Genomic DNA, 144,179 nt, shown 5'->3' with positions numbered 1-144,179 from the left:
CCATTTAAAGGCCTCTGATAGATGAGTAGGCAGACGAACAGAGATAAGGCCTTTCTGTCTCTAAAATTTAAGGATATGTTCAAGTGCTGGCTTGCAAAAACACTTTTCTGTGTTGCAGCAAGCTTCTCTTGATTGTAGAGTTCATGGTAGTTTTGTGTCCAAGTGGGATTTGCAGTCCACCAAAGGTGTCCCTGTGGGAGCTTTGGGTCAGTGGGAAGCTGCTCATGAAGCCAGTCGCCGGTTTCCAGGACGGGTGGGCTACGGTACAGAGTAGTGGCTCAGGGTCTCGTGCTGAGAAAGAACAATTCTGGAAAATATGTAAAAAAGGTGGAATAATCAACTGGAACTGAGGCAGTGTCCTACAACATTTGAGGTTTTCTCACATTTATATTTTATTCTTCAGAGAATTCCTGACAGAAGAGGTTATGTGAAAAAACATATGTTTTCCAAGGCAGCAGTTCATTGAAAAACATAAAAAATTGGAATATGCAAATCATACGCGTAGCTTTTCTCATGACGAAAGGTTTGGTCTATCTCCAGTCATAGAGCGTTTTGAGTGAGAGCGTGAGGCTGCTTAACCTGGTCTGTCCAAGCCCTTTCAGCTTTTAGTCATAGCCCTGCCCATTTCATACCTGTATGACTCATTCTTGGTCGACAAAAAGGGTGTGATTTATCGTCACGGTAGCTCAAGCCGGGGCATATCTATTTGTGCAGGTGCAGACCACAGAGATACAAGGTGACTGCTAAGAGCCCAGAGTGGTGGCTGCATGCTGATGGTGTTTGAAATAGATTGCTCTGTTTCAATACTCTCTCTCTAAAATGGAGTAATGTCAGGTTAAAAAAAAAGAAAATTACTTTTCAGTGGAAAATAGAAAAAAAAAAAAAAATTGAAGTGAATATTGTTTTGTTCTGCCTCCTTAAAAGGTTAATGTGTTAAGGAAGGAAATGTTCCACTTCTATGATACAATGCCTTTTTATAACTTTTATATTTATAATTATAATTCAAATATTTTAGAATTTCTCATTTTAGAAGAAGATGCTACTTCTTGTCCTGATTTAGGGCAAAACATTAAAAAAGTCTCGGTGGTTTGGGTTTTGACCAGCTCTAATTGTTTATAACGTTATCAGCATCTATATGTGGGAAAAGCTCATTTCTTTTCGAGCAATCTTGTCAGCTCTTCGAGGGAACCATGAAGCGAGTGAGGAAGGGCACGAGAGATGTGTATTTATAGGGCTCAGTTCCCAGCCGTGCTGAGCCTGTGACAGCAGCGCGCAGGACAGCCTGGCTCTGAAATGCTTACGCCGGACGGCTGGTTTGTTGTCCAACTGCAGCACTGCATTCTGACACTTGAGATCATGGGATACTGAAAACGCAATTTGCTGGATGTGGTTCCCCATGAGCCACGTGGCAGTGGGTCTCTTCACACACCTACTGGCCTCGAAATTCCTGCCTCCACAAATTCCCTCTCCTGCGAAAAGGAGCAAAAAGGCGCTTGGCCCCCATTTGATAGCCTGGGTAAGTGCCAGCGTGCCAGGAAAGGAGGGAGCTTGAGGCAGAAAGTCGGGTGAAAAGTCACCTTCGTGGCGGATCCGTCACAGGAGTTTGTCGAATACTGTTTGCCGCAGGGGTTCCGGGGGGCTTAGACGGAGATTAGCCAAGACCACCGACCGTAGTTCAGCTTTACGCCAGGCTGGCTGCTGCAGGAAGGATGTAGCTCTTTCCACGCTGCTGCTCTAAAGCCCCTTGCAGCTCTTCCCAGAGACCACAGTATCCTGTTTGCTGTTAAAATGAATTATATCCTAGTGTACACAGGCACATGTATGGAAGTCTAACTACATTTCAAGTAAATGCGAGAAAGACAGCCCATTCTAGGCAGGAACATTTCTTCCGTCCTTCGCAGAGGTTTAGTCTGTTCCAGCTTACCCAGAAAATTTACTCAAACTCCTGAGCCAGAAAAAAAAAAAAAAGGAAAAAAAAAAATTCCAAAATGAAACAAAAAAGCCCCCCAAAATCCTGAGGGAAGCAAACTAGGTTAGTCATCTCACTTCCGAAAATCACCTAATGCTTTGGTATTGTGCAGGAAGCAGGAGCTGAGGGCCGTTCAGGAAGCTGCACACATACCTGGCCCCTGCTTCCCTTGCTTCCTGAGGACGTCGGCGCTCATGAGGCCACAAAGAGCCCTGGAAAACCCTGATACTTCAGGTATAGATAGAATACATAGGTGTGTATGTATAGAGGTGTATACATACGTATTAAAATTCTAGTTTCTTAGGAGTACAAAGGTAATTTTTTTAGACCTTACCCTTTATTGGCATGATGATTTATAGCTCTGCCTGTAGCATTAGTCACAATATTTTGGAATTTATTTCAGTAACTGTTGAGAGCTCTGCTTCCAGATGTAAAGTGCAGCTGAAAACCACACTAATGTAAAGAATGGTTTTAGTGATGGGTAGGAAGAGCAGGGATTACCCGGGCTACTGGAAAAACTTACTCCATCCTGCAGTCAAACTCCTCATGCAGTCAAAGGGGAAACCAGAGGCTTTTAGTGAGTATAAATTAGCCTGGAAACAATAACGTTAATTATGGTACAGCCACGAGAAAATTCTAAGTCCACTTTATCCTTCCTTTCCAAAAGTCAATTCAGCTTTCTTCTGAGAGACACATATTAAAGACTTTAAAAACAATTCTGCGTTCCATTTCCTACATGGGACCTTAATCTTGTAAAAAATATTCATTGCACTCAAAGGTTATTTCTGTCTTGTTTTGGCGCTACAGATTTAAAGAATGAGATCATTTCTGTTGGATGCCCAGCTGTTTAAGAATCTGCATCTTTTTTTAAGAAGTGCAAGAGGAAAACACAGTGTCCTTGCCAGAAAAACAATCAGATAATAAGATTGCATTTTATTTAATTGGGAAAAAAGAATCAGACATGATGTGATGTGTGGATGAATCAGCACAGACAAGAATGCCCGTGACCCCAAAACTGTTTAATCTTGGAGTGACTGCCATACTGTGTGTGGAATTACTTTTACCTCTTGCACTGTAGTTTTTCATCTTCACCGCATAATATTCCTAATATGCTAGATTTCCATGCTGTGCTAATTCTGCTGATTTTATCACAAGCCTTAGGACCGTTGTTTATCTTCTTAAGGCCCAGCTCTAGAAGTGGTAGAGGAGGAATCTTGGCTATCATTTTAGCTAAGGGTTAGTTTCTGATCACCCTGGCTACAGGAAAAAAAATTATAAGCATAATGAAGATCAACCTAGAGTTTCTACAATATTTCTGTGCTGCCCATCACTCAATTTTTTTTTTTAGAGCTGGGGACTAGGAGAAGAGCTTATGTGTTTTAGATCCTTACACAGTTAAAACCACTAGTGGAAGCTAAGTAGGAGTTGCAACATGCAGCCGGATTGTTATTCCAAATTTTATAGCAGGGGAAGGTGAAAGCGAAAGGCTACGTGGTTTGCTCAGTGGTTAACAGTCACTGCCTTGCTGTTGCTAGACATTTTGGATGGAATACAATATGGTCACTATGCTTCCAGAGAAATTATCTTTTTCCTCCATCTACCATTCCTTTAGATTATTTCTTATTTAACCATTTTTTATGGCTTTGAATTTAAAGGACCATTATCAGAGTTTGAGATACAAAAATTATAGTCATTTGAACAAATTTCGACATGCTGATTGATTTATTATGATGTTTGCAGCACAGAGAGGGTGTTTAATTATAGCAGAAGGCACTTTTCCTTTACATGGAATTATTCAATTGTGAATTCTGCAGTGGCTCTACAAATGGAAAGAATGACTGAACTTGAACAATAAAGCGAGACAGACACTGCTAATGCTATGCTGGGATGTGGTTAAGGACATGGGAAAGCAAAGTACTCGCACAAATACAATCATCATATCATCAATTAATTATTATTCAGAATGTTTTCCACCAAACTCTTAATGCTGATGAATGAAAACAAATTCTGAAGCCAACCCTGCTGGTATACCCTTACCATTCCGAAGGGATATGTCGCTTTATTACAACTGCTGAAGACAGAGGTACAGAAGAGTCTTACGTTTGGTCTGGTTTGACGATGTCTTGATAATTTGCTACAGTGCCAAACAGTTACCCAAGGATATACTGGAAATTAGGCAGAATTTCTAACAAACACCTTTATTATTATTAAAACTAAAATGCTGTTGAAATTAAGAAAAGGTAAAGTTCCACTGAATATTTTTATTATATTCCTACTCTGTATGTCAACAATTATAAATCCTCCTCTACCTGAGGAGGCTCAGCCATTTTCCTGTTCAACTATTCTCTATAGGTACTGAATTTTGCATCTCGATTTTGCCACTATCTCCTGCTTACAAACTGTCACAACTCAGCTATTAATCTTAAACCGATAAAAGACTTTTTTTTGCACAACATTTAAGTAATGTCAGGAACATTCAGCCACCTGAGGCCGAAAGAACAGCAGGATTTTAAAAGGGTAGCAAAACCCTCTCTCACAGGGATAATTGGAACTTTCACCTGCATGGGGTGTGAATGCTAGGAGGCTATAAACCGCCCTGCATTTCACCTTTGTACCCTGAACACCTACAGAGCATGCAAGGTGCTGAAGCGCTTTTCGACTCCTTCTTAACACACACTGCTGTATCTTATAGAATCACAGAATTGTTTAGGTTGGAAAAGACCTTTAAGATCATCCAGTCCAACCATTAACCTACACTACCAAGTCCACACTAAACCAATCAAGGGTAGACTAGACTAAACCATGTCCCAAAGTGCCACGTCTACCCATTTTTTTAACACTTCCAGGGATGGTGACTCCACCACCTCTCTGGGCAGCCTGTTCCAATGCTGGACCACTCTTACTGTACAGAAATTCTTCCTAATATCCAATCTAAACCTCCTCTGGCGCAGCTTGAGACCATTTCCTCTCGTCCTATCGCTAACTACTTGGGAGAAGAGACCAACACCCACCTCACTACAACCTCCTTTCAGGTAGTTGTAGAGAGCCATAAGGTCTCCCCTCAGCCTCCTCTTCTCCAGGCTAAACAACCCCAGTTCCCTCAGCCGCTCCTCATAAGGCCTGTGCTCCAGACCCTTCACCAGCTTTGTTGCCCTTCTCTGGACACGCTCCAGCACCTCAATGTCTTTCTTGTAGTGAGGGGCCCAAAACTGGACACAGTATTCCAGGTGCAGCCTCACCAGCGCCGAGTACAGGGGAACAATCACCTCCCTGCTCCTGCTGGCCACACTATTCCTGATACAAGCCAGGATGCTGTTGGCCTTCTTGGCCACCTGGGCACACTGCTGGCTCATGTTCAGCCGGCTATCTACTAACACCCCCAGGTTCTTTTCGGCCAGGCAGCTTTCCAGCCACTCTTCCCCAAGCCTGTAGCGTTGCATGGGGTTGTTGTGACCCAAGTGCAGGACCCAGCACTTCTTTACCATGTTAAAGTCGTACCTCACTTTTTCTTGACCTCTGGTCACAATGCCTTTTGCCTCTCTCATAACTCTTCTCCTGTTGGAAAGCAGAGAGTTTGCCAGAGGATGGTGAGCCTTTTGTGAGAACCTGGGCATGGCCTGCTGGATCAGGCCCCTCTCCATGCAGCACCGTCTCCAGCAGTGGCACCAGGAGGCGGGACAGGCATCTTGGCGGCACATCTTGGTACAAGTCTGGAGAGCAGGTGGAGAGTAACAGAATTCCAACCAGTACATGCCCTTGATCATTTGTGGGACACTGATGTAGGAAAAGAACCGGGAAGGAGATGTGTCTAAAAATTTTCAAAGGCCTTTGATTGAAGCCGATTTTGTTCTTAAAGTTAGCTAGGAAAAAACTGAGTTGGAAAAAAACAATAATCTTCCAACTGAAGACAGCTGAGTATAGCCAGGTGTTATAATAGTTAATGTCTGCCTCATTTTGGGGGTATTTCAAAGACAGTAGCTTTCCCAAAGAAGAAATTATAAATAACAGTTGGTAAGGAGAAAGAACTAAGAAATACTTTAAAGACAGCTGGAAGATCTTTTTGGTGTATTTGTTAAATGGCCAGAAAGTTATGATTCCTCACTTGAGAGAAAAGACAACCTTGACTAGCATCCCATCCTGGTTCAGGGAAGACAAAAATTAAAAATAAAAGAATTGTTTATGTGAAATGTTAAAAAAAAAAAAAAAAAGAAACGTGCAAAGTTGATGAAGGAAGCCAAAGGCATTAAAGAAAATCGATGGTCTGCAAGGCTTAAAGCAGTGCTTAATTTTACCTGGGGGTAAGGTGGCTTGTGCTGATTGAGGAGGACCTTACTCACAGAGACAAACCTTAAAAGACTCTTCATCCACAAGAGAAAAGCTATGCAAAAATCAGTCATGAATGTGAGATAGAAGGCAGAAAGGGATAGGTTTCAATCTGATGATCCATGTAAGCCGAAGCAACAACTGCTGCCAAAACGAACACCCCTACTTGCTCCCTTCCCCGTGTTGCAGCCGCCTGTTCCCTTGCCCTCCCTTGCACTGGCGCTTGTCTGACCACCTAGTGCGTGAGCTAAGGGAGCTGAACTAGCAAAATTGTATTGACTTGTATTTTTTTAATTGGTAGCATGTTTTCTGTTAGTTTAGATTTTTTTAACTGGCCTGTGATAGGATCAGGCAAGCATCAGCACAAGGGCTAGGGCAAAGGGTGGGAAAGGGGAGGGGGACTGCATTTCAGCAGCAGCTTGCCATTGGAACGGCTTTGCTGTGTTTAAAACCATACCCTTAAACTCACCTCTTTGGAAGGTGTTTTGCTTTGTAGTTCCATCTTCACCAATCACAAAAGAAGAACATCCCTCCTCTAATTTAATTGTTAAATAATGTGCAAGGAGTGGGAAGCAGTAAGCATTGTTGTGGTTGTAACTACTGCTTTCTCCTGTGTTATTTTGCTTTATTTCTTCCTGCAGCACATGATGTGAAGAACCTATAGCTACAAGAGCCTTTACAAATGCATTTTATCTCCTTTTTCTTTCTTACAGCTTGTACTTTTTTTAAATAATGGAACAAAAACAGTTTCAAAAGACACAGCTGTTGTTAGCTTTTAACAGGAGAATGGCATACAGAGCAATTGTGACAAACTGTAAATCTATTTAATTCAGGTTGTCATATTTTTACATCATACACTTTTTTTAAGAGATGGATAGTTTCTTGCTTAGATCAGTACTTACAGCCATAAATTTTTCTCCCCACTTCTTCAAGGAGTGAAGTACTACTTGTCTCTGTGTTTCCCTTCCTATTCTTAAAAAACATCTTGGAAGAGCTGTAAGGACCACTTATCATCTTATAATCTTGCATTTTTATCCTTGGGATTTCCAGAGTGTCCCCAGCAAGGATGGAAAGGGCAAAACCAAATCAAGTGTAGTAAGCCCAACCTGTACTTTCTAGACAATGCACGGCCAGCTGCACCCTGGAGCTATGTGGCGATTCCAACATTTTTCAAGAAGTATGTGAAAAGTCTGTGCTGGCACCTATACCGTAGAGACTGACAGAGAATATATGCCATGGATGTACTGTCCAGTCCTGTGCATATGCAATAGTGCCAGGGCTTTGATCAAGAATAAAGCTATTACACATGCAGAAATCACAGAGAAGAACATAGGTGAAAAGGAAAGTAACACAGTAGTACTTGTTACTTATACGAGTAGTAGCACTTGTAGAATCATAGAATGCTTTGGGTTGGAAGGGACCTTTAGAGGTCATCTAGCCCAACCTCCCTGCAGTGAGCAGGGACATCTTCAACCAGATCAGGTTGCTCAGAGCCCCAGCCAACCTGACCTTGAGTGTTTCTAGGGATGGGGCATCCACAACCCCTTGGAGCAACCTGTTCCAGTGGCTCACCACCTTCATCGTAAAAAATTCCTTTAGTTGGGGTCTCCTGTAGTGATCAATGGCTTCAGAAATACTCAGCTAAGGTGAATTTTACCTGACACAAGCATCAAAGCCTCAAAAATGCCCTCCTAATGGATTTTATGGTACGAGCACCATTCCTGCCTCCCATTTACGATCAACTAGGTCTCTTGAGCAGTTCTCTTAATCACCAAATGACATCTCTGTGGAGATTAGGGTGGTTTTTTAATTTGAAAAAAATGGTTTAGGAATGTTATTTAGCTTCTGATGATGTTAATCCCAGCTGGAAGAAAAGAAGTAAAACACAGTGGGGCCAACAGCTTTCTTCAGTGACAGTGTTTTGAAACTACTGACTTAAGCCATGCGTTCACTGTTCAGGGCTGCAGTATATGCATGCTTTATGCTGTTATGTGAACTCAGTGATGGACAGGATTCTTTCTTTTTTCCTAAGTAATAAATGGTTAAAGGTTAGGTCCCTCTTCTTTTTCTACCTGCTATTGATTTAGTTACTTCTTTTCAAAAGCAACAGCTGGTCTGCTAAAATGGATTGAAGAGAAGGGTGTTGAAATTTAGTGAAAAGGCTATAAAGCTGTGGTCATTCTAGTCTTGAACTGAAAGTTAGTTTTACAGGTGCCTTCATCCTCCTCACCTGCAAACCCTTCCCGAGATTCCTACCCTGCTCCATCCCCATCCACATCCAGCTTGCTGTGAACTCTGCTGAGAAACCTTCTTGCCAAATTAGAACAAGTTGTACCAGCTGGTAACAGTTACTTTACCTGTATAAAAAATTCTAACGATATTTATGTGTTTTTCTGACTTAGCTATGCCCCTTCCTGTCTTTACAAATACAGGAGTAAAATATTGCTTGACATGCTCTGGGTATCATAGTGTAAAAGCACTGTGAGCCTGTCTTTAGATCCTCTCATGAAAATAGAGTCGACTGTAGAGGTCTAAAATTCCTTTTAATGTAAATTACCAGTCTCAGACACAAAGAATTTGCTATCTGTATCATCATAACTTTCAGAACGATTTCTGAGATCACAAGTCCAGCACTAAACCTTCCGTAACTGAATGAAAATACAGGACATTTCTGAAGGAAGGTACAGGAGCCACACAGTAAAATGTATTTTTTAAGCTGAAAGATTTTTTTTGTTTGTTGAAAGAACAATATTAATTCAGACATATATAGAGGTAGATAATACATACACCTTCCAGCATCCAAAAAAATAACATCTGTGCATTGCAGGTATTTGGTGTTGGCTACACCTCACAGTGTGGCAAGCCAGAGTAGCCCACGGACCTTATGCAGCAGCGCCTCTCAGTGATAGAAGTAAATTCTGCATTTAGTTAGTACAGGAGCAGAAATATTTTTGCTTGCCTCTGCTTTTACTGGATTCCAAAGTCACTAACAGCAGCAGACAAACATTTTAACTTCCAATAACTTATATCTGAGAATTATTCTTAATATTCAAGCCATAGTTCTTGTTACATTTATGGCTATGCATGGACTTGCACTGCAATCTCCCCTTCAGATCATGGGTTGACATTTATATGTTTTTAGCTTAGATATAAAGTCTGAGAAAAAAGTATTGTGTTATTTAAAAAATTTCTCACCTTCAATGTATTAAAGATGTTTTTTGATTACAAGATGTTCAATTTACTGACCATTAAAATTTCAAAAGAGATTGCAGTCTGAATTCTTCTTTAGTCAGGAATTTTATACCAGCTAAACTGGCTGAAATTTAATGGGAGCCTTTTATTTATTCACAGGTATTGATATTATGGCATAACTTTTCAAACAACTTTTGCAACTCACTGGATTTCTATCTGATTATATCCTTTAAAAGTGTAACGGAGGCCAGCTTATTAGTGGGAAACCTGCTCAACATGAGTTCAAAAGACTCAGGCAAAATTAGTTGTTTGGATGTGAAAGTTAAAAAAAAAAAAAAAAAAAAAGAGTACAAGAACAGTGGAAGGTGCTAAGCGCAACTCATTTAGTCCAACATGGTCTCTACAATAAAGGTTGATTCTAAGTTCTCGATACAAATTACTCCAGTTAACAGAAAAAAAAGGCATGTTTATTATATTTAAACCCACAACTGTAAACATCTATAACATCCAGAATACTTTGTTGGGAAAAACTGGTAGTCTATGTATCTTTCTATGCCCAGAAATACTTTACTGTATGACAAGTGTATTTGGGGGGGGAAAAAAAAAAAAAAAGAAGAGTGATTCAACAGGTCAGATGGAGAATTATGGTAATGAAGTAAGTATATAATTCTGTAATACATGTGGCACTAATCCTTGAACATGTCTAAAGAACTACGTGATTAACTCTGTCTTTCTTTTATGCTTTTCAAACATTTGCATTAGAAGCTTCATTACGGGTTGCTTTAGAGTTTTCTCTGGTTCCTTATCTCCGTGAGACTCATTTTCTCTCAGACTTATTTATTCCCATTGGAATATTGGTGCTACTCGTCAGATAAGCTGGGGTCGTGTCCTTCTGTGCAAAACCGAGGGAGGAGCCCCCAGCACTGCTGGGCCCCGCTTGCTTGGCAGCCCCTGGCCCGGTGGCCCACAGAAACAGCCTCACCTCCTACTTTTCCATTTGGGGTGACGGAGGGGGAGAGCTGTCTCTCCACGAGCTTTTCAAGCCGCTGGCAAATTGAAGCCACATTTGGCAGAAGGCTTGGGGCTGTAAGGCAACTCAGAAAGCAAGGACACCCAGCCCGGAGTTAGGTATCTGATTTGCAGCAGCATTTTGGCTCTCTCAAAGCTCTCCTCCCCCATAACCGAGAGAGAAGCAGTTGCTGTTGAAGGCCTCCAGAGGGAGAGCCTGCCCAGCTAAACCCCAGTGCCTACCTGCAGCTCCTTAATTCCACCCTGAATTCCTGAAAGTTTCATGAAACTAGATGGGCAGGGCGTGGAGAGGGAAGCTATAAATGCCGTGGCTGAAGGAGCAGCTGCAGCATGAGTTCACCTGTAATCGGTGGTGAGAGAGAATCTGAACTGGCAAAAAACCCACCCAAATCTCTCCAGCTGTGGGAAAAGCTATAACCGGGGTTCACAGACCCCGTAACCCCAGCCATCTGGAGAACCCTTTGTTAGGTCCAGTAATCGTTCATTACATGAGAAAGCAATATTGAATTATCAGGCTGGATATGTAGACTTTGCTGAGTGTTAGGAATTCTTTACATAGCTCAAAGCAGCGTACAGGGACATGGAGGAACAGCTGTGGTCACTAAGTGATGGTACAAACCAGAAGCAAATCCCTGGCAAAGCCAGAAATGGATGTGTTTTGAATTCAAGAGGCTAAATTCACCAGAGTGCCATTATACCTATTTAAATGAAAATATGTTATAACAATGTTTTTGAGATGCCATTCCCTTGGGGTGAGCTCTGGTAAACAACTACATCTTTTCCAGAATGTTACTTATACTGAACTGGCTTAACAAAGGCATAAATTTTTGCCTTTTGTTTGAAGACCGCAGGTAGGAGGGGATATTGAGTAGGGTCGCCTGCCCATGGCAGATGTGATGAATCCCCTGACTGGGCAGAACCATAGTTCTGCATAACACCTCAGCGATAACGGAGAGCAGAAAACATCAGAAAAGATGGTCCTGACCAAACATCCTCAAGGATGACAATAAACATAACCAACAACTGTTCTATATGGAGTTAAGTCCAGTTGGCGGCTGGTCACGAGCGGTGTTCCCCAGGGCTCTGTTTTGGGGCCAGCCTTGTTTAATATCTTTATCAATGATTTGGATGAGGGGATTGAGTGCACCCTCAGTAAATTTGCAGAGGACACCAAACTGGGTGGGAGTGTCGATCTGCTGGAGGGTAGGATGGCCCTGCAGAGGGACCTGGACAGGCTGGACCGATGGGCCGAGGCCAATTGCATGAGGTTCAACAAGGCCAAGTGCCGGGTCCTGCACTTGGGTCACAACAACCCCATGCAACGCTACAGGCTTGGGGAAGAGTGGCTGGAAAGCTGCCTGGCCGAAAAGGACCTGGGGGTGTTGGTCGACAGCTGGCTGAACATGAGCCAGCAGTGTGCCCAGGTGGCCAAGAAGGCCAACAGCATCCTGGCTTGTATCAGGAATAGTGTGGCCAGCAGGAGCAGGGAGGTGATTGTCCCCCTGTACTCAGCGCTGGTGAGGCCGCACCTGGAATACTGTGTCCAGTTTTGGGCCCCTCACTACAAGAATGACATTGAGGAGCTGGAGCGTGTTCAGAGAAGGGCAACGAAGCTGGTGAAGGGTCTGGAGCACAGGCCTTATGAGGAGCGGCTGAGGGAACTGGGGTTGTTTAGCTTAGAGAAGAGGAGGCTGAGAGGAGACCTTATCGCTCTCTACAACTACCTGAAAGGAGGTTGTAGTGAGGTGGGTGTTGGTCTCTTCTCCCAAGTAGTTAGCGATAGGATGAGAGGAAATGGGCTCAAGCTGCGCCAGAGGAGGTTTAGATTGGATATTAGGAAGAATTTCTGTACAGAAAGAGTGGTCAAGAATTGGAACAGGCTGCCCAGAGAGGTGGTAGAGTCATCATCCCTGGAAGTGTTCAAAAAATGGGTAGATGTGGCACTTTGGGACATGGTTTAGTCTAGTCTACCCTTGATTGGCTTAGAGTAGACTTGGTAGTGTTAGGTTAATGGTTGGACTGGATGATCTTAAAGGTCTTTTCCAACCTAAACGATTCTATGATTCTATGATTCTATGATTCTATATCAAAAAGCAGTACCAGAACCACAAAGCCAACACAAAAATTCAGACTCCTTTAGAGATGTGCAAGAGCTGATCAAATCTCACTTAACAGTAGCTATGTTTTTCTGCGGTAGACAAAGAATTAATTTAATGTATTTGGTAGTTGTTCACTTTTGTCACCAATAAGGTGTGTTGAGGGGGTTGTCCAGTTAGGATGGATGCTGAGAAAATGGAGGGGAGGGTGCCAGGGTTGTTAGGGGTCTAGGACGTACGGCCTACAAGGAAGGGTTGAGGGAAGTGCACTTGTTTCAGCTGGGGAGAGGAGGCTAAGGAGTGACCTGCTGAGAAGAATGGATAGAAGGGTAAGCTCAGTGGATGAATGAATATCACACAAAATTCCAGCTGTACCCACAGAGCGTAGGCACACAGCTATGAAGAGCACGTGAAATAAATCCTCTGTGGTCACTGAGCCGACGCAGTAGGTCTAGCATCAGATGGCCAGCAGTGATGCACTAAAACAGGAAGACCAGCACATCCCCGAGGTTACAGCATACACACAGACCAACTTTTGTCCAATTTCAGACCAACTGCTGTTTGAGATTTCTGTAGAAAAAGACATGTCTAACACATATATAACTATGCAAGTACATCAATAACGTCTTAGTCGTAAGGAGCTTGTGATTTCATATGGCTACACTGATTCAATTAAAAATATTTTTCATTTACCACAACATATAAGGCAGCATATGACACTTCAGAAAGAAATGGAATTTTCAATTATCAAGTCAAAATACTGTAGAAAACCTGTTACATTCACCAAAAAAAAAAAAAAAAACCCACAACAAAGTTTACTAAATAATTCTAAAGGTGGGATTGAAAATAGAAAATGAAAAGTATTGATTAAACACTTTAAAATGCTTTAAGAAAGTCCTGCTTTGTGAAAATATTTATTTTTCAACAGTTTTTACCATGAAAAGTATTTTATATGGATATTGCCCTGCAAATCACAGCTACACTCTTGTAGCAGAAACACCCAACCTCAAAATGAGGCTTTTCTGATCTCTGCAAAGATTGAACGCATCAGATATGCTCTTCATGAGTTATTCTGGTTTGTTATTTTATCTCTGATCATCTGCTTTAAGGCAAAGTCAGGTTATGTAAACTCCTTAACTAGTCCTCCATCTAACATTCTTCATTATCTTTATTTTTCCTTTTAATTGGCAACCACTGTCTTTACGTCAGCCAGGTTGCAGCTGGGTTTTTCTCATCAGCAGCTTCCTGTACCAGAGAACAGTTACACTGCTTCAGCTTCTTGCTTTGATACTTTTTTTTTTTCCTGAGCATTTGATCCCTTACTCATGCTGACAGTTGAGGCCGGTTTGAGTCACACCCTTGTGAGAATCTTTCCTGAAGATTTTAGTATTACTACAAGATCTGTCACAGTGTGAAACATAGCATATCATGTTCCTGTCTAGAAATGACTTCCCAGAAAGCTGTGACCCTGATCCTGCATATACAGACACACATGAGGACGTCGATACCTGAATAACCCCCAAAACCGCTGTAAATATCTCAAGCATAAAGCTATTTATATAAGCATATGTTTGTAAGTCGCTGACTACAGCAGGTACATGTACTAAGATGATTATAATACAGTTGAATACGTAATTTAATGCAAGCTGGCTTTGGTTTAATAAGGTGAAAACAAATAGATGAACAAGGCTCTTTTATTCATGAGCTCTTGAAAACTGTCCTCAGCATGTATGAATCCGTTTAGAGTAGAGAACCTGGCCCGAGTATTTTATAGGTTGGAAAGGGAAGTGAAGTACAGAAAAACAGAGGTGAAGTGCATCAGGGCACTGAAACTCCTAGGAACACAGGTAATACATTTCTCCCTTCCCCGAAGACAAAAAATAGCCTGAACTGAATGGAAAAACAGATGCTTGTCACCATCCTAGCACAAGTTAGGCAATCACAGAATACATTAAATGATCAAGAAAACAGTAAGTAATTGATCTACAAATCCTACTTTTGTTATGTGGGTAGACACATAGATAAAAACAATCTAAACTAATGAAATTAATAAACTCCAAGAATTTGATAATTACTGGGGCTGCAATTTCTAGATCTGTTTATGGAGAAATACAGTCAGAGGCTACATCTGACTGGTGAGGACTGTGAATTGCAATGCCTTGCCTGTGACAGAGGTCCCTTTTGCCAGGTGGTAACGAATCAAGCTGGAGGTTGACTGGTTTGGACGATTTTTCTCCCAGTAGCAAGTGGTGTACATCAAGTGTCTGGGCTTAATATTTCTAAATAAATCACTGCCTTTAAGCTTACAGGAACAATTGAGTGTTGTAAAATGTAATTTCTTTTTGAAACTTCAGTAGTTTGATTTTTTTAATTGCTCTATTGAGGAACATAAAAAATATTAATTCCAATATTGAATTTCACTTCCTTGCACTAAATAAATGTTGTTTTCTATGAAGTGGTAAGAAAACAGAGATCTGAAACCCATTCTGGTTTGTGTCCATGAGTCTCCACCAACTGTCTCACCTTCTTCTGACGCAAGTACTGTCACTAAGCTCAGGGCACGTACCCTCAATAACCTTGTGCCAAGAATGATACAAGCCAAGCACCACCACTGAGTGAAACGGAAAAAGAAGAAAGTGGGGAAAGGGGAAACTGTGCGTAAGAGAATACGATCATGAGACTGTAATGGCCTGAACGAGCAAGTTTCAGCTGGTGAAACCTCAGCCAGTGACCTGGAGCTCATCCCGACGAGCTTCATGCAGGGAAAACACGACTCCTATGCAGCTTAAAGCAGTGTTGCACTGCAGGGGGCTGATGTTTTGCTCGTAAGGAGCACTGTCCTGGTCTCTGGTAAGCAGGGCGTCCTGCTAGCACAGGCACTGACGGAGCTGAGCTATGCTTGCTGCTTCCAGCGCCTTGCCAGCACCACCTCACAGCTCCGCAGGCAGCGTCTCATCGTCACCGGGCCCCACGTGGGCCCCCATAAATGCGGTGCTACTTCATTTCCTAGTTCACGCAGCTTCTCACTGAAGCTGCACAGAGCTGTATCTATCAGCTGTCATGAGAGTTTCACTTACGTATGTTGAGTGAAGAGCAAAATCTGAGTGACACTTCTGCTTTTGTGCAGCTCGCCCGCTCCTTATCTTACCTGCACAAGCGCACAGCCTGAGGACCTCTCTGAAACTCCTTTCCGAGGCTGCCAAGCTATACCTTTATCAGTCCAGAAATGCTACTCTGCACTGTTGACCTCTGTCCCAGCAACATTATGATGAATATAACAATTTTGTTTTCTTGGCACAGTTTCTGTGTGATACAATAGATAAATTCAATCAAATAAGCAATCCACCCATCCCAAATGGATAATAAAAAAAGTAAGAACTGGTGTATTGAATCAGGCCAGAGGTCCATCTAGTTCATTCGTCTTTCCTTGAAAGTGGCTGACACAAGATGCTTGGGAAGCAGTGGACGAGCAAGGAAAGCATGTGGTGACTCTTCCCCAGTTCACTGCCCATCCTTCAGTGAACTGCAACTGACTGACTTGCTGAGAGGTGACATCTTTTTGTTTCACAGAACTTGAAGTGTTTTGCTTTCATGAATCTAATTGCTTCCTGGATATGTATAAAATTTTACTACCTATAACATCCTTTGCAAGTGTTCCACAGCTTTTTGCTTTGGAGGCTTGCTTATTTTTCATCTTTTTCTTAACCTTACTAGCCCTATTTTCTTAATTGTAAGCCTGATGTTTTTATTACTTTCCAACTAGTAAGCTGATAAATCAAGTTATGGTGTGAAATTTAAGGAAGGTAAAGAGGGTACTGAGGGATTTAACAAGCAAATAAGATCTCTTCTCCCTGGTATCCAGTGACAGGACATGTGGGAATGGTTCAAAGCTGCACCAGAAGAGGTTTAGATTGGACATTAAGAAGCATTTCTTTACTGAGAGGGGGTGGTCAAACACTGGAACAGGCTTCCCAGAGAGGTGGTCGAGGTCCCAGGCCTGCCAGTGTTTAAGAGGCATTTGGACAATGCCCTAAACATACTTTAACTTGGTCAGCTCTGAAGTGGTCAGGCAGTTGGACTACATGATCGTTGTAGATCCTTTCCAACTGAAATACTCTATTCTATTCTATTCTATTCTATTCTATTCTATTCTATTCTATTCTATTCTAAGTATTAGAAAAGGTGTAAACAACCATGATGCTGAAAAAATTTTGAGCAGTAATAAGAAAAGACATGAATGGAGGAAACGGAGGAGAACTCTGTTTTGACTGTGAAAGAAAATATTTTCCATCAGTGCAATGTATTCCTACCTGAAATACCTAGTAAGAGATTGGTTGTGTCTAAAAATGGACTGGACCTGAATCCTTATGAAAAAGTGAGGGTACTTCTGCATCGGCATTAAATAGCTTTCTCTCTTTGCAGTGAGTTCCTTTACTTTCTTCCATACCTGGGAACCAAACTGTAGATCTCGTGTTTGTGTCACTGCTCTTTGTGCATTGGCATCTGACCTAGCTTGGATTTTGCTCCACCAGTTTCAGACCAGGGTTGTAAATGGACCATACAATGTTTTTGTCTAACCATCATTATATGTTAGAGGAGGAAGTTATAAATCCATTTATCTGCTCCTCCGTTTTATCTCCCAGTATCCAATAAAGATAGAGCTAGTTTAGGATATTGTAGGAGTACAGTTCTCCTGTCAATAGCTGCAGAGCATTAGCTGAATCTGCTGCCGGTGCCTCCCATCACAGGCGGGCAATTGTCCTTCCTTGTGTCCCCTGGTCCTTCTAGCCCCTGGACACACACATGGCGGTGGTATGGAAGTAACCCTTGCAGACCTGCCTGTGCTGTAGGATTTTGCATCTCCTCCATGCTCTCTAAGAACACACAGACAAATGTGAGAGAAAATAGTCAGGCTTTGCATCTGTGTGGATTTACTGCTCATTAAAACACCAGCATTTCTGGAGTTCACATGCCCAGAATGGAAATCTAAATAAGTTGGTAAAAATAAACAGGGCAGACAGAACTCAGTGCATTAGGTCTAATCCCGACGGTAGCATGGCGTGGCCTCATTTAACAGTGGGAACTGGCAGAGGTAGCAGATAAGAAGAGAGCGGTGACAGATGCCAGTTGGCACCAGGTAAGGAAGCTTGGGTTTATAGCCCACACTGCAAGTTAATAATGGCTACAAAAGAGGACACACAGACCGAATTGTATGCACTGTTGAAAAAGCTTCTTAAAAGTCAGTCCTGATGAATGAAAGCCGGGGTTTTGTACGCTCCAACGCAATGATCGCGCTGAGCAGAATACATGTACCACTGCAGAGGTAATTGCCGAAAAGCTTTTTTCAAGGTTCTTTCAAACTTTCTCTTCTTTAAAAAAAAATCAAATAAAACAGTGCTGACAAAAAAAGAAACATGAACTTTCTGAACAACTGTGGCTTATGAGTGCAACTTTTCAGTCCTTCATTATAACAAAGAGTGGTCACTGGACAGAAAACTGGGTTGGGATTCATCAGCCACAGACTGTCTTTTTTAAATTACTTAACCTCTATGTGCATCACTCTATATTTGCTAGGAGAACTGGTGTGCTTACAGATAACTGACTGGGAGAAATTAAATGTCACCATACATCTGTGGGGTTTTTGTTCCTCTGGATTATCAGAGTAAACAGGGAACATTTTGAAGTTTTCGTAGCTTACCTTGCAGAGGATGAGGTCCCTGCAGGGCAGGTTGCTTCGCTGCTGTTGCTGTGTGGCTGTGCCTCTCACCCTCTGCAGTCACTTGTCTGGCATGAGGTGGGCAGCCGTCTGGTATGGAGTTTACTTGGAAATAAATGCTTGCAAGGGAGATGCGGGGCACAGTTAGCATGTGGAACTAACTGTGACAAGATATTACTAAAAGGAATACATTAGTAGGATTTTCATAGATACAAAAGCATATATATAAATGATTTGGGGTGAGACGTTGAGCAAATTGTTTCATCTCCTTACGATGGTTCAAAATGAGGATAATTATACTTACCCTATTGACTAAACTAATTAGAGATCTAAACATAGAAAGCACAGTATGTTCCTAATGTGATTATCCTCAGCTCAAGGAAGAGAGCATAGCAGACAGATAACAAGAAAGGGAAACGAAGGGACTGTTAGCCCTCGCTCTGGTGCTGGGGTGGCAGAAATGCCTCCATGGCATTTAGGCGAGGACTGAGACGAGGAGTGCATCAGGCACCTTCACAGCTCCCTTTCTCCTTCACTTCAGGTGTCAGTTCACTAAATAGAAATGGCATCTTCTTCATTTTGACCTCTTGCTAACTCCAGGATAGGTTGAATGACTTCATCTTTTACTCTGCTGTTCTTCAATGGACAGCACATGCTGCTGTGAAGACATAGTTTATCACTGACATCAAATATAAGATGGAAGGGAGATATTTGATATATTTGATACCAGTGGTAAGTCTAAGCACTATGTGGGGAGAAAGCTGAAGATAACGTTCATAGTTTCGTTTCTGAATAGCCTTCAAAATACAGTATCGATACAGTAAAGAGTCTGTGTTAAATTATCTGTTGGTACCTAACTACTGCCTACACTTGACACTGATCAGGTATCCAACAGGGAGAAATCAGTGCCCTTCAGATACTGAAGACTGAATTTAACCCAATGAGACCTCGTAGTAGAGCTCAAATAGAAAAGCAGGGATCAAAAGAAAGCCAAACCCTTTTGCAAATGCAGGCTGAAACGCAATACCCACAATACCCTGTTATTCTTTGTTTTATTGCTCCAGATTGAAACAGATTTAATCAAAGTCTTTATTATTTCTCCATGCAGTCTGCAGCATACTAATCTCAAAAACTCTAAAAAAGAGAGTAGCTTCATGTCCTCCTGGTTTGGCTCTGACTGGCCTAACCTTTTCAATTCCTTTCCTGACATACTACATTTAGGTAAGAAAGCCTGAAGGTAAGGTCTTGACTAGGAAGGCATTACCAGTACAACTGTGCTGGTAGCCCCTGTCAGTAGAGTGCTTGTGATATGTACTTGTGCACAAAATTCTTTTTATTAACATAGCAGAATTTCAGGTCTTCTCATGATTTTAGTGCAATAAGTGATTTGTGTGTTTCTGTATAATATAACTGGATCTAGACCCAAGTCTTCAGTCAGCACAAATTTATCTGCTGCAATTCGTATCATCGCTTTGGTCTGGCAAAGTTCTGACAATAATATAGGGCTTGGCTCAAGTGAACTGGGTTCCGTCCCACAAACTTCTAGATGGTAATACAGTTTCTTTGCATTGCCTCTGCAGTCATCTCCAGAAAAGGAGAAAAAACTCTGCAAAAGGAGGAGGTCCATCTCTACTCACTCCTCAGAAGGACACCTTGAGGTCAGTTCCCTAATAATTCCTTCTCTTTGTCAGTATATGTGAGAAGGATCCTAACATTAAACCATTGCTTGCATCATTTTGTGGTTCCAAATAAAAATCACCATGCAATCTGTTATGAGAAATAAACACAGTATTCTGGGCAGGTTTTTCTGAGTGGTGATAAATATCCTCAGACTGCTAAATGCAAGACTGAATCATTTTCTTCTCTGCTTTCTTAAAATTCCACTAGTTTCTTTTGTTTCAACAAGGTGGACAGGAGATTTGTTTTCAAAGGTTTCCTGGTAGCTGAAATCTCTTGCTTTTTCTTTAATGTTTTATTAAAGGCATACAATAATTCCCCTACAATGCACTGCCTGTCATGTTCAATTGCTTAATTAAGTTACTGTGGTGAACTCATTAGGACTATAACAGTTTAAATCTATTATCCATAGCCAGCCAAACATTAGCAATAAAATGTTAGTATCTTATTTTGGAGTGTGGATGCTACCTTTCTGCTAGAGGGCAGAAATAGTAAACTGACCATGTAATTGAAAATGTTGGCTCCTTTTTACAGCCCAGAGTCAGTCTTCTCTCAGTGTTCACATATGTATGTCCTTGCTTAACTGTTTAACAGTAAACTGATTAAAAATAAACTAAGAAATAGTAAACTGTTCAGCAATAAACTGTACAACATGGTGACTAACAGAATGTTGCTGGTGAATTACAAATAGTGCACCCATAAGACTGCCAAACAAGGCATGAATAAGGATATCCACGCAAATCCCAACATTTCCTAAGTATTGTTCCAGGCTTGCTTATGGCTGTATGGCTACATTTGGGATTGTAGCTAAGTTTGAAATGAGCAAAGGAAGAACAAAAAGGGTTCACATAAAAAAATCTCAGCAGGCATATCATTAATCAGAGCATTAATACTAGAACAAGAGTGATGCAGGTCAAGTGCATTTAAGAGCTCAAGGAAGCAAAAACTGAGCACTAAAACTAATAATTCAGCTCATCTGTGGGAGAGGTGTCCGAACCCAGAAAAAACCCAAGACTTACCGTCTTCCATGGCGGCAGAATGAGACTGTGCCCAGCGCGGTCATAGCACAGGGGATTCTCTTAACAAGCTGGAGCTGTTGTTCGGCAGCAAGAGGGGCTTCAGGATCAGAAAGAGAATATTCAGCATTTGGGTGGACTTTACATATATTTAAGATACTTGTTAAAATTAAGACAAATAACAGTCTGTTTAGGTAGACATTCTCATTAATAAATCAGCTCTAACAAGCTGGTTAGATGACATATGTTATAATGTTCTGGACAGCTTTTTGTGTTTCTTGTTTTACCACAGAACTTCTTGTGCTTGATATAAGGATTTTCACTGCTACAGTATTTATTTGATTAGATTAGAGTCTCTTTGAATTAAGAGGCTGTGAGTACCAAATATAACAAAATATTTCCTGAATGTTCTGAGAAAGGATAAAACAGGTCTACAGCTTTTGATATTGTGTAATAAGCTGCTATCTTTGTCTCTGTGCTGGTCTATATTCTACTTCTCTTGCTTCAGTTCATAAGTATAATCATTTGAAGAAAAAATCAAGTTGGTGTAAATAACAAATCCATGTAGTTTTTCAAGTATGAAATCAGTGACCTTGTTCTACAGTGCACACCACTCCCTAGTCAACAATTGTCCCCTCTTGTGAAGCTCTGTAGAGGAAAAGAAGCTGTGTAATTGGGAATAAATCTTATTTCAAAAACTGAAGAAAAAATGCATTAGCTGGATGATCCGAATGTGATTGTGGAAGTATTTTAAAGGGTAGATTACATTTAGCAGAGTCTCTGAGGCAAACTCCATTTGTTTCAGTGGAGCTGCACAAGGGATGACTGTGACCGGTAGCTTCTAGGCAGGACTGGATCTGCCTTAATAAATGGCTATGCTAAGCACAGGGGAGAAATACCCCTCTACATTATATGCCAAGGACACTGCTGCTAGATACCTTCTGACTATAAACAAGGAACAATTTTTTAACACTTGCAGCATTTCAAGGTTGCAGCTCCTTGCTCATTTCTGTCAATTTTAACATCAAGACAGGATATTTGTGCTCTTGATTAGACACAGGGCAGCCCCGTGGCGCTTTATGTGGGAGGTCATACTACAATAACAAAATGCTTCTCTCCAGCCTTGTGAACAAAGAATATATATATCTCTACAAATGACAGATGCTAGAGGTGCATAGGAAGAATGGAGCCAGCTTTCCCTAGACATCAAAAACTGAGGAAACTGCTTTCCCTGTCTTGTCCCTGCAAAAGGAAAGCCCAGTCTGAAGGATATTTGGGTTCAATGCATTATGTTTCAGGCACTGCCTATCATTGACTTTATCACTTAATCAACAAATTTTTAACAAGGAACCTATATACAACATTTCTCTCCAAACATCAGTGTAAAGCTTTTAGATACATCAAATACTGAGTTGGCTGAATTTGAATAGGGGTGGGGTAGAGAAAATACCCATCCTTATTAGTCAGTTTGACAATTCAACTCCACTGCAGAATTTAAATTATTTAAACAGCTATATGTTAAACTAAATTTTTAATCATTCACCTTGAACACTATATAAAATAGTTGCTCATAAGCTTTAGAGAAAGGAGGAAGATTATGCCCACATAGTGCAATGAAGTCTTGTAAGCAGCTTCCCAACCCGTCTCTGACTCAGCTAGCTCAGCTAACCCAGAGAGCGGGGTTGGCAAGCCACTTCTGTGGTAAGCCACTTCTGTGGTTACGACTAGCAAATTGTGGACAAATTCCACTGCTCTACCCAGATCTGCTCCTTGCCAGTCGTTGAACTGGCTGAGAAATGGTATGCACTTCAGAGCTGGTACGTGGCTGAAGGGAACTGGTCAAGCCTGGAGACAGCTGGGAGCATGGGTTTGTTCAGAAACATGAGTGTGCAGAGAGCTCATTTAGAGCTAGCTTTAATATCCCCCTGTGGCACAAAAGCTGATGGAATGGAAATTAAGAATGCAAACCTAACATTTATAGGAAAAGATCTGTATCACTTGGTGGGCGGAGTGCAAAGAAGCATCCCACAATTTAATACTGACAAATAATTGAAGAGAATGAAAGGTCATACTTGTACAGTAGGGAACAGCAGTCTTGAAAATGCTAACCTTGAAAGTGCCTGCAAAGCAGCAGTTATAGTGAATAACAGTAGAACATCCTCTTCTGTGGAGATGCTGTGACTCAAAGTGTTCAGACGCCGAATATATCAATAGATGCATGAACTGGCATTACATTTGCTAGGCCATGGCTGGAATAATGAACTAAATACTCCTTCACATCACACTCCAAGTGTCTCACATTATGTGTCTAAGAAATTAAAATCTCAGATCAGTTGCACTGCTTGCAAATATTTGCCCTGACTATCCGTGTACCTCAGGTTCTCCATCAGTTAAAGATTAGTAAAACACCTGTCTATATCAAGAAGTGCTTTCTTCATGTGCTGGACATGTACATCACTTCTATGATTCTGTGATTCTGTGACATGAAAGAAATGTGGGAATACAAGTGCTGAATATTTGATTTGATAAGGTGCATTATGTTTTCCCCTTGAAAGACACAGTAGATTTCCTTTGTACTCTCTACATTTTTATTCTGACATTGAATTCATGTTAATTTTTACCAGATTGCTTTGCTCTTTGAGTATATTCTCCATGGATGATCTGCAAATTCCATTGGTTATGATCTCAACCAAGTAAACTAGTATCTGAAATGGTAGTGGCCACGTTAATAATTTACATTACATTCTTTTTTATTAAGGATAACTGAACTGATTAATCCTCGCAGCACATGACAACAAAGTGCTTACAGTACACAAAGGAGCTACTATAAAATATTCATTTTAGGCTCTGAGCAGCAGAAATGTGTAAAGAATGTAGATGGAGAATTGCAGGGGTGTGATACAAAAGGGGAACTTTACATCTTATTAGAAAACCTATCAAAAGTCTTGATGCTGGATTTTATCTTGTGGATTGATTTTTTGGAAACAAGTCAATGGTTCATGGAATATAATTAAATCAATCAGTTAATGCATATTGTAGCTTTCATAATGAATGATGGCTCTGCTCATACAACATAAAGCGTACATCATGTAGGTGACTTGTCTACACAGGACAGGGATTTGTCCTTATTACTCCATTCCAGCCACTGGATTTCACCGTCTAGCCCATCGCTATTGCTGGTACAACGAGCTGTGACTCATATGAAATCTGCCTGCTTCTACCAGCTCTCTACCAGCAATCCTTCTCAGGTGAGCCTTTCACTACCTCACTGGCTGTAATTATATATCGATAGGTGATTTCGAGGATTCACATTCATCTGACTGTTTGCCCAAGAATCTAATTTCTTTTTCAAATCTCTGGCCTCAAGCTGGTAGAGTTCAGCAATACTGCCCAAAGTTAATTTGAAGATTCCTGTTTGAAATAGCTAAAAAATGCCCATAGATTTTGAAACATAAGTGTAAATTCTGTAAAATGATAAAGAAATAATTTTGTTCTCATGGAATGTGCAAGTAAAAAACTACACTAAAGTATTAACGTAACCTACATAACTCATCAGCGTTAGTGGGCTTTTCTGTATCACTGGAAGATAAAACTAGATTTTGGCAATTAACTGGAAAAAGCTAGCATCAACGGTTGTTCAGTATTAAATAGCATTTGCCTGATGTATCTATTATTATATTGCTATCCCCTGGACATCTGTGATGATTCAAGCATGCGCCATCTAAACAGCTATACTTTATAATTGTACCAGAAATAAAGAGCTTGTGTTAATATATACTTCTAAAAGAGTTTTCACACAAACAGAAACACACAAACACGAGCTTTCCTTATTTAGGAGACTAAAGTAGAAGTGTTATTTATGTAGATGAATAGTTTCATTTAATTTGGAAAGATTATTTATCTGCATTTAACTAAACCCTAATCCTGCAAACACACGGCGCTTAAGTGTGAATTAAGATGCCTGCTGACCAAGTTGCAGTATAGCATTGCAGTATTGATAGCGAAGTTACAATATTAATTGCATTTATGTAACATCTGTTGCCTAAGTACCTCCAAGCACTTTCCGAATGTTAACTAACGAGAAGCCTGCCCATGCTCTTTTCCAAGTCAATGGCAGCATTCCAGTTGTCCTCAAAGGGAGCAGGCACAGGCTCTGAGCCTCATAATAACGTAAAAGTAGGTTAAGGATCTCTGTGTTCACTGGAGAAGGGAGGGATAGCAGAGCTGAGGAACAGAACCCAAAAGGCTTTTCTCTAACTGTAGGGCTGCCTTTCCCTGGAAGAAAAAGTAATATAATTTACTAGTGAGACCACAAAATGAAACATAAAGAAGGAGCTGTTCACAAAGACTTAAACTATTGTTGCCTCAGAATGTGACCTTTTTCTTATTCCAAAAACAACAACCGGAGACAAAGCTGGGCTTCCCGGGATGTTCCTCTCCAGTGGCTGCAATGGCACTACAAATAGCTGCTCCTTGGAAAGGCATTTTTCTTTCTCTCTGAGGCTTTCTCTAAAGAGGCATATGACATTTCCAGAAGTCTACTTACTTCGCCTCTAAGTTTTCTGCGTCCATGGCCAACATGTTTTTAAATCAATGCTCTTGGCTTCTTGAACCGTGGTAAGTAATCTTATGAGGAACAGAAGTCAATATGTATTTGCACTTTCACTCTCAGGCACTTTCCTGGTAGCCGCGCTCAGCACTGATTCCCATTTCAATCAACTGCTCTGGCATCTCATCTTCATTCAAATTCTCACAGGCAGCCAGTGGTGCCTCTTCTGTATCACATCCCTCCATACAGGGTTCCCCATGAGGATCAAGGCTCTGTCAGAAGCTGTAGGCTTAATTGTCCATTCTGCAAAGATAAATAGTATTTAGCTATATAGCACCGTTTTGACAGGAACACAATCACATAGAGGATATTATCAGAGCCAGTAAATGAAAGGGGGGGGGCCTTTCACAGCCAATTTCAGTGTTGTTTCAAAACAAAAAAGCTCCAACAATGTATCCAACAGAAAAAAGCCTGTAGTAATTTTCCTCTAGTCTGCCTATACTTTAGAAGATTGAATTAATTTTTTTGAACGATGCCACCAAGGAGCCTATGGCCTATTTCCAGGCAGCTATCCATCAAATGCCCATGTAACATAGGAAACGCACATGAAGACACTGGAAGTTCCTGTGATACCGTGTGTGTCACAGGGTCCATGCGGCTGAGTGCAGAGAAGTGCTGTAGCAGGTAGAACCAATGTAGATTAGATTATCTGGGCTTTACAGAAGACATCCTCACAGAAACCTCTTTCTGCTCGGCAGCGCTGTGGAGGGAAGCAATGCTCGTAAGTATTAAGCGCCTTATTATGATTCATCTGCACATGGGGATTTAAATGGGCATTTTTCGTGAGTACAGGCAGCACTATCTTCCTGCCTTACCAGTCACATCATTCCTTTTCTTTTAATATACTCTAAATGGTATCAGCTTTAGAGATGTCAAAGTGTTACTTATCTCTGCAATATGAACCCCCCCAATTTCTGGCCACATTTGCTGCCTGCCCCCCAGTTTGCAGGCTGCTCACCATCCATCTCCATTAACTTTTCCCCCACAACAATGTGAGATTAGAACACCAGGGGAAATTAAACACAGTGCATATAAATCATGTTTATTGTTGCCTCGGATACAGAAAGATAACAAGAATCAATAAGAAAGTCATGATGACTCACAGTTTTATTAGTGTATTCAGGTTTTCATGAGTGGAGTCTTCATAAAGAAAATGGTTTAATTGGACCACTGAGATATTGAAGAATTCATATATTCTTCACTATGTATCTTCTGAAACCTCAGTTTCTGATTTTCCATAGTGCTTAGGATCATGAGGGAAAGAACTTTACCTCTCTCAGAGAACCTGACAAATTTATAAAAGCTACAAAGGTTTTGTGAGGGCAGAATTCATCTTAGCCGTGGTACCTGAAGCAGAGAGGTGGTGCTCAGGTCTCTGCACAGCCTTAGCTGAGGAGGAAGCAGACAGCCAAAATGACAGAACTGGTTGTTCAGATGACTGAAGTGTTGTCCTTCCATCTTCTATCCTCACAAAGCATAAAAACCCCATCATTAATGGGACTCCAATTTCTCTCTGCCTAATTAAAGGACCAATGGATCAGGAGAACCTTATTTTGACCATTCTTCATGATTATTGGTCTTTTAGCACAATCTTCAGTAACTTTATTTCTATGGAAGATTCATTGTCTTATTTAAATTTTTTGCTACTATTTTTCTGGAAAATGTTCTTCAAATACAGTTTATCTTATGCATATCAGAATATGGACTCCATACAGTTATCCCTAATAAAATCAGATACAAACTGGCTGTTTCCTTGCTTACACTGTAGTCCTTCACCATGGTTTCCTTTGGGCAGCAAGTGGGAGGATCTGTTTCCTTGACTGCTTCGTACACTTTACCTGCATCCTTTTGAGTCCTTCAGACTGTACCTGGCTTTTATCCCCCTCCCAGAAATAATCCTCTGCTCTCCCCAATGTTGTACAATAGCAGGCGTTTCTCTCCGGAGCACATAATGATGCAAAGGCAAAGGCAGATCTCTAGTCTTGCTGTAAGACATCATTTCTGTTTCAGCTTCTCAAAAGAACATCCCACAGACATTCAACAGTCCCTTAGGTTATGGATAAACTCTTTTCTCGTGGGCTAACAACTCTCATGAATTATGGAAGCAAAATCTCCCAGAATACGAGATTATTCCACTAACTTCCCCAATAGCCTAAGGAGCAGATATTTCCTTCCTTGCTTATTTGGGCAAATGGGCCCATGTTTCCACGCAACTTGTTTCTATAGCATTCCTACTTGAGTATTGGGTCTGTCTTCCGTCACAGCCAGTCATGAGCTCCTTGCCCCGGATTTCCCAGTTCAGTGACAGGCAAACTGTGCTGCAAACCTCTACTGTACCGCCCTGGCAGTTGATTTACCATGACTGAACTTAGGTGCTAACAGAAGCAGTCAACAGCGATGGCTGTGGGCGCTTGGGTCGTGCTGTCAGTATGCCTTTCCACAGGGTTGGTCTGTCACTGCATTTCTCTACTTATTTCTGGGAAAACGGCTTTTATCATCCATACTGCCTGGTTGTCTCTTTCTTACTCAATCATTGCCTTCGTCTACTGACCATTGCAGCTGGCTGGCATTAAGGACTGATAATCAAGAAGATAAAGATGCTCCCGGTATACTCTTTCCAGAAGTGACTCCTTCATTACCTTTTTCGGTTCCTTGTAGAAGCTGCAGGGACAAATCTGTTTGTGTGCGGGGGACGAAATGAGGGCTCTTAATCCATAACCAATCACATTAACAAAGGTTAATGACTTTAAAAGCTACTAAGTCAAACAAGTTTTAAAAAGAATATATACTTTTCTTTGTACAAAAAGAGTAGTCATTTCCTAGCACCTGTGTGCCATGCTAGGACATATATAAATTATACAACATTTCTACATTATTTTTCACTGAAATTGTTATTATGTTATTTTCTGAATTTAGAAAACAGTAATGCGTTTTTAAATCATAATGGAGGTTTGCACTAGTTCTGCTGAAGAATCTAATTTTCATGACAACCAAGCTCACGAGCAATACAAAGCAGTAACATTCAAACATAGGATCACTCAGTAGCCATAGTGTTAACTCACGCCTGGAGGCTTCCTCGTTCAATCCATGGTTTATTTGTCTTTTTACGTGACACGAAGCGGAACTTATTATGCTGATCAGGAAAAATACCTGCCAGATGCCTGTGGGTGTTTTATTAAAGCAGGGAAAGGTGGTGCAGCACTACTTTTCTGGCCACAAAGAGCTCAGCTTTCTGGGTCAAACATCAGCACAACTGCTCACCTTGGAGCACTTTCAGCAAACATCAGAACAGTGGCAAATACATGTTTCTTCAGAAAGTCAGAATTTCTTCAAAACCTCAAAATGGAACCTCAGAGCTTCAATTGTCATGATGGTGCAAGGCGCTACCGATCATGGGAGAAAACCCGTTGCAAACACGAGCTTTTTGCAGCTGAGGCTTTCACCTGCCTGGCAGTGCTCCCCAAACCAAAGTTCACCTCTCCCCGACGAAAGGTGATAGTGACAGGGCTGCTGACACATCACAGTCCAAGGCAGCACTGCAAAGCAAGCATGAGCAATGTTTTGTAAGACATTGAATGGACACTTGGAAGTGGGATGGCTCACAGTACTTACTCTGCACAATGCAAATGTCACTGAAAAATGCAGAAGGCCCCAAACCACACATGAAGGGAGCACACTGGCAGCTTCTGAAAAGCCTGCTGCCTGTGCTAAAACCAGTCCAAGTTATCAGTATTTGTCAACTGAAGCTACAACAGAGTCATTCAACGTCTATCTCAATAGGGCTTCTCAGTAGATATTTGATTGTAAAAGACGATGATATCCCAGCAGTATGTAAATTTAAAACAAATTTATCTCCAGAATGACTTTTGACTCAACATGAATGCTCCAAGCTGCCAACTCTATGTGCTCATTAAAGCTATTACATTGGACCTACTCCACAAACATAACCTTGTTTTCTAATAAGCTCAAGAAAAAAAGTTGTACAGCTTCATCCTCAATATGTTCAAGGATGAGATTCAGCAGCTGGTCAGTTAGGAGAGAATGTGCTGGAAAAAAGCAGTCAGTGAAAGAATAAAAACATAAGAACTTGGAGACATTAGCCTTTACTCTGTAGCAAAGAACTGAAAATAAAGCAGCCAAACTGCTGGGTAGTGTCTTGCCATTCCGGGGAGAAATGTTGTATACGACAGAGTGTTTTCCACTGCTTATAAACAAACTGCATTATTTCCTATAACAAACCTCTTTTGCTTGAAATGGTTCATCTTTGACTGCATTCAGGAAGAAAATCTTGATAAAATCACAATTGACTTACAGTTCTTTATTTTCAGTATTTTTCAAGTACAAATTCTTGAGTATTTTGGCCAATTCTTTCTAGCAACTTTTCTTATTTTTCCACAACAAGTGGAAAATTCAGTGACTGCAGCTAAAAGCAATTTGTTACTAGATGAATTACTGACTTGCTGTGCATTTTATGCAGAACAATTTGTCATAACTATATCAACAGCCTAAGAAGGGGCCACTTAGCTGCATGGCAAAAACTGCCTACTACATAACATGCACTCTTGCTTAATAAATACTAGAATAACATCATTCTAGTACTGGAGTTATACTGGAATATGTTAATAGTGGAAGATGTTAAAAAACATCTGAATTGCATGAGGCATGCATTGGAGTCTGTTAAGTGTAGGACTTGACTTACCTGCCTAGTGGGATGGAGTCGGTCAGTGGCTGGTGGCAGGTTGTGATTTACGTCAGCTACCACTGGAAACTCTTAGCTTGTTTTTCAATCACATTTTATATTTGATTTTTGGCTGTACTTAGAAAGAAAAATTAATAAGCTGCTCCAAAGGCAAGTGCAGCATTTTCTTCTTAAGAATAGCGGAGCTCAGCAGTAGATTCCCCTGGCTGTCTGATGGTAGTTTGAAAAAGGCTTAAAATGGATTGAGTGGCTGAAATGACTCAAAATGTACAGCATTTATTTAATGCCAGCAAAGGAAACAGCTTTGTTAATTTGATCTCCACTCCTTCTGCTAAGAATCCATGAACATTGCCAATGGAAAAGAAAAAAAATCCTATAATGCAGGGCAGGACAAGTGAACACTGAATTCTGGGCTGTCGATCCAATCCAGCATGCTGAGTGGCTAATTCAAAATAATGCAGAAATGTATGAAAGGAATACTTAAGGAAAACATCTTAAACACACATAGCAAAGTGATAGCAAATGCAATTCACTGTAGAAAAATTGTTGCACTTAGAGCAAATTACTTATACCGATTACTTTAGGGCACTAGCAATGAGTGAAGAAAACAACACATGGATGGCTTAAAATACTGGAAACAGCAACAATGACAGGTACTCCGTAAGGGCAGCTCCCCGTGCAGGACCGTCTGTGGGAATGGGACTGAGAAGTAAATTTTGAGTTAAAGAAGCACATGAAAGCAAGTGTGCTCTTCAAATTAAAGCACACAGTGGGTACCAAGGTACCCAAGCTGATTTTTACTGACATTAGAACAAACTAGTGAGTTTCTGAAAAAACTTTCCAATGGGAGTAATAAGGGCAAACAACGTAACAGTGCTTCTAAATCAATTTGATCAATTTATAAAAATAAATATGTAAGGTGGTTGTCAGACAAAGCCTGATTGCTGCTCCAGTGTTCCTCTTGCTCTATTCTTCTAGTTTCCCATAGCATTCTTCTAGTTTCCCAAAGCAGATGCAGTTCTAATGCAAACAGATGTTGAGCCCAACTTGCTCGATGACGCATTCAATGTAATTCATCCCTTTCTGGAATCTAACAGCCATAAAAAAGAAATAAAGTGAGGAAGCAAATATCAGTTCAAGCTTTCTGCCTTGTGTTTACACTGTCCCGCCATAGCAAACCCTTCCAGGCTGTACAGTCTTTGCCCCTTGTCCTACACAGCCACTCCCCAGTTCCTTTAACAGAGTTTTGTTTACACAGTGATTCAATGGGCTTAGTAAATCAGCATAAACTCTTACACGCTTTCATTACACACATGTATTACCAGATTTGTTTCATGCTGAGTGCCCAAATTTATGCCTACTTACATTTTTTTGGCACTACAGGACTGGCTGTCAATATTTGTAAAGTGCTATGCACTCACTGGGCGAGAAGAACTGTATGCATACAATTAGTAGTAATTACTATTGTTTATCTTCAAACAAAAATTAGCATTTACATCTGAACTCCTGAGTAATCTTGTAAATCTAGAGATTTACTTGTGAACACCGAAGAGAAAAAATAATACTCAGGACAATGGTTTCATGGTAGTGTCAAAAGTACATAGTTAGACTGTATGTTAAATTAATCTCAAGCTTAAAATCTGTGGGAAACAAGGGTGTAGTCACATACTGAAAACAAGTGCTGGATGAATCAAGATGACGAAGGTACTTGATTCCACTCTGCCATGCATTTGCTGAGTTGCCTGCTCAGCCATACCTTGGGAAGGTACCCGGGCTGCTCCACAAACAGCCCACTGAAGACAGTGCCTCTCTTCCTGGGACACTGCAAGAGCTATACAAATAAAGAAAATGCATGTTCAGTTTTGTTACGTTCAAAATCTTGCTTATGGGCAAAAAAGAAGCATTCCTTATATTTATAAGTAAAGCCATGAATTTGTTAGTATAATGCAAATCACCACAGTTTAATTCAGGAATCATCATTAGTCTAGATCTAATTATTACAGAAAAACAAAGAATAATAATGCAGGATATATATGGAAAAGTTCTGGAAAAGAAGCAAAAATCTTCCTTCTACTTAGGGTCATAGATGTATGTTTGCTGACACGCATTTACACCTTTGTCTTTCTTAATTTGTCTGCAGGTCCAGGTAACATCTGGATTTACTATATACAGTCCCATTTACGTATGTTAGGTACTATTTCTTTGTTTTCTTTGTTACTCCTAAACCCAGCTTTGTCAAGCTCCAGGTCTGCAGGTTCTTCTAATGACCATTACAGAGCTGCTTATGGCTGTGGGGTCCGCAGTGCCAGCCCGTGCCCCATCTCTTGCCACCCACCCCACCCTGCACGCCTCTACGCCACATCCCGTGTCTCCACTTCTCAGCGCCGCCGCCACCGTGCCAGCCCTGTATTGCTCTACACGACCTCATCGTGTTAGAGTTGTAAACACCTCTTCCTACCCAGAACAGCTGCTCGGTACTGTTGTCTATATAAAACTATTGGTCTACCACACAAAGATAAAGTGAAACATATTAGATACAGACACCTGGTCAATGAGAGAAATTGCTGCCATGGCTAAACCAAGTAAAAAAAGCCGCAGGCAGGTCAAGAAAAGTTCAGGCAGAGTCTGAGGCCTTGCAAACTCAGGACAAAGCTTACGGCCTGTTACTGGCCACGGCGACGCCATGCTGCAGGGCTGCATGGTCACAGATCTGCCTGCCAGCGCTCCAGCAGCTCCACGGACGCTCCCCGTGGCTGCGCTTCCAGGAGCGCACACCGGTAGCTGCGTGCCCGGCTGGGCGTGGGCATGAGCTCCTGCTCACGCTTTGCCCAGACCGCCCGAGAAGCAGCCCTCCGCGCTCCTATATTTGCTCCGTGGCGTAAGGGCAGCCCGGCTGCGGCAGCTCAGATTTCACTCCTACACCTGCTTCAGCTGCTGTCCCCACTTTATCCTGCTCATTTGCACCGTGGCTCCAGCAGAACCACAAGCTGCTGGGATTTAAGCCAGTCCATCCTTCACTCGCCATCCCCAAATCTCCTGCTCTTCTGCCTTTTGGACAAACTTTCCCATCCCGCTGCTTTACTGAGGCAGTATTGTACAACTCTGCGTTTGGCCTTCAGCCTCTCATTGCCACGGGCTGCTCCAGGCTGCCAGCCCAAGGCACGCGCGTTCCTGACATACAGCTGGTTGGTAGGGAGAGCGCAGTCAAATCCTGGTCAGATCCTGGCAGGGGCACAACAGGCCTCATGACTCCAGCTGATATATTAAGCAGATTGCAGCGATGCCATTTTGAGGAAGGCTGCGCATAGCAATCTGAGGAGAGCATCAGACATATGACGCTAACTTCCTGAAAGGCAACGGGTCTGAACTATGCCCGGACATGCCCTGGCTTCAAGCCTTTGCTACGTAGAGCCCAGTAAAGTGCTTACATTGCCTTCAGCACTGAACTTTCCGCAATCCTGTTTTTTTCACAAGTCCCTTTTTCAGAGGAGAAAAAAGGGAGGAGAGTTGAAGGCCATGGCATGAAGCGTTACCATGACACAAACGTGGCCAGATGTCCCAACACACGATTTGGAGCAACCTCCTCCAGGCACTAGAAGAATTATCATGGGAGCTGGTGCACCGGGAGAGATCCTTCTGTGGTCTGAAGAAGACCCCCAAAGGAGCAAGCACTGATTTACACCTTTGCTATTGCTTGAGGAAAATTTCTGCACAATTGGGAGGAGATTTCTAGACAGACAGCTGCAGGGAGCCTTGCTGTTAGAAAGGATCCTGTCCTCCTCACAGATTGACTGGGTTTGATCTGTGGAAAAAACCAAGTAATGGGTTTATGCCTGCTGCTTGCATGGATGACTGCCAACCAGAGGTGTTTTTTATATACATAAACTGAGCAATTGTATCACTTTGAATTGCTGTAGTGTTTTTTTTTAATTATTATTTATTACATAATAAAACACATCTCAGCAATTGCCACACAAAGGTTAAAATGTTTTAAAATATGTAATTGTGTGCATAAATATTCAAATAGCAAAACAAAGCTGGTTTTGTCTTGGCCACAGCACTTACAGGCAAGTATGGTCAACTCACATGGAAAATAACTTTCGGCATGGCCTAAGCATTCTTTTCAGGCCATGCAAAGTTTTTTAAAAGCCTCAGAGATTTCGTCTCTTCCCCATTCAGGGATCTCTAAGATATTAATATCCCCAGCGGGTTGCCCAGGCTGTGAGAAAGTCAAACAGGCCCAAGGCTGAGGCTCTAATTATCTGTTTAGACACATTAATGCTGAAAGGCAAATCACTGTCCATTGGAAGTCAGTAGGCTTACAAAAGTGAGTTAAACAAAGCAACAAATAAAAACCACTTTCTTGCAATACGGTCTGTTGTGACCTTGATACATTTTACCAGAAACCTCTAAGGACTGCTGAGCTCAAAGGTGAAACAGCACAAAATAAAATTAAATCTGCAAACTGTGATCCTGTACTGTAGAAGTAATTAATTTTCACATTGAAAATCCATGCCTTGCTATCTGAAAAAGAATACTAAAGGGACTGTTTTTCCCATTGCAGACACTGTAAAAACAGAAGAGCAGGAGCACATGGTCACCATAGTGTCAAGCCAGGAGAAAATGCACCTCTATACTCGAATTAAGAGGCAAAAAATTGCAGAAGTTATCACAGGCATGCAGGAATCGCAAACCCTCGCAGGTTCTTGAAAGAGAAATCCTTCAGTGGAGGTAGACCAGAAACACTTTGACCATTGGTTCAGTGATGAAGGTCCCTAAACACTCATGCAGAAACTCATGCAGAGTATGTGCAAGTCCCAAACCAGCACTTTTGCCAGGGTTCTGAGAAACAGCTCCGACAGGCACAGGGACACATGGTCCTTGTCTCACAAGTTGCCCTCCAAATTTGGAGCCAGGCATCCCGAATTCCTCTGAATCTTTGGTCTATTGTTTCCCAAAGAATGAAAAAGGCAAAGAGGCATTTTATGAGATGCTTGTGTGACCTCACATAGTGGTCAGGCAACCTCTTCAGTCCCTGCTAAATAAAAAAAGAGGTGTCAGGGAAAAGAAGACCCTCAAATGAAAGAGAAATCACAACTCATGCCCCAGTCCTAGCATTTCAGAAGTTTGAATTTTGGCTTGTTTGCATGCATTCCCACAGTTAAAAAGTACATTTACTTTTCCTTAGCAATCTGACGGGGCTCCTTAAATATTTTCTTGTATGCTTTGTGAATTTAGTATGGTTCTCTGTTTAAACACGTCATATTGTTCCCCACAGTAGTTAAATGCTTGCCTAATAAAGTCCAAAAATTAATCTGTGACAAAACACCCTGGGCAGAAGAACAGCCCCAGACACTAGAAGCTTAAGCAAATATAGACCACACAGCCTGCAAGAAATGAGGACAACGTGTTGCAAGGTATTATGCAACTTAAGACTGTACATGGTTGCAGGCAATTACTTATTAAAGTAACTGTAAAGAGCAGGGAAGTAAACATGTTCAACATTAATTTCACTAGCCTCTCTTGGCCTAGGCCAACATTGCTTACGTGACTGCTTTACAACTGTGGAATTCTGCTACCTTTGAGCAACTAAGAACAGAATGTTCATAGAATCATAGAATGCTTTGGGTTGGAATGGACCTTTAGAGGTCATCTAGCCCAACCCCCCTGCAGTGAGCAAACAGCTTTAACTATATTCTGCACATCCCATATTGTGTGAGGTTGCTTTCAGGTCATGTCGGAAGACTACAGGCTCAGTTCCCCCTAAACTGTGACTGAGAGCTATACATGTGACTGTAGGTTTCAGCTGTCCAAGGAGGTGAGTGCTCACCTGTTTCAGAACATGTTCAAGTGGAGCCTTCATCCAAATGGGTGTTTATGAATGTTCCTCAACAGCCTCCTAATCCTGCAGGACAAAGGAATACTACTTTTTGAGGTTAACTGGGCTCTTTCAAATGGTGCAATCAAGTGGACATCTGTATCCTATAACTAGAACATTCTAAAAACTAGCTAATATTTCAGGTATGTTCCTGATAACATGGTTTATCTATTGAGTCTAATAGTTGACTTGCCAACACCAGTCCAGGGTAGCCAGTCTCTACCATTTCTTGACTGAGACACTGGAGACTTGAGGCAGGTTCCTCAGTCAGAAGTTCTGGGATCATTGGTATTGTTCTGTCTGCACGGAGACGTATGAACAATGTAGGCAATGATATTTATCCTGCTCGCAAAAGCCCACTATGTAGCCATGTATTAGATCCTCCATATCTGCACTGCTTCCTTCCTTCTTTATCTCCTCCTTAGTGCTGTAATGTCTCTGTACAGTGTGTCTGTGTGTTGTTCCCCAAAAAGAATACATGACTTGCGGACATAAAGAAGATTCATGCTTCCACCCCCCCCCCACTCACCAGCAGTATGAAACTCTGATCAGTAAAGTGCAGACTTTGGAGGATTAAAATAGCCTCTAGCTTTGGGCTAATAGAGAAGCACAAATCACTTTCCCAAAGGGAAAAGGCTGTTTTATTGGGTCCTGTAGGAAATCTGCAATGCTCCTCCCAGGATAATATAGCCAAAAGCAGCACAGCATGCACGTGGGTATTATGACCTCGCATAAGTTTCAGAAAGCAGTGTGGGATTAAAAAAAAAAAAAAGCTTTGTATTTCCCAGCTTGCAGGACAAACCCAAGTATATACATGAGCAAGCGGGAGAAAGGTGCAATTAAGCAGCATAGACTTTGTAATCCCTTCAGCACAAGCACATCTGTCAACAGGCTTTTTCATGTCAGGTATAAAACATACATATGCTTCTATTCTATATTGCTGCAAAATTTAATGTATGAGATTCTGGTAGTTTTTTTAGGATCTATGGGTGGAATTGTATACATGAGAAAAATAATTATGTATTATAAAGACTGAATTGATGAATATTTCCTATCTCACACGATGCAGCTGTTAAAGTTACTTACCTGTGTCAAGCCTCAATGATTTAACTGATTTTCATGGCATTTCTCTCTTTTTACTGTAAAATTTTAGAGCAAGAACCATGTCTTTTTATTTGTTTATGTAGAACGATCATGCTGGAGACCCTGCTAGTCCTCTTCTATAACACAGTTTAAAGAAAGAGGTCGTCAAGGAAGCAGACGGCTGAGAAACACAGGTCCAGCCTTTATCTTCTTCCCCAAACACGCAAGCACCCATCTGTTACTGAAGAGAAAAGGGAAAGCCTTTGCAGTTGTTCTGGACAGACTAATTGCACATTGGCCAAAAAGACAGTATTGGAGCTTATCATGAAAGAAAAAGGAAGTTGTTGAATCTCTGCTAAGGCTCGCACAGCTGACGACATGGATCCAAGAGCAATGTCTGAATCATTGAAGAACGGCTGTAGAATCTCATCAAAGGGAGAGCCTCAAGCTTAAGTGTGGTGTGTCTCCAAGTATGTGCAGTGCCATGCCCCACAAGGAGATGGGACAGGAAATAAAGGACACCAAAAAAAGACAAAAAGGGAAGAGAACTTAATCCAGAGTAAGTATAACCACAGCTAGGAATAAACTGCAGGAAAAGGAGTGGTTTACCCGAGTACCACCCCTAGCACTATCCAAAACATGGCATCAGTCCAGATAATTCCAAAAGCCAGAAAGTGTACATGAGCTACTGAACAAAGATTCAGTAAAAGGGTGGAAAGAAGCATCTTTATGCTATGTCCCATTATTTAGTGACATTGTTGCACATATACATAAAAGCCACAACTTGCAGTTTCTGGGAGTTGGAAGTTTAATCGAGTTCTTCAAACACACATTAAAAATACAAGCCTGTGCATGGTTGAATCATAGGGTTTCCCAGCAGGTTCCTTGAATTAACAGATTTCAACAGAAATTGAGAAAAATTTTAAATTACTTTTTCAGTCAAAGGTCTCTCTACAATTGGAAATTCCAGTCTGGAGGATATCGATTAGCAACTTAGCATATAGTGCCAACAGGAACTGTTGAAGTCTGTTCTGCAAACATTTGTCTGTTTATATGTATTTCATTCCTGATATGCACAAATCCTGTATTCTTGAATAGAAACTCCTGGCCAACAATGTAACTTGAGGCTGTACCTGGCTCCTTGTGCTCTTATGTTCCATTTGTAAATGATGGAATTGATCTCAAACCTTTCTGGCTACCCTAATTTGATAGAATCACAGAATAGTAATAGCTGAGGCATGAAGGGACCTCATCAGATTGTCTAGTTCAGGCCGCACTCTGCTCAAAATAGGTCAACTACAGCAGGTTTCTCAAGACCTTATCCAGTTGGGTTTCAAGGACCTCCAAGGCTGAAGACTCCACAACCCCTCTGGAAAACCTGTTTCAATGCTTGACCACCCTCACTGTAAAGAAGTTAGTTCTTATATTTAAGTAGAATTTCCTGTCTTTCAATTTGTGCCCATTGCCACTTGTCCTTTCTGGGCAGCAGTGACAAGACGCTGGTTCTGTTGTCTTTTACTACCTCCCTTTCGGTATTTACACACATTGATAAGATCTGCCAAGCCTTCTCTCCTCCAGGCTAAACAATTCCAGCTCCCTCAGCCTCTCCTTGTATGACACATGCTCCATTCTCTTAATTATCTTTGTGACCCTTCACTGAACTTGCTCCACTCTGTACATGTCTCGCTCGTGCTAGGGAGCCCAGAACTGGACACAACACTTGAGGTGAGGTCTCGCCAGTGCCTCACTAGAGAAGAAGAATCACTTCCCTTGACCTGCTGGCAATGCCCGGGATGTTGTTGGCCTTCTTTGCTGTAAGCGCACATTGCTGGCTCGTGGTCAGCTTTTTGTGCACCAGGAGCCCTGCGTCCTTTTCTGCAAAGCTACTTTCCAGCCTTCAATGTTTACTAATGCACTGGGTTAATCCTCACCCACTGCAGGACTTGGCATTTCCTTTTATTGAACTTTATCAGGTTCATGAACAGGAGTTGGCCGATTTCTCCAGCCTGTTGAGGTCCCTCTGAATGGCAGCACATCCATCTGGTCTATCAACCACTCCTCTCAACTTTGTATTGTCTGCAAACTTGCTGTCCCCATCATCCAGGTCCTTAATGAAGAGGTTTAACAGTACTGGCCCCAGCATCAACCCCTGTCATGCTGCGCTAGTGACTGGGCTCTAGCTGGACTTTGTGCCCAACCCAACACTTTGAGCCCCACAGTTCAGCCAGTTTTCAGTCCACTGCACTGTTCATTTACCTAGTCTGTACTTCATTAGTTTGTCTGTGTGGATGTTGTGGCAGACAATGTCAAAAGCCTTGCTACAGTCAAGATAAACAACATGCACTGCTCTCCTCTCAACGGCAAAGCCAGTTGTTTCATCACAGAAGGCTATCAGATTGGTCAGGCATTATTTCCCCCACATATATCCATGCTGACAACTCCTAATCATCTTGTCCATGATACATTTGAAAATAGCTTCAATGAGGATTTGCTCTATTACCCTCCCACGGTTTGAGGTGAGGCTGACAGGCTTGTAGTTCCCTGGATTCTCCTTCTTGCCCTTCTGGAAGACAGGTGTGACATTTGCTTTCTTACAGTCCCCAGGAATCTCCTCTGATTGTCATGACCTTCAGATAAAATTGAGAGCAGCCCTGCATGCATGGATGAATCCCACCAAATCCTACAGACTTGTGTATGCTCTATTTGTTTAAATGTTTCCTAACTTAATCCTCCTTGACTGAGGTTAGGTCTTCAGAGCTCCAGACTTTTCCACTGATCTCCGTGGCCTGGGATCCCTGAAAGCAAATCGTACCAGTAAAAGCCAAGGCAAATAATTTAGTTCTGCAGTACAATTCATTCAGTTTTATTTAGCTGTAATATTTCTTGTATCTGTATTAGAAGTAGCAAATGAATACAGGCAGTGACTGAGGGCTGTCTCTTGAGCAACCTGTGCCTGAGCAATATCTGTCTAAAACTACTGCTCTTAGTGGTAAATCACATATGGATATTAAAAGATGAAAAACCATTAGAAGCAGCTGAGGGCATTTTCCTGCAGAATCATACTGTGATATTGGCAACATAAATCTAGTCTAGGGAAAGAAAGAAAGAAGAATGACAAATCTCTCACAAAACTGGAACAATATTTTAACAAACATAAAAAAGCCAGACTCTTCCTCATGAAAAGAGTATGAGAAAAGCATTTTTTTCCAAACAAAAAGTGTAACTTTTATACCTAAATGCAGGAGATAATGCAAGAATGAAAGCAATCATCTTCATGTCTTCAAGAACTGGATTTTAAAGTTTCAGATCAAATCCTGTTATTGTACTGTTAAGGAAGTGGCCTTGTTCGCTGAACTGAAGCGATACTGGAAGAGCTTCCTGTTTAAAACAGCAGGGAGTGCAGCCCCCAGAACATCAATCATACGGTTCACGGTATTAACTCGACTGGAGCGTTACAGGAACAGGGCTCCATTCAGCTTCAAGGGTCCCCCGCAATGCTATATACTGTAGGATCCTGAAGTCAGTATTTCTTCACTGTGGCACAATAACTCTCTAATAGAAACGGGTACAGTTAGGAAGAGATGGAACAACTTTACAGCCCCAGGGAATCAGATCAGTGGTCTAGCATCCTCTCTCTCTAGCATCTTTCAAAAAAGGTGCAAAAAATCTGAGCAGTCAATTACATAATAACCTACACATAAGTTTCTTCTACAGAACAGGTAACAATTGCTTAGCTTAATAACTAAAACTCCAAGGCTTAAAGATTTATATCCTTTGTAATTTTAAACTCTGTCTACCACTGCTGGTATTTTAAAAAATACCTTTAAAATTACTTTCATTTTCTGGTAGTTATTTCCACAGAATAACTACATAGTTTTAAATTTGTTGTCTGTTCTACATTCTTTCACAGAATTTCACTTTAATATGGTACTTTTAGAAGAAAAACAAGAATAGTTAAGCTCTTCATTGTTCTCTCAATTTTGCAATAATTGTACTTCACATTTAAACAAGACAAGGAAATACAGCCAGTGCTCCTATGAAATCTTTAGTACTCATAATTCCTTATTAAAAGTAAATGTAATGATAATTTGTCAATCAAAATGTCAAAACTAAGAGCAGGATGAAACAAAACAAGCAGCAACATGTCAGACAGATTTGCTCTCTACAAGAAAGCTATGTGGACAAAATGTTATGAAACGGACGATTCTGATCTCCGTAAGAGAGTACAGCAAGTTGATGTCATGAACAGTTTTTGTTATATGCAGACATGTATCTCAATCTTCACAGAAGTGATGAAGGTGCTACCAACGTAAAGCAAGAGATGGAATACTGTCTATTCATTCAGGCTGTTTAATCTTTCATGGCCCTAAATATCGCCCCCAATTAAAGTACAGGTTAGAAACATGTTAAATTTACTAGTATCATAAATATCAATTTCAAAAATCAGGGAGGACATAATAGCCAAACTCTGCTCTCGCATACAGTTTAGGGGGTCAAAAGAATGAAGCATTGTATAAAATACAGCAGGATAAATATATCTAATGTGATAATAATTTAACTGAACTGACAAGGAAAAAATTTGACTTTATATATATAGATTAGTATACTCAATCTACTAAAATGCTTCTTCAGTTTCCTAGATAGGTTTTTTGAAAAAGGAATTTATATCCTAGAGTGTTTCAGGTTCATACACTGCAATTTTAGAGAGACTGCTGTTTGACTGCATGGTTGAACAAACTCATGGCTTTATTTATGCAAATAACACCGCTTATATAAATGGAACATATATCTAAGCTTGTATATGACTTGAAATAACTCTCAGAAACTTGAATACTAACATTCATCTTTGGCTACCGTTCCCAGAACGTTACTCATTCAAGCTTAGGGCATGTTGTGAGAAGGATTACATTATTATGACTGTATCTCACAAGTTTGTGTTTGGACAAGGCTCACATGCTTGCAGAGGGACACTTAGCAGACAGGACATCAAGTTAAGATGCAACTAACAGAATTAAATCTCAGTGAAGTATTTTTACGCTCAGTGGCTGACCGGTGTGAGGCTCTAGGTCCATTGCCCCTCAGGGCTTTAGATCTCCGAGTTGAGCAAAGCTTCCCCTATCCTGGTGTTCTGAAAAGCGAAGGCTTACCCACCAGAACAGATGGCAAGTTTCTTCCTTGTAGTACCCAGCAAGAGAAAGGCACTGGGGAAGCAGGTGGGTCCTGGAACAATTGCAGACACATTCGGGCTCTGGCTCAGTGGCAAGTACAATTGCACTGGGCTGCTCCAGGCTGCGGCTGACAGGTTTAACATCCTGAGTAGCTACTTCCCATTCATTACCCGACGCTCACCCCGCTTCCAACACACACCACCAGTTTTGGCCGCTAAACATCCTGGCATGGCTTGCTGGCAAAGAGGAGGTACCTCAAGCTGGGCTGACTGACGCTATTGGAGTCGGACGTAGCAAGGGAGGAATTTTAAGAGCAGGAGCCTCAAAACTGTGTGTGGACAAGGAGATAGTGGGAATGATGAGAGGCGTGGGAATTAAGTGTTGTATGACCAACCCTATCCTTTCTAGTGTTGTTATGTGCAATTCTTATAAAGAATTTAAAATGAATGGCAGACAATAAATGGACACTGAAGACGTCTTATGACAAAAACTTACAAAATGTTCCAAAAATAGGAGGGTAATTCAAGCTCAAATGAATGTACAAGGACTAACCCCAGAAACCCCTCAAGGGAAAATTGCTACTTCTTACTGAATAGAAATACGATCAGGATTGAACATGATAATTCATAAGAACAGGGAGAACCATCCCGAACTAAGTAGCATTGTCCATATGGACTGAGAAAGCTATTTAGGGCTAGCCAGTCCTGGGGGACAGAAAAAGAAAATTCCACAGTCCTCCCTTTCTCTCCCTTAAGTTAACTGTGAACCTGAAGCAACTGAAAGGAAAACTTATTTGGTAAGATTAATTTTAAATTGCATTTTTGTTATTTACTTTGTACCCCCTCCTACACTTCAACCTTTGCTCTTAAAATAAGCCCAGTTTACTCTGGAAGCTTATCTTGACATTAAAAGCAACTCTTAAGCAACTGTGGGATGAATAAGGCATATTGTTATTTCAGAAACAATCCAAATAAAGAAGGGTCTTAGTCCTATCTTGTTGCATTCACCTAGGGTAAGTGGGAGGAACCTTGGGAACTGAGCTCCCTAAGTGGCAAGGATCAGTTTGAGAACCTGTAACATCAGATATCGAGAAAAGTCAGGTCTCCCCTTTCAGCCAAGGAGACGCAATACAAAGACAGCCCAGAAACCTGAGCAACTTGTTAAAAGCAGTTATTTCCATGCCATACTGTTACAGTATGACAGGAAATTAAACTAAATGATGTATTCACTGTACATTTATTCATATATGTTTAATATGAATGTGCTTTTTTTATAGTTAAATCAATAAAATAGGTAGACTTGTCAGTTCTTTACTACTGTTCTATAGTAGTAGGTTCCTTGCAAGGTTATCACCAGCCTCTCCCATCCACTGTATTTCTCATAGTCTGGTAAATACCTAATTAAGCTCAAAATAACTGTTCTTAAACTCATAACGTAGCTTTGAAATTCATTGCTTTTATTTCAGTTCTGAAGAAAGGGCTTCTATTCCCCAAATTTTTCAATCATCGGAATGACAACAATACCCCAGCTGCATGTGGCGCTAGTTATTACACTATGAAATGCTGTACACTGGCAGTTTGTACTGTTTCCCCATAAAGAATTTTGGAGTATTATTTGCTTTGAAAAGGCAACTCTCTCATTTATAAGAGTAACGTCTTCTTGTTGAAGTCAGTTGGTTTGTCCTTGCCATGAAAGCAGGAAGTTCCTTTAGTGAGGAAATTATAATTTCTAAGATCTGTACCTGCGAGTTGATATTTACAGCTGAACAGTAAAGTGAGCTTCCACTCATCCTTCTTTACAAGCTCGGCCTGCATTTGTTAACAGACTTGGGTTACAACTGAAAAACAAAATGGTGTGAGATGAACATGAGTCTATGTTTTCAAGAGACATGGATGAATTTCCCCATCACAGAATTTACAAAACTTAAGCACTTAGAGGAAAGAAAGTTGGTCCAAATCAGTTTTACAATAGAAACTGATTGCTGCCTTAAAAACAGAGAAGCTTGCTCGCTCTCAGAGCAGCTCTGAGACTGAAACAAAAGAACAAGTCAAAAATCTAAAGCCAAAGTGATCTGCTAAAACGGCCAAAGGGAGATTTTAGCTATCCTGTAGCTAGACTGTAGAAAGGTATTTATATTTTTCCTAATAAACAGAGACACAAACAAATTTAGTTGAGCTGGCAATCAACAGTATCATCATGAAGACTTCCTACTAATATTAACAGGAATCACACTGGGCGCTAAATTACTAATATAGCAGAACTGGCTAATTAAAGATTATATTAGTTCAGAAAACAGCTGATGCATATGAGGCTTATTGTGCTGTACAGAATACTTAAAAGGGATGGCAAAAGACTGCTTTGGAGGAAGGGTGAGACAAATATACCAACAAATGCTGAAATTTCAATAGTAGATTTCTTATGAACAGTAATTCAGTTTGACTGGCATCAGCTTTTGCAGAAATATTCTTCTCTTCGGAATGAAGTCTCAAATATTTTAGGCTAAGCAAAGCCAGACAGGTAAGGCTAAAATAAGACTTTACTGTGGAAAAGTGATTGCCTCTCTATAGCTAATACTGAAACCCATTTTCCTTTTCATCTATTTTGCTAAAAGGAGTTTCAATAATTGTTCTTATTTTCTGATTGTGAATGTGTTGCCAGAACGACCTTATCAAACAAATGGAGGAACAAGAACTGTACACAATGGGGCATCTAGTAACTCTGTCCCATTGTCCCTTCCTGTCCTCTGCCACAGCTCTTCTCTGTTTGTTCTTCATTGTATAATGTCATATGGGAAGGCTGGTATTGTAAAGATCTGGTATCTTAAATTGCCATTCAACTAAAGCAAGTTTACAGGAAACCTCTAGTGTTTGTTACATCAATGTCACATCATTCTGACAGAGATGCTTTTGTGATTATTTTTATACCTAAGAACTATGAGCACTTATGGGACCATAAAAGCTTAATCACAGCACAACAGAAGTTCATGCTATGCCAAGCCACTTTCCAGGGATTATTTAAATCAACACATCCTCCTCCATTTTGACTGACAGCCGTTGGTGGAAGGAATTTCCTTGTGGAAGTTGCACTTCTTGTTCACTTACATGCATGTATTTAAAATGGTAGGAAAGTAAGTAATGTTTATTCAAAACTATCCGACTTATATGAAATTGTATATATGCCCACTACACTGGGTACATTAGCTTCTTTGTATCATGTGCCAGCCCTCTTTTTCACAGCATCATTTAACTTTCAGGACTAATTGCACTGTTACCGTGTCAACATGATGCAGAATGCTACCTGTCGCCAGCCGATGCTTCATCGTCCCCCACACAACATAGTATTCTCACACAGGCAGGAAGTTCTCTGTAAACATATAATGAAATCTTCTTTCAAAAAAAAAAAAAAGGAAAAGCAGAAGACCTAGTTTTACTGCAGTGCCCATGAAAGCCCTTACCATACATTTTACAGCAGACATCAAAGACAAGCTACTTTTTTTCTGGCAGAAATCACTTATTTTCCTGTTACTCTCTTTTTGACCAACATTTATATGCTTCACTTTTAATTGCGAACATAGATTTTAAGCTCTGTGGGGCAGGACCCTTTTTGTTCTTTCACGTAACCAATCTCCCCTGTCATTACAAGGGGCCTATTATTTTGTGACTATTTTCAAGACTTCTTTCTTTGACGTTGTCTTCCCCAACACACACCTTCCTAAGTAAGAGCACAAGAACATCTACCCAAAACACCACATTTCTCCAGTGGAAACTTGTGAAAAATGTAATTATGTAACTTAATGCCATAGATGCAAGCTATTTATAACGATACTGTGATTTACAGTATAGATAAATGTATCTGTTAAGTATGAACCCCTAAGATCCTAGAAGTCGTGCAGGGAAGCATATTTTTGTATTTTCTGAGCACTGCAAGAACACTGCAAGAACACATACACTGAAAAAAGAATAAAAATTACCAGAAAATTAAGGGCTGTGTTTTAAAACCAACTGACATTTATGCTGTGAGATCATGAGTTTGCTCTCAGGCATTTTGTTAAATTGAAAGTAAGGAGTTCATTCAGTAGGTCAATTCTTTGCTGCGAATACTTCATGAAAGTCTCAGTAACACCACCTCCATGGATTTATATAGATGCACCAGAATCATTTCTTGTGACGAGACTATGATTCAGAATTAGCTATCAGCCTTTTCTAAAGCAGCTCTTTTGTGGCTTCATTCGAGAATATTTAGGTTAAGATTTCCAAAGATTTGTGCGTAGGTACATGTCTCCTTACTAAAAGAAAATCAGATAAAATGAGCTTAGTCTTTATAAACATGTATGCATATGTCTAGTGTAATGCAGACTGTACTGAGCCTAGTGGCACTGCACTCCTATGAAGTTACTCATGTAGATAGAATTTACAGGTTTAGATTTAAGGGACTGATTCAGAATTAATTGGGAAAAGGGTTTTTTTTCCCCCTTTCTGAAAGCAGCTCTCTTTGCTTTACTACTAAAACATTATACTATTGCTTCTGAAGCTGCAGATGCTACCAGAATTGTAATTGCCTGTCACGCAGTGAAAAAATCTAATTAAAACCACTTATTTGTATCTATTAACCAGTCTCTTTAAATGCAGACAAAAGACCTCACCACAAGCTAAAACGTAAGTACAGAGTGTGGTCTGCAATTCAGTAAGAGAAACAATGGATGTTTTCAGATAATTACAGTTACCTCCATTTTCCTGCTACTACCAATTAGCATTAACCATGAACTTAAATGGCTATGTAAATCACTATACCTAGCTGCTACTCCAGGCACAGTTCAGACTGTTAGCATGATATTGGACAAGGCATTTCATCTTTCACTTACTTAAAATGGTGAATTTTTTATGTTGAGGGTAAATTACTGATCGCAGCATGGTTTAGAGGTGTAATATACAATAATTATATGTTTAATAAAGGGCAAGGAATAACCTGCAGTTTTCTCTCAAGAGACACAGGATTCTAGAGCAGTTTTATAGATAAGAGCAGTGTATTCCCTTGGAGCCTCCTTCACCACATCATTTAGAATGAGTGAGGTTACAGTTATTTCATAAGGTAAAACTACCGAAAGCTCTAACGTGAAAGAGGCAGGCAGAGTGCTAAACCAGAATGATTTTATAAGTAGCCTACTGCACACGCTCATCTGGTAGAGTTTGCTGCACATCCTAAGGTGCAGCCTTCGCTCAAGACTTCACTCCGCTGCAGGCTGGATGGCGTTGACTGGACAGGTGGAAGAGTTGTGCTGCGTACCAAGTTATCACCATCGGCATCACCACATCGCTGCTTGCTTTCTTTAAGGAAACCACGCTGCTCGGCGGAACCTACTGAAAAAGTACTCACGCCTGTACCACTTCGGGTTTCTGTATTTAAGAAATAGGCCATTAATAGACCAAAAACTGTGGCTTATAGCCATGGTAGATGGGCTTCCCTAGGTCAGCGGGCGGCCGTAGGAACAGGGTTTTTTACCCATTTTTTGCGACCTCGAGGGTGCCAGGCCGCCCTCCCGCCCCGTGCGTGTCCACGCCCCACCCACCCATTCTGGCGAAGGGGCGGCGGCCAGGAGCAGGACGCGGGCCACCTCCCCATCGCCTGCGCCCGCACGGTTTTGCGCTGCCCCAGCGACAGACCCCCCCCGCAGCTGCCACCCGGGCCGGCCACCGCCCGGCCCCGGCCCCGCTTCCTCAGGGCGCGCCCCTGCCAGGCCGCCCCCTTCCCCACCCCGCGCGGGAAGGTGCCGTTTCCCCTCAGGTGCCCCAACCGTCCCCGCCGCGCCCTGGGCGAAGCCGCGCACACCTCGGCGCAGCTCAGCGCCCGCACGCCGCGGAGAGCAGAGCCGAGCCGAGCCGAGCCGGGCCGAGTCGAGCCGAGCCGGGCCGAGCCGAGCCGGGCCGGGGCCCTGCCCCGCGCCGCCCCGCAGCGCAGCCTGGCGCAGGGCGAGGCCGGGCCGGGCCCTGCGCGGTACCTGCGCGCTTCGCGCAGCTTCTGCCCGCCCGCGGCGCGAGGGGGCCGCCCCCTCCCCGCCCGCCCCGTGATTCCCCTCACCGACCCCCGCCCGCCCCGCCACCATCTTCCCCCTCCCGCCCCCCGCGCCGGGCCGCGGCCGCTGGCGGCCGCCCGAGGGGAGCCGCCTCGTCCCGCCCACCCCGCCGAGGGGCGGGGATTGGGCGAGCTCGGCTGTCACTCCGCGGCGGCGCCGCGCGCGGGTTGGCCGCTGGCGCCGTCAGTCGACGGCGGGGCCGCGCCGGCCCCTTGTTGTCACGGCGCCGTGCGGGGCTGGGGCTCTTCGCGCCGCCGCCGCCGTTGTTGCCGCCGCCGCCGCGGGAGCCCGGGAGGGGAGCGGTTCCGCCGGCCTCGTCGCCCGCTCTCCTGGCGTGGGAGCGAGGTGCGCCCGCCATGGCCACCAGCACCACGGGCTCCACGCTGCTGCAGCCCCTCAGCAACGCCGTGCGGCTGCCCGTCGACCAGGTGAGGATGGGGAGGCGCCCGCCCCGCCGCTGCCTGCCGGGGGCTCGCCGGGGAGGGGCGGCGCCGCCGCGCCGGGCGAGCGCCCCCCGCTCCGCTCCGCGCCGTCCCGCCCCATCCCCCCGCCGCCCCTCCGTCCTCCCCGCCTCCGACGGTCGGGCGGGGGGCCGGGGGGAGGCTGGGAAGCGCCCGGCGGGGCGGCGGTCCCCCCCTCAGGCAGGCCCCCCCCGTCAGGCAGCCCCCCCCCCCAGCCTCCAGGCAGCCCCCCTCAGGCAGCCGCCCCCCCCCCAGGCAGCCCCCCTCAGGCAGCCGCCCCCCCCCCCAGGCAGCCCCCCTCAGACAGCCGCCCCCCCCCCCCCCCCAGGCAGGCAGCCCCCCTCAGACAGCCGCCCCCCCCCCCCCCCCAGGCAGGCAGCCCCCCTCAGGCAGCCGCCCCCCCCCCCCCCCTAGGCAGGCAGCCCCCCTCAGGCAGCCGCCCCCCCCCCCCTCAGGCAGGCAGCCGCCCCCCCCCCCAGGCAGCCGCCCCCCCCCCTCAGGCAGGCAGCCCCCCTCAGGCAGCCGCCCCCCCCCCCCCCCTCAGGCAGGCAGCCCCCCTCAGGCAGCCGCCCCCCCCCCCCCCTCAGGCAGGCAGCCCCCCTCAGGCAGCCGCCCCCCCCCCCCCCTCAGGCAGGCAGCCCCCCTCAGGCAGCCGCCCCCCCCCCCTCAGGCAGCCGCCCCCCCCCCTCAGGCAGGCAGCCCCCCTCAGGCAGGCAGCCCCCCTCAGGCAGGCAGTCCCCCCCCCGCCCCAGGCAGCCGCGGCCCGCGGGGGGGCGCCGGGGCGGGGAGCTCCGGCCGCGCTCCGCCTGCAGGTGCGCTGGCGCCGCCGCCCGCCCCGCGCCCGCCCCTCCAAAAGCGCGGCCGCATCCCCCCCGCCGCCCCCCGCGCCTCTGCGGGCCGGCCCGGCCCCGCCAGCCCGCCGGGGCTGCCCTCGCCGCCCGGCTGGCCAACTTGTTGGCATCCCCTCTTCGGCCAGTGGTGCCTCCGCAGCTGGGAACGGGGCCGGTACCAGCTCCGCGGGGCAAGGGGTGGGCGGCAGTCGCGGGTGCGAAGCAGCCCGCCGCGCCGAAGTGCGTCTGCCGGTGATCTCTCTAAGCGCAGCGTTAAATGATAATGTGTGCTGCGCATAATGCTGTTGGGAATTCGTATGTGCTTTGTAGGCGGAGCGTTTCTGTGGTATCTTTTGTCCGAGCGATACAAAAATTCCTCAAGGTTGATAATCCTGTCATCTGCACGCAACATCAGAAGATTACAAAATAAGATTGGGAAACTGAGGTTTGCAGAGTTTAACGACTGAAGTTGTACGGAATGTTTGTTTGTGGGGGAAGTGGTCTAGACCTCCTAAATCTGCAGAACATTTACGTGTTTATGAATACATAAGTAAAGTAACCTTAAGTAACTCCTCCTATAAATTTTGTAGCACCAGGAAATTTCATGTGAGGAATTCTTATTTAAAAAAAAAAAAATCTCCATTGATCTATGAATGAAAGAAACACATCAAGGAAAACAGTCTGTGCTCGTGTAGACGGAGGTTTTGATGGTTCAGTTTTACAAAATACACCTAATGAGTGAGAAAAGTAGCTGGAAATGAAATAGGGAGGAAGGAGTGTGTCTAGTGAAAGAGTTTTGGAAGTGACTGAACTACATGCTCTTTTTTTTTTTTTCTTCCCCTCCTCCCCCAGCCATTTGTTTGAATGGAACCTTAGGTTAGGATACATACGAAAAAGTATTTTCTAGAAAGCTGACAAAAGCGGGCAAATTTCAGTTAAGCCTGCTGTGATGGAATAGATACTGCACACAACTTGCAATGATACCTGCATCCGGGATCGATGGCACCACGTGGCTCAGTGCCTCACACGTGCAGAGTGTAAGCTCTTCTTGGCGGGTGCCCTCTACTTATTTCCATAAAGCGCATAGCTTCTACAGGGTACTGTAAAACAAGTAAGAGATGACCATCTTTTTATGGCATGATGCTGGCGTCATATAACTATTCATAATAGTAGCCATAAATTTAATTGCTTCATGATGTCATGCAGCTTCTACCAAGTTTATTTTAAACATTGTGGATATAGCATTTTGATGAGAATAAAGTTACTTTTTATCAAAGCCTGGAAAACTTCCCTATATTGAATGTACCGCAACAGATGCTCCTGTAAAGCCAAGATGTTATTGTAAAATACTATTTGAGCTCTGTTGAAGGTTTTGAGGATAATCACAATGGAGGGTGGCTAAACACATGGTTTAAAAGGTTTGTTATAAGCAGTTAAAAATCATACATATTTTGTTTTGAGGTATCAGTGGACCCTACATAATATAGGTCCAGTTGTGTATGAAGAGCACTGATTATGACTGCAGTATGAATTGAAGAGTTACAAAATTATGCTGCACTGAGGAGAATGCATCTATAGCTGATTTAAAAAAAAAAGCAAAGCTAGATTTTTGTAACCTCTCAGCTTGAGAGTCTATCTTGATAGTAAGTTTGTAATACAGAAAGAATGCGAAATGCGTTCAGTGTGATCAAATCAAAGGTAGTAAAGGAGAGAATGAGGGCAGAGAAGAAAAAGAAAGTGCTGATACTCTTTGGTGTAAGTGCTCAAAGATTATGCATGACAGTGATACTATGCATACTCGGTATGAAAATATAGCAGTTCTTTGCGGGGTGGGGGGGGAGAATAAATGTTTTCTGATTAGTAGGTTGTTTCTACTACTTGATGCAAATCTGTACTGTGACTGCAGTCATACCACTGCGGCAGGTACTTGACATGGGCACTCCAGAATAATACCAGCACTCAGAACTGATGAGATGAATGGGTTTTGTTTCTCCACTTCTATGTTTCAGTTTTGACCATGAGTAGATACTAATCTTTATATCCAAAATGTTGCGATTGTGATTTACGTTTAAGCCGTTACTGTCTAATTATTCAGCTGTAAAGTTTTAATGAAGGCAAAGGCATGTACCTCTGGGAGGACGAATTCAGGTAGCATGTCTCAATGTTACTCTCCTGCTGGGTGCTCAAACAAATGGATGGGTGGACCTTGCCTATTTGGCAGTGAATGGAAGTAGAAATTTTGCTTAAAGGTGAAGCTGTTATCTCTAAGATTGAACTAATTGATTGACTGTGAGAAATTGATTGTTTTTTTTTACTTAATGCTTGGTAGAACTAGAGGCACAGATTTGTTTGAGAATGGTGTTGGTTATGTGCTAGTTGGAGGTCAGGGTAAAAGGTGGGGGATGACAGCTCCACCCAGAGCCATTTGAGACACGTGCAAGATGAACGGTCTCCTCTACGTGCCCCACTGTGTTATAAGAGAAAAGCTTTGTTGCTTTGACAGATTGCTGTTCCTAGACCTTTCTTCTTGGTACTAGAGTACTAGTTAGCTATAGGAATGGAGAAGAACTTGTTTTCTGCTTCTGTGTATATCCCCCAAAGAGGTATTATGTGATAACTTGTTGCTATGTTAACCCTTCCTTTGGTTGTTATTTTGTCTCCCACCAAGTTAACTGAAATGGCTACTTGGAGAAGCTAATGTATATTTCATAGGCTTCTTGTTCCAATTTTTCTATTGTTATTTTCAGTTGTTTGGTGCGGGGGAAGATGCTTGGCGTGAACAAGAACCTACGATTATCTCTGGATTTGGGAAGGCAAACCTGCACGCCTTTCTTTGTATTTTATTGTAGGCAAAAAAAAAAAAATCATTCCTTGGGGGTGAAAAGCCTTCTAAGAACTATATCTTTTCACTTCTTGGAGAACCTAAGTTTGCTACTCAGTGAAGGAAGCATCCTGTTGACAGCTGTGTTACCTTGGGTGCTTAAAGTTAATGAATGAGTGAATGAATGTTAATGTACCGCAGTATTCTTTCTGTCTTGTTAGGGGAGAGAGGGAATAAAGGTAGTTGTGTCCTTCTCGCCCCTGGCAGCTAAAGAGAAGTATGGAAAGGATTATCATAAAAGCTTGGCTGCTAGAGAATAATGTGTTGCATAATGCATCGAGGTTGCAACTTGAATGATTTTGTTACAGTTACGTCTCTCACCTAGCCTTCTGTTTATCTTGTCTGTACTCGCATCCTATTTGTGTGTCTGCTGCTTTCTTCTTTCTCGGAGGTGAAGCCTGACAAATACCGCCTTGGACCTTGGTCCATTTCTAGTTCTGGCACTATCTTGCTGATTGTCTATTGACAAATGACTTCTCTTGATGACTTGCCAGCTTACCTGTCACTAAATTGGAGATATTTAAATTTGCTGTAAGATGAGAATGGTTCTAGGAGAGCAAAGCTTTCTTCTTGGCTTTAGGTCTCTGCGGGGTAAGGTGAGTTCAGAGAGTAATCTTTGCTTTCACTGCTTCCACCAGAGGGAGCAAAATTTTTATATGAAAATGGGCAAAAATTATATGGGTTATTACTGACTGCCCTTCATTTGCCATAGAAACAGATAACCGTAATAGAGGAATAGCTGAGCAGGGGAGATAGATCGACTACGACAATATGTGAGTGTCAACTTTTTGTGTGGGTTGTCTAAGAGATTGATCTTCAGATCCTGAAATGTGGTCTGGACAACTGGATCAACTAAGCTAACTCCAGTGATTATCTTCTAGATAAGAAAAGAAAGAGTATGGCTCCAACTGCTAACAGTACAGCTATGTGAAGATGTGTGGAATGAATAAAATGTCATGCCTATGATTATGCATTTCACTTAAAATCCATGATGTAAAGATAAGCAGTGTTTTTTCAACAACAGTAAAACAAATTCCTTGCTATTTCCACACTTTTCTTGGGTTTTTCCGCAGTCTAATTTTAGCTTTTATTTGAATAAATGTGCTCATTTATGTAGAATAAATATAAATTTCTACATGAGTGCCATCAACCTTCAAAGAATCTAAACGTATCTTTTTTTTTTTTTAGTAAGAATAGGCATAAAAGTCCAATGGTTGGACTGGATGATCGTAAAGGTCTTTTCCAACCTAAACAATTCTATGATTCTATGATTCTAAGTCCTCCTAAATGTGAACTGTATAAACCATATGAAATTCTGTAATTTAGTGATCACAGGCCAATCTGCTGCATCTACATCTCTGCATAATTTTCAGCATACACTTCCTTGTGCAGAGGGCTACCCAAGCTCCCTTCAACGTGCCCTTAATGCACTCAGTTCCACATAAAAGCAATTATCATTGACTTATGTTGAGCCTTCGTGTTTCACCTTGTCGCCTTCAAGGAGAGTGGGCAGGATTTCTTTTTCCTCATATATCTATATGAAATGTTTATTTCTTACACATGTGTGATAGGCAAGATGTATCTGCAAATTATTTTACTTTATTTTGATGCTTTGGAGATGAACCACAGCTGGAGTTTAGGTAAAAGACCAGGCTTGGAGGTGGTGTAGGCAATCATTTTGCTGAGAAGCAGTATGCACCTGATTTGCTTGCAGGGAACATCTGGATGTGTCTCCTAGTTAGCGCTCTGTTATTTCACAAAATTTGGGGCATTAGTGATGCCTTAGCCTCCCTTGTTTTCTGCCAAGGCCACCTAATGTAGGCTCCTGAGGACTAAAATGTTTTAGTCCGATAAAAACCTTTTTGTCTAAACATGAATCAAAAAGTTTGTCTTGTATAGCTGTCCAGAATTTAGGTGGCCTAGTATTTGTCTTAAGCATTATGAAAATATAAAAAAGAATAAAGTGAAGAGCGTCCCAAGTTTTATTCTCTTTCCCCATTGATTCTTAGACCCCTGTGTGCAGCTGTGAAATACAGAGCAGCACCTTATTGATTTTTCTGATGTGACCCAGGAAACTCATGAGTAATAAAGTGAGTAAAAGTAGCATTCATGTGTGTATGAAATTCAAACACTGAAGGTAAGGGAGTGGTAGGATAAGAAAATTGTGCCCCTGCTTTGCTCTGTATGTTCCTTATCTGCTGCTAGCAGCAGTCAGAAGAACAAAGGGTGGATAGCAAAGCATGATCTCCTGTGATAATAGATGGAGGCTGTAGTGGGTGAAAAGAAATTGGAAGAAAAGTCATGTTCTCCATTCTGTATGCGCTGTTCTCAATGATCGGATGTTTTGAGTTGTTTGGATTTGCTAGCAAAGTCCAGGGACCATGTTTTTACTGGTTTCTTAACTTCCCTTTGAACTAGTGGAAGGGATGAAATGTGTCATCAGAAGGGTCTTAATCTCTTTGCACTGACACCTTTCCCCGATTTTAGTATTACTGTTTAGGTGTTGACTTAACTCTCCAGGTATTGTTGGTTGAAACTACTCTGTAATGAAAACTGCATAAAGAAGGATGAAATTGTTGGGATAAGAGAAAAAATTGGCAAGAGAACATGACTATCTTGAAGGAGGGAGTGGAAGCTGTAACGAACAATTGGAAAAGCAAAGAAAGCAGACAGTGGTTACAGTGTTGGAAAAGGTGAACAATCTATTAAGTGATAGATTTAGTGCGAGAAAAATACCTCTGTTTCTTTCAGGTTCATGAATATTGTTGTGAGGACATAAAATATGGAGCCATTCTAATTCTTTAATTTTTAGGGAGGCAGCAGTGATTTTTCATTCTGATATACTCTCGCTCACTTTCATACTGGGTGTGTTTTCTCCAGGTTTTTGTGAAACACTGGAAAAACTCAAATATAATTACAGCCCAAGGTGTGCCTACAGTAAACATCTAAAATAGTCTTTACGTGAACAGCCTGTAGTCACCTGCTTTGTTTTGTCAAATTGTTTTTCCCATCCTTAGGCAATTCATCTAGATGGTGTAAGTGTGAACACTTACTGACCTGTTTACCACAGTACAAGCCTTTTCTGAATTCAAAACACAGTTCAGAAATTGCTACAAAAATACTGCAGTCCTGGGATGTTGAAAAGAAATACTGAAGTGCCTGAAGAACAGGCTACTAAAGAAGATACAGTAAGGCATAAGGAAGATGACAACAGTCACTTACTGAGTACATAGTTACCACTGTGTTGCTTTCTGTTTGTCTTTGAAGTGTCACTGTTGTAAATCTATTGTACCACAGCTTTGTAAGCTCTTTTTTTCCATCTGTGGGCTTCCTTGGGTACAGTGCTGACTTAAAACAAAAGTTCTGAAAACTGATAAAACTGAAATAAATGAGTCATCTTTATAATTCATTAGTCTTGATATTTGTTGACTTTACCTCCTGTTTACTTGTTCCTTTGTTGACCTAATGAAGCACTGTGATACATCGTTTGCAGCCTTGATTACGGCATGGCTTCTTCACTTTTATTGTCTTGACTAATGTGCCCTTTTCCTGAGTAACAGTTGCCTGGTTTTTTTTTTTTTTTTTCTTCTTTTCCAAGGCTTGGAATGGGGGATCTAGACTGGGGGGTTTTATTTTCTCCTGGAAGGTGAGAAAAACTACGCATGCTCAGGTGAAAACCTGTTTACTTATGTGTGCATCTTTACAGTATTTATTTTACAAAGAGTGTTGATGCAGTTCTTCAGTATGGATATTTCATTTTCCTTCTTCCCTTTGGAAAGTACTTTAAATTCAACATTAGTTATCATTATTAGTCTTTTAGCCCTCGTTCAAGTGAACAGAGCTGTTTGGCAATTTCAGTTTGTGAATTTAGATAAATGCTAATTATGCATGCGTGTTTTAAGATGTTTTCGGCAGCTAAGCCATCTTTTGCAAAGGAAAACACCTGTAGGTCTGCCTTTTATTCTGGAATAATATATCCAAAGGTGAAGAAGCTATTTTGGTTTGGCTGTAATGGTGTAATTTGCTGTAGTTGGGATTTCAGTGTTTCCTTTTACTTCTAGTTAAAGTGGCCTAAGCTGAAGAAGAAGGTACTCTTTACTCTGAAACATGGCTTGTGAGCACGCTGGTTGTGTAACTACAGTGCTACATTCTATACTGGTAATGCTACCTGTATAGGTCATTGTTAACCTTTCTGACCTGCCTTCTGGCTGAGCAATGCTCGTGATTCTACTGCTTCCTGTCAATCAGGAATCCTGGCAATCAGTTTATATATATATATGTAAAAAAAAGTCAGTGAAGACTAAACATGTCACTCAGAAAGTGGACTGACAGTCCAGTGTATAATGAATAGTTTTTTATTCTTCATGGTGGAAAAGCTAGAAAGAAGCTGAGGCCACCATGAATCTGCAGGAATTTATTAGAAGCCCCAGTGATGGCTGTCAGATCTGTAGAAGGTCTAGCCTTAGAATTTGTTAACAAATGATTATCTGTAATGGGATTGAATGTAAGAAGATAGATAAAATATTTTCATGTGGAAGCATAATTACAAATGTTACTAAAATATTATAAAAGAAAATGGAATTAATTTGAAAAGCTGTAAGAGCTCAAAGTAGTGGCCATTACTTCTGCAGGTTGCTGTGTATTGCAGATGTTTACAGGGCTGTCGTGGTGCTAGGAGTCTTTCTAGGTGGCTGATTTCATGCAGATGATTCCTGATTTGGGAAGAGCAGGAGGATAATAGGCAGGGAGGAGTAGAGACTGTCTGAGTTGAACGGTAGTTCATTTAGGGCAGAGCATGGTGAACTCCTTTTCTTTTTCTCTCTTTTTTTTTTCATGGGGAACACTGAGAAGCTGATTGTTTTAAAGATGGGGAACATTTGTTTTACTTGCTAATTAAATTGACTGCTGTTGTTACTGGATTTCTGCAGGCTATATGGACAGGAGAGTGTTACTTTCTGTGTTTAGTTGCTTATTTTAAGATGGATTTTGGTTTCTCACCTATCAGCAGAATATAATGGTACTGAGGTAGATCTTAATGGAGAAAGTGTTTCTGGTTGCATTTGAGAAGGATAACTCCATAGATGTTAGTTATTTTACTTTTTTTTTTAAAATGGCTAGGAAAGTGAGTAACTTGTAAAGTTTTTATGAAATTTCAGGCACTGTAGTGGTTCTCTGAGCATTGAAATAAAAACTTGTCATTCAAATGGATATTTGAACATCTTGTATACTGCTGATACTCACGTGACAGAGTAGAGACTTTGAGGTTAATCTCTATGTGCATGTGATAAAAAGCCACGCTTCTGAAAACTCCTTAGATGAGTTGGTCTTCAGATCTGCGTCTTGCCAGCATAATGCCTGGCTGTTGTGTTTTGATGTTGTAAACCCTTTTTCCCTGGTAGTCCGAGTTCTGCAACCCTTAACTGGCCAAATCTGGTTTTGCTCAACAGAAGCAAGTGTTTTAGGTCCTTATTGTTTTTGAGGAGAGAAGAAAACAAAACAAAACACACAAGCAAAAACCCCAAGCCAGGATTCTTAGTCCAATTTCACCTTTGAACTAAACTTGCTTCCTAGATTTTGGCTATTCCTGTGAATAAATAGCTGTTACATGTGACAGCTCAGTATCTATAATGCTGAATCCTGAAGAGCTGATCAGAGAGAACACCCTTCAGCTGACGTCTTCCTATCCTATGAATTAGTTTTGGTGGTTTTCACTATAAAATGTGTACATTGATGCTTCATTTTACATCTTTAGTCATACAGTTTTTCTTGGAGTAATTCTGAGTAATGATTTAGTAAGGCCTGTTTGAAAAAAGCTTATTGTATTTGATGCTTATTTATTGCACAAACCAGATTACTAGTGCCTATATCATATTCTTCATGATGTTCTTCACTGTCTCCAGCATACTTAAGAATTACAAGCTAGAAATTGGAAGTTAATACTGGAAATAGAAATACCATTGTTAACATATATCATGACTGTCTTTTGATGTTTTGGACTGAAATCAGCTTGGAAAGAAAGCATTCAGAATCTGATCTGTAAGTCCTTACAGCTGCCAATAAATTCCTATGAAGATGAGGTATATTCGTGCAACATTAAAAAGCTTTTGCCGGTGTTGTTGACTAACACAAACGGTTAGAGTATGGCCTTCAAGGAAGTGGCTGCTATTAGAGGAGCTGTGCTTGGAAGTCTCATCTGAAAATGAGGGTCCCCTCACATTGCGTACTGTAGAAACATGCAGTAACACAGTCTTTGCTACAAAGAACACACTGCCTTAACATAAACATGTCCCATACTGACACTGCCCCAAAATAACCACTGCTGCTTATCCTCTATTTCTTCATATTTCACCTATGAAATGAGATTGAGACTTCAGGACAGGAGTGTTGATTAGTTATATTTTCATCATGGAAGATGCTTGGTTATTATTTGAACCAAAAATGCATTTGAAAGCATTGCCACAAGATTTATGATCTTTGAGTTGAAAGAGGAAGAAACATTCTCTGAATTAATCTCTCAAGTCTCCTTCAACTTTGTCAGATACCTGTGCTGGTGTCTCTGGACTCCTCTTTCTGACGTTTCCCAATAAACGGAAGAAAATTACCAAACACTTTGATTTTGATACTTGTCATGGAATTGCTGTTTTCAGCTTTACTGTGAAAATTGTTCGTTCTTTTTTTTTTTTTTTTTAATATCAGTGCAGCAATTTTCAGGAAATAGTTGGAAAATTGATTGTTGGTTTCAAATAATAGTTATTCTCACTCTTCAGTTCTTAGTCGTTTGGCAGTAGGCAATTATTGGACAATTGTACAAACTGTTTGTTCCTTTTATACTGAATGAAGGTTAGAAATTGGACAGAAGATCCATCTGTACTGCTGTCTGGTTGCTGTGGAGAAGCATCAGCTCTCCTGGGTTGTAAGTAGCCTTTTGTGAACATCTGTAGATGTTTTTAATTCCTCAACTGATTGTTTTGGTGGAAAAGGGAAGCAGTTTTGACCTAACTGGCAGCAAGAACAAGAAAATACTGATGCTTGAGAAACAAGGCACAACTGAGGTTTCATTGATTGTGATAAGGTTTGGCAATTTTTGACAAGTATGTGTCAACAAATACGATGCTTGGAGGTGTTTGTGTTTTCACAGTGTTACTGCTAATAAAATAGCCCTATAGATTTAGAAAAAAAATCAAAGCTTCAGCTTTAAGATCAGTGCTTCTTTTTAAAGAAAATGTACATTATTCTGTCTTGATCGCCTAGCTCTTGCAAGAGCTCTTTTCAAAGTGTTTTTGCAGTTCATATTCTAAAATGTTTTTTAAAATGTCCTTTCTCTCTAATAACTGTAGTTGTTGAAAATAGGGCCCTAAGATGGGAGAATAGGAATGCTGCTTGATGCACCTGGCTTACCAGCCCTGTCAGACAAAGCAGGAAGCGTGTGCGGCAACTTTGTGGTGGAGTGGCGGACAAAAAATGGCTATAGACAGGGAGACAAGTAATGCTGGCATCGTGCAGTTCAGAAAAACTGAGTTCCATGGAGGAAACGTACCATGGTGTGGCAAAATGGGGAAAACACCCTAAATCTGGCTGCAGAATCACTGCCTCCACAGGTTCTTGACTGTTACCTATGAAGCATTTTGCATCTTAAAACTGTTGTTTTAGGCTCTGTGCATCAGGTAGGCTTCAGTGCTTCTGCTTGTATTTTGGTGACCTTTTTCCAAAGCCTATTTCATCAGCAATAAGAACTAAAATGCCTTTTTTTTTTAAATGAACAACTTAAAAACCCAACCCTCCCCCCGCCCCCCCCAAACCAACCAGACAAACCAGAATGAAACAAACCCACATCGTCTTTCATTCTTCAAAAGGATGTTACTGAGGCCACAGGCATTTATTGCAGTTAACAGGTTTGAATACTTTTTTGGTCTTCTGATCGGTGAAGGTTTGTTAAAAACAAGACAACAAAGATGCACAAAGAGGAGGTAACTTCCAAAGAGTTTGTGTGGGTCATTGGCAGAAAAGACAGTAAAATGCTGTTTTCCTGAATCTTAACTAGGTGCTCCATCTGCCAGACCACTGTTTCTCACTGTTTCAGGTAGTTTACTGTCCCTGTTGTACTTCTGAGTGCCTCTCAGTGCCTTGCTAGAGCTACTAAGTAAAACTTTATATAATGATATTGCTGCTTCTTGGTGGATTGTAGGCTGTGTGGGCCACTGCGATTAATTTTTGCCATCCAGTTAGGAATTATCTATATCAGTAAAATTCCCTCACTGCTTTGGCTACTTTTCTGAATGAGGCAAATGCCTTCTGTGCTGTGCTGTGATTCCAGAGGGCTTGGCTGCAACGATTTGCTTTTGATATTAAAATATAACTGATACGAAGAGGAAGCTTAGCCTAAAATCTAAATTAGTGGATAAAAATTGCACAGCAGTATATTAAAAATTAGTTTCATTGGAGAAATAGTCTTTTCTTCTATATTTGTTTTTAACATGGACTAAAAAAATTTCTTTACTGGTTTATTAGAGATGCTGCCTATGTTGGAAGGTTGGAGATTTCTAGCTGTTCAAATCAAATGTTTTGCCAAAACTTTCTCTTGATGATGAAAATCCTTCTAGCAGTCGGTGACCTTTTTCTCTTTTTTCTTTTGCTTTATGTAAAGACTTGATCTCTCAAACACTTTTTTCCTAAAAAGCAACTTTGTTTTTACAAATGTACAATATAAATTACATTTAAAATTTTAAAAGACTGAAATAAATGTATTTTACAAAGTTATAATATAAAACTTTCCCTTGACTTTTACAGAGGTCATGCAAATGGGGAAATTTATGTAGATAGTTCAATGCAGTTAATGGTATAATGGGTTTGCATTTTATGTAGCTACACCAAACATTGAAACTGTGAATTCATGCTCATGTGGTACCGTTAATTTGGCACAAAGCATGCCTGTAAACTGCACTGGCTGTATGACTGGTCTTGCACCAAAACAGTGGATTTAATTTTTTAATTGCTACAATACCTGCAGCAGGTTTTGTAATAGCTTAGTATGACTAAGTGGTATTTAACACACACCTACATTAATCGTTGCTGAATAACAAGTGCTGATAATCTGCATTATCATTGTAAGCTTTTGATTCTTAGGTGTACATAACTTTCCGTTACACATTGCTCTCTATGTGGGACTTTAAGGTGTTACTGTCATTATAACCTGAGCTGTTGGTATGACCTGTACCTGAGGAGGTAAAACATTCTGTATTTTCTTATACATGTGTTAAATTGTAACTATTCAGGGTGAAACTTGCCATTCATCAGAACTTTTTTTTCTGATGCGTCTGCATCAGAACTTTTTTCCCCTAGGAAGTCTCAGCCTTCAGTGGGTCAGGGTTTTTTTTATTTCTTCTACAAAACTGGAGCTGCTTATTAGAACAGGTTTTATGACCTCGAGGAGGCAAGTTAGAATTTGGTTTGAGGAATGAATCATGCTGTTTTTGGGAATGTGTTGTCTTTGTTCTTTGTGGGTGTTCTGCTTGCATCTGACCAAGTCATGAGGTGTTTAAAAGTTGTATTTTGCCCATACTCACGTTATAAAAGCTTGACATAAGTTTTCAAAAGATAGGTGAGTATACCACTCCTAGATGTTGAAGTTAGTGTATAAAACACTTGCCAACAAAATAATTGCTTGGTTAAGCACCTGTTTTTTGTGGAATCTTTCATGATGGTGATGTCCAGCTCTGTCCTTGTTCCTGCTTGCTTGCTATCTGAATGGCTGTTCCGTTTGTCTTCTCAGAAGCCAAATAATTTTTATGCTCTATTTCAAGGCAAGTTGTATATCTTCAGTTCTTCACATATCGTAGTGTGTGGATATGGTGGAGCTGTATGTCAGCTCCACATTGGTCAGTGTGAGTAAAGATGGGAGATGTAGTTAGGAAAAGGCTGAATGTTAAATTTTGGCTTTTTTTACTTCAGCAAGTAGTGCAGTACAGGAGGAGTGTTTCTGTGGAATGAAGTGGTTGGCATTGAGGATCCAACACTGATGCTAGAATAATTTTGGGAAATAACTGCTTTTGCCTAGGTCAGTCCACAGGCTAAATATCTGCTTACCTTTTGGAGCAGATCTTCTAGTTCAGCTTAGCTTAAAAGAAAGCAGGTTTGTATGTTCAGACACCATTGTACAATGCACGCCAAAGCATCTGAAGTGAGGATGACTGGGGGGCTTGCTTCAGAAGCCCTCTCCTGATCTGAACTAAAACGCTGTGTAGGTGCACACATTGTCTGGCTGCTGGAATTGGAAGTGAATGGGATGGAATTTGGGAGCCCAGAGGGTCAGTTTCTCTTCCTACTCCCTGTAATATTGGCAAGGGATTAATCTTATTTCCACATGGAAATGAGTACATTTCCAATAGTTGAAGTGGTAGAAATCTGTGCTTTGGACTGAAGCAGCCACAGGTAATTGCAAATGGATAAGCTTTGACTTTGTGGTAAAAATGCTGTGTTTTCCATTTTTTTTTTAAATATAAGAAATCAGATACTCAAAATGTTTGCCAAGTGAATATATATAGCCTGTGACAGCAGATACTCAAAAGTCAGAAAGAGTCAGGTGAAGATTAGCTATGTGACTGTAACGCAGCCCAGTAGTGATCAAAAACTCTTCCATATGAGCTCCTTCCCTTGTTTGGAATACAAATCACTAGTAAACCACAGAGTTTTAGTGACCTGGAGGAAGCAATATGTTGTAGTAATGATTTTCAATTTTGCTTGCATTTTGAGATACTTTGGGCCTCATTTATATCCATGCTGGACATTCAAAATAGCAGCTGAAGTTATATTTTCAAAGCACAGCTCCAGTTAAAAGTTATGTTAAAAGTACTGACTGAAAAACTCTAGGCACTGAGCGTCTGAAACTGGGCAACCAAAGTTAGTGGGCATTTATTTTACCCTTTGGGCTTTCATCATTGCATGCCAGTCACCCACATATAGAACAGGAATAGGAATGCCAATCTCACAAAGTTATTGCAAAGTTTACATTTATTTTATGTAGTCTTTGCACATCATGGACAGATCTGCATAAACATGTCTATGGGGAAATGTAAGGTTTTTGTGTTTGGTGTAGGATGCAGATGGTAAGCATTTAGTGGGTCATAGGATGAGGGCAAAAACTGGGCAATTGTTGATTTGCTGAATGAAGCAGAAATCCTGCTGGGGAAAATGGAATAAAGCAGCAGAAAGAATATTATCAGAAGTAGTCTGTATAAAGGCTAAACTGAAGTTGGATGGCTTTCAAATCTTAACTGCTGCATAGCTTGGTTTTACAAAATATGTATTGAAAGCTTTGGGAGGATTTGATGTAATACAAGTCTGCAAAACCATTGGTGCTTTGTAATCTGCATTTCGGTGCACTGCGAGGCAAGCATAAGGATTGGATTGGTAAGAGTAGAGAAGGAATGCAGGGTGGTGTGTGAACACTGTGGTGGTGTCTTTTTTGTATCCAAGTATGCATATGTTTTTGCGCTTTCGGGAAGAGCAGTTTAAAAATACCCACTGGTAGCTTTGGAGTCACTTGTGAGGAAGGCTTTCAGAACAAGATTGTGTTGCTTGAGTCATTTAGTTGTGTGTTCTAAATACCAACATCATGAATTGACATCCCTGGAAGTTTTGCTTTTGGGGTTGGTCTAAAGGTATGATATCCTGCATTTCATTGCTGTTCTCAAAATATTCTTACTGGGGAAGGTGTTTGTGGGGTTTTTCTTGTTGTTTTGGAGGTTTTTTGTTTAATGGGATACTGGTTTTCAGATTTGGATTTGGTCATTTGAGTAAATAGCTAAAGCAAGAGCAATTGCTCAGGAAGGGATCAGCAGGTGGGCAGGGAAGAGGGGGGGCAACTTTCTCAGATTATCTTTGCATGTTTTGTATGAGGATTTTCCACATTCCTAAACCTGCAGGCTGACCCTGAATTGTGAAATCCAAGGTTTGTTGTTTTGCTTTCTGCTCCTGTAGAGATGATGATATAGGTCAGAGATGCCACGCACTTCTGCCCTTTGTTGTGCTAATAGTAGGAGCCAGGTGATGACTTTTCTTCCCTGGATCTTGCTAGCTTGCTTTGAGGGGTAATCTGGAAAAGAAGGGCATGATGAGACACCAGTTGGCAAATCATCTGTAATGCAGCCAAAGCAGTGATGTCTGGACATTCAGTAAAACCAGCAATACTAACTTGTCCACTGTGCTATCACTTACAGGCAGGTGTTCATGCCCATTTCTTCTCCCTGTCTCTTCACCTCAGCTTCACTGTGTATTTGTCCCAATTTTCTACTCTGCCTCCTTCCCCCTTCTAGTCTGTCTAGGGTGCGAGTTCCTTGGATCAGAAACATGCTCTGTGGTATACATAGCATAATTTCTGTAATAAATATTCAGAACAAATGTCAATACTGAATTTGTAGTTAATTACTTTGGCTTTAATTTTTCTTTCTTGCCCTCTGTTGTTTTTAAAACATTATCAGTTTGCTTCCCTTTCAGTATTTCATTAAATTTGACTCTTTGATATGAAAGTTTTCCACTAAATCCACAGACTCATCCTGAGTTAAAAACCTTGCTCCATTTCATTTGCATCATTGCTTATAAAGGGGAGAAAAACAGGCCAAGTTATGCCCTGAAAGAATATCTCCTTGTTAATTTAGGATTTTTCAAATATTGTTAAAAGCATAATGTAAATGTGGGAGTAAGAGAATGGATGGCAAAGTGTGTGTGATGGTTTAGTTTAGGGAACTGCTCCTGGTAAAAAGAGCAGCCCTGCTTTCTGAGCCTCTTTCCCGCTAGCACCACTTAAAGCTTGTGTAACTTGGTATTACAGAAGGTTTTAGAGTGGTTCAGAAAAAGGGGAGTTATCCTTGGATTTGCAAAGGGGGAATCTATGCAATTGTTACAAAGATGAGAGTTCTGTAGGAGTTGGTGTTATTTAACTTCTACTTTAAATATAACCATGTTTGCATACTCTCACACGCTTACCTGTTATGGCCTGAAGCTTGGCTGAAAAATGAAGGAACGGGCTAGATGAATTATAGTACTAGAGGTGCACGCTGTGTTGCTGCAAACTTCAATATTAGGCCTGCTGTCATGAGCATAAAAATAGTGTTATCATTATACCCTATGGTATTAAGTATGTATTTCAGCTAAGTGACATCAAACAGGCTAAAACGCTGTTGTGCTAAGGGCTAGTCAAGCATGCAGGATGTGTAACTTTCTTGTGTTGAAATGATTATGACCCGAAGGAGTGGTCCCCAAGCTGTTGCTTGGGATGACTTGGGATGCTGCTGTTAGACACAGACAATTGTTAGGCAGTTTTCTATGAAAGAAAAAATCCACGGAGTGGGAAATGGTCTTTTCTGAATAGAGGAATTCATCTGGCTTTTTGTAGCTTAAGCCAGTTTTGGTAGCAGTTGCTTTTTTTGAGGAAATGATTTCTTTATCCTGCCCTTACTGTTAAATATATTTCAGGCCACAGTCAGAATGACTCTCTTTACTCACTGGTTTGTTCTTTTTAATTCCGCTTTTCTGTTCAGTGCTCTAATGTTTTTAAATATTTAGTATACAAGAGACTTTCTATCTCCTAGAGTAAATGGCCTGAAGGGAGGAGGAATTTCTGAAACTATCCTACTTGAATGTACAAGAAGAAAATCCAGTGAGTAACGAAGCTGTTTATCCGATTACGTACCACTGAAGTGTACTTCATTGAGCCTTGCTTCTGCACAGGCCACTGAATTGATCTGCCAGTGATTTGCATAGCTGATACATATTTCCAAGTCAAACTCACTTAAAAAAAAAAACCAAACCCAAAAAACAAACACAAAAAACCCCCACCAAAACGAAAACAACAACAAAAAACCCCAAAACCAAAACCCACCCAGATCTTCACGTTACTGGGAGAGTATAAATGATTCTATGGTTGATAGAGTGGTATGGTATATAGAAAATTTACAGGAAAATATGTAAAATATTTTTTCTTGATTCATGCAGATTGCCTCTACAGGGTTGATGTGTATTTTCTTCTTAGCTGCTCAGGGGAGCACTGTTTTGTGCTTTAGGAGGGGAGGGTTTTTTGGGAGAAGGAAGCTCTTTGAGGCTGACCTGCTGTGGTAAGAGCCATGGTAGAGCCAAAGGTTCTGCAAATTGCTAATAATGTGTGGATATTTATGTTAATTTGTAATACACAATTGTGTGAGAAGTTTTCTCTTTTCTTCTTTGTGCAGGTCAACTTTGTAGTGTGCCAACTGTTTGCCTTGCTTGCGGCTATTTGGTTTCGAACATACCTTCATTCAAGCAAAACTAGCCCATTTATAAGACATGTTGTTGCAACCCTCTTGGGCCTTTATCTTGCACTTTTTTGTTTTGGATGGTAAGTTGCACTTAAATTCACTTTTCAGGGATTTGTAGAGTTTCATTTCTTGTTTGCAGGGAAGCAAAGTTTTGTTATGAAAAACCTTATTATCTAATTCTGTGGGTTTTAGCTGATGCAAACGTACAGAAATTGGCTTAAATTTCCTGATGCGGTGCACAAATTTTGCAAGATCTTCCATTTGCAAACTGATAACTAACATGCTGTCTGCCTGTAGTTTTGGGAGGATGGAGCAGGTGCAGTTTGTTTAACTTGTACCAGTTTTTCTGTAAACTTGCTTGAGAAGTATTCTTTTGAGGCGCAGCACAGGTGTGATGACTAAGATAATTTCTCTTAAATATTCACTGCATGAAATAGCTTGCTGTGTCTCTTTCTGAATAGTGAATATAATCTGACTTTTTGTAGGAATAGTGGCTGGAACTGCAGTACCGATGATGCTCCTAGTAGTATAAAACACCTGGAAGGGAGCTGGCCTCGATTTGACAGTTTTTTTTGTGTGTGTGGGTTCTTTCTTTTATGTTTTGGAGGGAGGGTGTGGTTTGTGGTTTTTGGTTTGTTTTTTTAACACAGACTTTCTGTGACTGCTGTTTTCACATCTTGATCTTTTCACAGTATAGCAAGCCAGAATGTTAGTAGGGCTAATAAAGGGTATGCATTTAGTTTGGTGAAATTTTTTTTCAAAATTAGCTTGCTAAATGGCTCCCATCTTCCCAAGCTGGCTTAAGATTAATTGCCAGTTCCATTTTATTGCATGGTAAACAAAATGCTTGCTCAGCTTTAAGTATATAGAAGACTTATTTATACTGATTATCACAGAGTATTTACTGGACTAGGGAGAATTAATCAAGCTGTTGCACAGGTGGGAAGATGCACACAGTGCGTGCATGCATGAGTCTGTGCACACACAGAGTGTGTATAAATAATTTGTGGAATTCCACGCCATAGATTTGGCCCTACATTGGTGAGTTGCAGAGGCTTCTCAGTATTGGTTGATACGTATTACTTTCTAAATTTAGGAAAAGAAAAATCAGTAAGTTTTATTCTTTGGATTTACATGTGCAATTTACTTGTGCATATATAATTCCATAACTCCCATGTATTTCTTAAACTTTTGGCCATGGTATTCTGCTTTGAGAGAATAATCTGATGCCAAATACTTCCAGTCTTAGCACCAAATGAGGAGGATGATGTGGGAGATAGGTGCTGGTGTGTGTGGTCTTGGAGGGCTGTGTAAGATTTAGAAGCACGTTCTGTATCCATTGCTCTGGAAACAGAAATCATAATTGTAGCTTGTAATTAGAAAGTGTTAACAGTATATTCATAGCTGAAATTTGGGGATGGGAGACTTTAGAAAGAAACAACCTCCACCCCTAACAGACATAAGTAAAGATTTCTGGAAGTCTCTCGTTGGCAATAAGCCCTGGAAAAGAACTCAGAGAGAAATCTTATACCATAGTAGAAATCTAGATTATTGTAGTTTGCTTTGGATCATACTTAAATAAATTATTTTAGCAATTAATTTCTATTTTATGAAAAGGGTTTTCTTCTTACAATCATGGAACTAAAAGCTTTTTAAAAATGCTGAGAAGAAAGAACATAATTTGAGATATTAAAAGTGCACATTCTTTAAAAAGCTGATACTTCTGTTGCACTTGTGCCAACTCTTTTTCTTGTTGCTTAAGTATGTATTATAGGACCATGTTTTTTGAGGGTTTTGGTTTGGTTCCCCTCACACCTCTCCATGGAATCAAGTGTAAGTATAGGTTACAATCCTGTGGTATACCTTCAGTGACTCTGTGTGTGTACAAGAGGGAAACTGTTCCTGTTTTCTTATATAGTGGTTATAGTAAATGTAAATTTGCAGAAAATCTCATGCAAACCTAAATGTGGGAAATAGTTTGGAATCTGCACCCTTTTAAGAATATTTGTTAGTCATTGTGGTGTCCTCTTCAATTTCAGGTGTGTTAGTTTTCAGTCACCTTTGTAGTGCTTGTGATGATGATGTGGGACAGGAAGAGAAGGGATAATTCCCTTGGGGTAATAGCAAATAGCATAAAAGACCTAGAATACCCTTTGTATGTAGCTAAAATGTACCACTTCATGTTGTATTTAAATGCTTCCCGTTTAATTTTTGAATTGGAGATCAATCATGTTGCTACTGTTAACAACTCTGAAAGAGAAATATTTTTCAGAGGCTGTAATCTTGATATGATACTCCATCTCGACTCAAACTTTTTCAGGCTTTGACCTCTTACGTCCCTTTCTCTGTTTACAAAGCAAACCTCTTGATTTTTTGTCATTTCGCTAATGCCTCTCTTTACTACACAGTGTTGCTCATATGTGTAGCTGATATGAAAAGAAAAAGTGATTATTTATTTATTTATTTAAAATTGGCAATTGCTTACATTAAATGGGCATTTGAATTTCAGGCAGTCATATCCTAGACGAGACTAGCTAGTAGTGAAGCATGGGAGTGTGTGCAGATTGGATCTTCCATAAAAAGTCATGATTTTCAAGGTCAGTTAATATCCAAGTGAATTGTTTTCCCTCAGTTCGTGTGTAGACTTTGTAGGATTTTAGCTGGATAGAATGGGGTTTCTTGTTGAATGTCTTTGAAGACATTTCCTTATGAATAGATGAGGAGTGAAATCAGGAAATTGGCAATGATAAGCTGAAAGAAAACAGTTATCAGCAGTATAACAAAACAGTGACTGCTTTTTATGGGGAAAAATTCCAAAACTAGATCAGTGTGTCACTTGAGCGCATATAAGTATGCACTGAAGTAATTAAAGTACCAGAGTGAAAGAGAATCAACTTACTGAAGATCAGATGCTTTTCCCCAGTCACTGACATTGGTTTGCCACCAGTGCTCTACTAGCTTACTGAAATAAAACAAAATGAAACAAACACTAAAAAACCCAAAACAACGGTGGTGTGGTAGCTATGGTAGTAAGCTGTGGAAACCAAGTAAGGAGAAGAGGTTGGAGGTCGTTTGTAAAATAAATATGTAGGTTGTTGGTGTATAGTTTTTTGTTCATTTGTGTTTTTGAGACCATCAGCACCACTATCCCTTTATCAGTTATTGATGACCCAGGCAAAGAGACTGGCTGGACAGAGTTATCACTTTTACTGACTGGGAAATCTTCCCATGTACTGGTATTGTGAATACTAAGATATTGTTGAACTTATCTGAGATACCTACTGTTGCAAACAGGTAAAAAGATGAGTATGGAAATTGAACCACAAAACATTGCTGTTATTTACACATGAAGTAATGCCAAGTGGAAGTATTATGAGCCATATTCTTTCTTTTTTAAGGATTATCAGCATTTACTATATTCTTGTTTATGAGCTGGAGAATTCTAGCTAAGTCTGTAGTTTTTGTTCATTACTGCTGTCTGTGCTATGCTAAAGGGGGAAGCTGTCAACAGAAGGGACAGCTGCAAAAAACCTAAATAGAACAAAAGGTTTTTTTTGGAAGCAGTGATGGAGTTAAAATTTAATTTCATGTTAAATAAATGCATGCAGTTTATTGTCATTAATGAAAATGCCGTGAGGGTTTACTATTTTTTTTTTTCCCTAGGTATGCCTTACATTTTGTTATACAAAGTGGAATTTCCTACTATATCATGATCGTAATAGGAGTGGAAAATATGCACAAGTAAGTTTCCATTTTAAAAAAAAATTTTTTTTTTCTTTTACAAGAATGCTACTGTTTTCGTGGTTTGTTTTTTTTTTTTTTTTTTTGTAACTGCACATATGCCATAGTTCTGGTTGTATCATTATATTTCAGTATTTGAATTCTGCTAACCCTGGTTTTATTTCCAGGAGAGAAAATGGCTTATTTGGGTATTTTTGCCAGCTTTTTGGAATATCTAAAGCTTGTTACAATTGGTAATATTCCACTGAGACTTCTTCTGTGTTGTCAGCATTCTGATGGGCTTTTTTTTTTTTTGTCAGTACTTAATTCTAGGTGTCTCACAAATGAGTTAACTATACAAATGTAATTTGATAACAGCCAGTGCTAGTAGAAGGAAGATGTCTGAAGGGAACAGAATTTGTGTGAGAAAATTTTTTAGGTACTAAGTGTGTGTCGTTTCCCTCTTTTTTTTTTTTTTTTTTTTGGTTTTTTTTTGTTTTGCAAGAATAACGCAGTATGAATGCTGTCTTAGGTTAAGAATACTATTGTAAAATCACATATGTAGGGCATTATTTTAGGTTTGCTTGAATGCATGATTAGACTAGCAGTATCTGAATCCATACAGAATGGCACTTGTTTCTCTTTTTCAGTCATTCTTAAACGCAGGAAAGACATTTATTTTATTACTGTATGCATATGTTTTACTATTCCGCTAGTCTAGAGATCACAACCAAATTAGGTTCCCACTGTGTTAATTCCTGCATAAATGTTTAGTAAAATAGCAAATCCTTGCTTGAATAGGTTCCTGAAGTATGTGAGGCTGTCAGGAAGGATGCTGGTAAAAGAACCAAAGAGGAAAATTTTGCTTTACGTGCAAAGCCAGGGTGGTCTTAGTTCGTGATCCTGCCTATTAGCATGCTCTGCTGCTTTATAGTCTGCTATTGAATATAATTTTATTGTCTTTTGAAATACGTCATATTAGGCTCTTATTTTTAGGATTTACTACAAAGCCTGATATATTCAAACTACTGCAGATGTGAGAGAACTTCATTTGGTTGGATGCCTGGTTTGTATTCTAATGGTTTATTTGATTAGAAGTTGTTTTAAAACAACTTGTTGATATCAATTTCTCTTTAGACATGTAACAATGTAAGTTATAACATACATAGCTTAATATTTTCAAATAAATTATTAATGCAGTTAAATGCTGCGAAGGGAGGTACCAGGCAGGAATACTTTGGTCTTTATCATAACAAATTACATAGGTTTCAGCCTGCAGAAGAGATGGCTCAGGGGGATCTCATCAATGTGCATAAATGCCTGGAGGGAGGGAGCCAGGCTCTCAGTGGTGCCCAGTGACAGGACCAGACGCAATGGGCACAAACTGAAACACAGGTGTTCTCTGAACAGCAAGAAACACTTTTTTATTGTGAGGAAGGTCATGGAGTATCCCTCCTTGGAGATACTCAAAAGCTGTCAGGACACGGTCCTGGGCAGCGGGCTCAGGGTGGCCCTGCTTGAGCAGAGGGGTTGCACCAGAGGCCCTGCGGAGGTCGCTTCCAACCTCAACCATTCTGTGGTTCTGTTTTATTTTGTTGCCCGTACAATTCTTTGTACTGCACCTACGCTCAAGTATGTGAGCTGTTTGAATGTGGATACTTGAGTAAACAAACTTTGGTTGTAACTGGTCTGGCCCCTGTGGAGGTGTTTCCTGGTCATCCCTTTCCTTCAGATTTGGGAATGTTAGTCCTCATGAAGTGGAGGACTTCTCCTTCCTAGCCGGAGCCAGGACAGAGCAATGTCTTGCTCCTGTTTTCCTTCACTCCTTTGTGTGGCTTTGACAAACAGAGAGATTTGGCAAAGAAGGGGTGGAGGAGACTTGATGGTTTGATCTTAGAAATCTCAGATAAAGACAAATAAGTCTTGTTCATCTGAGTGAACTAATTCACTCAGCATGTTAATTGAGGCACTCTAATAAACACCTGACTGACAAATTATGCTGAGTGTCATGGCTTGTTGATAGACAAGTCTTGACTGCTAGTTAGCCTACAACTGAGATTGCTGGGAAAATTAAGTTAGGTATTTTTTAAAAGTTAAGGTTTCAGTGAAATACAAAATGGATCAAGCAAACTACTCACATCCTGTGAGTTATTGGCAAGGTTTTCATAAGCATTTTTGTATCTTCAGAAGTGAGAGGATTCATAAGCTGAAATGATTTTTGAAAATGGGAGTTAGGCTGTTTTTTGAACTTTTGTCTTTTCCAAAGACCCTTGATCAAGGTAAATGCAAGTTTCTTGGTTTGGTTTTTCTTTTTAATTGCTGTCTGCTTTTGATTTGATCACAGGTGTCTTAGTCTATGAAGAACATACATGATGTGGATAAAGATTTTTTTTAATCTGCAAAAGAGGATCTGAAACAACTTCTAAAATTAGTCATCATCAAATCAGCAGACTGAAATATCTAACAATTATTATAGATTTGACTAAGAAATGCTATCAATTAATAATAATAATTTTTAGCAAATCTAGGATTGGAAGCCTGCCAATATAATTACAGTTCTTTGAAAGCGCAAGGGCATCCAAACAACTGTAAGCTATTTGGCATAACTTCTCAGTTACAAATTTGTAATTTATTTATGTAACTTGAATAAAAATGTCTGGTACATAGGCAGCTGCCAAAGGACAATAGACATAGCACTGAGAATACCTGGAATCAGAACTTGAAGTATTATAGCTGTGAAGCGTTCTGCCTATGCAAACACAATTTTTCTGCATTTCTGCTTTTACAGTTAGTGCAAATAAGATAAACTTCTTTGAAGTTAAGAAACTAATTGAGAGCTGAAAAATATTAAGTATGTTCTTATCATTCAGCCAAGGATAAATGCAAGATGGAGGAAGATGAGATTTACTGGTCTGTAGACTTAAATAACACAGAGAATGAAAAAACAAGTACTGCAAGCAGTTTTTGTTGTCTTATCAGACCTATGTTAAATGCAAAAAAAAACCTGTGAAAATTTTATAATTATAAAGTTTGTATTTGATTAAAAAGTGATTAAAGCATTTTTTGTATAGATGAGAATAAAATACATATTAAACAGTATAATTTCTACAGTATGCATAGAAATATTATCCTCCCCTATTAGTAATAAACACCAAGGCTAATGAATGGCTGTATTTAGGAGCATATTTCAATAGTTACCAACTAAAAAGAATCAATTTTCCAGTTTGAAGTGGTATGTCTGTTCTCAAAGAAAAGGGATCGCACTTGTTGATTTCCCTCTATGAAAGGGCAGATGGTGATTATATGTATCTGTCTGAGCATGAGCAGTGTTGTAGCTAAAATAGCTAATGCAAATCTTCACTATATAAAAAAAGATCATCGTTTTTTTTGGTGTGGTTTTTTTTTTTTAATTTCCAAAAGTAGTGGTGAGATTGCAGAATTTTGTCCCATTCTAGTAGCCAGGATTAAGGAATGATTTGGAAATACTGAATCTCATGTGAAGAGCCATAGCAATGATTTGGGGAACTGAAACCAAGTATTGTTAGAACCTTGTTGGGTTCTTACCAAGGAACTACAAGACAGTAAAGTATTGGAGATAAATATGCAGAGAACTTCTATTTTAGCAGACAGAGTTACAAAAAGTTGAGTTAAAGGTATTGAAAGCAAGATTGCTGTTTTTCTTTAGATGAAAACTCCTCTGTTATCAGAAATACTATTATGGCTCTATGCAGAAGGATGCTTCACCTCTCTTGTTGAACTGGTTAGGTTTGGGGTTTTTTTTTTTTTTTTTGAATAGTAAAGCATATGGTCTGGCTGCTAGATGGTCTTCCTAGTCAGATAAAATCTTTGAGGTTTTGCTTGTGTAACGTCAAAGATTCTTCTTGTTTGTTTGCAGAGGTGAACAATAATTTTTTTCTTCAAGATGTAGCTTATCTCGAACACATATATAAAAAAGGTAAAATCAGAGTTAAAGTAGAACTATCACAGATAGCCAAAGCTTGTGATCTGAAATAGGCTTCATGTTTTCATTAAAATTTCTCACGGCTGTTAATTTTGTCCTTAACTGCTGAGCTGCTTCTTTATATGGTTAAATCAGATGATCTACTTGAGACTGTCTTAACTTGAGTTATTGTGCAGATGAGAGCTCTGCACAACTCAAATTCTTGTATCGTGCTGCTGCTATCTTGGTAATGCGTGGGGACAGGAGTTGCATGGGGCATATCCTGTAGTTCTTTGAAGTTTAATAGCTGCCTCGCACATGCTCTTTGCATCACTTCTACATCAAATTGTTCATCAAAAGCACTTACTGCTTAAAAGTGACCTACCAATTTAAAAACCGAAACAACAACAACCCCCCCCTATATCCCTGATTACTTTTGTGGAGCTTGGAAAATGAGATTAATAGTGCTAGAAGTTTTGGTTTTTTCTTGAGTGTGCTGTATTGACTGACTTATCTTCATGATTTGTTATATGTTTGACTTTTCTGATGCTTACCTAGAGATGAGACTTCTGTATTCTGAAGAGTGTGAATGGAAACACTGACTAGCACTAGGCAGGGATTTTCTGTATGCTGAAGACTTGGCCCTTACAAAAATAGCCATGTAAATGGATGGCTGCCTTCAGTGACTTGAAAAGTGAGCACTTGTTGAAATTAACAGCTGTGAAGGAATTTCCTAGTAATCCTTATGAATTTCTATTGAAAGTATTTGTTTTAAATAGCTATTACAAGTTCATCCACTTTGATAACTTCCTGTAACTCTCCTGGCTGTGTTTGTATAGAACTGAATGCATTACTTGAAACAATAAAGGTATAAGTTGAAAAACAACCTGATATATTATCTTTCTTAATTTGGAATATTTGACTGGAAAGGCCTTTATTGATTATATTTTTTGTAATTACAGAAATGGATTGAAAATAGAACTGGAATTTTCTTTAGTGCCTGTCACTTTGTGACGTATTTAACCTTTATTTAAAAATAAGGCAAAAGGTTAAAGAAATGTAAGCCTCCATGTATATATATAGAGAGAGAGAAAGAAGGAAGGACAGGAATCACATAGTGTCTGCAGCTTTTTGAAGGTTGACACTTAAGTAGAGAGGCTGATAAAGATAATAGACACCCATGCAAAATAAAGCATTTTTCAGTGTTGTACCCAGTTCGGTTGCTTTGGTACAAAAGGGGCATATGCTGTCTTAATGCAACTAGAAAAAATTCTGCTTGTATACTTTGTATTTCCAGGGAGAAGAGTCTAAATTAGTCTGGTTTTAAATTCCATCCCTCTTTATTTATTTATTTATTTAATTTTATTTTTTACTTGGTTGCTGATGTTATTCAAAGAACAGAGTTCTCAGAAGAACAGGCATATTTTAACAATGTTGGCATATAAAACCTCTATCATCACACTTGAGAGAACTCAGGTGAAAAAATTTCTGTACTTCTGTTTTATGAAGTAGCTATACATTATTGAGAATTGATGTTTACCTGAAAGAGTGTTCTCTTACTTCCCTAAACTTTAAATTGATAGGTAGTTTTTCCACACTGTGCACTTGGTTTCTATAAGCATGTAGAGGACAATCTTTTCTTGTTGTAAGAAGAAGTAGTGTGAAATGGTTGGGTGTGTTAGAAATCTGTTGGGACGGAGTAGCCATTGCTTTTTGGCTTGCATAGATCTCAATGTTTTTAATCTTTGTGCTCGAAGTGAAGCTGAGCACAATCAATCAAGCAAAAGAAAATTGATAGTGAGAGTAAAGTCATGTTTTCTGGGCTCTGTATTTGTCTGGTAATCTCTGAAAGCTGTAGCATCTATATAGATACTTCTTCAACACACATTACTCTGTCTGTCATGCTGCCAAGCAACTTGACTGCTAGCAAATGAGCTCTGAGTCATGGTATCATTGCTGCATGGTTTATTACCTCAACAAACTCTTGATGTCAAATAAATCAGGCTCCCTACAAAATGAAGTGGCAGAATAAATTGTACCTAGAAGAGTTCAGTGAAAGCTGTATTCTTCTTCAGCTCCTGGCAAAGACTGCTGCTAATAAGAGTTGATTAAAAATTCTAGTTGTATGGCATTGACTGAACTGAACCAGTGGTGTCTGACAGAGATTAGATGCAAGGATTTTGTATATTATAGTCAACTGTCTTCTCTAACTGCATGCTTCCGCATAGATTTTTTTTTTTTATTCTTTGGTGAAATATCTTGTATTTGAGACTAATTTCACTTCAGCAGTTATGATGAACTCAGCAAACAATCATTTTATTGTCCTTAATGGAAGTGTTGGCTGTGAATTATGCAAGTCAGTTTTGCATGCAGAACTGCAAGTGGTGTTGTACAAAGTGTTGGGTTTGGAGCTAAAAGATGTTTGAAGAAGTAAAAGATGATGATGTGTTTAGTTACCGAGGCACAACAAACGACAAAAAAGCAGTTTGTGTTTAGTTTCCTTTGAGGGAAGGCAGCTGTAAATAAAAAGCACTGATATTTAAAAAATACAAAATTCATTTTAAAATCCAGTGTCTCAGTTAAACATGTTAACAAATTTCACGTAGCTTGTAACACTGATTGGTTTTGCAGGTCAAATGCCTTTACTGGAAGGCACAGCTGAGATCACAGAATCATAGAATAGTTGAGGAGGGAAGCATTTCCAAGTCCACCCCCCCCTGTTCAAAGCAGGATCAACTAGAGCAGGTTGCTCTGTGAAACTCAAGTCTTCCTTAATACAAACAAGATCCTGGATAGCTCCAGTTGTCGTAAGCATGCTAGTCATTTCCTTTTGGTGTCTTGCTTCAATGTCTATTATAGCTTAAAATTTATTTGAGGTGACTTCATGCAGCTTAGTTTTCTGATCTGATCTGGACTTGCTACAAAAGCTTTTTTATTCTTTAATTTCACCCCACCCAATAATTACACAGTATTGTCAGATTTCAAGGAAATTGCACAGATACAGCATTGTTAACTTAAATCTATTAGGCTGACTTCAATTTAAAGTGAAATAAAACAACTGCCACTGAGACAATTATTTTGGTAGGAAGAGACCATGTTAGGCAACAAGTAGTAGTAGTAGTCTGTCTTCCTATCCTTCTTTACAAGAGATAGCATGAATAATAAAAAGGGGGGGTAGGGGCGAAACACACAAAACAGAGTTTATGCCAAGAGACTGTACATAACTCTTGTGTCTTTAAGTCAGTAGAAACAGGGGGAAGCCAGGCTGAGTAAGAAAACAATATCAGAGGGAGTATTTGATACTTCGTTTGGTTTTACTTTCAATTCACTTTTCAATTGCATTTGAAGACAAATGCCTTTCCAGTATTCAAACAAGAAATCCGTTCTTTTCTTCTATGCTGTGAGAAGATATGCGAGGGACTTACTTGTACTCTCTTCAGTATGGATGAATTGCCTGGAAGTTTTAAGAGGGCTATGTGCAAGCAGTCCTGTTCCCTTGTATATCAGTTGGCACAGTTTTTAGCTGGGAAGGTTGCTGTTTTATGACAGTAAATTTCAAACTTTGCTGTTTAAAAGTTGTGCTTGATTATGTTAAAAGAGAACTGGGTAAATAACAAAAGATGTAAATGACTGATTCCCCTCTTAAATCTCACTTAAGTGATAGTGGAGCTTTTGGTGTTCTATTTTCTGGGAAATTTTGTCTATATGGTACTGAAGCAGGTTTGGTCTGTGTCTACATCTGGTAAGAAGATGCCAGTACCTTGGACAATGTAGCATGGTGTTAATCTTCAGAACTGGGGGTGAAATAAATACTTAATATAGCCAAGTGCTTAGCAGTTTGCGCAGTCATTAGTAATCACAGGCACAACAGGAACTATGAAGTCAGTAAGCTTGCAAAAGGTATTTTGCAATGGGTATTTCAGTGTATGATTACTTAGAGTGAATAATTTCTTATTAATAGACGATATCACATGGAAATGCATAATGCATACAAGTAATGCATAACTTTAAACAACAGTCAGGTAACTGGCTTTCTTTTTCTTGATATTCTGCCCTTTCTAGGAGTGTCTGTGATGTTTTAAATCCCATATGCTGGAAACTCCCTAGTAAGTCTCAGGCTTTTTGGTTCATCAGATGTTCTTCTTCCCTCCACCATGGTATCCATTTGTGGATACTGTGTTTAATGTATGCTGTGGCGTCACCCATGTGTCTAGTCACTGTCTTCTGGCTTTGATATCAAGTGCTGATTTTTTGTGATTGGTATTATTGCTTCTGTAGAAAGCTTTTCATGTTCAAAACAGCTCACAATCTATTGAATGCTGTAGGGATATCTTCTGATGTATGAATGAGGTGGTATGTGTATAGTGAGAACTAGTAAGATTCTGCCATTTACCTATGTAAGGTATACAGATTCCAGCTGAAACTTGGTAAATGTATTTTAATAAATCTAAAGAAAAACCTGTAGAGCCACCTTTTTTTTTTTAATTCTTCTTTAAGAATGTGGTAGGTATCATTGATCAGCAGTATTCACTTTTTGTCTCCAAGTCCAGGTTCCTCTGGCTTTCTTTCTCGACATGACCCTGGTGCTCTGGAGAGCTGACCAGTAAATGCTGTAGGCACATTGCTCTGCAGGCAGAGGACATTCATGTAAAGGTGTGGTCTTGAGGGCATTGTTTTTCAGTTGTCTTGACTGCAGTAGTTACACTGGAAGGTTTGCTTCACAAATCCATGTAAGCAGTGTGATTGTGATTTTTTTTTTTTTAAGAATTGTCCCCACAGTAACTTCTTACCACTTTATATGGTCACAAAATTAGAACTGGCCTATGTGAACATAGAATCATAGAATCGTTTAGGTTGGAAAAGACCTTTAAGATCATCCAGTCCAACCATTAACCTACACTACCAAGTCCACACTAAACCATGTCCCAAAGTGCCACATCTACCTGTTTTTTGAACACTTCCAGGGATGGTGACTCCACCACCTCTCTGGGCAGCCTGTTCCAATGCTTGACCACTCTTTTCGTAAAGAAATTTTTCCTTATCCAGTCTCAACCTCCCCTGATGCAGCTTGAACCCATTTCCTCTTGTCCTATTGCCAGCTACTTGGGAGAAGAGACCAACACTCATGTCACTACAACCTCCTTTCAGGTAGTTGTAGAGAGCAATAAGGTCTCCCCTCAGCCTCTTCTTCTCTAACATGATGTGGTATGTTCTATTACTAGGCCTGAGGGAGCTTTCCAGAAGAATGGGAGGGCCTTGCTACTGAGCTACTATCAGAGCTGCAGTCAGAAGCCAGTGGCTTCTTCATTGTTCCTAGCTGGTGGAGAGCAGAATAACAGATTTTGCTGTGTTCTATATAAATGTCTGAAGTAACAACATGTGTCCAGGCAGGATATGTCCAAACTGAAATAGCTAAGGCTTTCTAAACCTTTCAAAAGTGTGTGAAAGCAAAAGGGTTCATAGGTGGCTTCTGAAAATGGGTTGAAATAAAGCTTTATTCTGATGTTGTTTTGATATGTAGCTTTGGAAGCTGGTTAGTTTTTCTGTCATTTTTCTACACTTCGTGTCTGAGTAATTAGTGTATGTGACACAATCGGTATAAACAGTAGAAAAGTCTAAATAAAGGAGCCTAGAGGCACCTAGAAGTAGACTGAGTTTAGTTTGTTGTGCCAGCTATGCTTTGCTATGCATGTAGCAAAGTAGTCAGTGCATTTTTCAAAGTTCTGCAAAGGTATTCCCTTTGCAGTGTAGAAGTGCAAGTACCTCAAGACTATGAAATTATTTCTGCTCCTCAACACTGTCCTCTTATGGATGAGGATTGAGGTACAAAGTACAACATGAATCATTTAAAACACACACGAAAACCGGAACTTCTCAAGGGCTGGAAGGAATGTCCTGTGAGGAGTGGCTGAGAACTTTGGGTTTGTCTAGTCTGGAGAAAAGGAGGCTGAGGTGCGACCTCATCGCTCTCTGCAGCTTCCTGAGGAGGTGAAGCAGAGAGGGAGGTGCTGATTTCTTCTCCCCGATATCCAGTGATTGGATGTGTGGGAATGGTTCAAAGCTGCACCAGGGAGGTTTAGACTGGACATTGGGAAACATTTCTTTGCCGAGAGGGTTGTCAAACACTGGAACAGGCTTCCTAGAGCAGTGGTTGATACCCCAAGCCTGTCAGTCAGTGTTTAGGAGGCATTTGGACAATGCCATTAATAATATGATCTAACTTGTGGTCAGGCAGTTGGACTAGATGATCGTTGTAGGTACCTTCCAACTGAATATTCTATTCTAGAAGAGAATTCTAGATGCAGTCCCTGTCCAGTTCTTACGGTAGAAGAGATCCTTTTGCTTGAAGTAGTAAAACCCATATATTTTAGCAGTTAATAATAATGCATTGGGTTATGAGGCAAGTGTTGCTTTCTAAAATTGGTAAAAATGGCAATGGTAGAAGTAATGCCAGTGTTGGCTAATGCATCCATTCCTCCCAAGCATCACCTTCTTGTGTTTGAGCAGAATCAATGAAGAAGTAAAATAATTCTTAATCTTTTGAATCTTCTGCTATAGGTGTTAACTAGATGTAGGAGCATCTACTATTCAAGATATTTCTTGGAAGCTTATTCTTCGCATCAGCACTGGGAGCCAGTTGTTTAAACTCTTTATCAGAATGGTAATGACCTGCTGTGTACTTACATTCATTGTGAAATGAAACCATTATCTGATTATCCATAGTGTATTTCTCTGGTGTTGCATAATCACACATTTGATTTTCTTTCCTTATTTTCTCATAGTAAGAGTGAAAATATGTGAGCAATTAGCAGATAGTTTCTGTGTCTTAATTGTTCCTTTTTTTCTTCACCATCTGCAAACACACAGGAACATTGTGGCAGACTCTGGTTTGTTCTGGATACACTGCCTCAGTTTCCATGTCGCAGGACATTAACAGTGATGACATATGTTTGAAATGGCATTTGATCAAGTCACTGAGCAGATACCTGACCAACCTGTACAGGTCACTTTCCTTTGCTCTTCTTGACAATGGGAATTCTTGCAGTGTTCCTGTCCCTATGTGCAGGTGTGCTTAAGAATTGTAGTAGGTAGTGATTAACAGGTAACTGTTGCAGCCTGTGGTTCATTTGGCAGTTGAGTGAAGATGGAATGGGAAAGAGGATACCAAACAACCTGAACAGAATAATTAGTACTTGAATTATGGACTTTGTGTATTTAGTGTTGTCCTGACCTGTTGGTCTCTTATCTTTGAGTCATCAGGCTTTGTCATTGGGTAACTTCAGCAGACAATCCTTGAACTAACGTGTCGTCAGTTAAGGATTCTGTGTCAAAGGGAATCTTTTGCAAATGGAAATATTGATTAGTTTTGCTGGAGATGTTCAGAGTACCCCATCTCTTAGAGGGAGCCTGAAGAATTCCAGAATGGGACTCCTTCCAGGTGGATGCTGGTTGCTGGATGCTTTAGATGCCAAGAGATCTGAGGAAGCAGAGGGAGAAAATGGATGGTAGCCTCAACATAAGTCAGGCAGTTCTCATTAAAGGCTCAACAGCAAACCTCCCCCTGCAGCAACTGATTGCTTTGTCTGTTCTGTCAGCAACTTGTCTTCTAATAGTAAAATTCTGGTCTTGGGCTTCCCAGATTGACCCATATGGAGCAAGTGTTAGTTTTCTGATGGTTACCTGAAATAGTCTGGTTTTTATTAATTGTAGTAGGCTGAAAAGTCCTCACAGAATCAAAGAATGGTTGGAGTTGGAAGGAACCTCTGGAGGTCACCCCCTTGCTCAAGCAGGGCCACCTACAGCTAGTTGTCCAGATCCATGTCCTGATGGCTTTTGAGTATCTCAAAGGAGGGAGACTCCAAAACCTCTCTGGACAACCAGTCCCAGTGCTTGGTCACTCTCAAAGTAACAAACTGTTTCATGATGATCAGGGAGAACCTCCTGTGTTTCAGTTTGTGCCCATTGCTTCTGGTCCTGTCACTGGACACTGCTGCAAAGAGCCTGGCTCCATTCTTTTTGTGCCCTCCCTTCAGGTATTTACAGACATTGATGACAACCCCCTGAGCCTTCTCTTCTCCAGGCTGAACAGTCCCAACTCTCTCCTCATAAGAAGGATGCCCCAGTCCCTTATTTTAGTGGCCATTTGTTGGATTCTCTCCACAGTATGTCCATGAATCCCTTGTACTGGAAGACCCAGAACTGGACCAAGCACTCCAGGTGTGGTCCTACCAGTGCTGAGTAGAGCACCGGTCACCTCCCTCGACCTGCTGGCAGTGCTTTACCTAATGCAGCCTGGGATACCATTAGCCTTCTTTGTGGTAAGGGCACACTGCTGGCTTTGAAGTAGGCTGTTATCTAAGTAGAATGAACTTGTCTTTTGGAAAACAAACACTTGACTGTTTTCCCTTAAGAAAACCTATTAAGATATTTAAGTCTACCAGCTTTGAAACCATCCCAATTTGTTTTTGTACAAATCTTTCTAGCCATAGGCAAATAAATACTGTTTGCTGTATCTGAGGCCATACTGGTTTATTTTATGGCATGTTCAATTTTGCTTTTTAACTTTTTAATTCTAAAGTGATTCCTTAAGACACTTGTAGATTTCCAAAGATCAGGTCTTCATTTTAGTATTAATGGGGTTAATAATTCCTCCACAGTTCAATCCCTTTCTGGTCTCCTTTCTGTATTAAAAATGGAAGTGCGTGATGGCTTTGTGTGGTTGGTTTCTTTTTTCTTTTTTTTTTTTTCCCTTCTGTTTCTTAGCGAAAGGAAGCTAATGCTATTCTTGTGCACTTGAAATTGGCCAACTGGTTCAATCAGCTTGGGCATAAATTTGGCTTTCTTCAAGATAATCTCCTTTGCACGTTGTGAAAATTGGATGCTGAGTGGAGAAGAGACTACTGACCATCCTAGGTCTGTGACACTTTCAAAACCTTCACACATCTCTTACAGACTTGCTTTGTCCTGCAGGTTGAACTTGGCCATCCTCTCATACACACATGTTCCCCTTCACTACCCTGACCTTCTGTTTCCATTCTGAGAACCTGCTAATGGTTGCATTCCTGTGAACCTATGCAACTCCTTGCTGTTTTCCTTCCACCTGCTGCCTGCCTCGCCTGTCTTTCTGTAGAACACTGTATGGTGCCTTGACCTTTTTGTCTGGTGAACTACCATACATTTCCATGCTCTCCAGTTCATGAGTGGTGTGTTCATTTTTCTTGAATTTGAATGTGTGATATTTATCTGACTGTTATGTACTTAGTGCTCTCATGTTTTCTGTATCCGTGTCTGTTAAACATTTTCTGCAGGTCAGTCTCTGACCTAAGTTTGGGCAGAGGAAGAGCCTTTTGGCTTCAGGCAGGAAAGAAGTTGTTGCATGTCTTTTTCAGACTTCGCAGTAGTAAGTGTAGGATGGTATTAGTTAGAGAGCCAACTACTTCCAAATTATTTTAATGCTCCAGTTCTTCTTTTCGAAGGGATTAACTAATCTCCCAAATACATGGTGCTATCAGAGCATGTACCAGAATCTCATTTCCTTTTGAGTTCTTTAAAAGATCATTTTGAGATAATCTTCCTTGCTAGGGTGTCTTAGCTGTAAAAAACCCAAGCAAACCAAAACAACACCCAGCCCCCCCAAAACCAAACCAAAAAATCCCAACCAAAAAAAACCCCACAACGCAAAACCAAACCAAAAACCTCCCAAAACAAACAACAACAACAAAATAAACCCCCACAAATCCTTGGGTGTTTGTTGTCATTTTATAGTGTGACATATTTCAGTATAGCGAAAGCTATAAGGTAGGTACAATGTGAAAGGCAGGAGAGTTCGGAGAAGGTCCTCTGGCTTAATTAGTTTATGTATGGACTTTAGTAGCTGTTACTTTTTTCTGCAGATATAGTTTGTGGGTTTTGGGGTTTTTTTGTGTGGCTTTTTTTTTTTTTCCTCCAAACAATAATCTTTGCATCATGCTTTCCACCTAAACTTTCAGGAGGGGGTGACTTAATTTCTAAAAGGAGACTAGCAGCTTTACCCTTTAAATGTCATAGGCTATTTGGAGGTTATTTGGCTGCAGTAATGAAAGATATTATATCATTCATGAAACTTCAGATCTCCCTGTTACTTTAACTAGATAAATACAATGAAATGTGATTTCCAGAGATTGCACAAATAGAGCTCCAAATCCATAGGAAACATTTCTAGATAGTAAGAAAGCATTTCTGGACTTCCATGATGACCTAAAATTATTTCAGACATCTCACTGTTTTATTCCCAAGTATTCCACTGGGACACAAAGCTGTCTGAAATACAGGGTGAGGAAAGTCTACCGACCAACTACTAATGTGGAGGTCACCATTTAAATGAACGAAGTATAAACCTTCCTTTTAGATGAGCTTAGACTTTTAGAAAGATTGATTCTTGATAATTTGTCACTATTACAATGTTAATTGGAAATGGAAAGCTTTTTCTGAGCTGAAGAATATTACAAGTACTTACAATTTAGTTGTTTTTTTTTTTTCTTAAAAGCAAAGAAAGTCTCTGTATTTAAGTGCATTACTTTGGTTTTGATTTTTATTCCCCTTGGCAGACTAGGCAGACTATGAAGAGACCAACAGGAATAGGCAGGAGTAGACCAGAAACAACATTCCATTTCTTCCTACACTGTCTTCTCCCAGTTGCTGAAAAGCAGAAAACAGTAAGACTTATGTCAACAGATTAACACTTCTGGAAGTGTCTTTTTGAAGGAAGAAGCCTTCATCTTTCTTTATGCTTCTCTGCCTGCTTCTTTCTTACTCTGCTGATCAGGGCATGTCTTGTGAGAATCAATGTGTGGGTACAGTTCTGCTGCAGAGCCCAAGATCACTGCTCAAGGAGGAGGAGCAAAGTCTTTGACGTAATGTAACTTTCAGGTTTTTAATCTGCAACTTCTTTACATCTGTTCCTGAGGTAAATATGCATATTTGGGTTTTTTTATGAAAGTTTTAGGAGTAACTTGCCTCACAGAGGACTGCTGTCAATGTTGCTTTGGCCACAAGCTTTATATCCTCTTAGGCTGGTGCTGACTCGAATGCCCTAGTTCTAGTTCTAATACTAGATTTGCATCTTGCTCAATATTTTCTCCCTTTTTTAATGGAAATTAAGGAATCCAGTATTCTTAGCATAGAATTTGGATTTCTGAATTTCATCAGAGAATCTATCCTCTTTCTTGCAGTCCCTGCTTTCCCGAAGGTATTAATAAGAAATGTTCCATCTGGCTTTTCCAAGAGAATTTCCATGAGATACACATGTAGGAAGAAAAAGGTGTGTGTGAGAGAACTTCAGTTCAATTTTCTACATTGCTTGCATTTTTTTTTTGCCTTTCATGATGTGTTCTGTGGCTTATTGCAAAGGAATTTGATACACAAGTATTTGAACAATCTGTAAATTCGAAGATAGAAAAAAGTTTTGGGGTTACCGCCCTCTTACCAAACAAATGTTTCTGAAATTACTGGTGCTAAAGGCTCATTCTCACTCAAAAAATACTTGTTTGCATTGATCAGGAGATAAGAGAGGTGTAGACTGCCACCCTCACAGCATAGCTGAACTCCTCAATTAAACAATGTTTATGGTATGGAATATGTGTTCAAAAAAAGGTGTATGTGACTATATAATGCAAAATGTGAAATCTTTGCAGCAAACATAACCTTGGTTTGACAACATTGGAAATGTTTAAAAGAAATCTGAGTAGTAGTAAAATGTTACGACACAAAACCAACTCCTCTGTGTGTGTCTTCTGTCTCTTTCATTCCTGTACTTATGTTGGTCTTGCCAGATCATCAGCATCTTGACTGGCCCCATAGCTGTTTTTTCTCTTTATTGCATCTGAGCTCTTAACAGACTCTAAATTATAAATACTTTAAATACAGATGTCTTTTCATCTACATACTGGATCATTTTTTAGGCAGATTCCTTTTCTCTCATTTCTAAAAATGTTTATTTGAGAGACAAAGCTTGATAACAGAATTTTGGAAAAGAAGGGTGGAAGAGTTTTGAGAGTTTATGTGGACCTCTAATCAAAGGTAGTTTGAGATCTTTAAAAAATAATAATTTAAAAAAATCTGCAAAGAGTTTCCAGTCTTGTTAGGCAATCTGTATAGGTGCTTAACTATGCTTGTGGTTAGGTTCCCCTAGAAATTAGCCTAAGTTTAGCCTAAGTCTTCTCTAGTTTGATCCCCTTCTTCCATGTAGGGAAGAGTATTCCCTTGCTTTTTTGCAGCAGTCTTCTATTTATATTGTCTCCTTTCAGTCCAGTAAAGCCTGAACAAGTCTGTTTAAATATCTCCCCAGATTGTGTTTTCAAGGCCTCTTTCCATTTTTGTGTAGCTGCTTTTGGACTTCTTTCAGTTGTTCTATGTCATTTGGAGATGTGCTTTTCAAAACAGGTTGAGGTATTTCTAAAGTTAAGTAGGGTAAAAAGCATATTCTGTCTGTTTTGCAATACTGTGACTTTCCACAGATTCTTTTCTGTTCTAATGCTACCTAATAGTTGGTTTCCATTACAGATTGGTATGGTTAATTATTTACATCCAAAATTGTGCTTTGCGCACAATTTAATTCAACTCTATCTGATGCTTTTAAGCCCGTTGTCTTTTTTTTTCTTCAAGATAACTTGGTTTTCTGATTGGCTGTTTGCAGTTTCTATAATTTAATGTCCACCTGCAGATTTAATTAGTGTACTTTCTGTTACCAAAATATTTAATAAATATTTCCTGTTGTTTTGATATGTTTGAGTTAGAACTAATCTGATACAGCCTTATGATTTGATGGTGTTTCATCAATACCTTTTTTCTTTTTTTTTTTTTTTTTGTGCACTTTGGATATTGGCAAGTAGTCTCCAGCAACTTGAACATTAGGATTAAGACAGAGTAACTGGCTGTATGCATACCTGTACCTCACACTGGCTGTGCTAATAGGGTGGGTTTGATCACTGCAGTCATTAGGCTTTGGGTGTGCATGGTGCGGCTCATATGGCAGACCATGTCTGTTAGCTGCAGTTATCTAACCAAGTCATTAGAAGTAGGCTATTTTGATAGTACTTGTTCTGGACAAGCCTTTGACTCAGTTGTGTTGCACTGTTTACCTTCTAGGTGTTTATAAATTTATATTGGGCATAAAAAAACCCCAACCCTTTGTAGTATTTGATACCAAGTTTACAGGTCTATGATTTTCTGAGTTCCCCTTTCTACTTTTAAAGATAAGGTTCTAAAGAACCTTAGCCCTTTTTTCCAGTTTCAAGGAAATATTAATCTATGCTAAATGTTTCTCAGTGGATAATTATTAAATATGACTAATTAAGCTGCATTTAAATTAGTATCTTTTAGATTTTACTTACATTTTGATTTGTCAACTCTTACCTCTCCACATTGTCTCTGAACCTTATTTTTGGATTTGTTTTCTGAAATTGGCAACAATGCAGTAATGCCTTTATGATTTACAGGCTATTTGACTTGCATGTTTTTGAATGTATTGTAACTGGTAGAAGGAAAGACGAGTCAAAAGTGGCTTCTTGTGAGTTGCTCTTAAGCATTAAGTGTTTGTTAATAGACAGCAGCCCTTTGCCTCTAAGTATCATCTACTAACAGGAAGCTAGTAGAAACAGCCTTTTTCTGGGTAGAAGTTCAGCAACCTGACAACTCAGAATTGGATGTAGTAATGATTTGAAAAAGACATTAAAAATCACAGAATGGTTGAGGTTGGAAGGGACCCCTGGAGGTCATCTGGTCCAACCCCTCTGCTCAAGCAGGGCCACCTGGAGCATGTTGCCTAGGTCCGTGTCCAGATGGCTTTTGAATATCTCATAGGAGGGAGACTTCACAACTTCTCTAGGCAACCTGTCCCAGTGCTTGGGCACTCTGAGTAACAAAGTGTTTCATGGTGTTCAGAGAGAACCTCCTGTGTTTCAGTTTGTGGCCATTGCCTCTGGTCCTGTCACTGGACACCATTGCAAGGAGCCTGGTTCCATCTTACTTGCACTCTCCCTTCAGGTATTCATATACATTGATAAGATCCCCCTGAGCCTTCTCTTCTCCAGGCTGAACATTCCCAGCTCTCTCAGCCTGTTCTCATAGGAGAGATGCTCCAGTCCCTTCATCATCCTTGTGGCCCTTTGTTGGACTCACTCCAGTATGTCCGTGTCTCCCTTGTGCTGAGGAGCCCAGAACTAGATGCAATACTCCAGGTGTGGCCTCACTAGTGCTGAGTAGAGGAGAAGGATCACCTCCATCAACCTGCTGGCAACACTTTGCCTAATTCAGTAAACAATTGCAGGTAATAGTGTTTTCTTCAGACAAAGGAAGACTTTAAGGAACTTCAGAACTAATAGAAGACAATAAATGGACAAAAAAAATCACAGGCTTAGGTTGACATTGAAAAAGCAAACCAAAAAAAGGCAAACTTACCTGAGTTGAGGCTGTTCAACTGTGCATACAATATGGTTGTTTTGAAATTAAGAATGGTATCTGTGTATCATGGAGGACCTCCAAGAGAAGGTTCATAAAACAAGCTATGCAAAGTGGAGAATAATAGGGAAGACATGCTGTTTTTACATGGGTAGGGGATGTGGTGTCATGCAGAGCCCAGTGTCGAGGACTTTATTTCATGTGGAGTACTGCACAATTACGGAGGATTTGGAGAAGGTTAGTGGGGAAAAAAAAAAAAACCCTAAGAGACACGGAAAACTCGGATGAGAAATTGAGGACATTTGAGTTGATATCTTGAAAAGGAAGTTAATTAGAAGGGATGTGGGATCAGAACCTGCCTGAAGCTGTTTGTCTGCACAGGAGAAATTGCACTTCTGTTGTAGGACAGTAGGGAGGAGAGGGGGAAAGGATCTGGGATGGAAAACTGGCTTTGATGTTCCTATTGCTGCTGAGAAAATAAAAGCAGGAGTTATGACTGTCCTGTCCAAATGAACTGTCTGTCTCAGTTCATAGTGGAAATCTAGATATTAATTTTCTAGGATGTTCCTGGGGCCAAGACTGTAGGAAGATGCCAAGAGGGCTTCAATATCCTTACTAGAGAGAAAGGATTCTGGGAGGTTTATAAATACTAGGCATCAAAATCTAAAATGGTTTCCAGCTATTAGGAGTTAAGATAAAGCTTTTGTGAGTATAGGGTAAACTTTTAAAGGGAGATTTTTAAGTTCATCTTACCTGGCTTCTGATACAGCACAGATGTAGTGTTTCCCACAGTTATTACAACCAATAACGTGTTCGATTGAATGTATTTCACAATCAAGATTGGATGCTTTTGTGGAAGATTCTGAGAGAGAATGTTTTCCATTAAAAGTTGATTCCCGTAATCATTTTTATTGATTCTAATCTGAATGTTTTTGAGCTATATTCCTGGCATTATTTCTTGTTATGCCTGCCTGTTTTTTGCCTTTTTAATAGGTCTCCTAACGGACCTCCCATTCTTTCACTATTAAAGTAACATTTGTCTTCTAACCGGGTATTTTCTGGTCTGAGCTATTGTTCTGTCTGGTTCTCACAACTGCTTCTGATTTATCTGCTCCGGACAAGGATACTGAGTTAAGCGAGCCATCGGTTTGGTCTGTTACGTAAACCAAAAATTGCCTAAGAAGTACCAAAATAAACTGCAGTGAACTAAATGCATCATGACTTGTTTCTTCCTTTTAAGACAAGTATAGGTGGATCTGTTGTACTGAGGGGGAAATCGCTCCTTCCTTTGAGAGCTTGCTTAGGGATTAAGGGACTGAGAAATTGCTGAAGTGTGGCAAAAGGAGAGTCACAGAGGGAGCTGCTGGTGCCCATGGCTCATCTAGAGGCTGCAAGGTTTCGGTGAGGGGCCAAGAGTGGGCATCCGGGCCTCAGAGGGGACAGGGAGAGCTTCCGAGGGACTGGGGGTAATTGAGCAGAATCCGCCACCATTCAGAAAATAGTAGAATTGGCTGGAAGTACATGCCTGTCTGTCAAGGACACAATGAACAGTGGGAGGGATGTGCTTTTTGTTCTGTCTGTCCTACTTGCTCTCAGATTTTTCTGTTTAAAATTTCACTTTCTAGTTCTTGTTCTAGTAATGCTTGTGTGTGTATTGGTTTTGTTTTGTTGTGTGTCGTGTCATGTTCCCCCTGCCCCAAATAAAAAGCCTTTGTTTCGCTTCTGGAAAGCTTTCTATAAGGGGGGGGGAATCCAAATGTAATTTTAAAACTGTGGCTAACTCTGGGTGCTTAGCATAACTTCCGTTCTTCCCTAAGTGGTTTGGAGCATGCACATGTGGAAATTTTTTTAATGATTATTTCCTATAGCAAATCGTAGTGATTGGTGGAGCACATAGTTGTTAAAGTAAATCATCTTTCTGACTCTCTTCCTCTCAAATGCTCCCCTGTCATATCCCCAGTTATTGCTTTCGAAGTATCTTTGCAAATGTTTGGCGTCTAATAAAAATGATTTTTCTACAATCTCTGCCACCTGTACTAAAAGTTGAGATGACTTATTTGTTCTTATAGTTACAGGCTTCTGTAACTTAAAAATGGGTATTTGGGAGTAAATAGTTTTGTAGCTAGAGCAGTAAGAAATCTGAGATTTAACTGATGCTTACAGTGCAATAGAATCTTCTGTTTAAATTCATTTTAGGAAGTGTGTATAGGAGGTACATGTTTCTAAAATACTGGGATTTAAAAGCTTGGTGCTTTTAGCACAATTCTATAAATATAACTATTTTGTAACTTACTATATGGTGACGTATAGATACTATGCAGATGAAACTATGTGCAAAAGTATAATTGTTGTATTTATCCCATGTGGCAACATTTCAGTTGTGCTCCAGTACTGGTCACTGCAGTGTAACTTCTTTCAATAAGGTCTGCTTCACCCTGCATCCTGTGGTACTCTTCTCGTGCAACTCTCCTCTTTCACAAGTGCTAGGAAAGATTTTGACTGTTTGAGGAAAATTAACTTGTTTTGGGACAAAAAGCTGTTAGACACTACTATTTTATGCCTGGAATGCAGCTATGTTATTATTTCATGGCAAACTTTAGTAGAAAAAAGTTGCTTGTTTTCTTTACTGCATGTTAATCTTAGAAAATTAACAGTTAAATAAACTGAATAAATTCACAGAATGAGAGGTTTCAGGTGGAAGGGACCTCAAGAGGTCTCTGACCTAGCCTCCTGCTCAAAGTGGGGTCAGTGATGATGGGGTCAGATGAGGTTACTCAGGACTTTATCCTGTTGGGTCTGGATAACCATCACCATCCTATGCTGTTCTCCTTCAAGCTGATAATCAGCTAGGATTAGATCTATAAAAGATCAAAATGGACCTTGAGAACAAAAACCTGCCCTACACTTCATTGTTCCCATTGAATTAAAATTGACCACAGTTAATGTATTTTATTACCATCTCATAAAATATACATTAGGCTAACAACAAAAAAAAAAAGTGTAAAGCTGTAGGCTTCTTAACAGCAGTTCTGATAGTCTGAGGTTTCCCTCTCTTCCTTGCAAATCTGGTCTCTGTTTTTGCAGTGGTCCAGTATGATTTGTGCAGTGATGAGTTAACTGCTCCTTGGGATTAAAATCTTTGACCCTTTATTCTTGCAGTCATAGATTTCATGAGACATATGTCTGTACTTTTTTCTATGTCATTACATTCACAGGTGTTATTCCTTCATTGTTGAAATAATTTGAGAAATAAACTGAGTCATTGCAGAGGTATAGCATGTCTGTATCTAGTGGCAATGATGAGTTTGGCTAGAGGTGTGCTAAAATGTTCATGATCTCCTAAAAGTGCCTTCTGTGGCAAAGGTACAAATAACTTGAAGGAATGCTGTTGCTTTTTTGGCTATGTCACTGATTTTAATTTACTAATAACCAAAGGCTAACCTACATGCTTCTTTCAGTTATAATAGAAATACCTGATCTGCATGGTAGAGCCTTTATATAGAGCCTTCATGAAGGAATTTTAGAGCCTTCACATAGACCGGAAATACTGAAAGGGGAGACCTTATTGCGGCCTTTCGATACTTAAAAGGGGCCTATAGGAAAGATGGGGGCAATCTTTTTAGCAAGGCCTGTTGTGACAGGACAAGGAGTAATGGTTTTAAACTAAAGAAGAGTAGATTTAGACTGGATATAAGGAAGAAATTTTTTACAATGATGGTGGGCAAGCACTGGAACAGGTTGCCCAGAGAGGCAGTGGAGGCCCCAACCCTGGCAACATTCAAGATCAGGTTGGATGGGGCTCTGAGCAACCTGATCTGGTTAAAGCTGTCCCTGCTCACTGCAGGGGGGTTGGGCTAGATGACCTCTCAAGGTCCTTTCCAACCCAAAGCATTCTATGATTCTACTTCAATAAACCAACAACTGAAAAGTTTAAGACTATTGTCTTTAGCTATTAAGTAATTAATTCACTATGAATTGTGACATGACTGAAGCTCCCTCTTGTAAGTGTCATTTACAGTTGATGCTGTTGATGTAGAATGCTTTTTCTCATGGCAACTTCTGTTGATTTCCTCCCCCCCCCCTCCTTTTTCACTGTACGCTTCTCTTGTTATCTTTGCATCTCTAGAGATGAATTATGACAAGGCTCTGGCATTCAGCTGAACTCACCAAAGCAAAATATGAATCTTACAGTCTGTTTGCTTGTTCTTAATTCTGTGCTCTTCTCACAAGACTGCCATCGACTTTCTTCTTCTTTTAGTCTCTTTCTAGTTTGAATGTGTGTGCTGGTGTAAGACTTTCAGTGAAATGGTGTTACAGCAAACAGTATTTGTCCCTAACACGTAGTAGAAGTTTGAAAAGCATTCAGTCTTTACATTTTTTCGAACTAATGCCATCTAAATTTTCTAAGTGACAAAAAGGCCTAAACAGAATATGTTTTTGGACTAGTACTGTCTTTACAGAATGCTTTCTCAACTATTCCAATAACTAAAGGTGGGAGGAGAGTAATCGCTCTCAAGAGCAAGAGCATTATAAAGACTTGCAAAGCTAGGACTGTTGAGTATTGAATAGTAATTTAAATTTAGCCCTGGCTGGAGGGATACCTGGTGGTCTTAAGATCAAGCAATGAGATTTATTCACATTTTGAAAACATAACTGATAATCAAATAACTAAGGCAAAATATAGGAATATAAACACAATGTGCTTTGTTTCAGATGAATAGAATATAACTCGTTCAAACCCCTCATGAGGGAGTTCTTACTCTGGTCTGTGACTGTATAGATACCTATGGATTTTGGTGGCCAAAACAGTATGAAATTCTGTTTGCTTAAAAGATACAGTCTACTTCCCCTCACATTCTCGAGTCACTAATAAGTGTCATAAACCGCAAACATGTTAAACTTTTTTTAAGGCATGTAGAACAGGGCATGCACGTTTAGCTGAGACTTTTCTTCAAATGTGGTTTATAATGAAAACACAGAAGGAAGCTTAACTGCAGTGACACCGCCAGGCATCACAGTAATGAATAATTAGTGGGCACTGTGTGCTTGTGTTACAGATTAGTTTGTCTTGACTGTTATAATATATGCGATTTTTCAAAGTCTTGACATTCCTGGCAAGTGCAGCGTAGGAGCTTCTGGATGCGTGCTGAATTTCTGGATGACTGGCAATCATGCTATTTTTAGGCCTGAAGCGTTACAGCGTGGAGTTTAACATGCTTAGAATAAAATTAAAAGTTCTCTTCTACCTGAAAATTAGTGATTTTAATTAACTTGAACAGAATTTATGCATATGTTGGATGCTTTCTAACAAAAACTTGTTTTGGAGAGTAGACAGGTTTCATGTTTAGGTGTTTCTGTAGTAGTGACTATAAAGCTGTTCAGTGAATTGTAATCTTTAACGCACTTACTCATAGAATGCTCTTGTGAACTAGGTAAGCGTTTCTATTTGTGTTTTATAGATGGGGCAGTCAGAGGGATTGAAATAGGTGTGTAAATTTAGCTCCTAAATATCAAGGTTCTGTGGATTTATACAATGGGAATTTGAAGGCCTAAAGAACAACACTATAAATAGGAACACTTGCATTTGTGGATCTTGGTTTACGTCACCTGTTTGTAGTTGTGTGATGGGTCTCCCAGGCTGCTGGAGTTCAGTTCTCTTCCTTGATTGTTCTGCCTGTCTGTGCTGGCTATAGAGCACTGTTGTGAACTCTCTAATGTGCAGTGAGATACTTTGCCACCATAATAATAGTAATCTGCTTCTATATGTATGTAACATATTTCTTGCTATGAACAAATAGGTATAAACTATTTCATGCAAATTGCTTTTTTGACTGTTGCTCCAAGTTTAACCAACTTACTTCTAAGTGGTAATATTTGGCTTATTGTAGTCTAAATACAGAGTTTTTCACTGCATAATGTCTAGAATTATGATTAAAAAAATTTGAGCATATTTCCTAATTCAGACTAGTACCAGTCATGAAAAATACAAATCAAGACAAACTCTTGTCTCAGTCTCTTTTTTTGTAGTTTAGGTTTAAAATTCATAAATGTCTCTTTAGAATTCTCTTGTGACTTTTGTGTTACCTGTAGATAAAGGAATTTAATGAAAATTTTCACAACGGAAGATTTGAGCTGGCAAAATGATTGCAGATACCTTCCTTGTAGGTAACTTGCAGCTTCCAGTAGCCCTGCTAGCACCAAAAGATTTTGTTCAGCAGTAAGTCAGTGTTACAAAAGACTTGGGAGTGAGAAGTTTATTTGCTTGGATACCCTGTTTGTGACAAGAAAAATAGTTGGTCTTAGCTTGCATAAGGCATGGCTCATTGTGTTTGGTCATATCCATACTTGTACAAAACAGAATAAAACAGTAGCATGAGGAAGTTCACAATCCTCAGTGAGTATGTTTGAATTCTGGGAGAAAGAAATTGATGAAATGAGAGTGATTATTATTTATTTCCTTGAGAGAATTTAAAGTGACTTAATTATATAAATTCAATGAATTGAAAGCTGAGGTCTGTAGCGAGTTTTAGGAAATACAAGAGAATAATTCAGGAAGGTAATGGAACACCTTGATGAGGGGTGATAGGCAAATGGCACTAATATGGGTGTACCTATAGGTTAATAATTCATGATTCTGATTCATATCTCAAAGCATAATTGATGAACAACCTGAAATTCCTTATCCTTCTTAGCATCTACAGGAAAACTGCGTTTATACAGAAGTGTAGCCTCTTCCACTAGCATATATTGTGATTAAATCTACGCAAAAGTTTCTGCTAGTTGACTTTATGCTGTAAGGGACAGGTCATATGGTTCTTTTGGCTGGAATAAACTGAGCAATACTATTTTTTAATTATTATTATTAATTAATTTTGAGATAATTTGATTGCTCTAGGCATTTAGAGGGAAAATTTTGAAGGGTGTTGGAAGATCACAAACAAGTGGTTTTGTAAGTCTTTACTGAAGAGCAGAGAGATTACAGAACAGTGCAAGCAGTTCAGTGGTTAGCGTAGGCTGAAAGTGGAGCTAAGTTCAAATGTGTATGGAGATAGAATCAAGACAGTACTCAAGTAAATTGAAACTAAAAAAGGTATAGTTTATATAATTATAAATATGTAATATATAAATATATACTCTGAGAATACAGTTACTTCCTAACTTAGAGATCATGAATGTAGCTTTGAATAACTACTGTTTGCCTGTGGATAACTTATAGCAAGCACTTCCATGAGTGATTCTGCCATGACTTGGACTGTAATTGAGTAGTTAATTTTCTTTTTTTTTTTTGGTTCCCCATTGTTAACTGGAAGAAAGAAAAATGTTCCAAAAATAAATGCAGGTCATCTCTCATATTGGGTTCCTTGTGTACTTGCATGCAACAATCTACAGGTACTGATTCTTCCCAACCATCAAGCTGTTTCCTTGTGGGTGTACAGTAGGACTTCTGTATGCCACAAATAACCATTATGTAGAGAGCTCTCTTTTACTGAGGATTGGTTTCTTGCCATGCCATTTCTATTGCTTATCGCTCTTTTTGTGGAGTATCTCAAATTCACCCCTGGAAACAGTCAATAGTGTTTCTGTCATGTGGGAGAAAAGAAATCTGCATAAAAATAGAAGTTGCTATCCTGTATTTAGGAGTAACCTGTGTCGGGCTTCTCCATGGAGCAAAGAAAATGGAGCTACCGACAGGATTTCTCCAGGCTGTGAGCAGGAGACAGCTGACTTAGATCTCTACATGTGATTCTGCAGGAGCATATGACAAATACTGTGACAGTGATGAAGTTGATGCATCATGTGAATGCTATATACATTGCCATGCATTGATTAAAGGATGTAGAAGATACTAAATTGTTGTGTGATTGTGGTGCTTTAACTTAGCTTGGGTGGGGTGGGAGAGAAAATCGGAATGAAATGAAACAAGTCCTCTGAAGGCATAGGTAAGGAATGTGAAGCATCAGAGCAAAGCAGGCATTTCATTTAAGCTGTATTTTAAGTAAATCAGATTTTTCAGAAGAGTTTTTATTCCAAATGTTGTGCTTCTTGAGATGCATGTCTGGTTGCAAGACAATGTAAATATCTCAGGAGGGGATAGGGCTGCAGCTTTGGTGCGGGTCAGACCAGCTGTGGGGCTTGCAGTTGAGTCGGTGGCCAGTTGAAATCAAAGAACTGTTTGATTCCTTCCTGAAGGTGAAGCAATAAATAGGGTGGGAAATAGAGTACCATCATTCCCTCTGATAAGTACCTCTGTAAAAGAGGGCATTTTGTTTTGAGAAGTGGTTTAAAAGGAAATGCAGCTGTCTTAGAATCATAGAATGCTTTGGGTTGGAAGGGACCTTGAGAGGTCATCTAGCCCAACCCCCCTGCAGTGAGCAGGGACAGCTTTAACCAGATCAGGTTGCTCAGAGCCCCATCCAGCCTGACCTTGAATGTTGCCAGGGATGGGGCCTCCACCACCTCTCTGGGCAACCTGTTCCAGTGCTTGCCCACCCTCATTGTAAAAAACTTCTTTCTAATGTCTAGTCTAAATCTATTCTTCTTTAGTTTAAATCCATTATTCTTTGTCCTGTCACAACAGGCCTTGTTAAAAAGATTCTCCCCATCTTTCCTGTAGGCCCTCTTTAAGTACTGGAAGGTCGCAATAAGGTCTCCTCGCAACCTTCTCTTCTCCAGGCTGAACAACCCCAACTTTCTCAGCCTGTCCTCGTAGGAGGGGTGCTCCAGCCCTCAGATCATTTTGGTGTCCCTCCTCTGGACCTGCTCCAACAGGTCCATGTCCTACTTGTGCTGAGGGCCCCAGAGCTGGATGCAGCACTCCAGGTGAGGTCTCACCAGAGCAGAGTAGAGGGGCAGAATCCCCTCCCTCGACCTGCTGGCCACGCTGCTTTTGATACAGCCCAGGATATGGTTTCCAGATACACATCTTCCGGATGTGTTAGGTTAACACAAACTCCTGGCTTTCCTTTGACACTGGAATCATTCAAATATTCCATTCCTGTAACTAAGTTTGATTCCTGTGGCCTTTCACTTTGCATACTCCACCTTGCAGGGATTTGGGTTTTTTTATTAATCTGCTAGCTGCCCCGTGTACTGATTCTGGCTGCACAACCACCTTCTCAGCAAATCACATCCCGTATGTTTCCCAGCTGCTGCCATCCTTAACACATGCAGAAAATGTATCCTGGCTGGCTGAATGCAAATTCCAGCTGGCATCACCTGATGACTGAGCAAAACTCCATGCTCTCTCCCGGCCGTGTTACAGTTGCGCTGTTTCTCTGTCTCGGGTGTTGTGTCTCCAGGCAAGGATGCGGGGTTGCAGCAGAGCTTGGGGGACGGAGACAGCTGGGAATCGGTTCTGTGCTGCAGCCAGGAAGGAGCAACAGCTGCGGCATGTGGGGATGTGCATGGGCTGCAGGGGGGTGTGTAGCTAGAGCAGGGCGATGAGTGGGTGGATGAAAATAACAGCTCGCTCTTATCTTTATCCAAGATGATACTTGCCAAGTACCACGTTTATGGCAATAATGGGTTTAATGATTGACCTCACTGTGGTTTTGCCAGCAGAGAACTTGTTCTGTTTTGCCGGCTGTGAGTTCTTGTATGAAGCTTTATGGTTCACTGAAACAAAATTATTTAGTCTTGCAAAATATTTTGTGTTTAGCAGTTCTAGTTTACAGTTGCTAAACCATTATGGCTAGTAGGGCTGTACTTCAAAACAGTACTTTCAATAGTCCTGTTATTGTCAAAGTTCTATAATAACATCTTTATTTCCTTAAAAATATTCTACAGAAGTTGTGTAAAGATACTGGGCATGTCTCTGATGTTTGAAAGAAGGTTACTTATGTATCATATGGGAGAAGGAGGAAGGATAGAATCACTTTCATGCTGTGATGCTGAAACATAATATAACTGGGCAAATACTACATAGAAAAATGGGTGAACAGATGAAAATTTACAGTGCCAGCATAGCAGTGTTTGTGGAACTTAGCAGCTATTTTATTTCCGAGTTATGAGCACTCACCTTTGTCAGAGATGTGTCAAGAATCAACTTCCTTCATCTGGGCTTTGTAAGGCAGATTCCAGCATCAGGGAGTTCTGCCTTTAAGTATTTTGTGTTGTGAAGCTGTTAAACGTTCTTCTTTGTGTGTGTTTTTATGTGCTATGTACTATTGTCAACTTTTTGAAATGTAAAGGTTAGATCTGGTGCTCTTATCTACATTGTTTACTGTTACACTTTCAAGCGATTGCAGAAATAGGGGTTGATGTGACACACTATGGCTTTTCAGGTGAGAGAGAACTTAGGTGACCTCTCATGTCTCATCTCAGTTTCACATTAAGATTTTGAATAAGGTCAACTTCAGCTCTGAGCTTTGAGTCTGATAAGGGATAAAATAAAATTTTCTATTCCACGTTCCTTTGAAGACTTACAGGAAGAATGAAGCACACACGTTTCTTCCATTGCAGGGAAGAAACGAAAGCACTCTCCCCTCTGCCTACCCTTTAGTTGTAGATGATGTTTCTCCCTTGTACAAAAGCCTGAAGCTGATCTCCTCGTCCTTGAGACGTTCCAGATTTGGAGGGAGTGAGGCGAGAGGTCGGAAAGCGAGAGAACGTAAACTTAGGGAGCATGTGGAAAATACCAAGCTTTTAGTATGCATTTTGACAACAATAGCTGTGTTGTATTTGTCATATATTAATGTTGCATTTGGAATATGGCCTGTAGCTATAAGTGGAATGATCATTTAATTTAGCTTTATTCAAGATTCACTTTACCAAGCCATTTTGTTGCCATTATGTAGCAAAACATCAAAATACATTAGGCAAGTGATAATGTCTACAGTGAATCTGTACTAAACAAAGCTAGCAAAACTGTTGCAAATGGTTCTGGGTGCTGCTGAGCTAATGAAGCCTCATGTCCCATGGCTTTGTGTGTCTGGTTGTATGCAAGAAACTGATGGGCGTGGAGAGCTTTTTCTCCACTGGCTGAGCAAAACCCAACATAGATGCTAGCCGGTGCAGAGGTGTGGGCCTGACGCGTGGCCAGCACGTGCTGACCAGCTCCACGAGCCACTGCGCTGTAGTGGCAGGCAGGCCAAGCAAGTGGCATTGGAGGCCGCATGCAGCCATTGTGCCATATGTTACGTGGGGCTGTTGTTGCATCAAATGTTGGTGAACTCCATCCACTTGTTAAATTTGCTTTAAAATGTCTATCAGACCCCAAAAGCTTCAACTGAGGGCTGCAGAAGGATGGGATGAGGTAGCCGGATTGCTCATTACCAAAGCATGATGGTATGAATGCTTTCTTCTCTGCAAGTGGGCTCATTGGCAGTCTGGTTTTGTCTTTTTTTGGTTTTGTGTGTTTTGTTTTTTTTTTTCTTTCAATGCACTTTGGATCTCTGCTTGAAGTAATCAGAAGGGACAAACTAGTGCATGGATCGGAAGGCTTCCATCTGGCTCAAAAGGATTAATATTGCTCACATTTTAAGAGTGGTTTCTTGAAATGCAGAGAGGATTGGGACTTGGTTAAGGCCACGCACTCTGAGTCTGTTACTGATGACGTCATAAAACTGATCCATGTTCTAAGTAATACAGATGATGTATGTCCATGGTACATCCATGGTTTGAACAGGAATTGTGTAAATAGGAATCTCTCCTTGGTGTAATAACAGCAGGTTGCAGCAGGCTAGCTTGCCTTGTGACTGTTAGACAGTCAAAACTAAGCTAATTCTAATCAGTATTTTTATTGACTTGTACTTGATTACAGAATTAGATAGATGTTTAGATTTGGCACTTTAGACCTTTTTGCTTGACATGTATTTTTCCCTCTGAAGTTTTGCAAACAAATACTGTATGTTCTAACTGTATGGAGTTTAATTTCTCTGTGAACAATGAAAACTAATTATGCGCATTAGAATTAAAACAATTAATATAGCTGCATTTTGAGAAGAATTCAGTTCTGACCCTAGAGACAATTTATTTTTTTTAGGTTTTTTATGTTGGCACAAGCAGTAGGAAAACCAAACAAACCAGCCCAGGCAGCAGCTTTCAGCACAGGGCATGGGAAAACTCAGGCTATTCTGTCACCTTTTCTAAAAATCAAAGCAGTATAATTTTATATGGTGGTCAGGTTTGCCTTTTGAAACCGAGTAATTACACTTTTTTTTTTAATTGTCTTATTTCCTAATGTAATGGAAGGAGTGGGTCTTGACTGGACATGAAACCTCTATTTCAAGGCAAATCCGTTGTATGTGCTGACTAGCTGGTGAAAAAGTGCCCTGTGTTGATTGGTTTATTTAACTTTCTTCCAGCAAAATAGCATACTGTGCTGTTGTCCTTCCACTGCATGGGAAGAGCCTAAAATAACAGAAGCTGTTATGACATCTCCCAAACTGTGCCTTTGTCAAGGTCGCAGTTCTATTTTTGCTGCATTTTGTGCAGAGATAGGTATGGTAGGTACTTGACCAAATATTTTATAACGAAGATGCTGAGTCCCCCAAAAGTGTAAAATCAAACAAAAATGCAGCTTGCACCCCTAGTTATGCAAATACAATCAGCTAATGTATGTTATGGTTAGCTTGGGCCTGCGTGCAGCCTGGCTTGCCCATCAGCAGATACAAAGCTCTAGAATTAACCTATGGATGTTCTTGCTCGCTCTTAGCCAGCAACCTCAAATTTCTGAGGGACACAGATAAAAGCTGAGGGTTCTGCTGTTAAACCACAGAATATAAAGCTATGGATGCTTTATATAAGCAGGTTCTGCTGGCTCATTCTGTGCTATCAAATTTGTACGTAGTTATGCTGAAAATGTACAAATTAACAGATCTTTTTCAAGTGTATTTGGAGCAACAGAGGATGGTGAAGATGAGCGTGTACTTTGGAGGAAAAAGTTGATAGAAGAATAGCATGCAAGTTGCACCACAAACCTGCAGGAGAAACAACAGGAATGACACAAGCTGTTGTAAACTGTTTAAATCTCCTTTAGGGGAACATGTTGCTGTACTTCTCCTGGTTAAATCACATTTCTCATCAACAAGGGATGTGATGTGGCACAGCTAACATTCAGAGATGCACTTGGAAGGTGAAAAGCATTGTATGGGTTGCAAGTTCCTGTGTTTTCCTCATCAGTTAAAATTTTGAAGTCTTCCAAGCTGCGTGTAACTTGGAACCAGTGGCTGACGTAGTTGGAAGATAGTTAAAATTCATAGTTGTGTTTGGTGAATGCAACATAGCAGCAAGTTTCACTGCTCTGTGGGAAGAGAGCTTTTGTTCTAGATTGTAAAATGGAATCTGGAATGTCAGCAAGAAGTTTAAGGATTTTTTTTTTTCTTTCTTCTATTTCTGCGCTATAACTTCAGTGTGGATATTAACTGAATGTTGTGAGAAATCCTGCCATGTCAGTCATGATGGCTAACATCTATCTTGAAGGATATCTGGAAGTACCCAGGTGGCTGACATTTCAGTCAGCAGATACCAAAACCAGAGAAATGATGTATAAACATGAGGGCAAGAAAGGAAGCGCTTGTTTTGTTGCTGTTCTTTCCAACTGGACTTCTCATAGTGAAGTTAGGTTTTGGTTTGGAAAGATAGCAGATGCCATGCTAGATGTTTCTGCCTTTCCTCAAGGCAAGGTACCAGTTGGGCTCCTGCTGAAGTGTCATAGCAAATGATGTTTTCTCTCTTAAAGATGTTGGGAAAGCTCTGTCCTTCCCCTTTGCCTTTTTTACTGCAAGAGCACGTTGCTGGCTCATGTTCAACTTGGTGTCCACTAGGACCCCCAGGCCCTTTCCTGCCAAGCTGCTTTGCAGCTGGGTGGCTACCAGCACATATTGGAGCCTGGGGTTGCTCTTCCCCAGGTGCAGGACTTTGCACTTGCCCTTGTTGACTGCTGTGAGGTTCCTGTTGGTCCATTTCTCCAACCTGTTGAGGTCCCTCTGGATGGCAGCAAGACCTTTCCGTGTATCAGCCACTCCTCCCAATTTGGTGTCATCAGCAAACTTGATGAGGTTACACTCTGCCCTATCAGCCAGATCATTAATGAAGATGTTAAAGATCGGACCCAATATTGACCCCGGGCTACACAGCTAGTTACTGGCCTCCAACTCAACTTTGTGCCACTGATCGCTACCTTCTTGGCCCAGCTGTTCAGCCTGTTTTCAACCCACTTGACTGTCTGCTCATCCAGCCCATATGTCATCAGCTTGTCTATGAGGATGTCAGGTGTCAAAAGCTTTTCTGAAGTCCAGGTAGACAATATCCACTGCTCTCCCCTCATCTACCAGGCCAGTCATTTTGTCATAGAAAGTTAACTTGTAGAAGTTGGAAGGTATTTAAGTCACAGGAACCTGCAGGTGAAGAAGCAACTTTTAAACTGCCCTATACATTTCACTGTTCTATAATTGGGTAGCATTGCTGCTTCAGTCTGTGTTCCTAAGTGCAGGACACAACAATGTGGTTTAAACTACTTGTGTTAGCCACAAATACAATCTTTCACCTTTTATGGAACACCTGTGGTTAGATTTGTAGAAGTACAGAGCACTTGTGTGTGTGTGTGACTGAAATTTACTTGTGATGGTCCTTTCCATCAACTTTAAAAAGACAAGTTTGCCCAAGAATTGACCTTGTATCTCCCCAGGTTGGTATTCAGACCTACGTAATCTCTTTATTTCTCAGTTTCCTTATATATGTAGAACTGGGGTAACACTGAGTATCACTAAAATTCATCTTAGAGAGGAATGCAGTTTTTACAAAATACTTGAATGCATGGAGAATAACTGAGGAAGTGCTCATGGGGAAATCCCAAACTTCTCGAGGGCAGCATATGGAAGGTATGCAATAAGTAAAATCACTGGATGTGTCTTGAACTTGAAAGTAAAGCCTTTAAAAATACCAAGAAAGACCTGTTTCTTCAGCAGGAAGACAGGAATTTGCAGTTGCGTGTTCACATAATGCTGCAGGACTGTATCATAATGACTATATGGAAAAGAACCTAAAGTTTCCTGACTTCTCAGTGCTTTTCTTCTTTTAGGATATTTATTAGTTTTTTTTCAGTTGTACTTATCAGCCTAGCTTTTCTGCTTGCAAAAGGAAATCTTCATAATATCTTGCTTAAAAACAGCATAAATGTTTTACAACATAAACTGTATGAGGTAGAAACTGGTGTCTGTTTTCTTCCATCCGAGAGTGTGTACCTAATCCACTAATGTATTAAGTGTGTTTCTTGTCCTAACAAAGTATGTATTGCTGCTCTGGATAGCATTTTAAGTTATGAAAGCTGTAGTTAGCATCACTTTTGTAATTCTGTTTATTCTAGACCTATTGTAATATACTGTGAATAGACTGTTGTTAATAAATACAGCTCTTGCCAGTGGGGATAAAATGAGATTCTCTTAAAGAAAACTACAGTATTTTACTTTTTCTTGGCTTTTTAGTATGGATTCTATAGGTGGGTAGGTAGGTATCTCTACACATAACAAGTTACTTTTAATCTAGGATTATTTCATATGTAAATCAAGAGGCTGGTAAAGCTGAAAGTCATACTGAATTTTTAGTGAATGGAAGAACTGGGACCAACCTCGGTGTGGGCAAACTAAACTCACATACTCCTCATTCATGTGAAACCTGGGTGATATTTTTCTTGGGGGGGGGGGGGGGGGGGTAGTTTTTTAAAAATCTAAGGAAAATTTTAATTCCAAACTTTTTAAAAAGGGTTCCATATTATATCATAATCCTGATAGCTGCAGTCCACTACATACTACTTAATAGTGTTAAACTGTTTTTCTTGCTGAAATAATTTGGTATAATTACAAGCCAATTATTGTATAATTTTGTTGGATCCTTATTATAAACACTTTTTAACCAATTAGCGACCCAATATAATGTTTCTGGATTATTAATATCCATGAAAACAGAAAATAAACTATTGCTAAAACAGGCAGCCTAAACCTTTTTTTTTTAAAAAAAAAAAAAAAAAGTAACAAGTGTGATTTAATGTATGTTTTAAAATATTAAATGGTTTATATCTAGCGCAATTCTTAACTAAAAGTTTAAACTCTGTGTGGCAAAAATAGGTGTCACTTTCAGATTGAAGCATAATTTCTAAGACTTTAGAATTTATTATGTTAACACTTTTTTTGCAAAATTTTTATTTGGAAAAGAAAGGAAAAGCATGTTCCAAGCTCTTCCTGTAGTGTCCCTCACTATTTCACCTAAATCCAGTCCTAGTCATGATTTTCCATTTGGTGTATGAATATTTTCATTCTAACTGGATTTTGAATGTATAATGGTCTGCTGTAGGGGTTGCATATTAGTCTTGTGAACATAAAACAAGTGCTTGATTTCATTACCATGAATGTTTCCTAAGTTATGTGGAAAAGTTCAAGACTGTAAAGTTCATATGTAAAGTCTTAAAGGATTAGTTAAGTTCCTGCTGGCATTCATCATCCTTTTTGACTGCAAAGACTATCTGACAGATTTTGTGAGGTGTATTGGCAAATCAGTTCTCATTGGTATATTATTGTACATCTTAAAAAGGGGATTAAAAAAAAAAAAATCCCAATCCTGACCTGAAAAAATGATATGTGAAATTAAATTTATAATGCTTCCATAAGGTGGTTCTTGTCTGTGTTTTTCTTACAGTTGCTGAGGATCAGCTTTAACAGGAGGCATAAAGAAATCCTGTTCCTTTTTCTCTCAGATATGTTTTAATGTGTGTAGTTGAAAATTAATTGCCTTTTCCAGTTCCTTTGAAAACAGCAACAGTGGGATTTATGGTACTGAATTTTGAATGTATAGAAATACATTCAGTGGAAATTGTTTGATGTATAATTTGCCAGATTTCTATGCTTATAGACAAAAATTAACGTTGAAATAAAAAAAAGCTTAACAGATTCATTTCCTCTTTATAGGACTTCCAATTTTTTACAGTGGCCCTCGAAATCATAAATCCTATGCTTTATTTACGTGAATAAATATTTTGGCTAATGACAATAGAATTTGTAAGTTAGTACTGCACACTTTTAAAAAAGTCTATGTGCTTGCATAGAGTAAATATTACCAAAAAAACCCTGTCAGAATGAAGGTGTAATTACACACTCCAATTATGTACTATTCATTGGAAATACTTGGAGAATAAACTCTACTTAAAAGGTAGTTTATTCAATGGAGAAATGTTTATGTTTTTTAAATTAAAAGCTTTTTTTCTGTTTTCCTTCCAGGTATTGCTTTGTTTTTGCTTTGGGATACCTCACTGTGTGCCAAATTACTAGAGTCTATATCTTTGATTATGGACAGTATTCTGCTGATTTTTCTGGGTAAGCAGAAAAATAATCTTTCCATCTTGTCCTCCTAAGTATCTGTTATTGGGGTTTCCCCCCCGCCCCAGGTTAATTGTGTCAACCTTTTAGACTTTAGAAGAATGCTGGGCATGTGTGTGCATATTGGCATACATACAAATATATATGTACCTGTGCTTTAATCATGCAAACTGAGAATTTTGGGAACAGTTGTGTCTGTTAGAACCATGAGCGCGTTATCGGCTGCCTCCTGCTCCTGTCTGAAGGGCATAAAGGATTTGGTGGCTGTGGGGTTTTTTTGCTTTTGCTTTTTCCCCTAAAATATCTGTTACCACCCATGATGAAACTTGAATTGTACCTGATGTACTTGCATGCCTGGCACAGTCTGATACCATTTTGTGAGGAAAATCTGAATGTTTTATGGAATTTAGCTTTTAGCTTCTTTCTTTTTTGGTTTTATGTTAGATGTTCCAGAAGGAGAAAGCTAAGGAGAGAGGCATCTGTGTGGTGTAGTAGTCACGCAGCCCTTGGAAATAGAACGCTTTGTCTATGCGTTCTCATTTTATACAATGAACTTAAGTCTATATTTGACTTGAGCTGTATAGAAGCAAACCAGAATTAAATAGGCAAAGTAAAAATAAACCATATTGGTGGTGGTTCTTTGTACTGCAGACAGAAGTGAAGCACAACATTTTCTACACATAAGTTTGCTACTGTGATGGTGCTTTTGTTGATTTAAAGGAGAGTATGTATTTTGGAAAAAAGAGATGGGGAGTGTTTGCTCATCTGCTTAAAAAAATGCATTAAATACTTTTCAGGAATACTATGAATGGCAGTGGTCTTTGTAGTTTAGCATTACCTGTGTTGTGTAGTGGAGTTGTGCTTGTTAGCCTTGTTGCTTCTCAGTCTTCATTAGTAACAGGCATGTAGTCCAGAAACTTAACTTGTAGGCTGAAGCCAGAAGCTTTTATGGTTAAGTTCATCTTTTCTGTTATTTTGAGCTGGGTCTTGCCTTCTGAAACATCTTTCTACATTTATACCTACATCAAAGTGTCTGCCTTCAAGCCAGCTATCCAAGTCCCAATGGTAGCCAGTGGAGACCTGAGCAATGTAGACAGTAGAGCCTGGAGGGCATTTCAGCTGACCCACCACTAAGTATCTACCATAGTGTGGACTGGGTCACTTGCCAGTTGCCCCTGACTTTATTGACTAGGTCTCCACTGGGTATAATGAAAGCTTGCAACAGAGACATATGCATAAAGACACTTTAAAACTAGGTTTAGTGATGTTGAATTAAATTTCACTATTACAAGCGCAACTATAATCCAAATGCTGTCCCTTTCAGTTCACTGTAGGGCCGAAGTGTACACTTTGGCAGTGATCAAAGCTCTGAGCTGACTCTGGAAACAGTATAATTGCACTTCTTTGTTGCTGCTCTCGAGCTATTAATAGAGCTTGAGCACACCATTGCTCAAATGCAACTGTGCTGCTTTCAGATAGCAGCCGTCTTTGTGGCTCTGTTGGTTTGGTGTTAGCTCGGAGATTTCTGCTAGGTTGAAACATGTCCAAAGATTTATGAGATCTGTGCTCTGGATAGAACTGTTCTGAAGCCTAGATCCAACTCTAATTGTATGTTTGAGCTGCATGATTTAAACCATCCTTTCATGCACTAGTTTGGGAGCTTGTTGTATGCATATCACATCAATTCTCTGGCATGTACTGCATCTGCTCCCTTGAGGCCCAAGACAGAGGTTACTTCCAAAACAGGAGAAAGAAAATGAACTGAAGGGGGTTATTTTCTGTCAATTTTCTCTAGTGCCAGGGGAAGCGAGTAAGGTCAAGAAAATAACAAAAGTTGCCTAACCAGCTATTGAGCCCCTGCACCAGCAAGTTCTTCCAAAGATGTTGGCATGGGTTCATATAGCACATAGTCCAAAAGAGCTTTGAATGTCTAGGTATACCTAGGTATTTCTCCTAGCATGCCATGCCCATCTGAGGTGTCCAAGCCCAGAGGGTCTGCAAAAAATTTGAAGGAGGGTATCAATGCACTAGCAGTGGAGAAAGCTGAGGAGATCTCATGCTGGAGGTGCAACTGCTTGTGCAGAGCTGTGTGGTCTCGGCTTCAGTGCTAACATATCCCAGCTGCCAGTGAGCCTTCCACCACCTCCTTTGCCTTTCTGCCAGCACCTAAAAGGGATTGATAAAATCCTGGTTCACAGCCTCACTGTTCCAGCAAGGTCTCTTCCTCTTTTAGTCTCTAGATTGTTGCTCCTCAGCCAAATCTCAGAAGATACTGGAATAGCAACTTAAGAAGGAAAAAAATACTGCGGTCTGCTATGATAACAATGACAGATGTATCAGCTAGAATTAATTTAAGGTCTGACCAAGCTCCTCTTGGGCTCCATCCTTCCACCAGGCAAGATCCGCGCTGTCACATGTCCAGTTAGAGAAGGAAAACCCCATTACGTTCAGAATCAATTGGAGATTTCTGGCAGCACCAGGGAGGTCTACAGCTTAAATGCTAGAAAGGGATGTAAGGGATTTCCCAGACATCTGTTCTTGTTCAGTTTTCTTCCTTGCTGACCCTCACCTGTCACTCTAGTCTTGATATCAGGATTTTTGGGGCACTGATAATATGGTAGAAAAAACTTTTTCCCTGATTGCATTTTGAGGACTGGATATATTGTATGCTTTGAAATAACCATAACCTAAAAAAAAAAAAAATTAATTTGACAGACTGAGCCATCTGGCAAAATACCAGCATAGCCCTGTCAATGAAGGAGGATTTGATGGCTCTTGGATTTGTTTTTCTGTTCCAACTTGAACATGATATAAAAAGGCCAAGTGCAGTCAAAAGACTTGCACAAAACTATGTGCCCATCTTATGGTATGATTATTTTGTTGTGGATTTTTTTTGTCTCCAGCTCAGATACTACTAGGTAAATACAGCCCCTGATATATTTTTGAGATCTGATTTCAAAGTTAAATTTCTGAATTCTGGTAGCCTACTTTATACTCTCCCCATTCTCTCCCTCCCCCCAGTTTAGGGAGTTAGCAATGCTGGGATTTACGTCAGTCAAAAACTCTTATTATACCATCTTTGTAGTATCTTTCTTAGTATAAAGCTGACTCGCTTAGCCAGGGAAGAATATCTCTTGGACAGTTTAAGATCTGCTCAAGTGTACCAAATTCAAAACAAACTAAACTCTGTTGGAGCCAGCATAATTATGCTGGGTTTTTGTTTTGTCAGATATGTTTACTTGAAACAAACAATAATTCTAGATGGAAAAATTAAGCATAGGACCAGGTGTTAGTAGAAACAGTGAAAGTGGTCTGCATATCTAAATAATTTATAGTACTGTTCAACTTTGGTATGTTTTTATTGTCCTTTGCTTACTGTTGCTGTAATTTACAATGCATATAATTGCTCTTACTGCCCTTTTTTCTTTACTCTTCCCACTGTAAAAAAAAATAAACTATGTTAGTAGAAAATAAATGTGAAACACTTTAGCTGTTTTTCTGGAACCTAATGCAGCAATAAAAGGCATGGGTTATGAAATGCTATATCTAAGGATTAAATTCTTTTCGTTGCATTGAAAACTCTGTAATAATTTGAGCTCCAAAAATTAATCATTATGTCCTTGCATTGACAATATTCCGGTTGAGAGTTATTATCCTGGACTATTAGTATAAACTTTTCCTGATATTTACATGTGAAAGAAAATCCTGAACCTTTTTCTTAATTATTCTTTCTTCCTTTTTTGTAACAGTCCAATGATGATAATTACACAGAAGATCACTAGTTTGGCATTTGAGATTCATGATGGTAAGATTTCTTTAAATGGTGTTTCATTTTCCATAGAAATAAATTTAAGGAAGGTTAGTCCTGAGTCACTGAGTTACTTCAGTCCAGTTTGTGTTTTAGGAAAAAAATATTTTTGTGTCTCAATTGATTCTTTTGATGCTTACTAATGGAAGTACCAAGAAATGTTGCTCAGACGATAGAAAAGCTCTGAAAATGCTTACATTGTGCAGAAGATACGACTTATCAGAAGACCAATGACACTTCTCGGGTCAGTGAACAAAGACCACTAACATTTTTTTGGGCTGGGGTATTGATCCTAAGAATTAGCTAAATAATTTCCAAATTCAGAGATCACTGTTGCTGACAGATTGGTAGAAGTAGTACATATAACTTCAGTTGTTGAGCACCTCTTGTTTTAAAATGCTAACTGCTAATCTCCCCCTAATTTGTGCCATGTATACTGATTTTTATAAAACCTTTGTATATGTTTCATTTCGTTTATTGTCATAATTATACTTGCTACTAGTGTATCAGTATGAACAGGGAGATGATCTAATTATGTTTCTGTCTTTTCTTCTGTCAGATTTATCCATCAGATAAGTGGGCCCTAGATGAATCCTAATGTTGGCTTTTTGTGGGTAGGGTATCTAGATTTTTAGCTACCTTCAAATTCAAAGGAGTAATTTTCATTTTAAAGTTTGAAAATATTATCTAATAAACCTAGCCAATTATCTTGAATTGCTTGGAGCTACAGCTGTCAGTTGAAGATTTGGGAGTGTAGCCCCAGACACCTGGATCAAGCCATGTGTTTTTCTGAAATTTCTTTAGTAACATTATGTATGGAGTTTAATACGTTTTTCTCATATGCGTCCTAGCTTTAGCGCTGTTGGTGTTTCATTTTTTATCCATTCTCATTAAGGAACACTGTCTAGAGAAGCCTGTAGGCAACAACATTCATGAATATGAAAAGTTAGGAAAGCGCCTTTTTGTAAGAATTCTTGTAAGCATGAAAATAAATAATGCTGGGAATATCTAGTCAGTCAAAGAAGGTGATGTCTAACTTCCAGAGAAAATATATTCCGAAGTATTAGTCTTGCAAGCTATAATCAATTAGAATACAGAGTATACAAGTTAGAGGAAACAGCTTATTATAAGGAAGTAATAATTCCAGTATCGAAGATAAATGCTTCCTCTTACTATTATTTTTGTAGAGAAAAGAGCTATTCTCTATTTGCTGACATCATGCAGAAATAGTGGAGTTGTGGTATTGGTCAAGCATGTGAGTGTTCTTGGTAATCTTCAAACAAATGTTTCATTTAGTCAGCTCTATTCTTAACTTCCATCACAAACTAAACTAGGTTTTTTTTCTACTTAATTCAGATAATTTGTGTTTTCCTCATAAGCTCAGTTTATTTTCTGTCTGAACGTCTTGTAATCTTGTAGGTATTATTGAATTCATTTTTTATCCATTATCTGTCTAGAGAAGCCTGTAGGCAACAACATTCATGAATATGAAAAGTTAGGAAAGCGCCGAGTTAGGCAGTCACCGAGGCGAAGGGCTCCGGAGCGGACGCTCGTGCCGGGGCACCCTTGCTGAGGCGGCAAAAACAAAGCGCGAAGGGCAGGAGCGGGCAGCCCAGCCCCCCTCCCAGAGCGGGAAAGAGCGGGAAAGGGCGAGCTGCTGACGTGCGGCAGCTCTGACGCGGCGTGGGCGGGGCCAGGAGTGACGGCGGCCAAACCCCCCCACCTATAAAAGCAGCCCCCAGGGAGCGCGAGTGACCAGGAGCGCGGCGACCAGGACGGGCAAACAGGGCGTGGCGCGTCAGGAGGGCGTGGCGCGTCAGTTTGCGTGTCAGTTCGCGCAGTCAGGGTGCGCAGGAAAGGCCGAGTGTCCCCCCCTCCAAGTTCCAAAGGGGAACCCAGGCAGTGGTCACCGTCCTCCCAGGAGAACACCTGGCAGCCATGGTCACCACCCGCCCGAAAGCCGCCGCCAAAAGGAATGCGGCGACCCAGACGGAGCTCCCGCACAGACACGCGGCCGTCCAGGTCACTGGCTGCAGGGAGTGCCTGGGCCTGTCGCTTGTGCCAGACGGCAGCGGGGACGGCAAATGTCTTCGGTGTGAGCAGGTGGATGATCTGCTCAGCCTGGTGGCAGAGCTGAAGGAGGAGGTGGAAAGGCTGAGGAGCATCAGGGAGTGCGAGCAGGAGATAGACTGGTGGAGCCGCACCCTGCTGTCCCTGGGGCCAGGGCAGCAGGCGGAGGCCCCACAAGGAGCAGAGGATCCCCTGCCCTCTTGCCGGCAAGCAGAAGGAGGGGATCCAGGAGACGGGGGGGAATGGAAACAGGTCCCTGCCCGGGGAGGCAGGCGAATCCCCTCCCGGCCTCCCTCACCTCCCCAGCTGCCCCTACACAACAGATACGGGGCTCTGGAGGTTGAGGGCCAGGCAAGCGGGGAGGGAGGTGAAGGGGAAGGTCCAGCCAGGGGGTTGCCGAGGGTCAGTCAGTCACCCCCACGGATTACGACTGCCCCTGTTAAGAAAAAAAGGAGGGTGGTTGTGGTGGGGGATTCCCTCCTGCGGGGAACTGAGGGCCCGATCTGCCGCCCGGACCCATCCCACAGGGAAGTCTGCTGCCTCCCTGGGGCCCGGGTTAGGGACATTACGAGGAAACTGCCTGACCTCGTGAGGCCCTCCGATTATTACCCACTGCTGGTTATACAGGTGGGCAGTGACGAGATTGCAGAGAGAAGTCCTAGGCCAATGAAGAGGGACTTCAGGGCACTGGGGCGATTGCTCGCAGGATCGGGAGCACAGGTTGTGTTTTCCTCTATCCCGTCAGTGGCAGCAAGGAACACTGAAAGGAATGGGAAAACTCACCTGATTACCAGGTGGCTCAGAGGCTGGTGCCATCGCTGGAATTTTGGGTTCTTCGATCACAGGGAGGTCTACACGGCACCGGGCCTGCTGGCGGCTGATGGAGATCGGCTGTCTCCAAGGGGGAAAAGGATTCTCGCCCAAGAGTTGGCGGGACTCATTGAGAGGGCTTTAAACTAGGTTTGAAGGGGGAAGGGGATATAAACAGGCCCGCTAGTAAGGAGCCCAGGGGCGGCATGGCAACATTGGGGGCAAAATCGACAGCCCAGCTTAAGTGCATGTACAGCAATGCACGTAGCATGGGCAACAAACAGGAGGAGCTGGAGGCCCTTGTGCAGCAGGATGGCTATGACATAGTCGCCATCACGGAAACGTGGTGGGACGACTCTCATGACTGGAGTGCTGCACTGGAGGGCTATAAGCTCTTCAGAAGGGATAGGCAGGGTAGGAGAGGCGGTGGGGTGGCTCTGTATGTTAGGGAGTGTTTCGACTGCATAGAGCTTGACAGTGGTGATGACAAGGTGGAATGCTTATGGGTAAGGATGAGGGGGAAGGCTGGAAAGGCGGATGTCCTGTTGGGAGTCTGCTATAGACCACCCAACCAGGAGGTAGAGGTAGATGAGGCATTCTATAAGCGGCTGGCAGAAGTGTCGCAATCGCTAGCCCTTGTTCTCATGCGGGACTTCAACTTGCCAGACATCTGCTGGAAATACCACACAGCAGAGAGGCAGCAGTCTTGGAAGTTCCTGGAGCATGTGGGGGATAACTTTCTAATGCAGCTGGTAAGCGAGCCTACCAGGGGAGGTGCCCCGCTTGACCTGCTGTTTACCAACAGAGAAGGGCTTGTGGGAAATGTCGAGGTCGGAGGCCGTCTCGGGCTTAGCGACCACGACATGATAAAGTTCTCAATTTTGGGTGATGCTAAGCGGAGGGGCAGCAAAACTATTACCATGGACTTCCGGAGGGCAGACTTTGCCCTCTTCAGGACCCTGGTTGGGAAAGTCCCTTGGGAGGCGGTCCTGAAGGGCAAAGGGGTCCAGGAAGGCTGGGCCCTCTTCAAGAAGGAAGTCTTAAGGGCGCAGGAGCGGGCTGTCCCCGTGTGTCGTAAGACCAACCGGAGGGGAAATCGACCGGCCTGGCTGAATAGGGAGCTTTTGCGGGGACTCAGGGAAAAAAGGAGAGTCTACCGCCTTTGGCAGAAGGGGCGGGCAGCTCAGGAGGAGTACAGGGATCTTGTTAGGTCCTGCAGGGAGGAAATTAGAAAGGCAAAAGCCCAGCTAGAACTCAATCTGGCCAGTGCTGTAAAAGACAATAAAAAATGCTTTTATAAGTACATCAGCAATAAAAGGAGAGCCAAGGAGGATCTCCATTCTTTGCTGGATGTGGGGGGGAACATTGTCACCGAGGACAAGGAAAAGGCTGAAGTACTTAACGCCTTCTTTGCCTCTGTGTTCAACAGCCAGACCGGTCATCCCCAGGGTACTCAGGCCCTTGAGCAAGAGGATAGGGATAGGGACCAGAATGGAGCCCTCATAGTCCAGGAGGAAGCAGTTAATGACCTGCTATGCCACCTGGACGCTCACAAGTCTATGGGGCCGGATGGGATCCACCCAAGAGTACTGAGGGAGCTGGCAGAGGAGCTTGCCAAGCCACTTTCCATCATCTATCAACAGTCCTGGTTAACAGGGGAGGTCCCTGATGACTGGAGGCTTGCCAATGTGACGCCCATCTACAAGAAGGGCCGGAAGGAGGACCCGGGGAACTACAGGCCTGTCAGCCTGACCTCGGTGCCCGGGAAGATTATGGAGCGGTTCATCTTGAGCGAACTCCACAGGCAAGTACAGGTCAACCAGGGGATCAGGCCCAGCCAGCATGGGTTCACAAAAGGCAGGTCCTGCTTGACCAACCTGATCTCCTTCTATGACCTGGTGACCCGCCTGGTAGATGATGGAAAGGCTGTGGATGTCATCTACCTCGACTTTAGCAAAGCTTTTGACACCGTCTCGCATAATATCCTCCTCGGGAAGCTGGCAGCTCACGGCTTAGACAGGCATACTCTTCGCTGGGTAAAGAACTGGTTGGGTGGCCGAGCCCAGAGAGTAGTGGTAAATGGTGTTAAGTCCAGTTGGCGGCCGGTCACGAGCGGTGTTCCCCAGGGCTCTGTTTTAGGGCCAGTCTTGTTCAATATCTTTATCAATGATCTGGATGAGGGGATCGAGTGCACCCTCAGTAAGTTTGCAGACGACACCAAATTGGGTGGGAGTGTCGATCTGCTCGAGGGTAGGATGGCCCTGCAGAGGGACCTGGACAGACTGGATCGATGGGCCGTGGCCAACTGTATGAGGTTCAACAAGGCCAAGTGCCGGGTCCTGCACTTCGGTCACAACAACCCCATGCAACGCTACAGGCTTGGGGAGGAGTGGCTGGAAAGCTGCCTGGCCGAAAAGGACCTGGGGGTGTTAGTAGATAGCCGGCTGAACATGAGCCAGCAGTGTGCCCAGGTGGCCAAGAAGGCCAACAGCATCCTGGCTTGTATCAGGAATAGTGTGGCCAGCAGGAGCAGGGAGGTGATTGTCCCCCTGTACTCGGCGCTGGTGAGGCCGCACCTGGAATACTGTGTCCAGTTTTGGGCCCCTCACTACAAGAAAGACATTGAGGTGCTGGAGCGTGTTCAGAGGCGGGCAACGAAGCTGGTGAAGGGTCTGGAGCACAGGCCTTATGAGGAGCGGCTGAGGGAACTGGGGTTGTTTAGCCTGGAAAAGAGGAGGCTGAGGGGAGACCTTATTGCTCTCTACAACTACCTGAAAGGAGGTTGTAGTGAGGTGGGTGTTGGTCTCTTCTCCCAAGTAGCTAGCGATAGGACAAGGGGAAATGGGCTTAAGCTGCGCCAGGGGAGGTTTAGACTGGAAATTAGGAAAAATTTCTTTACGGAAAGGGTGGTCAGGCATTGGAACAGGCTGCCCAGAGAGGTGGTGGAGTCCCCATCCCTGGAGGCGTTTAAAAAACGGGTAGATGTGGCACTTCGGGATATGGTTTAGTCTGGTCTACCCTTGATTAGTCTAGAGTGGGCTTGGTAGTGTAGGTTAATGGTTGGACTGGATGATCTTAAAGGTCTTTTCCAACCTAGATGATTCTATGATTCTATGATTCTATGAATTCTGAGTATCAATCTTGAAATTTTGTTCCTTGTTGACCTCATATCGGAGATCCTCTATAGTCTTCGTCAGCTGGTGGGGAGTAACTGGTAATATATTGGAAAACGTTCTTTCTGGTTGCATTTGCAGTTTAGCAGAGTGCTTGGGTTGGATGATCACTGTTGCTGGGAACACAGCATGAACATGGCTTTCGAAAGTTGATGTGACCAATGTGAATTCAGGAGCAACTGCTAGTCTGGTGTCAGGAGTTGCTAAGAAAAGATGTACAGGGGAAACTGAGATTTTATTAAAGCAATGATTTTTAACCACAGACAACTTAAAAGGGATCCATCAGGAGAAATTAATGAAAACAAGCCTGCTGTCCATGGGCTTTTGTTCACTGTACAAAGGACCATGCTTCCCCTGGAAAATACTTTGAGATATACTGGCAGAGGAGGAGATAGTGTTGAAAATCAGTATACTAAGTGATTAATGGCACTCTGAGCCTTTAGTCACATCAGCTTGGCTGTATTCATCACCAATTACTTTACTTTCCCCCCTCGTTTTTTATCAGTATGTCCAAGGAGAGGTAATGAAAATAAACAGCCGAAAGAAAGGAGTTGGTGTGTTGGAAGATCTTGGTAAGCTTCAAGACTCTAGTTGTAGTTAGATTGTTTTTGTGGTAAAAACAAAAGTCTTCTGGACTTCATCTTTTCCTGGCAGCCTGTTCATTGTGTTCAGCTGGTTTCAGTGTTACATTTGAAGGTCTTGGAGAGAACTGCATGTAGTCATGAAGGCTGCTCACTCATGCTGCATATTAAAGAGTCTGTCTAGCTAAGTGGATATGCTTGATTCCAAGTTGAACACTAGCATGGAATCCCATAAATAAATAAGTAACAACTATCCCTATAACTGTTACAACCCTGTGCACTTAGTGTGTGGGGGGGTTTTAAGCAGAGAAATTCTATGCAAGTTGCATAGGATTAATTTAAGCTTGCTGTATAATACTGACTTTTCAGAAGGTTGCATGGATCACAGATTTATACCTGAGTGAATTTGGAGTATGCCTTTGGTGTACTCTGATCTGCATTTTGTTCTTAAGCCCTTGATAGTTCTTGCTGCCTTACGGTTTCTTGTTACTCAAATGAGCACTGCCAAAAATGAGTAGTCAGTATGTAAAGATCTGCTTTGTATTTCTTGCTGATTATCTTTGGCATCACACGTATATTCTAAAGGCAGAAATGTTTTTACATGGTTTGGAGACTGCTTTGGAGACTGCTTGTGTTCATATTAATTCTTTATGACAAGATTTAGATTTATTTATGCAACACTTTAGGCTAATGACAGTTAAGGGAGAAAAGGAATTTTTTTTTTGTACTTCAGATGCTATATTCTGGAGCACCCTTTTTTCATCAAATTTAAAACTAGCATATTTTAGAGAAGGAAAGGTGCATTACAGTTATTATAGAAGCAGGGGGCTTGTCTGTAGGTGCAGTTTAGAAGGGCTATAGGATAGGGGATTGTACTTGCATGAGAAATTTCTAACTTAAGAGATGGTGGCGAGAAGCTTTTGCAATTGTAGTTATAAGGTACTAAAAGTTAAGCAGGGGAGAGAGAGATACCATTACTGCTTAACTCTGTATCGTGCAATGAGTTCATACAGCATTCTCCCTTTTTTGCTTATAACCCACTTATCCCCACAGAGCCTCTCTCATTTTACTGCAATTCTGTATGAGATCAGGGATCTTTACAGGAAAGACCCATATCCAAATCTAACCTCCCTAATCTGTATGCGCTTTGGCAGCTTGTTTTTAATTGTAGTGCTTAATGAATCTTGAACAAAGAGTCTCTTCAAATGTTTATATTCATAATCCATTGAAGTTCTGGAGCTCACAATGTATTTATTTTTAAATCTCCAAGAGATTCAGCTGGCAAAACTAAGGAACATTAGGCTTGATATTTGATATTTAAAAGGGAAAAAAAATTCTCACAGCTTCTTCCAACCTTGTTCTTGTTTCTTTTCTCTAATTTAAACTAAATAGTACATAAAACTTTAAAGAAAAAATGTAATTTTTAAAATGTAATACCCATCTACTAAACAAGAAATCTAATTCTTCCAAATTATTTCTTCATATTACTATGCTGCACTTGTCCATAAAAATGTGTGACTAGATATAGGTAAGAAGCCAGAACCATAACATTCTTCTGTCAGCTGCTTCTTGGTTCCTAGGGGCTTATCTCACATGCTTGCTGACCAGCAGAACTAGAAGGGAGATAGAGAGTACACTGAATGTGTAACTTGAACGATTGCCCGCCTCTTAGTTTGAACGCTATATTGGTGAAATATAGTTAAAGGCTGGTCTTACATCCGTGTTTTAGGTCTCATTTGCTTTGCTCCAACAGCAGGCTATTAGGACAATGGTTGGATTATTTTATGCTGTTTTTTCTCATATTACTATTGTACTATTACAAACTTGTAAGATTTCCAAATAGGCTGTTAGAGCCTATTTCCCCCTGCAAAAGAATGAAAGTATAGTATCTGTCCAGTATGGCCTCTGAGAGAAGAGGTATTTCAATGTATAGATGCAACACATGGAAAGTGGGAAGGAGATGAGGAAAAAGAAACTCGGGTGGTGTTGGAGAAACTTATGTGCAAACACTGTATTAGTTGCCGTGGTCTTAATTATCTGTTGCTACCTGCCTCATCAGGTTGTGGTACTACACCATACACTGGGGATGCTTTTCAGACAATACTTTTTTTAAATTTTTGTTTAAATTAGAAAGTAAATTTCATATTGGTTTGCAGCTAATGAGCAGTCCCATCCAAACTTCAGTACTGCTATTATGTTAGTAGTAATGGTTTTGTTAACTGTTCTTGAACAATGTAATAGTGTCAGAAGTGTTGAAGAATGTTTCTTGCTTTTAGTTGATATAAACATTTCTTCTTTATTTTCAGTTAACTAGAGTCTTAGCCTTTTACTTTTCTCAAAGGCAAATAATTCCCATATTCAGCAGAAAGACACTACATCTTTCTAAAGGCTTGCAGACAACTTCAGTATTGGTCTGCTCTGGTTTAAAGAGTGGAAAAGTGGATGTACTGAAGTGTTGAACAGCTTATGTATTTCTGTGATATTTCAAATTTATTTTAAAAAAATACATAGAAAACCAGAACAGGATTACCAGGCTGAATTGCCAGTTGTCACAATGTGACCCCATGGTAAAAGGGAACATACTGTGTTTTGGCCAATTTACTTCTGTGATTAAGTGGGGTTTTTTTGTTGTAGTGAGAGGTGGTCAGTTAAGTATGTTGTTATGTTTTTGAAAATAAAGGTCTCAAACTATCAGTGCACTTTTCTGATTTCAGGTAGGTCATGTTATTATCATTATTTCATTTTAAAAGTGTTTTTGGATGGTTGCTGTTGTGAAAGTATAAGCAAGAGAACATTGAGACAGAGAAATGTGTGCTTATGTATGTAGAACTAAGTACTCTTAAGGATTTTTGATAGGTCATCATGACCCAGTTCCACTTTAAAATGCTGGTATTAGAGCAAAAAAGTTGCAGCTGTTTAACCAAGAATGTTGTTTTCTAATTTTTCTGTTAATTATGTCAGTGAAACTGCTATGGTGTGTGGGTGTAGGGTTGGTTTTTTTTTTTTTTTTGGTAACTTGATGCTTTCTTCTTATGACTAGGAGTTTCTTTTAATGCTCTCTCTCCAATTGTCTTTTTTTTTTTTTTTAAGCACTCCCTCTTGTGTTAGTTGACAGCATGGTCCTTATTGTTTCAGTATCAGTTACCAAATCATTTTGATTACAGTACATGTCATTAGTGTTTAAAAGAATTATATTGTACTTCTCCCCTGCTAAGTCTTCAAGTATTGTTCTGGGCCTACATTTGCTTGGGCAGCTCTCTGGATATCAAGACTTCTGATTTTTCTTGCTTTTTGTAGTTTCTTTGCAATTTTACTCAGCTGGCATCTGTGTCTGTTTGCTTTTATTGCTGCCAGTGTGCTAGTAACAGCTAAAACTGTTGTCTGTCTTCAGGTCTTAAAATGTTTTAGTAACAGCATGCCTTTGGGCTCAGCTGGTGATCCATTTCAGAACCTCAAATTAAAATTTACTGTAATTACAACAGAGCCTGTGATATGATCTCCATGTTTAACTATAATTCATGTAATATAATCTTATGTCTAAGCATTACTAATGAGTTGCTGATTAGCCAGTGGATATACAAAGGTGGATATATTCAAGCAGATGAACCAAGCTGGGGTGGTGCTATGATATGATTGTAAACATTCTATTATCATAGTGAGAGCACGGTAGGTAGTCATAATGTGCCTTAATAAAGCCTATGTGGCAGGATACTGGTGTGTACCTAAAGATGTTGATTTTGTTACCATTAGGATGTGCTCTCCTGAGGAGGAATGAAAAGATGCAACTTCTTCATGATCTAGACCGCTGGGAATAAATTTTATTACTGATGATTTACAAAATTCTTTTACCAAGGAGGGAACGTAAGAGTATTTCCTACTCTACAGATGAGAAAACTGAGTTATAGTTGCTGAGTGACCAAATTATTTCACCTCTCTAACAGATGTTCGATAAAACCCATTTCCTCTAATCCGCGCTGTGTGATTTGGTAGCAACTAAAAGCTGCAGCCGTTGCAGTAGTCTCCTACTTTAGGACAGGAGAAAACAATTCTCATAATCCCCAGAGAAAGGTTACAAAATTTCATGAGTTCCCTAGCAGTGGCGTGTTGCTGAAGTGGGGTTTCTTCATCTCCAATGAGTAGTAGGTAGGGAACAGCTATGATTTATGAGCCTCTGTTCCCATGGGCAGATACACTGCCTAGGAAATGTTGAATGTATATATATTAATTAATCTCATATTAAATAAGCATCAATGTAAGAGCACCTTTTCCATATGTATTTTCTATGAATCAAAGATATTAACAGTAGCTTCCTGAAAGCTTCCAAGAGTATGACAGAGGCAGAAATCAATGGTTTCTTTGTTTTTGTGTGCTATGCAAAAATGATAAATGGGCCTTCAAGGCACTGAGAAGACATTTAAAAAAAAAAAAGAAAAAGAAAAGAAAAATACAGGGAAAGCCACTGAACTGACCTCAAAGAAGCTGCTGGCTGGAGGGAAATATTAGTGAGGTGGGGAAACGTAAAATTAATGGATGTTTACTCATATGCAGTATGTTTGAGACGGCGAGTGTATTTCTCACCAGGTTATTTAGGCCTTAAATGACTTCTCATGTATGTATGTATGCATATAACTTGAACCCATTTTAAATATGCCAATTCTTTCTTCCTTACCTGTCCAAAAGTATAGGTAATTTTTCAGTGGTTAGTCTTCTATTTCAGGTTTGAGGTTTTTTCCTCCTTTTTCATACGACATAAATGATGTGAAATCTTCCCTTTGACTAATTACCTTTATTTGGTGGTTAGTCTGGCTTTATGCAAGTTCATTTGGACATACTTGGTGACTGCTTCCTCTTTCTGACTTAAGGGTAAAGTACTTATATGGAATACAACAGTGAAGGAGACTCCTGCTCCAGTTAGTTCGCATTGTATACGCTGTGAGAGAGAGACTGAAGGCGCTGTACGAGCTCCTTCCCTGCACTAGTCATGTTGTATGAGCTACATCTATCTATAGGAGCCTTTGTGTTAAATTTGTTTGTGTTAAATTCAAAGATTCACTACTTGACAACTGTAATCTTATGTCCTTAATGGTTAAAGGACCTTTCAAAATGCTTCTCCTGCATTTTTTATTCAGTAGAAATCTTTGCTGTAGCACCAAGGAGAAGATGTGAAAATGTCATGATGAGGAAGAGAAAATGCCTGCATGAAGTTAGGGGTGATGCTTTGTACTTCAGTTTCTTGCCTTGAGTGGGTATGAATGGGGGTGACTTTCCACTTTGAAGGATCAGGACCAAGGAAGGTGTATTTCCAGGTCATACTGGAAGAGAGGAGATGGCAAATTGCTAACCCCTCGGTATTCTCAGCTTTAAAGACTAACAGTGCAGTTTTAAAGTCATAAGTATGTATAGGTCATGGTTTCTGGAGTCACATGAAGACAACAGAGTTCTCTTCGGATAACAACTATTTCCATGAGTCACAGAATTAAACAGTGTTTGACTTCCTCCCCTGCCCCCAATCTTTTTTTGTCTTAAGCCTGACTGATTTTGATATCCCCCAAAAAATTGGCTCCAGATAAAACTTCCCTTATGCTTGGATCAAATATAAGGGCTCCCCTCTGTGGATTTACTGGCATCAGGGGGTGGGGTTGAAAGCAACCTTTCTGTGAGTGGAAGAGGATCTTCTATAGAATCACCTATTTTCATAAAGCACATTGGGATTTCATATCTATATTACCTCAACTCTTTCATCAAACTTGGTTAGAAATTGGCTGTTGGGTTTAGGCACTGCTAGGGAGGAAGATAATTGAAGTGGGATTCCATAAACTTAATTTCCTTTAGGAAGCTATGCTCATAAAGTTTTAGTGCTTGCGACGGCAAAGAAAACTTGCAAAATGTGAATAGCAGGGAATGGATGCATGCGCTAATGGCTGAACCAGTGGAGAGTCTGCAAAAGGAGCTGAAGCAGTCATTTTGGCAAGCAGTGCTGGCTGGTATATAAAGCAGGGCTGTCTGAAGGAAGGAGCTCTACTTCTTCTGTGCCCCTTGATTAGTGTATTTTATAATAATTTAGTGTTGAAGGTAATATTTTTTACTTTTCTCTTTTATGGGAGTGCAAATTTTGAAGCCTATTTTTTCAGGGCTAGACCACCAGCATTTTAGGAAGTGCCACATAAGGCAAGAAGGTAAATTCAGTCTTGCTGCTGAACTTAGACTTGACCTGCCCTGTTCTGCTAGCAGTGGTTAGGGCTTCTTGTTAGTGCTCATGAAAAAGACTTGAGCACCCTTTACTGTTGCACCTACTTCACTGGACCTTGTTTACAACCTTTACTTGCAGTAGGAAGGTGCTTTTTAGGTCTGCCTTAAGTTTTGAATTGCTTAAATCTATCTTGGACTGCGTTCATACTGTACATCAAAAGTGCATTGACTAGTGTAATGTCCCTGGGTTGCTGTGATGTTGAAAGGGGTTTGGGGCTTGTCCAATTTCCAGGACTGGCAATAAAGGATTTTAAAACCTGCAGACTTTGAAATCTTAGCCAATGTAGGGGGAACTGTATTTGTCAACACTTATTACAAGCCTTCTTAAAGCTTTCCTGAAATCCATGTGATTTCAGGTTTAGGCACCGTTGGATATGACTTCAGGATATGAGAGCTTGTAATTTTGTCAACAGTAAGAATTGTTTGATCCAACTCCAGGAAAAATGCTATATGACATAATACCTCTGAATCACTTGAGGACTTAAGAAATTACATTGCAGCATGAGGCTTGCTCTGCTAAGTAAAGAAACTGCTAATTAATGTGTGGGGATTTAGCTTTTTATTTTTCCTTTTTCCTGTCCTCTTCCCTAGGAATGTTTCGGAAAAATGAAGATTTGACTCCATCACAGAGATGCTTGGCTGTAAGGTAGGCTTTGAGACATCTCTGAGAGTCTAGTTTTGGGGGTGGGGAGAAGCTGGTGTTTTGTGTGCTTTATTAATGCTCTGAGGAATTGGTACAGTTCACATTCAAGATAGAGAGTTTACAAACTCATGTAAAACAGATCTGTGCTTTTTGTATTTGTAGCTTAATTCATACATCTGTTCTCCTGGAAAATATCACTAGAAGTAGATTTTTATACTTATCTAAGAAAAACATTCTAAGTTCTATGCAGTCTAGGCACATTAATGCCATATCAGACAGACTAGTTAACATTTAGTACACATATAAAGTAACTGGTGAAGGAACATGGTGGTTTAATTCTGTTTTGCAGTATTTAACTTACCTTTTCTCCTTTCTTTATTCAGGAGACTTGAAAATAGTATGTTGTCCTCGGCAAAACAGTCTTGACTTGAGGCATTTTCCTTAACTAAAATTATTGCCAGATAACACAAACCTTTGTTTACTGATTCAGTTATTGAGAAAAAAAAGAAAACAACAACAGTAGAACAAGAACTTAAGGAAACACCCTTCCTCCTCCTTCCCCAGGCTCATCTTCAGTCAAACACCTCTACTGGGCAAGGAGAGAGTCACCAGATTTCAGGGGATCTATCTGAAAGTGTTCAGTACAGATTGGAAAGAAATACTATGTGTAGAATGTTTTAAGCTGTGATTACAAAAGACACACAAACCGCTTTTCTACATGTGTTTTTTACTGCAGTTAGAGTAAGCAATAATATGGAGTACGACTTTTCCTACTGTGGAAGTTCTGTAGAACTACACATTCCATCTCACAAGTTGCTTATCTTTGAATTACAGACGCATGCCAAGTCTACTGGAGTATTTAAGTTACAACTGTAATTTCATGGGTATCCTGGCAGGCCCGTTATGCTCTTACAAAGACTATATTACTTTCATTGAAGGCAGATCATACCAACTGCAACAGTCTGAAGCAAATGGGAAGGAAGATACAAAATATGAACAAACGGATCCTTCTCCAAATGTAAGATGTATGACTCGTGCAGTGCCGATGCTTACGGAATCATTGCATGAAAAGCTTGGTTTGCACTGTTCATTTACAGGCATAACTTCTGAACTGTATCTGGAGTTCATTCATCAACAGTATAGTTCCCTGTTAAAAAAGTTAAATACTTATTTTTTTTAAGGCAGGTTTTCTCTATGGTTTCCAGTCTGGGTCCTTGTGGATAAAAGCAGATTAAATTGAAGTTTCCTAACAAGCTTATATGGTAAAAAGCCGTCTTTAAATTAAAACAGTTCATGCATGTTTCCCTCAAAGCATATACTGTGCATTAAAAAAAAAAAAAAAGTCCTGGTAAGCAAATTCTACTGTTTTTTAATGTCTTCTTGCGGCAAGTAGGAAACATTCATATGTAACAAGTTGAAAAACACTCTTAGAAATAGTTTCATTTTTCTTGCTTTCATTCATGTAGAGAGGTATTAGATGGATTTTGATCTGAAGGTATAGTAAAAGATGTACTAGCCATAATCCATACAACATATTTCTTTTTTCTGTTTTTTTCCATTATTGGAAAAGAGACCAAATACATAAGAAGAAAGTCCAGTTGTTCATACCTTGCAAGAGATATTGTATGGTCTGAATTAACAAGCTTCAGAGCTTTCAATTTTACTTTTTAAATTTAATCCAATTAGTTTAATGCTCAGGGTACCAAATATTATCTTTTCACTCTTTTCATATTCCCTTAAATAGGAGCGTATCAGACTTTCAAATTTGTGTGTGCCTAAGATAATTATTACCACACATAAAAGCCAGAATTATGGAGTCGACTGGAACGCTTCAGATAAATGGCTTTTGCTAATTTCAGTGCCAGTTAGCTGTTTTCTGCTTATCTTGTGGACCACCAACTGTTGCTGGAGCAGATGAATGCGTTCCCAGGACGTAGCTGCTTGTCACATCCTACCATCTGGAGGTTACCATCCCCGCAGCTGGGCTAACCAGGGAGTCCTTCCCAATTAGTTGTGCCATCTCCAGCCACTTCCATCCTTTGAATGTGAATGAGGGCTCTTTGCATGTTCCACCCTACCCGTCCTGTGCAGTTGTAGTAACCTGCACCACAGGAATGTAAACTACTGGCTGGAGAATGATAACATTTTAAACCTCTCCACATGTTGACAAAGTACTTAAGCTCATAGAAGTGTGCTGTGGAGCAAGTACTCAGGAAGGGAAAAAGACAGAAAAGGCTTCCTTGTGTAGACTGGCACCTCATAGTCTGTAGTCTGCACTGATGTGTTGTATTGACAAAGTGGCAGACACTTCCTTTGTTTTTAAATATCATGTTGGCTCAGTACAGGCATCATATCTGATGTACTAAAATACTATTTCTTCAGAAAAATATTGTGGTAAAACTATTGCAAATAAATGGAACTAACCAATTCTGCCAGTATCAATACTTCTGGACATGCATCTACTGATTGCCTGGTAGCACCTCCTAGCCTTTTACCACATAATCTTGCTAGCAGTCTGAACAAAGTCAGCAGATATAAATGTAAACCTATGATGGATTCTTCTTTCAGGTAAGCAGTTTTCCTTAAAATGAATTGCTCTTAAGATGCCTGAAACTTTTTGCAATTTATGCTGCATTAGCTTTTGACATAAAAATAAAGAGAAGCTGTCTATGCTGTTGATACTTCATCTCCCAACTGGTGTTAGAGAAATCTGGCTGTATTTGACAACACCAGTGAGTATTGTGTGCTTTTGGAGAAATATGGATGATATAACTTTACTGCATTTGCTGCATCAATTAAAATATTCATTGTCTTGTTGCAGAAGAATGTTTAAATACCATTAACTTCATATTAATACTAAATTTGTTCCTTGATTCTCATGTTGTTATTTCAAGAAGAATAATTTGTTAGGTAACTCAAAAACTGAAATGTAATGGGGATCAGCAAATGTTAATGTAGTAAATGAAAAGTCTTTCAGCTGAGTTACAGTAACTTTCATTTCTTGTTAAATATAATTACATAACCAAAGTAGTTCATGCCAGCCTCCTCCTCTATATTGTGTGTTGACTGCATGATGTTAACTTGGTTTAGTATTTTCACTGTGTTCATTGCATGTTAAATGAATCAAGTCAACATATTAAAACTTATTTCTTATATCCCTCCTATTGTGCCTTTTTGCAAGCTATCAGTTGTTGGTGCTCAAAGTGGTGTCAACTCTCAGAAATTAATATCTGTCTTTGTAAGTTTCTTTTTATTATGGCTACCCTTAAAATACAAGATTCCTGTCAGCAGATATCTGCTTTCTTGCTTATTACGCAGACTCTTCTTACAGGTTATAAAGTTCTTGCTTAATTACCTGTAATTTTTACCTGAGGTGCTAACCTCCTCAAAATAGTTTGCTTTAATATAGTTCACTATTATATTGAGCTCCTTATTGATTGTTTATCAACTGAGAAGAATAACAGATTCATTCAAATAAAAGGTTAAAAGATCCTTTTCTACTTCTTGGTATATATTTATATATTATACATTTTTCTACAATAATATATTTATAAAATTCCTGTGCTCAGTGAACGTTTTACCTTTATTGCTTCAATTAGAAAGCTGTTCCTGAACTCCTTTCTCTGATTAAGAATGCAGCTTTCAACCTAATTATATTCCTATCTAATGAATGCACATTTGGTTTTGTCCTGGCACTGTCTTTTATCTTACGTACCTTTTTACCTTCCCAGCGTTGGCCATATTTGATATTTTTATGCAGGTATGCTCAGTTTTTGTTCATCAAAGCTAAATGAGCCAAGCCTTTTTACCTTTTTGTTGTAAGATAAAATTTAGGTTCCACTTCATGTGAGATCAGTTATCCTGCAGTTTAAAAGTATTGAAAAGTAATCCTTTTAATTCCTTAACAGAACAGGTTCTGGAGAAGTGCAGATTTTGAGTTATTTCACAATAACCAGGTGTTACTTTTTAACTTGATATGTTGAAAACTTTAAAGAGTGAATGAAATTAAACTTCAAACTTTTAAATTAGTTACTTGAGCCTTGTAAAAACTGACCAACCCTCCTGTGAATGTGCAATCCAGTGATTACGTTCATGCTTTGGCAGAGAAACGTGTATCAATAACCTAGTTAATTAAGCAACAGGAAGTGAATTAATGTTTTAGCAATGCATTTCTATAGGCAATTGAACTATAGATTATTTTGGTGTCAGGTAAGGACTTCTTTTTCTGTATAAATGTATTCAAAAGTGGAGTGCTATAAACAAGCCGCAGGCTGTAGTTTAATAGTCTGTTTAGGCCAACCCAAGTATAAGCTCTTACAGCATATGGTAGGCCCTGGCTGTGGGTTCTGGGCCCTTTGCTTATTGTAGCAGTGCTAACATGCATTGCACTGCGTCGTGGTCTGATTCAGATCATTTGATCCAGTCTAAAACTAATTTGTCATTAAAAAAAAAAAAAAGGCAAAACCCACAAAGGTTAGATTTTCACTTGATTTGCTTTTCTAATCTGACTCGCCGTAATGAAAAGAGCAAAGCCTTGCAGCCAAGGTGAGGAGACGGCGCAGGACTGCTTCTTTGTGCTGCAGCCTGTGTTTGGATAGTCCTTCAGAAACTCTGCTTAAACCAGTCTTGAAACTGCAGCTCCCGGTCTTTGTAGAGGCAGGAGATTATCTCCATCACTGTTTGCTGAGGACACTAATATACCTGATACTGATCCCTGCAAGTGGTATCGGCACGCTTAGTTGGGGTTCTGGGATTTATAATTGTTGAGTGAAGTAGTATAATTTAAAACACCATGCTCTTTCTGGATGTAGTTATGCTTGTCCCTACACCTAAATGTTGCTGCTAAAAAAATTGTAGAAATACATCATTTAAATACTTAATAAATAAACTAAAACACCTTCTTCCTACAGTATTTTTTTCTACAAGTACAAATTGAAAACTGCAGAGTTTATTTTTTAAAAGTACAATTTATGGCAGAGCCCTGAATGAGTAAATTATTTTTTTTTTAAGATAAATTTTGTTGAAATTCTGATGGTTTTCCTTAAAAGAAGGGCTTTCACCTTCATGATTTAGTTAAAAACCTTTGCAGAGGTACTAAGCATGTCTTGGGTTGAATAGGCAGATTAATGATTTCTATTTACCGTTTTTTCTATTGGTAAATAGTGGCAACAGCTAAAACCAGGCCTTTAAACAGAGATGACATTACCTGAACTTTCCCTCTGCTCTGGCAAAGAGAGATGGATTAATAGTTGCTAGAAAAACAAAGGAACACTTCTAGAAGGTTAATGCCCTTTACTTTGAACTCTTGTAAAAGAGTAAAAATATTAAAATGAAGTTTATTAGAAAGCAAGTAGAAACAAATAATTAAACACCATCTTTAGCTGTTAATAGGTAGTTTCCTCCTGAATTATCCAGCTGTTTTGTTTAATTAGCTGGGTTTTCTGATCCCCTCTGAAATATCTTCTGAGATGAGCCACATGAAATATATGCAATATCCAAAGTTACCCTCACCATTTTATGGCTTTTCCAAGTCTAATGTTTTATCAGGTTGTACCACCTCTTACATCTGTGTGATTGGGTGAATCTTTGATACGGTGTGTCTTGCAGAAATGCGTGTTTTCGGTCGAGCCCTTGATGCTCCATTCTGTGTCATGGAACAGAATTACTCTTTATTTTGGAACTAGATATGTGAAGCTGCGCTCTGATTGAAGCAGGACGTTCTCTTTAAAAATTTGGGCAGGTATACTGGAAGCAGGATAGACAGAAAAAGGATTCTGGTTATCTTTTTGTTCTGATTCTTCAAAGGAAATTAGCTAGATTGATTCCCCCCCCTTGCCAAGCTTAATGTTTGTAGAATTGTAATTAAATTAAAATTGTAATGTTTAAATTTAAACATTGAGATTACTTACAATCAAAACTTGAAAATTACATTTAAATGAACTAGCTCTCAAACTTCTCTTTTGTAGGTGCTTGGTTAGTGTGTTACTTTAGGAACTTGTACAGAACATCGTATCTGCCCTTGGGACATGGATCAGACTAGCTACTTAAAGCAGTCAATGTCATGCATTATTACTCTGTGTGTTTTGTAATAGAACCTTAGAAACATTTTCCTAAAAATACATACTCTTTAGTATGGTGGTTATAGCAAAACTGGATTTTGAGAAAATCTGAGTCCAGGTCCTACCTGAACAACGTATTTTTTACATGTCTGTGAGCATATTATTTGGCCCCTTATTGATCACTCCAGTTGTGAAAACAGGTCTGTATGGAACTGAGGTATTTTGGCTGTAAATTCATAAAATATTTCAGGTTTTTAGGTGGTTTAGAATTTAGATATTGTAATAACCTGACAGAGATGATTGATATATTGAGATGGGCAGCAACTGAACACCTGCATTATGCCAAAGATTACCAAAAATGAACTGAAGCTTTGCCATTGCTTTTGGAATCTCTGCAATAATTGTATTCATCTTGTCCTAGATTATACGCTTTGTGTTATCGTGTTTTAACAACTTACTTGCTTCAGTAATTTGACAATGAAATAAGAAAAAACTGGAGTTGCAAAAGATTTTCTTGTTATTAAAAGGGTTTTTAGAGGCTTCCTGTAGTGAGATTGGATTTGCTGTGTTTGTGAGAAGCAATGCTCACAACTTAAGATAACAATATTCGTTGAGCCTCTATAAAATGTTACCAACTATTTTAAAGTTGGTAGTATATATTACTGAAAATTTGGCATGCATATACATCTGTTTGGGGAAGAAAGATTATAACTTGCCTTTGTTTCCAGAAGATTAACAAAAAATGAAGCTTACAAAGTCTCCCATCTTAAACTTTTCAGATAGCTGTGGCACAGAAACTCTTAATCTGTGGACTGTCCTTACTCTTCCACATGACTATTACAAAAACTTTGCCTGTGGAATACAACATTGATGATAACTTCAGAGCTACAGCATCATGGCCTGTAAGGTTTTTCTACCTATACGTGTCTCTTATGGCTGCCAGACCCAAGTATTATTTTGCCTGGACTTTAGGTAAGTATATATATTAAAAAAAAAAAAAAAAAAAAAAAAAAAGAAAGTGGTTGTATTGAGTTTCATTTGAGATGCTGCACACTAAGCATGTATTAAAAAGTTACAGTGCCCTCTTGAGGCCTTAGGAAAACATTATTACATTTAAGTATTATGAGGTATTATCAAAGTATATTGAATGGTGTCTCTCTTTTTGAGAAACAAAACTTACCAACATACCAAAGCACAGTGTCATGACAGTGTTGCAAATGAGATCATGGTCTCCTGAACAAATCTGAGTGAAACATAAGGGTTTATGGAGAGTGATAGTGTATTAATGAGCAATTACTTTTTTGCGTTTTAAAAATTGTAGTAAATCTAGTCTGAAGTACAATCACTGATTTTTTTTTTTTTTGATACCTTGGTTTTGGCATACCTGAAAAGTTATTCTAAGCCTCTTTCTGTGGTTAGTTACAAGTAATTTACTTGGTGTTACTCAAGCTTGAAGGAAAAATGAATATATTGAAATTCAGATATATCATAGTGTTATTAATAGTAGATTTGCAGTAATATTTTCAGAATTTGATGGGTGACACTTCAGTTTTAGTCTTTGTTTACCAGAAGTTCTAATTGACTGACAGGATAACACCCACAGTCACTGATTTCAGACACTGAATAGATGATACAGTTTCAAATAACGTGAAGTGAAAAGCAAAACATTCTTTAAAAAAGCAACACATACAACAGCAAAGTGCTGTATTTATGTAAGCTGACATCTTGGAAGTGGCTCATAAAACAGATTTCATCAGCTTCCTCCTCCTCTCCAGTTTCACATATTTTTTTCATAATTCTTTTGAGAGAGAATCTGTGGGAAACAATGCAATAAAGAAAGCCTTAGTGTAGCAGAACAGCATGACTCATTTACAGCTGCTGGTTTCATTCCTGGTCAATGAATGAAGTGCTTTCAGCTTGTCTGGATATAGTAATTCTGGGGCTTGTTGTAGAATGAAATAATTTCAAATATTGTGCTCTTATGCACCACTATCATCATCTGTAAAGAGTAGGAGTCATCTGAAAAATGAGTAATCTTCGGGTGGTTTTTTTTTTTTCTTTCCCCTGTAATACTTCAGATGGATTTCTCCTTATGTGCTTGCTAGCATTGTAGAGCTAGCATTCCTTTGGTAAAACAGTGAAGAAAATAAACGATATAAATTCTGTACTTTTAGTTTGCTAAATAACCTTTTTTACCTTCTTCCTTCCACTTTACCTCATCTAAACTTCTAATGGTATGAGTAGAATGTGAGGGGGCTTAACAGTTTTACTGGATGTTGTGCTTTTGAGTTGTACAGTGCTATTCTTTGCACTTAAAAAAAAGAAATCTGTTAATAAAATGAATTACTTAAATATAATACATCCTAAAATGCTAGTTAATATGATTACTCTAGCTAGCAAGAGATTATGGAGTTTGTGTCTTCAGCTGTTTCTAATTGAGCACTGTCTTAATGTTTGAAGTTGACATCAGTGCCATCAGATATATAGCAGCAAATCTTGTTGCTTTCAAAGTTGTTTTTTAAAATTTTTATTGATGAGGAAATAAAAATATTATAAATTACCCTATATTAAATCAAATGTCACAAAGCCCTCTTCCAGACTGGTAGATAACTGGAGAAACTGAACTTCAGGAAAGGAACTGTTTGAGTCAATTGTTTCTTTTACTTTCCAAATATACTGGATTAATACCTTGAAAAAGTTGTTAATAAGAAAGGAAAATGCAAAAGATATGAATTTTTCTTACACATCACTGCTGTATAAAGTAAATTCTTTTTAATATGGCAATACAAACTGAGCAATTTCTCTTGCCTTGCTAGCTGTAATTTAAAAGGTGACAAGTGCTTTAGATGAATTCTGAGCTTAACAGAGAGGGCTCACCTCCTGTAACTAGAGGACTAGATCTCTGTTGCTTCTGCAGAGCCCTTTGCCTACCTTGCTTCCAGTTCCTCAGAACTCCTCTGAACTGGGTCAGAGCTGGCATTCTTCTCCCCATGGTCACTTACTTATCCACGTAAGTGGATATGTGGTTGGGTTCATGCCTTATGGATATGTGTCCTTGTTTGGGTGCATACAATGAAGCACCTGGCTCAACAGAGGCAATATTTGGAAAAAAACCCTCATTTCCTTGTAAGTAGCCATCCTAATTTGAGAAGTACAGCTGAGGAAATGTCAGTGTCTGAGCTAACAAAGCTGAGGCAAAGGTGATGACTGAAAGTGACAGGCGGGATTCAGGCTGAGACCCCGTGTATCTTCCTACACAGTCCAGATGATGGTAGCAGCTTTTTCTCCTAGGGAAAAATATTATTTGCTTTGAACTATTTGACCTTTGACATGCATTGTAAGCACTTTGCATTCAGAAGTGTTGTTAGCAGTGGCCTTGTGCCATTAGTGGAAATCTGACAAACTCTGTATTGCTCAGTAAATTACCGCTCTCTTCTATTAGGTTTGCACTGCACTGTGTGGTGCTGTAAATGTGCACCTGCTTGAAGTGAATCATGCAATTTTATCTTTACACTTTAAACATCACTGTTGCTGCATAATGAAGACCAAAGACATGCATCTGAGCGTTGAGCTGCTATCTCAAATCATTACAGCCAGCCGCTGTTTCATAGTCTTGATGCATCTCATTGAGTTTGTTTTTCTGTCAAATTGCTCAAGCAAGTCTAAGTAGGTGGTGTGAGAGAGGGGGGACATCTGTACTGTGAAGTCAATAGTGCTACCTTTCTTTTGCTTTTGTACAAGTTTTTTAATTGAAAGCTGATGTGTTGCTCGTAATATTTTCTGTTTGTTCAAGTGTCTTAACACAGTGATCCTCAGTATTTTAAAAAAATAAATATGTAGCCTTAACTTGTGATAAATATTTTGAACAAACTACATGTTGTGTGATGCACAATTTGTAACACAGGCAGTTTATAATTCACTTGTTTCTTTTTGTTTCATTGCAGCAGATGCAATTAATAATGCAGCAGGGTTTGGTTTTAGAGGCTATGATAAAAATGGAGTCACACATTGGGATCTAATATCAAATCTGAGAATCCAGCAAATAGAGGTTTGTTCGTGGCTCTTTCAAATAAAATACATGCCCATGTAGGTGGTTGGTTGTAATTTCAGTAACATTTCCTATGTGTTTTGTTCCTCAAGATAGTGAACGTGTTCTAAGTCAGAAACGGCATGTTCACACCCTTAGGAAAGGATGGAAAATAGAGTCTGTTTTGAATATGTTCTACTTGTCAATTGACTTCCAAAATATTTTGTGGTGATAAGGAGTTGAGTAAATACCTTATTCAACTCATCGCAAAGTAGGGGGTTCGTTTTTGTAATTTATATGTCAGAATTCTGAAATATTTTGTAGCATTTTACAATTATGGACATAATTAGTTTGTTTTTACTTTACAGTTTTCCACAAGTTTCAAGATGTTTCTTGATAACTGGAATATCCAAACAGCTCTTTGGCTTAAAAGGTATTTATTTCTTAAAGGATAGCTTTTCTTCAGTGAAGTTTTTTAGATAAATATGTCTTTGAAGATAATTTAGCATTTAAAGCTAAACCCTACAAAACTGTGGTTGTTTAGCAGCTGCATGGGACATTCTTCTTGTAATACTTCAATTAAAGCCTTTGAATTTAGCACTTCTCTCTTAGTGTAAACTATCAGGTAATGATAGAAACTGTTTTTCTTCACTGGTCATAGGGAACCTGAAAGTATTAATCTGTGGAGGTGTCTCTGTTTTTCCCCTCTTGGAATTCAAAGCAGTGCATGTTGCTGAGAGCAAAATGCATATCTTCGGCTGCTGGCCTGTGGAAACTCTGCTGTGTTGTGTTTGTGTTTTGGGTTTGGTGGTTTTTTTTTTTTTTTTTTTTGGCCACACAGTTACAGGAACTTCCATATATTCTGTGAGAGAACTTTCTGCACTCCTTCTGTAATGAGTGTGTCGTAAATATTGAACCCTACAATGTGCTAGTAAACAAAATTGCAAATGAGTATCCCTCAGATGTGCTTCTTTTCTCATCGGGGAAACGGGTATAGTGCCCAGTGACTTAAATAGCTCTGCTTTTACTACTTCTTTGTGGTCACTAGAAAGTAAAAATGAGTTCTTGAGTAGTACACGGATGATGTTTCCCTTCTCCCAGTCTCTGTATAGATGATCTTTTATGAATATGTGTGAGTTTAACTGAGACCCCCCATCTTGGGATCACTTGGAGGGCTTTATCTCTTATTCTAGGATGGCTGGCAACAGGATGTTGCTTCCATCAAACTTCTTTACAGTGTATTCTCTTTCTTCCATAATTTCTTCACTAAATGTTTTTCCGACCCAATTGAAAACAGAAACTGAAATTTATGTGATTATTCTAGTTGGCTCAATTGGCAATAGAATCTATTGCTAGGACAGTCAGTAAGGAAGAATTGCATGCTTGCAGGTATTGAAATGTATCATTTAATAAAGCAAACGAGCTATTTTAAAATGCATTTTAATTTAGAGAACAGAAGTTTATCAGTATTAAAAATTAATAGGAGAAGGTTGTGTTCCAACAAACTTTCAAAGCTCCTAAATTGAATGATGTTAAACTAAAACTCCTTTTGGTGGAGACAAGTACCACTTCTCTTAGGAATTGAAAGAAAAAAAAGCAAACCAATTGTTCAGAGTGACATTAAAAGAATATGCAAAGAAAAATTAAAGCATCTCTTTTAATAAATATTTTCAAGAACAATTAAGTTCAATTTAAAAACAGTTGCTCTTAAATTTTTAAGAACAATTGTAGAAGACTCTTTGAGGATAGTCTAAGTACATATTGATTCTGCCACAGTAAAAGGGAGAAGGGTGGATGTTTTCTTAAAGTTCTGTTGCAAGTAAGAAACTGCTTTAATGATTATATATGAGGCATAAATATTGGTCCAGAGTATATATTACATTACCAATAATTTGGTTAGTTGCAATGTTTGAATAGAGGACAAGCTTGTGTATTATTTTAAACATTCACTTTTAGTACCTCACCTGTTTACCATTTCTGGAAGTATCTAAAATCTTGGGCATTTATCTTGCATGAAATACAGAAATATCAGATGTCGGCATTCATTCTGTTCTTTTTCTGATACTCTTGAAAGAGAAACCGAACTTAAACCCTGATTGTGTGTAAAACTACACCCTTTGTAAAAACATGTTAACTGTCTAAGATCATAAAGAAGTTTAATAAACATTAGTGTAGGTCACAAAATACAGTAGTTCAAAGGTATTATTGTTACAAGTATGCAAGTTAAAATAGGTATTTACATAGTAGCATATATCAACAATATATATCACGATAACGTTTCCTCACTGGGGAAGCTGTTATATTCCCCCTCAGCCTGTTCAATTCCTTTTCTCTTTGGTCATGTTTGCAAAACCTCTGTGGTTCTTGTTGCTCTCTGGCTTCTTTCCAAACTTCCTGTCATCTTACAGTGGATGTAGTACTTCTGCTGAGACCTCCAAGGTCTTTCCCTGGCTTGTTACAGGCAGAGTTGAATGCTTTGAGTGGATTAATTACCTTTCTTTTCTTTAGATAACTCTTGCTAATACATCACAGTATTATATCTATCTATTTTTGCAGTAGCAATCTAGTGTTGATTCATGCTCAGCTGATGCTCAGTGTTTCATACTAGAAGCTATGCTTCTTCAGTAATGTGAAATGGATGGGCACTGTTTTGTATCTTCCATTTTTCTTCTTAGGTGTTCTAGACTTTGGACTTCATCTTATTGATTTCAGAACATCATTCAAGTCTGTCAAGATAATTTTGGATTCTAGTGCTCTATCTGTTAAGAAAACAACACCAATCTCTTTCATTCCCTGCCCTCTGCAAAAGAAAAAAAAAAAAGGGAAGGTAGGGTGGAAAAATATATTTCTTAGTCTACCACCCGAGCCAGTAATGAAAGCATAGAACCAGACCAAGGGGAGTACCTTGCTGAACAGTTGATGCATCTTCCCACTTCTAGAGCAAATCATAGATAACCTGAGCCACCCATATTTGAATAGATTTTCTCAGCCTGTTGTGATGACCATATTTCTTTGGTTTGCTTTTAGGAATGTCAAGTGAAGCACTTCAACGCGATTTATTATTGACAAATCCATGGAGTTTTTAAGCTTACTTTTAACTCTTTGAAATTGAAGCCTGATCATTTTTTTTTTTTTCTAGTGTATATCTTATCTGACTTGCATTGATATAGCTGTAACTTGATTAGGTAATTTAGGTAGTTTTGCTAGCTCCTGAATGCTTTGCAGGGGAAAATCTGCTTAGTTAAAGTAGTTTAAACCAAATAATGATTGAAGCCATTTATCAATTTATTAACAAGACATAATTAACCACCAGCCAGTGAAATACACATTCTGAATTAATACCAGTATTAGAACAGATAACGTTTTGTAAGTGCTTGGTGTTGTGGCTTAATAAACAAATTTGTAAACACTCTTCTGTAATCCCAAAGAGTTTAAAAGAAGCGTACATGCACACACACAGTTACATGCAAACCTCCACTCCCAAGGACATGTGGGTTACAAAAACACACCTCCTTCTGGAAGCATGGGCCCCCTGCACTGCCTGTGGGAGCTGTGGGTACTCCAGCTCTATGTGAACCTGCTGATTCACACACCAATTAGAAAAGCATGCCATGAGTTCATGTGCATGCAGCTGATGGGGATGAGATACTGCTCCCTGTGTATTGCATACTGCACTGGTAGTCCCCTAGCTGGATGCAGGCTACTTGGTGTCTACCAGGGAGGATGCTCTGCCTTGGCTGACACAGAGGTCATGATGCTGGCGGGGCAACTTCTGGCAATGTCAAACCAGGTTTTGATGAGGAGTATTTTGCTCCAAGGTGTCTCCCTGACTTGTTACGAATTTGCCTAGTGTGTTTCTGCTTCCTAGGCTGGCACACCTTCTTTGTTTCAAAAGTCTCTTTGAAATTCCCTGGTTACTGTTTAGTCTGGCCAGTGTTGCTTTCCTCTAAGGTAATCTATTGTGGACAAATGTCTCGGGTAGTTTTGTGTATTGCGCATGCATGCACCTGTGCCCTACTCGGGCCCATGTTCTCATCTTAACGGGCATTGTTAGCAAAGTCCTTTGGCAAGGGGAGGAGGCTCTGCTGCTACCCTGCACTGAAGACCTCATAAGATAAAACTTACACATCTGTTTGACTGGAATAAACTAAATTAGCAAAATACATTTTTGATCTTTCCCTATTCAGATCCTGCCTTTTTACCTTCTGCTTTTTAACATTGACTGTATCATTTGGTCTCAGCAAGCTTTTATCTATAAGGAAGTTGTAGTAAAGTAGTTACACTAGTAGTGAATGTTTTGGCCCTCTGTATCATTAGCTTGTCTTCCTCTTTGAATAACAGATGTGCATTCCCTTCTCTCTCTCTCTCTCTTACTTGATATGTGTTTATAAAACCTTTTTTCACATTGGTGTCTATGGCCTTTTTCAGTTAAAACTCATTTTTGTATGTTAGCCTTGTATTCATGTTCATGCATGAGGAGCGGCTGAGGGAACTGGGGTTGTTTAGTCTGGAGAAGAGGAGGCTGAGGGGTGACCTTACTGCTCTCTACAACTCCCTGAAAGGAGGTTGTAGTGAGGTGGGTGTTGGTCTCTTCTCCCAAGTAGTTAGCCATAGGATGACAGGAAATGGGCTCAAGCTGCGCCAGGGGAGGTTTAGGTTGGATATTTGGAAAAATTTCTTCATGGAAAGGGTGGTCCAGCATTGGAACAGGCTGCCCAGAGAGGTGGTGGAGTCACCATCCCTGGAAGTGTTCAAAAAATGGGTAGACGTGGCACTCTGGGACATGGTTTAGTGGGCATAGTGGTGTTGGGTTGATGATTGGACTGATGATCTTAGAGATCCTTTCCAACCTTAATGATTCCTAGCTTTAACTTTCATTATAAATGATCCAGCCACCAAGCCAGGAGGCGTGGGGTTGCTACTCTACCCTTAATTGGTTTAGTGGTGGACATGGTCATGTTAGGTTAATGGTTGGACTGGATGATCTTAAAGGTCTTTTCCAACCTAAACGATTCTATGATTCTATGCATGCTTGTGCTGTTTATTTCTGCTTCATGTTAGTGTGCATCTGTTTCCATATTTCCTATTGCTTTCTGGTTTTCAGATCATTAAAGAACTCTTGAGGGAGCCATATCAGGACCTTACCATATTTCCTAGCATTCTTCCACATCATGATGGTTTGTCATTGTGTCATTTAATGTTGTCTTCTAGAAACTACTTTTCTTGAAGTCCTGTTTCCCTTCTTCCTTCTAGAATTCCTTACTGTAGGACCTTGCCTCGGAGTCTCAATTTTTAAATATCCGAGTTCAGCATTCTCTTTATTTGACAATCTCACATCCCTAGAGTCATTAATTATAATTTCATCATCATGCTCACCTAATTGCCATACACAGACATATTTTCAACTGTAGTCTCTCTCTTACTCAAAATTGAAGGTAGTTGTTACTTTTTCCTTTCTCCTATAAGCTGCTTTCATTTTATGAAAAATATATATCTGACTTACCACAAGAGTTTGCGGGACAGTCTGTGCCTTCCAATGTAGCTTTTCGAACACATTCTTGGATGGCTTAAGATCCCTTATTAACACCAACACCCATCTTTGGACGCTTCTGTATCACTTCACTGTAAATAAGTACCATATATGATGGCACTGAGCATAGGTTAGCGCTGAGGGGCTAAATCAGGAGCTGTAAATAGCTTCAAGTATTTTCTGTAAGTCATAATATAGTGGCAACATTATTAAATAATAGTAAACTGCAATTGCATTGCAAATTATGTGTTGGAGATGAAACTGCTAAAAGTATAAATGTATAAATGTAACTGGGAAGATGGTTGGTGATCTGTGTCTGATGTTATTTATCTTGAATTGTCTTTGACTTGCTAGAGTGTGCTATGAGCGAGCTACCTTCAGCCCAACGATCCAAACCTTCATCCTCTCTGCCATTTGGCATGGAGTTTACCCAGGATATTATTTAACATTTTTAACAGGAGTACTAATGACACTAGCAGCACGAGCTGTAAGTACCAACCAAGTATCTTCTTAAATAAGTAGTTCTCTAAAAGAAAATTGATTGTGTTCTGTAGTCCAAAGATGTGATTTACGGTTGTCACACAGTCTGTCTGATAGTTTTGTTTACTTTTTTAGTTATGAAAGCAGTGGGGATGATTATTGATAAGAAGGGGTTGGTCAGAAGAAACAAGCAAGACTGTACGCAGCCTATAACCCCTTTGTAGCATCTTTTGTGGAAGCCCTTCCTCTGTATTAACTGATCATGTATCGTTATGCCATGCTAAATGAGATGATGTTATCTAAGATCATTCTGAAAAAACTTTATCACTGATTATCAGTAGCTTAAAATTTGGGAGGTCAGTGCTATGTATTTGAGTCTGTCCCCCTCCCTAATTTCTGCCCAGTACTATTGTAAAGATAGTAACTAAAGAATGCTCTCCCTCAACCAGCTGGTGAACATCTTTCTTACTACTCAAAATTGACCAGCTGGCAGTGCAGTCACATTAACAAGCTTTTACAGCTGCTATTCAGAACCATGTGGAAACAGCATATCTGCCAAGAAATCTCTGTCCTGCTTGAGAAAGCTGAGTAAGAACAGAGGCACATTTATCAGTTACCCAAGGGGAAAGAGGAACAAAAAAAATTAGCTGTCAGCTCAGAGCAGAATAACAGACCACTTTTCTGTCAAAAGAACCAGGAGAATGAGAAATGAAGCAGACTGTTCTTTGTTGCTATAATAGCTAGGGGAAGGTGGTACTTCAGATTTAATTGTTAACTAACAGCAATAAACCAGATGCTCCTCCTCTTTCTTCACAAAGATGTGGCTATAGTCCTTGTTTGACAGAATTGACTCCTTTCTTCACAATAGGTATAGTTCCCTTCTCCTTTCCAGACTCTATCACAGTGAACTTTTGACATTTATCAGCCAGAGGCTGGTGCAAAAGCCAAGGCTCAGGGACAATTCACAGGTAAAAGCTGTTGTGTTCTCTCAGTAAGGTGGGCCCAGTAAATCGGAGTGCTCACTGCACTTCGTCCTGGGCTTCGCTAGTAAGCTGCGTTGCATTCGCATTTTGTATGTATCAATCAGTAGGCTATTAAATAAAAATATTGTTAGTTTCTGTATGAACAGTTACTTAATATTAACTGATAAGATATGTTAGAGGTACTTTAGCATGTTTATTATTTAATTCTACTAGCCTTTATTAAGACTGCAAAGTTTGGCAGCTTTGACCCACACTTTCTTCTCCTGTCATGCCTAAGCATGTATTCAACTAGTTTTACTCCCTTAGTCATTACATGTTTCATAATCAGGTGTTTACTAGAGGCAATTATAGATTTATCTTAAAAGTTGTCCTTCAAGTCCTAAAATACTAGATTTCTCTACAACGTGAGAAATCTGTGAAACTTCATCCAAGTTTTACAGAACTCAGGAACAAGTCACTGCATGTGACCATAGCAGAAAACTGCGGGAAGTGGCAGATGGTAGGATGAAGGGTATGTGGCTGGAATGACTTGTTTTAGTTAGCTTAACTAAGCAAAGGTTGAGTGTGATACCTACAGGGAAGTTTGGGTAAGAAGGACAAGAAGGGTAAAAAAGGTTTTTAATGTAAAGAATGAAATCAGCACAAGCTAGCTTTCCGTATGTTCTTTAGAACCAGGAGAATTCTAAAGGAACTGAAGGATGAAGAAGCTAAACTATCCTTTGGTGTGCAGCTTTTCAGAGAGGACTACCTCAGTGCGGATGATTGGAAGGTGGCAACTGTGATACCAAGCTACACAGAGGCTGAATTGAGCCCCTCTTGGCTTGTCAGCAAATAAGAGCATGAGCAAGGATGACGGTTCAGTCACAGGAAGGAGGGGCAAAGATCTACTGGTGTCTTTAATTAAAGAGTTAAATAAAACTGAACCCAAACCTGTATGGGTTTTGGATTTTTTTTTAATACCTTTGGTATTCCATTGTTTGAACAGAATTCTACGAACAAAAGAAGACTCAGCATAGAAAATTGAGTCCTTTCATAATAGTCCCACTTGATCTTAGTTGCTATTAAGACCTCTGAAATATGTCATTGGAACTGATATTTTGTATATTTTGTTTTATACCCAACTTGTCCTAAAGTATATCTTACTAGCAAGTATATGAAAATGGCTTACCATATAGAAGCTTTCAACAGAAGTGTTCTGGCTTTCGTGTACTCCAACACTCTGTATTTACAGAATGGCTTGATAGAATAGAATGTCTGCCTCTTACAGACAAGTAGTCCAAAGTTGCATTGGATTTAGGGGAGGATTCATTTGCTTAAATTCATAAATACTTAAATTCCTGTGCCGATTGAAGTGCACCATCCTAAAAGGCAGGGAATTTGAACTGACTCCTGTTGAAGTTGATGGGTATTTTGAATAGTTCAAAGATAATCAACCAAACTGTACGATGAATTTTGTGGAAGTGCAATGAACTCTGTATAGTAAGAGAGCTCTCAGAGTTTATTCCTAAGCTAACTTACTATTATCTGCTTTTTCAGATAAGAAAAAATATCAGACACTATTTTGTTGAATCTCCTGCTGTTAAACTGTGTTATGATATTGTAACATGGATGGCAACTCAAGTAGCAATAAGTTACACAGTTGTGCCATTTGTACTGCTCTCTGTAAAACCCTCTTTCACCTTTTACAGGTAAGCACATTCTACCTGTTTCCTTTTTCTTAACTTGGAATAGAAGCATTTCCTGTGGCATAAGATTTCTGAAGCTATTTTAGTGATAATTATAAGACTGTTAGCTGATCAAACTGTATTTATGTTCTAGTGCATGAACATAGTTTGTGTTGTGTATGAGAAAACCATGAAGTGATCTTGTTTTCCTGTGATAATAGACCTGGGGCAGGGGGGGAAAAAAACCCAACCAAAACCCAGAGGGTAACTTTGAGATTACTGTATACACTTGAACTATTTTATAGCATGACTTCCCAAAAGTAACTTTTGTGAAGGAGAGTTGAAAGCAGACTTTTCTTCACTTTACATCTCTGTTACCGCACTAAGTACTGTGGGGGAAGACTTCATTTCTGATTTCCCCCTTATTACTTTTCTTAAAAAGGAAATATTAATGTCTTCCTGACTTAAATGTCTTGCATGCAAAGTACTGTGTGCAAGTAGGTTTTGACAGTTTATTCCCTAAGCATCCTGTAAGAGTGTTCAGAGTTTTATTGAATTTTTTTTTTTTTTAGCTCCTGCTATTTCTGTCTTCATATTGCCAGCATCCTGGTGTTGTTGATATTTCCATTGAAAAGAACTCAAAAAGGAAGTACAAATCATGAAAGCATCCAGCCCGTGTGGTCCAAAAAACTAGAAGAAGAAAATCTTTTGCAAAAGAACAATTATTCCACAACAAATAACAGTTTCAGTCAGAAACAAGAAATAACCTGCAGATATCAAGCATTAAAACAGTGATTGAGGAAATACTATGATGAATATATTTTGTATGTTTTCAGAAACCCATTTTTAGCACCTTTTAAAGGGGTTTGTATTTGTTTGCAAAGATGTTTAGTAAGAAAAGAATGCATTACCTAGGAAAATCACATACCATAGTGAGACTGGAAACAAAACAAATTAACCCCTCCCATGCCATGTCCCTGTGGGTCACGCCTTATATGAAGATATTACCATTATTTCAATGGGCACTCAGGACTTGCAACGTATGTCCATAGGGTCATATGTGTGCCCTTTGCTGAATGTACGTTGTGTATCCCAAGGCACTGATGGGGTGGAATAAAATTGTGTCAGTCTAGATTAACAAATGGAAATGAATTTTTCCAAATGAATGACTTGCCTTAAACCCTCTATTTACTGAAATATTGTTTTTAAGTGGGTATTTTCAAGTTTGATTTTATGTGGAAAGCATATTTCAAATACACCATATGCTATAAAGAAGATAAAAATAGGAAATGCAAAGACATTAGAATGCTTTTGAATCTTTAGAAGGGAATTGCAATAAGCATCTCAGTATTTGGAGGGTTTTCTTAAAGTTATCTCAAACTATTACAGTACATTACAGAACTGTAAACATTACTCATGCCAAATTATAGTTAGGTTTCTTTGATAAAGAGTATAATTACACATAGCCCTTCTGAATGGATTAAAAAAAACAAAACACGGGAAGGGTCACCTTTTCCAGGGCTTGATAGCTCCACTCTAGGTTTCTTTTATTTTAAAGTACCTAAAACCAATAAAAAAACCCCACTGCCAAGTGGGCTTTGCAGCTAGAGAAGGAAAGGCAGCCATAGGACACAGAAGACAATGTGCAAGCACCAGGATTTCAATTAAAGTGTGTTTTTACTCTTAAGTACCAGAAATACTTGTTCTAGAAT

At 40.1% G+C, this 144,179-nt stretch overlaps 1 protein-coding gene across 1 annotated transcript; it reads left to right on the top strand.

The window, feature by feature from the left end:
- Positions 1-48,881: 48,881 nt before the first annotated feature.
- Positions 48,882-143,301, top strand: MBOAT2 (membrane bound glycerophospholipid O-acyltransferase 2). The gene is made up of 13 exons (XM_075707221.1): positions 48,882-48,953; positions 66,920-67,065; positions 70,649-70,726; positions 106,292-106,387; positions 110,140-110,195; positions 123,673-123,727; positions 124,559-124,742; positions 130,563-130,755; positions 133,728-133,831; positions 134,179-134,243; positions 139,695-139,827; positions 142,340-142,491; positions 143,040-143,301. Exons 1-13 carry the CDS (start codon positions 48,882-48,884, stop codon positions 143,260-143,262), a joined length of 1,557 nt encoding a protein of 518 aa, XP_075563336.1. The 3' UTR covers positions 143,263-143,301.
- Positions 143,302-144,179: the final 878 nt, after the last annotated feature.

Source organism: Pelecanus crispus, chromosome 3 (genome assembly GCF_030463565.1).
Source record: "Pelecanus crispus isolate bPelCri1 chromosome 3, bPelCri1.pri, whole genome shotgun sequence".
Taxonomy (NCBI): Eukaryota; Metazoa; Chordata; class Aves; order Pelecaniformes; family Pelecanidae; genus Pelecanus; species Pelecanus crispus.
This window is presented reverse-complemented; position numbering and strand designations above follow the sequence as displayed.

What these genes read in the sequence shown, in the direction of transcription:
- MBOAT2 (XM_075707221.1), top strand. Translation starts at nt 48,882, where the DNA reads ATGGCCACCAGCACCACGGGCTCCACGCTGCTGCAGCCCCTCAGCAAC. An exon ending in TGAGAATCCAGCAAATAGAG is followed by an intron (nt 133,832 to 134,178) that starts GTTTGTTCGTGG and finishes TTTACTTTACAG; the next exon opens with TTTTCCACAAGTTTCAAGAT. An exon ending in CCCTCTTTCACCTTTTACAG is followed by an intron (nt 142,492 to 143,039) that starts GTAAGCACATTC and finishes TTTTTTTTTTAG; the next exon opens with CTCCTGCTATTTCTGTCTTC.